At 44.4% G+C, this 144,179-nt stretch overlaps 1 protein-coding gene across 1 annotated transcript; it reads right to left on the bottom strand.

The window, feature by feature from the left end:
• Positions 1-19,146: 19,146 nt before the first annotated feature.
• LOC146820766 (trace amine-associated receptor 1-like) lies at positions 19,147-20,154 on the bottom strand. Its single transcript, XM_085609735.1, has one exon. The coding sequence runs from the start codon at positions 20,152-20,154 to the stop codon at positions 19,147-19,149; it is 1,008 nt and encodes a 335-aa protein (XP_085465861.1).
• Between the last annotated feature and the right edge of the window lie 124,025 nt (positions 20,155-144,179).

The raw sequence follows: 144,179 nt of genomic DNA, 5'->3' as shown, positions 1-144,179 counted from the left end.
GACATCAACATTGAATAGACAGTGTCCTTCTCAGATTCACATGTATAAATTCCATTACATCTGTAGGCTAGCAGGACACAATATTGTGCAACTGAATTAGCATCTCTCTTTTCTATGACAATAGTGACTCCCATTTGAGCGGTTAGACTGCATTTGTATCTTGTGCTAAGGTAACTTCTTGAAGCCATGAAGCTTCAAAAACATAATTCATGGTGCACACGGCATACGCTGCCCCTACTGTGTAATTGTTACCTCTCAAACATTGGCCATCTACAAAATGGACATGATCTGGCTCAATCAGGTGTTCATCATCAATGTCTAACCTTGGCTTCATGCATGGATCCATTAACCTAGACATTCAGGTTCAGTTTAATCGCAAACATTTTCCTTTAATGGCAGTAAACTCAATACAATTGAATTTAGACATGTTTTGATCACAAGATTTTTCAGTAGCAACTACTCAAAATAAAGACCCATTTCAGTTATTGGACATTCCATTATGTTCTCACTCTTTTTGTGACTGACATCAGCCGCAGCTACAAATTTAAGACAGCTGGACATTTCTGTGATGATAGGGTCAAGGGTTGTTGACAAATACATCACAGACTTTTGATGACAGTCATTGTTGGCGTTGTGTCAGTCAAAACTTAAGATGTTGGACACATCTCATGGTGGATTGCATTGACATGTGTCCCCTTTCGTCGCACCTAGGAGGAGACTGAATGTGCATCGTCCCTTCAGAGCGCTGGCAAACATGGAGGATGAGGAGGTCATACGAAAATTCCGTCTGTATTAACCCACCCTACAAGACCTATGTGCTATGTTGGAGCCCCGCCTGCGGCCTCGTAGAACATATCCAACTGCTTTCACACCAATGTCTATGGTGATGGCGGCGGTGCATTTTTTTGCTACTGGATCATTCCAGTACATGGTGTCGAGCTCAGGGGGGATGTCGCAACCTATGTTCAGCATGGTGCTACGTGATGTCCTGTCCGCTATGATGACCTACAAGGACAGATGCATCCATTTCCCCAGGAGGCATGAATTGGCGGCTGTGAAGGGTGATTTGTATGCCCTTGGGCACACCCCCAATGTTGTTGGTGCCATTGACTGCACACATGTTGTCCTGGTTCCACCGCAGGCATGTGAGAACATCTACAGAAACAGGAAACATTTCCATTCCATCAATGTGCAAGTGGTGTGCCAGGCGGATATGATCATCTCACACGTCTTTGCCAAATTTCCTGGCTCGGCCCATGACTCGTACATCTTGCGTAACAGCATTGTGCCACAGCTGATGGCTAATCTGCTTCCGGAGCGTGCATGGATTGTGGGTGAGTACTCAGAATCAAGTTGCGTGCTGTGTGTGTGACATGCTGTCCTGTGCCACAGTTATATTACAAAGTTGGTCTGTGTATCTCAGACCTAGGTGACTCTGCATATCCCAACTGTCCTTGGTTGTTGAGCCCACTGCGGAATCCCAGGACCCCAAGTGATGTCCGCTGCAATGATGCCCATGGGAGGACACGTCGTGTGGTGGAGCGTACTTCTGGTCTCCTGAAGTCACAAGTTCGCTACCTGGACAAGTCCGGAAGTGCACTGATGTACTCGCCCAAAAAGGTGTGTCAGATTGTAGTTGTATGCTGCATGCTCCACAACCTGGGCTTGCACAAGGAGATCCCCTGCTCCTGGACGCTGATGAGCAAACAAGGCCCCCGCCTGCAAACCAACCCATGTCCAGTGACAAGGATAGTGGAGAGGAGGAAGGTGTCGACCTGCGTCAACAGCTCGTCAACCGCTACTTCACTTGAAGGTGAGTGACAATGTACAACGGGGCCCTTGTCTGCTGATGTCGTTGTTGGTGAAAAGGTGTATGTGAGCTTTGTGACTGCAGGCTGTTGTTGACTCAGTGCTGGCTGCCAATGTTTCTGGGACAGGGTAGTTTGGCACAGATACAGGATGTCTATGTCGGTACTGTTGCTCATTGTAATGTGTGCAGATTGGAGTATCTTGTTGACAAGTGTTGTGTGATGGCTGTGATGCCACCGCTTGACTAGTGAATATTGTTCTGTTGCGTTTTCCTAGGTCCCTTCAGCCTCTCCTTGCCTACAAACAATCCGTGCTCCTGGTACATTTTAATCATGGTGAACATTGCACATCCTATGATAAACATGGAGCAGACACAACGACATAGGTGTGTAAGGAGTGTTTATTTACAATGGGTACATGTGACAGGGGAGTGAATATTTACGAAAAGGTGAATAGTGAAGTAATGAGTTGTCAGTGATGGAAGATGAGACAATCGAGTAGTCACCACATTGATGTGGTGGCCCAGTTCAACAGACGGATGCCATTAACGTGGCAGAGTGGGGAAGGACAGTCAACAGAGTCAATGACAAGGTGAAGAGGGGTGACATCATGGCTGGCTCCTTGACTGGCGTTTGGCAGGTGCTTTGCCATGGGTTCCTCCCTTGGATTTCTTTGGACGGCCCCTTGGTCGTTTGGCAGGGGGGGCCTCTGCTGCGGGGCCAGTGGGGTCTGAGGAGTACCCCCCACTCCGTGGCTGCAGGGGAGGATGTGTAACTGTCATCCTGTGGGCCACCGGAGGGAGGTGAAGGTGTTGTTTGTGCCGCAGGCCTGTCCCTCAGAACCAGCACTAGCTCGCCCATGAGGTCCACAATGTGGTCCATGTGGGTGTCGATGGACCTCAGCAGCAGGTGGAGCTCACAGAAATCCTCCTGAGCCTGGCCCATGTGTCCCTAGGCCCGTTCATAGGCCCCAAGGACTCTGGTAATGTTGTCCAGGGCTTCAGTCCCAGTGTCCGGTTGGCTTAGACTCCCCCTTGCCCTCACACCTGCCCTGCTGTCATGGACCTGTTGCCTCACCACTGTACGTACCTGCCTACTCTCCATGCCCTCCTCAGTTGGTGGGGTAGGGTGGTCATCCTCTGGGGCAGGGAGTGTGTTGCAGGCAGCACTGGTGGTGATGGTGGTGGTGCAGCAGGGGTCAGCGTCATTGTTGTTGTTGCTGAGATGGTGGTGGGGGGACAGTGGGGTCCTGGGACCTGTTGCGCCCTGGCATGCCAGATGGGCCGGCTTCAAGCTCCGCATCCTCGAAATCCAGGGAGTCATCATCAGAGAGTCCATGTTCCGGGGGTGGAGACTGGCGCTGCAGGTTGGTGTTGTCCTCCTCTGCAGTCAGTTCTTGGTCACCTGTGGGACAGAGGGGAAATGGTCATTGATGTGCAACCCTCAAGGTTGGTGTTCAATGTATCTTATTTCCAGGTTATGCAACAAACAGTTTACTAGTTCTCACATTGTATGTCTGCACAGTAATGTGCTTCATGACATGATGTGGAGGTACATACATTAATTTTCCATGGTGTGACATATCAATGGATACCATGCCCCACGTGCAGATTTTGCGATTATGAGGACATGTTATCATCTGACAACTAGCGGAAATATGACTTGATGTGAAGAATCTTTGCTGATTCCGCTGCCTGGGAGGTGTTACAAATGCGCATGAACTAGCCATTGTCATCTCATGCATACCTTTGCCATGTCCTGTGCTTTGATTAATTTCTTCTACAGACCATGCTTGCTTTTTCATATGGTCCTTCAAGCTCAGCCCTCATGGAACTTACAGATAGCATTCAGTGCTGTGCATGTTTGTGCCCTGATTTTCTCCAACATGGGATTTGGTGAGTCACACTTTTGTTTCTGTGACAGTTACATACACTTAGCTGTCTGCACACTGTAATTTGTTATTGTATCTGTGTTAATTTTGGTGGGATGTGAGGGCTGGTGTTGTCATATGGCTCCATGCTTTTTGAGAGGAATAGTGGGTTGCATGCACTGTCTTCTTACCTGTTCTGTTGTCACATTGGAGTGGACTTTCCGACAGATCTCTCTGGGTGTGTGTTTTTAATGCTCCATCCTGCTCAGGGGTGGCATAGGAGTGCCTGGCGGGAGTTGTTGTGCAGGCCTCCCACCCCCAAACACCCCTCCCTGTGAAGATGGCTATCTACCTGTTAGCTATGTTATTGTAATACAATGGCTGCCACATGCTTCTGGATGGGGTGGGGTGCTTCATCTTGCTGAGCAGTGAAACATGGGGGCCTGGTCAAAGTTGTAGTGCAGGCCTCCCACCCCCAAACAGCCCTCCCTGGGAAGAAGGCTACCTACCTGTTAGGTGAATGTGAACAATGCAATGGCTGACACATGCATCTGGGTGGGGGGGAGTGCTCCATCTTGCTGGGCTGTGGAACGAGGGGGCCTGTTGGGAGTTGTAATGCTGATTGCCTGTACACATGCAACCCTGGGAATGTTGCAGGCTACCTTTTGGGTGATTTAGATGGAGTGGATGATACATCTGTGAGACCTGTGTTGGGTATTGTGGTGCGTATGAATGGACTTGGGCCTAGGAGGTGTAGCTTTGTGGTTGTGCAAAAGACACACAATTGATGGACGGAATGCAGGACAAATCAAAACATTCACCCCCAGTCACAAGATCTGGGTTAAATCTATAATTGTTTTGCTCACTATGCCACCCCAGTTTAGAATTGGCCTTATGCAAATCAGTCTTGACCCTGTGCCTCATGGGAAAAGTTCAGCCCGAACTGCCAAGCCAGGTCCTCCCTCGACCGGAAACAAGCATTCTAGGACCGGTTTCGGGGTATAACCCCTTTTCAGCCAGGATAGCTTGATTCCAGTGGCACAGTGAGCCCAGGACCCATGTCTGGGCACACCTGGCGCACTTAGAGCTGTAGTGAAAGAGCCAATTTTGTAGTCTGGCACCGTATGATGACCTCCAACTACCACCATTTTAATTGATTTTAGTGTGTTATTTTACCCTAGCCTTAATGTAGGATGGTCCTGCATATGCCTGCTTCTCTTCTGTTCTATAATCTTGCTGTCTTTCAATGGGAGCTGTTACGGAGTGGAACAGTCGTGTGGGATGTGCATTTGAAGGCATGCAGTTGTGCAGGAATGTATATTGTATTGTGCATTGGTGAGAATTATGAGTTCTTACTATTGGCTTTGACATGGTTTAATGTTATTCTGTTTTCTGACTTTACCTTGCTTTATGGCAGTGCTTACTATTTATTAGCTTTGACATGCTTTCATGTCATCTTGCTTTTCAATTCCATCTTGCTTTGGACCTTTCTGTGTGCATGGCCTAACTAACTCCATTTTCATGACTGAAGCTATTTTCTGTGCTTGCACGTAGCTGCAAAGTGGGGAGGTCATGTTTGGCTCTTCCTCCTGTTTTTCTCACGTTACTGACTAGAGAAAACTGGTTCTTATCAGAGGAATGTACATGGTCTGTCTCGAAGCCATAGCAAAGGCCTGATCAACCGATGCCGTGGCCTTGGAGCAGACTGGTACGGGCTCTCATGAGAACGAGGGGTGAGGCTTGCTAGAAGCTTTATGTTTGGATTTGTATTAAAAAGGGGAGCCTCCACTGGTCTGGCGGGAGTTTGGATTCCAAGCTAGGGCAGACTTGTCTATCTCGGATTGAACCCTGATTACTGAGCTCTGATCCAGGCTGTGTGAAGACTTTTCCCGGCCAGAAGTGGGCAGTGTATGCATCAGGTGATGTATAGAGTTTTGTGGTTTTTGCCATTGTGATGTGAGTCAGTGACTGTGATCATTTGAGGTGTTTTCTTTGTGGTGTGAAAGGTGCACATCCAGAGTGATCCTCTACTCTGTATATATATATATATATATATATATATATATATATATATATATATATATATATATATATATATATTCACTGAAAAAACCATAGGTTTCACACATGTTATAGTTAGCGGAAATTTTACTGATAAAAAACCAGTGAAATTCCCCCGTTATAGTTAGTGTAGGCAACTATAACTCACGCGACCGCAATCCTCTGCTGATGCTAATACTGTATTTAGACACTTATTTGCCGATGTCTTCTTCCATACATTTTTAGCTATACATATATTTCAAATATTTTTTTTTCATAAAGACACATATGTCATCAGCAGAAGATTGCGGTCGCGTGAGTTATAGTTGCCTACACTAACTATAACGGGGGAATTTCACTGGTTTTTTATCAGTAAAATTTCCGCTAACTATAACATGTGTGAAACCTATGGTTTTTTCAGTGAATTTGCAAGGTTTTTTAAATGCTAATTCCTAACTATAACGCGCTCCCACTTTACGCAGTTAGTGCCGTGCACGCACGGTGGGCACGCGGTGCGCTACGCGCACCGCGTGCCCACGTTACGCTAGATGGGCCATGTACGCACGATGCGCTTCGCGCACCGTGCGCACATGGAGGACATATGATGCACTTCGTTTTGAAAGGTAATATTTTAATTTTTCGTAATTTTTATAAGCCATGCACAAATGGTGCCCTTCGGGCACCATTTGCACACGGGGTGGCGAGAGTGTTGTTAATTTTTTCTTTTATTATTTTTGTTTAAAATATTGTGGTTTTTCGCACTTCGATTAAGCCCTGCACATTTGGTGGCCACAGGCCCCCAAAAGCACAGGGGGTGGGGAGAGTGTGGATAGTGTTTTTTTTTTTTACTTTTTTTACCATACGCGTACGGTAAGCGTAATCGGCGAAATTAGCGAAAAAATAAAAATTGCATTTTTGGCCTTGGGGGGTCTTTGGGGACTCCCTCAACATGGCTATGTGTGTGGGAGCTGTCTAAACAGCCCCTTTACATGTTTATTGGTTTTATTTAACAACCTAGCTCTCAGTGCGAGAGAGAAAATGGTGGCCGCCGCTTCCTGGTTTCGGCTGTTTCGAATGTTTACTAAGATCTAAGAGCCAATCAGAATCGCGCTCGCGCACGCCACCGTACGCGTACGGTAAGCTTACGGTAAGCGTACCGTAAGCTGGCTCAGATATATATATTGATTTAAAGGCTATTTTCTCAGAATCTACTGAACAGATTTACACCAAACCTACAAAAGGCACTTCCTTGACCTGAGGACTACCTCTCTGCCAAATTTCTAGTAATTCTGTTCAGCCGTTCGGGCTGTAGCCCTGTCTAAAGGTCCTATGGAAAAATGCATGGGAAAAACGCGTTTTGGGACCCCCCTTTTATCTCAGCCCCCGCTTGACGAATCCCCCCGAGACTTTCAGGGTAGGAGCGGAGCGTAGCGCCCCACCTATTTTGAGAAATTCGCGAGGATTCGTCGACCGGCGCCAAAGTTATTCAAAATAGAATGTTGCGGATTTCCTATGGAAAAGGGGTCCTAACTATAACTACCTACTGGCGACCGCCAGTAGGTAATATATATATATATATATATATATATCTTTCTGATCTCTTGCAGGACGTCCAGTGTATCTTACCTTATATCAGTTATTGCTTGTTTATTAATGAGTATTATAGTTTGCTCAGTTATTGATTCATGCCTTTAAATTATAAGTTTGCTACATATATTTGAATCTTATGCATTTGGTAACTGAGATAGCCTTTGTTTAGAGAGTATTATGTAATAAACCCCAAGCTTTATTCTATAAGTGATAGAGTCTTTGCATTTTGTTAAATAAAACCACTTTTCAAAAGGTGCTGTTCGTTTTGCATTGAAGTCTTGCTGTGCCAGGGATGGTAAGACATGCTCAAAAGTGTATATTATTCAAAGGTGCAGTGGTATATTTGCCTCCCAGGTGGGAGGCCAGAGATTGGGTGTGGCTTATTGGTGAGAAGCCACATTCAAAACAAGGGCGAGAAAGCAAAAGACACACAATTGATAGACGGTATGCAGAACAAATCAAAACATTCACCCCCAGTCAAGATATCTGGGTTAAACCCATCATTATTTTGCTCACCATGCCATCCCAGTTTAGACCTGGCCATATGCAAATCAGCCTTGACCCTGTGCCACATGGGAACTGCCAAGCCAGGTCCTCCCTGGACCTGGCAGTTCGGGCTGAACTAATCCCATTGGGCGCTGGGTCAAGACTGATTTGCATATGGCTGGGTCCAAACTGGAATGGCATGGTGAGCAAAAAAACGATGGATATAGGACCAGATCCCTGTACTGGGGTGAGTGTATGACATTGTTCTACATTCTGTCCATCAATTGTTCTTTTTGCATTTGTCACCCTGAGTGGGTGAAGTGTATGACATTGTTCTACATTCTGTCCATCAATTGTTCTTTTTGCATTTGTCACCCTGAGTGGGACGGGTATGCCCAGACGTGGGTCCCGTGCTCTCCATGCCACTGGAGTCAAGCTATCCTGGCTGATGAGGGCTGAAAGCCCGAAACCGGTCCTTGGATGCTTGTTTCCAGTCCAGGGAGGACCTGGCCTGGCAGTTCGGGCTGGACTGATCCCATTGGGCGCAGGGTCAAGACTGATTTGCAAATGGCTGGGTCCTAACTGGAATGGCATGGTGAGCAAAATATTGATGGATATAGACTCAGATATCTGTCCTGGGGTGAATGTATGACATTGTTCTGCCATCTGTCCATCAACTGTTCTTTTTGCAATTGTGGTTGTGCAAGCAGCTGGCCTCGCGGTGGTTTAGAGTGTTTAAACCACAAATCCGACCGCCGCAGATGGATTTTCACCAGCTCCGCCCGCTACAGGCGGTCTTTCGTGGTGTTGATCCACCGTGGATGGGATTTTTTGGCGGATGATCGTAATTGGACTGCCGGTTTTGCCGCGGTACCAGCGGACGGTTGATTTCCGCTACCATGGCGGTCGGGGTGGTTTTCCAACCGCCATCCTAATAGACCCCTTATTGTTCATGCAGGAATCATTAAAACTAACCCGGGGCAGAGCTCGCAGACTTTCGCTATGGGAATTCCTCAGGGTAACTGAAAATGTGAAATTCCGCAGAGTTCCGTTAGTGGATGGAGTGCACTGGAAAGATCTTTACTTCTTGTAATATTCTGTCCTGCCTCGAGCCTCGCGCCCAATGCCTGTCAAGCACCTCGTGACTAGATTCTGATGCTTTGTCCATGCCACTCATATTTGCTCTGCCCCGTGCCTCAGTCTTTTTCTGCATTGTGCCTCTATTAATTTTCCTATTTCTAATCCTCTATTCCTGTCTTGCACCCCATTGTTATATGTTGTCCTTCTGTCAAGACCTCCTCTCTGCCCCTGATCCCACACCATTTTCCTGCCCAGCTGTACCGCTCACTCTGCCTCCTTTCTGACTGGTACCGCGAGTCCTTTGCCCAAGCACATTCTTTTTGCTGCATATTTGGTGGGTGCCTCTTGTTTTTCCCGTGCCTCTCCTCTAGGCTCTCCATGTGTCCTCCTTACCATGCCAGAGTAGACTAGACTAGCGCCATGAAGCCCGAACAGCAAAGGTTCATGAAGATGGTATTGAAACTTCGGGGTCCTGATGGTGATTGCTGTTTGCTACCTGGCAGCTCGTGGTGGTGTGCTCTTCTCCGCGGCATGCAGGATGTGCTGGGCACAGGTACAGAGGCAGGGTTGTTAGCAAGGGCAGTGACGGCTGTGGAGCAGTGGAGTTTAGGTCAGGGTGGGGATCTATTAGGCAGCAGCATGCCAAAATGCCAAATACCAGTGCATTATCCACCCTCCTCACAGGAAGTGATTACCCAGCGGTATGTGGACCGGTCTTCCGCAGCAAATGCTTCCTGTTAGATATTGTGCTTTGTTTTAGGAAGTGTCATTTTGGAGGAAATAATAATGAGGTAACGAGAGCGATGTAGAGATGTTCTTCTCTGAGGGAAAGGTCTAATATTAGGTACACTGAGGCAGGTTAGAGCAAGAAACTCCGCTAAGCAGTGGTCAGCAGAGTTTTTGATAAACTCCATGCTCCCAGGAGAGAGCAGACTGAACACAACTCCGCAAACTCCACCGACTGAGTGGAGTTTCCTGCCCACCCTTAATTAAAACATAACATGGAAATACATATTAAAATGCATGTGTTTTCTATTCTTTCTAAAGCAGAGAAATAAATGAGACTTTGTTTGAAACATTTCCCAGCGACTAATTACGATAAGGCAAGTTACATGCTGTAAATTATATGAGGCGTTCTTCTTTCACATGAGAGGAAACATTCATCTGTTATCTCGAAGGTCAAGCTGGAGCTCTCAGAGCAAGCTAAATCATGATCTGCTTTCTGAGTTCTACACTTCAAAATGTAGTGTTAATTTAATACAAATTATATTCTGCTACTGCACACATTTAAACATTTTTTTGTAAGTTAAAACCACATTCTGTAGAGAGGACATATCTAATCTGGTCACATTAAAATCAAATTAAGAATTCATTGTACAGTCTTACATGATTTATTAAGTGGAAACCTCTGACTAAAGGCCTCATGTTTTCATTTTCCAGCACCAAATGTCTGTGTGTCACTTAAAAAAAAGAAATGGTGTCCGAGCCCATGGCAGATTTGTCATTAGTAGCGTTTGCATTCTATAGGAATTTTTCATACTCTTTCAAGTAGATCAACCTTTAAATGAGCAAGCATGCACTTATCTGTCAAATGCATGGATTCCCAGCCCCTGGTAGAGGTGGCGAAACTGCTGGATTTTTGGTTGAGGAGACTGAGCAGGTTACAGCCTGGCTCTAGCTGCATTTGTGCAACTCTATTTAGGACGGGGCAACTGTTGCTCTTTTTTTCCACCCATTGCGATGATGCTTGCCATGGCTGTTCCTGGTAGAGAAATTGCACAATGGCCCCGAACGCACATAGAGAAAACTCCTTGCATGTTGGGGGCTCATAACTTTGTTCTGCAATAATAAACTCCCAGTTTGAGACATTGTTGATGCCGAAAAAAATACTTTGTTCAGTGAGTCGCATCAAACATGGTGCCAACTGAACATAGTGTCTTCAGTACAGTCACCACAAATCTCAGATTAAGTTCCCCAACCTATTCTGCTGATTCCTTTATGACCTTATATGAGCCCCTATTCGTTTTATTGCAATTGAACCTGTATAGGAACAAGATGCTATATTCTCCTTTCCCATAACATTAAGGCCTAATTTAGATCTTGATGGACAAGTTACTCTGGGACAAAAGTGATGGATATCCTGTCTGCGGTATTGCAAGTGCATTATATCCAATGGCACTTGTAATACCGTGGACGGGATATCCATCACGTTTGTGACGGAGTGTCCCATCCACCAAGATCCAAATCAGGCCCTTAGTACCCCTCTCTCAAAAGGGGCTCTGATAAATTATGATGAAGAATGCTTTTGATCTTTCTACAGGATGTCACCCACTATGTATGATCCTTTGGGAAAATGTTGTCTCCAAACTTCGTATTGATAAATGTAGACTCAAGGTGGACAAAACTGTAACTAAGCCAGTGAAATTCGATAATACACACAACTTGTGCATTTCAGGAAATTGAAATTTTTATTCACTTCATACAATTTTTTCCTTGTTTGCAAAATGTTCCTACAAAAATATTGTAGATCAAAAACCTATGGGGAAATTCTCTAGTAAAAAGCTTCTTTTTTCCAGACTTTTCACATTCAAATACTTAGGGCCTCATCTATGAATGCAGTTGCATCGCTGCGATGCAACAGTTTTCACTTGCGACACGATGGATGCACCATATTTAATGTATGGCGCTCCATGTAGCAAGGGATGACAGATACAGCAGGAATCCTGACATATCTGTTGGCGCAAAAGTCATGCATTGCTGGAGTTGTATCGCAAGCATGACCCAACTCCAGCAATTCATGGGGTAGGCATGTGCCTCACCCTTAAGCCTGCCATGAGGCAGGCATAAGGTTTTGATGCAGTGGCATCCTAGAAGTATTGCAATGAAATCTCATAGATTTCACTGCAACACTTCTACAACCCTTTTTTGCATCGGAACACCTACCCTGCATACATTATACCTTAAGTTGGTATAATGTGGCACAGGGCTTGACAAGGCGACGCATCTGCCTAGATGTGTCACCTTGTAAATATGGAGCAATCTGGCGCATTGTTTACGCCACAAATGCATCTCAAAAAGTTACACAATGGCAGTGCAAAAGTGTCGCAAGGCCTTCATAAATATGGCCCTTCATTTTTTGCAATTTCCCCCTGCTACTTATTTTTTATTTCATAACATTCAAGAAGTTTGTGATTCATAAAAATTAACAACGTTGTAGTAGTAAATCAGAACTTCGCCATACTTAATAAGGAGTCAACCACTAGGGAGATTCTCACACACAAATGACACTCCCAGAGAAGAGTGTATTGATATTCCTATATTACCCCCAAATGATATGACTGTCCATTTAAAAAGGCAATGGGAGATTTTCCTGTGGTACTGTTACACTCTTCTATGTACAGTAAGTATCGCCAACGCCTTTGGTATGCCAGAGTAAGCTGAAAACACAGCAGTATTGACTGCAAATCACTCGGTCTGGGAAAAATAATAAATGTATTCTATTAACGTGGCAAACAAGCAGTTTTCCAATACCACCATTAACGATGAATTAAATAAGAATAGTTCTTCTTCCCCTTCGGTCACTCCACCATATGGGTCTCGTACATGGATAACAACCACTTTGTTTCCAACAGCCACAGTAACAAGCCACATCTTTTCCCTTGCATAACTTTAAAGAAACAGCACTGGTGTCCTTTTATCATAATAAGTTGTAATGCTCTGAGGATGACCTCATTTGTAAGGTACTTCTTTAAGAAATTGAAACATGGTGATAGGTACAATTGTATACATTTTTGGAGACCATATGAGCACTAACACACACTTCTTGTAGAATGCATTCATTCAATAAGATAGATTATCAAAGAATTCCTAAAAAAAGTCTTCTCTAAATTAATCAGACTCCACTATTGTCTAAATGTTTATTCATTGGTTCTACATTTTATTTTATTTGGACATTTCATACATTTGTCTGGATCTATAATGTTGGTTATCCTTCATTTGAGTACATGATTTTTTTGTATGTATGATATTTATGTATATTCATATCAGCAAGAAAATATGTTAAAATATGGTGCTCCATCAGAAATCAATTATTGAAATAATTATAGAGTAATTGCTAACACACAACTAGAATGATGACACAGCAATCATTATTGGGGATTTCAACCTCGAATCTTGCCAACCTCGGTGTAGCCATAAAACACTCCATAATCTCCACACACTACGCTGTATATGGAAACTGTGCTCTCTTCTTCAAAGTGCTTTTTAATTTACTTGTTCTGATTAAATATCTATGAACTTCAAATAAAATGCTACCATGCCCTTAAATACTAACAACTCTTCACTTCACGCTTTGGCGCATTCTCTGTAGCACCCATCTATACTTTCTTAAGACACACTGCATTGCCATGAATCATAGATATTCCACTTTATTACATTTAAATCTTTTGTCCCCACCTCATAACATAAGATGTTCTCTTCCATTAGCTATTCTTTTGGGTAAGTCTTTTGTCATGCTGTTCCATTTCTTGTTCATAAACAAGCACATCATCCAAATAGAATAACAGCACACTATTTACAAGCCCTTGAAAATTACAGCCATAATCCTGTGGAACACTGCCCACGACTGATACTAGGCTACGTGGCATCATCACCATATGAAACTGGATTATTGTGGGAGAGAAGGATCGACCAAATTGTTGATGTAAGTTGTGGCCAAGCTTTGACAAAGCCAAGCATTTTGATTCCTAAAAGGTAACTGGTTTATGTGAGATTTCCACAGTTCATCCTTAGTAACATGGCTCAAGTAGCAAGGTTTCCCTACAAAAATGCCTGTGATACATGTGCAGTACCAAGAAGGCCACAATACAGTTACTAAAGAATTAAAAGTGTCCAAATTGAGTTTGATAGAATGAAAAAATATGGAAAGTATGAAATTACATGACATTGAATAAAATCAGATTTGGTGATCAAAATTATAGCCAAAATGAAAACCATTTTATTAAAGTAATGGGAACGTGAAAAAACAAAGTTCATCTCTTAGGTGTGGTAGACCATGATCTAGGCCCTCTCTGTTGCCAAAGCATGTAGAGTACAGTTGCATAAAAGCTGCTTTTTTCAGATCAAATGTTCTAACTTAGACTACAAAACTTTTCTTGAGTTCAGAAATCTTTGTTTGGTCAAGACTATAGGGTGTAACTGAAAAGACCTCTGTGAGGTCCAAGGGATTAAACAGTCATGCAGTAGCCTTAAGCCTCACACAAAAAATCCTAAAGCAGGAAGACCCACTAAAAATAAGCCACTAAGGTAAAATCTTTTTTGAGTAAGCTTGGAACCTTCTCTTGGTCTTCCTAAGAATAACATTTTCAAAACGTTATATAACTTATGTTTCTTGACTCAGTCTCAACGTCAGAACTGGATACTCATACAGCAGTGCATGTGTACAGGTTGCAGAAATGCTCCTTATAAGACTAGATCATGGCTACAGCCAACTCTGTATTGTAGAAAGGATCCTTAGAATATGTCCGGAGCATCACTAGCTTTCTTTGTACACTGTATCTTCTGCATTACCCGGATACAATGGAAACGTTTCACAGGCACATAAAGGAAAAGTATAAATGATACTGTTCCAGTGGTTTTCTTCCAGGCAGGCCACAGTTTGTCCGTTCTGTAACCTTCCTCACTCTACACCCATTTAGAAATGTTCCACAGTTTGAAAATAGGCTTTATTGGCAGGCGTTTCAACCCTTTGTCCTTGAGTATCAACAAGACTATTTCTTTGGAGCAGGTTTCCTGTCCCAGAGATTCAAAGCTGATCTCAATGAAAAAGATGGATGCAGTTTGACAAGGTTGTGTGACAAAATCAAAACTAGTGCAGTGAAAAGTGCTACTTGTTACCTGTTGAAAAACAGATCATTAATATGAGGTGAAAGAAACATCTACACAATGTTGAAACACAATTTTATCTCACCCAACCTCTATCTAGCACTGGGGATACCCTGAGCTTCTGTCAGCTCAACAGTTCCCTGATTACTCAATTATTCCCATCACAATATTATGGTCTCATACAAGTATACTCACATTATAAATAGGGGTGGGCGGAATTTGCGAAAGCGACTTTCGCAAATTATCGCGAAAATGTTAAAAATCTCCGCAAACACGCGGAAATATCGCGAAGATGCAGAAGTTTTTTTCCCGCCCGTTCGCGGTATTTTCTGCGTGGTCGCGGCTCGCCAACTTACCCATGCGGTTGCTCGCGTGCGCGGCCCTCTTGTTTTCACTCTTCTCGCGGTGCATGATCGCGAGAAGAAAGACGTGATCGCGCGACGCATGACGTTGCTGCGGGCGCGATCTGTCGCGAGACAGCGCAAATGGCTACCAACAATCCAACATCTCGTGGAGAACGCGACCGGATCGGGAAAACTTGTCGGCGAACGCGGGGATTCAGGTAAGGCGATCACGCGCGAGAATGTATTGTTTTACAGCGCGAGCAAGAAACAGATTATCGCTAAGCTGCGGAATGCGGAAATTTTGACATTTTCACGCTCTCCGCGGAACGCGAAAATGTCAAATTATCGCAATTTCCGCAAGCGGAACGGAAATTTAGCCCAGGCCTAATTATAAATAAGCCTACGCAGATTTCGCCCGGTTCCACTACACAGAACTCTACAAAGTGCCAAAAAAACCTCCGCTCCATAACACGCGTGCTCTGCAAGTGGCGGAGTGCCTTAGAAAACTGCTATTTGCAGTAATTTTTAGCACCGGGTGTTTTTCCGGACTCTGAAATTGTCGAGAATGGCACCATGCACAGCGCAAGAGGGTGTTCCTTCATTTCTGCCGCTTAAATAGATTTTCCACTCGAGCAGCAGTTTTCTCAACGCGAACGGATGGTTTCTCAACGCTAGCGGTCCTGAGCATACACGGCTACTCGCATTGAGAAGTACAACTGCCCGCATTGAGAACTCTCGCAGGGAGGTTGATTTCCCTTGCTTGCGCTCGCTAACTTGATGTTGACGAGCGCAAGCGATGAAAAAACTTTGCGAGCCCCGCATAACACGGAGTAAGAAAAACTCCGCAAGCAGGGCGGATTTCACTGCCCAGGCTTAATTATAAACTACCAGCTTGGCATCTCTCCTCAACTGTATTCGAAGCATGAACCCTTCAATACATTCCATCCACTTCCTCAACATGTTTGGAGACATTTTCACATCTGGCATAGCCATGATTCCTACTGTATTAACTTTTCCACAACCATTGTAGTTTTTTCAGCAAAACCTGATCTTTGCTACTAGGATCAAAGACACTGTGCACAAATTTGATGAAACCATCAACATTTTGGCTCATCTATTATATTGATGAATACTTTCTCTTTAGTTTCAAAGGTTTAATATTCAACACAAGCCTAAAGCCCCTTATCCACACAGATGGGTACATCTTCATACTCATAAAATTAATTCATGACTTCTTAACTTTACCCTCTCACCCCCAAACATATTATGAAATGTCTTATCTGAAATCATGGTGCATGTCACCCCATAATTCATCAGCATCTTCCACATTATATTTCACTTGGAACATAATATCTCACATTTTAGAGGGAGATGTAAAGTGGGACATGCTCCCACCTGAGTCTCTGTGTGCTAAATAATATCAAATACCAGAAGGTCACAAATATATAACAGAAACTCTCCAAAAAACAGTTAGAAGAGGATGCCCTTAAACCAGCAGTTTGCCAATTCAACATACCAATTTGGCCCATGAGAAAACACAATGGCTCCTGGAGAATTACTCAACATTCTGCCTCAGTTAAACCCAGCAGCCTCTCCCTCTACAACTATGGTGTCTGGCATTCAACTGTGCTGTCCCGCGTTGATATATGTTCTGACTCGATGATGACAATTTCCTGCAAGACCACGGATATACATACCACTCTGAGAGGGTTAGATTACTTGATTGGGCCATATGATCAGATCCAGTAGATAATGAGACACCATTTCTCAGTACTGCAGATCAAGAGCGGCCCCACGAACACCAAATATGGCTAGTGTTGTACATTAGCTCTTATCTACAAGCTAGAATGATGATGGATAAATTCAGTGGACTGTTACAAAATGTTTAAGGAATTTGTCTGCCGATTACGCACTGAAAGGATGATATAAGAATTTGAATCAAGCAGTGTATGAGGTAAACAACTCAACAGTGAGCAGATACTGTTCAATTGTATGACAGAGCAGACTATGGAGTGAACATCTACATTAATGCTTTATAAAACATATCTAAGAGCTGGAATGCCTTTACAAGGTCCTCTGGATGTGTGTTCCCCAGCCGTGGTGGAACAAAAGAATTAAGCACAGTACAGAGTATCTCAAAATAGGGTTGCCAAAGGAACACCAGGAATTCCAGAAAATGTTTAGACAATCCTTGTAAACAGTCCTTTCCGAGATATTGGTCTATAGTCAGATGCTATCTGAGGTTCCCATTCAAGATATTCTAAATCATAACTGCAGTAGTTTGATACAATATCAATGTTTTTCATTCTTGATTGCAACTGATAAATCACTAATGACATTATATGTACACACAGTTGCTATTCCCGTTCACTGATGTACAGCAGTGGCATCTGTCATTTGTTTAGATGCAAGCAAAGCAACAATAAATTCATATGGATAAGGACTATCAATATTGTTCTGAGCTTCTGCAATAGGAATGTATCCCCAGAACATTTTGTTTTTTTGCCTTTATTTTCAAAACCACCTCTCATAAGCAATTACTGAGGGAAGGAAATCTGCAGTGTTTGCTGAATTTAGGACAGACTCTTAGAATTACTATGTTCCTGTCAGTCAAAAAAACATATAAACCTGCTTTTTTTGCAATTTTCAAGATCCACAGTTTATCAGTATTTGTTGTTATAGTATCGTAATTGGTAACGTAACATTGGAAGCCCTTGAAATAATTTGCAAATATATTACTATCTAAAACAGATTTTGATCCAATATGTAGTGATGGAAAATAATTGCATTATCACAGTCTACATTGTCTGCTCAGGGATTGTGGTAGAGAGTCATGGTGTGATGTTCAGACAGGACCCCATTATTCTTACCATTGGGCAATAAACGTTTTGAAATTCAGAATCACCCCAAGATCTATATATAAGTAAAAGTGATAATGTGTCTCCATATGTTATAGAGAAGTGAAGAGCTATCTCAGTTACTAAATGCTTGTATATCCTCAAAAGGAATTCTTTTTTATCATAGATGAACTCCACAGAGGAAGGGTTTTGTCCAACACCTACTCCAATCTCATATACAAGACATAAACCATTGATAGGATATATATTGCTGCCCATAATTATCTGTCTCCCAATGTTGTGTTGGGTTCAATATGAAAGGTCACATAGAGCCCTGGCACACTCATCTTTAATACTTTATAAGACAGGAACAACTGCATTCTCTTGCACAGTTGTTGATAGTGTCTTTCTTGTTCTGTTTAGGGGATTACGGAGGACACGGTCATACAATGTCATGCCTGAGAGAGAGAGAGAGATAAAGGGGGAAAGGGTGTTTGTGCCCTCCCAATAACTCGTGACTGGCTCCTCAGAATCCCACCTAACCAATTGGTCACATTTCCAAGTAGCACCCACTCCCGTGTGCGGGGTGCCCCCAAAATGAGTGGTGGCAAGCAATCATAGGCAGGTGGTTCGCTGTGACCTTTTGTGCTTACCTCAAAAAGGTTCCTTGGGCAAACGCTAAATACCCACCACCTTCTTGGTGGAAAACATCCAGAGCATCCTCCATGGTTTTGAACAATTGACAAAGGCAATGTCAACTGTATCATTGTTCTCCAATGCAGTTACACATTATAAAAGGGACCTTGCTGATTTCTGTAATATAAAAACTGGGCCTCTAAGGACAAATTACACAAATAAATATTTTTACGTTTTCTATAAAACAGACCCTCATCTATGGAGAATTTCAGGATAAATCACTGCCAAACAGACAGCTGTTTATGTGTTTTGTAATACACGTGGTCCGTAGTTCAATTGATGACACAAATAATCACCATATTTTACCCAAGAAAGGAAAAAGGGAGATATAATACATTTGTTCATTTTTGTAACCCTGTCTGTTGCAAATCTTAAAAAATTAGTACGAAATACAACTGATGTATTCAATTATTAGAAAGAAATTCATTCTCTGGATTGGTCTTTCCCATGATTTACAATTTCCGAACCTGTATGATGTGTGACAAAAATTAATATGGCTAAGCATTAGATTATCAGTCTTTGTACATTGTTATCATTGATGAGTTGGCATAAAATATTTTTCCAGACAGTATCACCTTTAGAGCATTTCTAAACCAAGTGTAGAAATAAGCATATATAATAGGATTTAAAGCAGAGTTCAAATACCCAAACCACACCAACGCATCTACTAAAACTGTGGGTGTGCTATAGCCCAGTATGGGGTCTAGAATGTTACAGAAGAAAAATGGGAACCAACACGCGAGAAAACCTCCCATCACTATTCCCAATGTCTTGGCAGCTTTCCGTTCTCTTTTCTGCACTACTTGGTTGACATTATTTTCTCCTGTCCCACAACGGTTCAAAGACTGAGCTTGTCTTTTAGCTACAGTAAATATCTTTCCATATACACCAATCATAATGATTCCAGGGATGTAGAAGGACAGTAGAGAGGAGCCAAAAGCCGAAGCTCTATTAAGAAAGAGTGTGCATCCACCAACACAGTGTACAGACTGATAGTAGAACTCTTCTATCCCAATAATGTTTAGTTCTAGAAAGATCATTCCAAAGGCAAGTGATGCTGAGGTACACCAAGTCACCAGTGTCAACCCCAGTACAATTCTTTCATTCATTTTGACTCTGTATGTTAAGGGGTGGCAGATAGCATAGTAGCGGTCAATGGCAATGCAGAAAATATGCAGAATGGAGGCTGTGCTCAACATCACATCGGTGCTGCTGTGGATTTTGCAAAACAAATCTCCAAAGTACCAGCAGGTCTCCACAGATCTCATCATGCTGCAGGGCATGACAAAGGCACCTAGGAGGATGTCCACATTGGCCAAGCAAAGAACAAGATAATTTGTTGGATTATGTAGCTGCTTGAAGTGCACTATTGAGACAATGATGAGTAGGTTACCACATAGCGTGAACAAAATTGTTATTGTCATCAGAAAGTACAAAATGGCTTTTGTCCTCTGGGACCTGTTATCCCTCACACAGGAGCCATTTACCGATGGATAGCACAATTCAACTGCTTCAGACATCTCTGCTTATGTTCATGAAGGTAGGCAGTCCAGGTCATTCTATGTTGAATTGAGTTTGCATGCCTGTAGGAATAAAGAAGACAGTCTTAGTGTATTTTACATCATTTTTAAATGTTTTAAAATGCACTCTGTAGACTTACCCTGGCGGAATTCCAGATAACCAGATACAAATGGGGTTTAATACAACCAGTTTGTGTGATATCAAGTTTTGAATGCTTACTGAACCTCAATGGAGAATACAGTGGTGTTCATTCCAGGTTCGTCATCTAACTGTTTTTGGTGTCTGATGATGTCTTGTGGATTCACTTTGAATTTGTATTCAACCTTCAGGTTTCAATTATGCAAATGCATTATTTTACACAGTGCATCTTTACCAGCCAAGAATGGCTGTTTTTTACTCGATCATCCAGCAAATATTCCGAAATAGGGAAATTACGTCCTTATAAAATGTGCAAACGTTATGCAGTGCTGTTTTGATGATTACTCATTCCTATACCAATTTGCCAAGTGGAAAATAGTTAGCTTTTTTAAAGAGTAGCAAGATACCTCCATCAGGATTCTCTTGCAACAAGATAGGACCTATTGACTCAAAACAAAGAAAGGTACTTTTCAAATTGTATTATGAGTACTTATATGTGAATTTCGAGCTTTCTGCAGTTGACAGGACATCAAGCTCCCACTTGTAACAACAATTCTGGTTCATTTTCAACAAATCCCACATCATGGATCACAAACTTTTTAAAAACAAACTATTTGAAGAAGGATTTTATCAAGAACTGCACACATCTCATTGGGCTCCTTGACAGTGTAGATATCCAAAAGCAGCGGCATAAGTAAAATGAAGGACGTTCATGATGAGATTACTCAGGCCGTCAGCAGTTTACTAAACTTCAGGCACCAAGATTATCTCCAAATGAATAAAGGAGGAAAGAATTGTCATTTCATGGCACCTTCCATTTGAAAAGCTCTACCACCCCATTCCCTTAGACTGAAATGGGGAACCTTACTCATATAGTGTTCTTTTGATCTTAAAGTTTTGTATGGAATATGTGTTGCATATTTACATGTACCATGTCAGAGGTCATGGCCACCTCTGACATGGTACAAGTAAATAGTGAGCCGTAAGCCTGTCCTTATGCCTTTTATTTTCAAATAAATGCTGCTTTTGAAATTCTTTGGAGTATCCTGAATATGAATTGTGGGATGTACCTATTGGATAAAGGGCCACATGCATCAAGGTAATCATTTGCGATTACCAAATAGCGAATTTTAAGGATTTGCTATTTGGTAATCGCAAATACCTATGCATGAAGGATTGGCATTTTTTTTTTGCGGATCCTTAACATTCCCTAATAGCGAATCACAAATTGTGATTCCCTATTAGGGAATGCATTCTCGTTCATTCCTTTGGGCCTGTAGGCCCATAGGAATGAATGGGAATGCATTTGAAATTTACGATTACCAAATTTGTAACTGCAAATTGCTGTAGTGAGGATGGGGTTTTATGTACACACATTGCTATGTTAGCATAAGCGTTTTAGAAGCTAAATGCCATCTTGCCACTTTGCTACTTTTGCACACAACACTACAGGTAGCTGTTATTACAAGTAAAACTGCTTGCTTGCTTTTTCTTCACATGAGAACGGTCTGTTGTTCACATCCCTAGACGTGCACCGCGACCTTAGTCTGAACACTGTGTGCAGAAGCCGTCAAGGTCAAATAACAATGTATGCTGTTGAATTCAGGTTGATCGGCCCACGCTCTAGACACAACATGCACACAGGTGCAAATATCTGAAACTCAGGTGCCTTTAATATGGCATTTGCATGCATGATTCAGACACTTGGCGAAAACCTTTCCAGACACAGAGAGCAGAGCTGATCCTGTGATGTGATTCACCTAAGCTGATCTTTGAGGTATGGGGTTCCCCATGCAAACCTAGAGACCTTCTATTAGTTTATAAAACTAGTTTACTAGCCAAGGGAGGGTCATTCACAAAGTATTATAGAACTTGTTTTCCACTATCATTTTTAATATGATTTCTCCCTTCCTTTTCTATGGTATTGTAACAATGCTGATGGTTTTGTTTTTTATCATTTGCCTGCTTATAGTAGCCAAAGTACTGCACCTTAGAGCACGTAGTTAAAAATAAACATTTTAAACTTTTCCGTGTCTCTCATTACTCTTGTTGTGGACTGATATGAGAATAATAACGAAAAGATGTTTCTGAATCCCACCATTCCTGAGAGTACTCTAAGTCGCTTGTTCTGGGTTGTCTAATCATTGGTAGGTTTGAGATGATACGGAGAACGAATGAGACACTGATGCTAGTCGGATAGGGGTTCTGGGTACTGAGGTGAGTTTTTTGGTACACGACAATTCACTGAGGCCCTTGTTTCTTGTGCATAGTTCTGTGCATGAGCAGAATCCCCGCAACATGGCACACCTAACGTTTTGGTCTTATGATTGAGATGCCTTAGTAGTGCTTATATTTGTCCACAACACCCTCACTCTTGTTTCCGATTGACGGGAGTGACGGTTTAAACCTACCTAAATAGTTAATATATAGGTTCTCTCAAGTTTGACAATTAAAAAGGTTTCATTTTAAATTATACCCTTTTTGTGCTAGAGTTTAATAGAGATTGGTTTTCTTCTCTGTGTCCTTATGGCTGAGGTTGCTATTGCAGCGCATAGTCGCGCACCTCTCCGGCATCATTTGACGCAGTTCGGGGTGCCTGACGATGGGATGTCTATTATCTTTGTAGTGAGTGCCGATGCATTGTTTTCCTCTGAGCTGTTTTACCCTTGGGTTACTTTGCCGGAGGTGAATGCGGATGATAAGACGTTTCACACATACACTCCTACGGCGGTCCCAGCAAATGACACGCCGTATAGGACACAGAAAATTCCTATTTCTGCCTGGCAGCATCGTACTTGATTCAATGGCGCCCTCCCCCACACCGTTACACCGGTTTGTTTGGGTCCCTTGTCCATTCCAGGGGCCACTTGGCCAGTCTTTGCCGGGTTTACACCACATCCACGTTATTTGCAAGCCCCGCTGGATGACTTACGTCAACTCCATACCACCTTGATTACAGTACATAGGGCTTTAGTGCAGTACGTTTCTCGCAATGTCCAGGTGGGGGCATCTGGAGTTGCGGCGCAACCAGCTGACCCGGCCGGGATTACTATTAGTCCCGTCATGGTTAATTCGGTAATGGGCAAGCGCCCCAGAATAAGGATGATATGCCTTATTGGCTTGCAGAGAAATTTGACCAGCTGGAAGCAGTTTTTCCGAATTCTACTCCTGTGGAGAAACTCAGGATCCCTACCATTAGTTTGCAGAAAGACTTGGTCCCAAAGGTAAATGATTGTCAGAACTGGGGTAAAATGTTTGCAGCAGTCTACTCAAAGTGCTTCTGCACACCATCTATGACTGTTCTGCCCTTCGTGATCAAGCGTGTTCAAGATCAACACAGTACGGAGGCAGCGGTCGAGTTAGGAATGAGGCTTGTAGGTGTGTTCGATGAGATGTGGTTAACTTTCAAGTGTCGAATGAACTGCGCCTCGTCACCGGCGTCAATAAACCCCAACAGTTACCGAAAATTATTGCGGAGGCTTATAAGACCATTGGCCGCAATAGTTTGGGATTTAAGCCTTTTGCTAAAACAATAGCGCAACCGCAAACTCAGACGGTTACGCCTCCTAAAGACGACCGTCCAGCTTTTCCTAAACAAAATTGGAAAACTAAGAAACAGGGGAAGCAGCAACAGAAACAGGGGTCTCGGCCCGCATCAGCAGTACAAGTGACTACTGAATGCACATATGAATTGCGCAATCACACTAGAATTAGGTCTCCTGATAGACTTCAGGTTCCTGAACAACGTTCTCTTCGTTCTTCACAGAAAACATCGGTCTCACAGTCCGGTGGAGGAGAACGTGGCAAAGGTCAGGGTGCCCAACAAGGACGTGAGCAGCCTCGCCTGGCTGACGGTAAAGGCAAGCAGGAAGAGTTTGCACGTCAGCGACCCCCGTTTCAGAAAAAGAAGGTTGCTGCACTAACAGCGAGGCATGCCACAGATAGTGAGAACACAGCTTCAGAACCTGAAATTAGCACTAACGCTGCTAGACAGCGCGGCGGAAGATACAATAGTGTGGCAAGCACTGCGTCCATATCCTAATGTGACAGCAACTGACACATTTATTACTGTAGAGACTGCTGACACTACAGTGGCTCCCCCTGACAGACTATATGACTATATGACATAGTCCTTTTAATAGAAGGTGACATACAACGTACCATAAAAGGGATTTTTTGGGAAAATCTGACATCTACATATGACATTCTGTTAGCAGAGACGGACTGGCCCCCAGCTTTCGTTTTGGCAGCTCCCAGAGGGGAGGAGGTAATCCTCCCATCTGTCGCACACACTGTTCCAAAGGAGCAAGCTCAGAACTTTGCAGAAGAGTGGGCAAAGGTGCTTGCTCCGGCGTTGTGCCGTACTCAGGTTGGGTGAGATAAATTGTCGCCTAGCCATGGGATTCCTTTACGGTCTGTGCCACAGCCACAACCCCAATATCCCATGCGCCGCGAAGCTAAATCTCACATCACAGAAATCCTTGAACAATTGGAATATCAAGGTGTAATTGAAACATGTATGTCACCCATGAATAATCCTCTTTTCACTGTAACCAAACCTGATGGGTCGTACCGCCTAGTTTTGGATTACCGGCATTTGAACTCTCATTGTCGGACTTGTGCGGTACAGAATACCCACAGTTCTGCCCTTGTTGATAGTCTCGTGAGAAAAAGGTTTAAGACCACACTTGACATCTCCAATGGCTTTTACAGCCATAATCTGTCCTCTATTAGTAGTCAATGGACAGCCTTTACTTTCGGCGGCAAACAGAAACAGTTTAAAAGATTAGCCATGGGCTACAAAAACCGTCCAGGTGTCTTTGGCGCACGTGTAGCCTCTCTGTTAGAGGGCATTGACCCTGATGCTTACTTGTATGTTGATGATATCTATCGCACAGACGACGAATTATGGCCGCATCTGTGTCGCGTTGACCGCATCATTGTTATGTTTGCGCACTTTGGTTACAAATTCAACTTTGCAAAATCACACATTGCAGAGTATACAGTGTTGTTTTTGGGCTATGAACTCAACAACGAAGGTCGAGGTTTAGCACCTCACTTCCTGGAGAAATGCGCATGTTTGTGCGCCCCCACAATCCTGACAAAAACTACAATCTTTACTTGGTTTTTTTGAACTTCGGGCGTACTTACATTCCCGATTATGCCCAGCATATCAAGCCGCTATATGCCTTGGTACAACCTACTTTTTCCAAATCAAGCTGGCTGCCAGAAAATTCAGCTATCCTGCAATCTTTGCAGACTGATCTTCTTGCTTCTAAATACTTACTGACGCGTGATAACCACACAAACCTGGTAATAAGAATTGTGCCTGGTGCAGTGGGCTTCACGTACTTAACGTTCAATGAGGGCGACACAGTCCCTATTGCTTACAAATCACACCTGTACACTTCGGCTGAAATGCGCTTTTCCACTGTCAAAAACGTTTTAACTGCAATGCAGATGGAGATTCTGAAAGAAAGAGCGCTGTCGCAAGGGAAACGCATTTTGGTTGTCACACCGTATCTTGCCCTAGAGGCAGTAACAAAAGCCAGTGTACCAAATCCTAAAGCTTTGCATCCGCGTTGGATGCAATGGGGCACTTCTTTGACGTCTCCGGATGTCACTTAAATCTTTGATCCAGCTCCTCTGTCCTTGCGCTCGCTTGAGGATTACCATTGTGTCATTTACACTGACGGTTCGGCGCAACCGAAGATGGGTTCTAAGCATGTTTATTCGGCGGCCTGTGCAATAGTGGCTGGTACTTTCGTGAATGGTGAATTCAAATCTGATGTCGTGCACATGCAGACTTTGGATGATTGTTCCGCCCAGTTGGCAGAGCTTCGTGCTCTGGTGCTTGCACTGGAGTTTGCTGATCCTCAAGTGACTTCTCTTATAGTAAGTTACTCTTTTTACAGTGTTCAGTCTTATAACGACAATTTATTCTTTTGGTCTCAAAATGAGTATCGTGATTCCAAAGGTAGCACAATCAAGCATAAAAGGCTTTGGGTTCCAGTCGCAGAACTTAAACAACGTCTGCCGCTCGTGAATGTGATACACTCTCTTGGGCACCAGCGCGTAGGTGTCCACGCTGTTGTGAACAGTTTAGCTGATGATTGATGATGACATCTTGGCAGCAATTGCTGCAACAGAGAAGGGTGATAATTACCCTCAGGGTTTCCCTTCTAAATACTCTTATCATTTAAGTCCTGATAAAGTTCCCTATGTGAGAATTAACACTGTTGGTGACAGATTGATTCCCAACGCGGACTGCAGACTTTCCTTGATAACAGCAGCTCACGAAGGTATGGCTTCTGCCCATGCCAGCATTTCGGCGACTGTTACTATCTTACAACAACGTTACTGGTGGTGCGGATTGTATAAACAGACTCGTGCCTATGTCCTTAATTGTGTCATTTGCCAGCAGATTAAACCTTCGACTTCTACGCGTCCACCACAAACACAGTTGTACATCTCTAATAAACCACTTGGGTGTGTTTATTTAGATCACTGCGGTCCTTTCTCCTGAGATACTGCGTATAAGTACATCTTAGTTGCAGTGGATTCGTGCACACGTATTTTATGGGTCTGGTCACAACGGAGTGCTGATGATCGAACTGTCATCAGGGATTTGCGTGTCTTTGTGGGAATTTTTGCATGTGGTACCCTTCATTCAGACCAGGGTCCAGCGTTCGCCTCTAAGGCGTACAAGGATGCCATGAGATCTTTGGGGGTCCAAGTGTCCAAGTGTAGAGCAAATGAACCATGACTTAAAGCAATCCCTCGCAGCTAGGGTTTTAGGTACTGGCAATGCAATTGCAAGGGTGCTAGGAGGCCTAAGGTAAGTGTGCACATGTGGTGCACACACATCCCCCAAGGCCATGTGTGTGCACCACATGGCACTTTGAAAAATGCACTTTTGCGCATTTTTCAAAGGATTCACAAATCACCATCAACTTGAAGTTGATGGTAATTTGTGAGTCCTAAATGCAAAGTCAAATTTTGGTAATACTGCATGCATCGCATTTAGGGAATCGCAAATTGCGATTCCTTTAATAAATTCACAAATTAGGTAATCGCAAAAAGTGTTTATAGCTGTCTTGATTTTTCTGTCATCGTGTTTATATCTTAATATGTGTTATCGTTTAAAAAAAAAAGTTTTTAATGTAGTGGATTTTATATTAATCGGCATGTTTTTGTGGTCGCTTATATATTTATTCTGTATGTTATGCATTGTTTTTTCTGTACTTTTATGGTTGATGGCGGATGATGATGATTGTTTTGCATATTTCTGCTAATGATAGATAGTTTTAGTTACAGAATACCAGGTGTATAAAGCATACAGATTTAAAATGAATTTACTTTGCAACTAGCTACCAGTGTAACTGAGGATGCTCAGGGGAGACAACAACAAATGTATTTTAGCCAAGAAGTATTTCAGCAGTAGTGTTTTATTTGTATCGAAGTTCCAGATATGCTTTTATACCAAACCAGGATAGGACCCCTAGTCACGGCCCGATTTTGGTCAGCTTCCAATATCAAGGCACGATTGGATAAAGCTTTGCATGCCATATCTCCTGAGTAAAAGTGAATAAATAGGAAAGTCCCATCAGAACGCATCAACAGTAACAATTAAATTTACTAACTTTCTGCTGCCTGATGTGTCAGGAAAGACTAGACTCAGTGACAATACCTAAGATATTGACCCAATCAAGTGGAGTGGTGAAAGTTCCTAGAAATTGAGACTTCATTTTAGTGTCCCAAAAGTTTGGTCGTTTTGGAATAAGCATAATTTCAGTTAGAGATGGATTACATTTTTAAAAAGTGTAAGATATCCAGAATTGCACAGCCTAAAGAGTCAATGGGAGAAGATCTACCAACTTAGCCGAGTTCAGCAACTTTGGGTCACATGTATCAAGTGTTTTTGCAATCGCAAACAGGCTGATTCTCAGAATAAGCCCATTTGCAAATGCAAACAATGCTCTTGCCATGTATTAAGCCCTAATTTGTGATTTGGTAACCTGTAACCGAATCGCAAAATGGGTTTGCAAGTCGATATTCGTAAGGGGCATGTTTAGGGCATCCCTTCCAAATACCGAATCCTAACAGTTTGTATGAATGCTTTGTGACCATGAATGTGGTTGCAAAACATTTGCATATTACCACCTACTTCATGTAGGTGGTAACACATTTGCAAATGGGAAGGGGTCCCCAAGGGACCCATTCCCTTTTTGTGAATGTTTGTAAAAGCATTTTTAAGAGCAGGCAGTGGACCCACAGACCACAGCCTGGTCTTAATAAAATGAAAAGAAAACTTTTCATTTTACTGTTTGTGAAGCATCTTGTTTTCCTTTAAGGAAAACGGGCTGCTTTACAAAAAAAACATTGCTTTATTTAAAAGCAATCACAGACATGGTGATCTGCTGACCCCAGCAGGCCACCTTTCCCGTGTTTTTTTCGATTCTTAGGGGCTCGCAAGTTGATATCTACCTTATTAATATTAATGAAGTTGAGCGATTTGCAACCCCCTTGGAATCGCTGTCTGAAACTCTTTGAATTTCATATATTGTAAATTACAATTACCTAATTGCAATTCTCAGAAATTCGTAATTAGGTATTCACAATTTAGATACATGTAGCCCTTTGTCTCTAAAGGAGAGTCTGTGTATTTTCAGCATGCATATAGTAAATGAGATGGAAGTTTTGTAGTTAATCTGCCAGGGGATGACAATAGAGATGAACAAGAAGATAGGATAATTCAGAACGCTATGGGATTCCCCAGGCCATAAATGTGGATTGATAGCTGAAACACATTAGTTGACCTAATAGTGATCTTTCACTGAAAATTACTTGATTCTAAAATATTGCCACTAGAAAAAACTATGATAGCCATGAGATAAAAGGCCACTAGTCCAGTGAATGGAGTCAAAAGAAGCACACAGATTTAGCAAAATAATCACCCAACACCACCACCATTGACAACCATGGTTATCTCTCCTTCGATACTAAAGTCAGATCCTAAAACTGCCTGAGCAACATCCATGCATGTTTTTGCGAGGACACGGGGCTTGGTAAATGTAGATGTATCTATTTACTTGTGTTAGCTGGTGACCTGTTGTACACATCTGAGAAAATTGTGCAGAACTATTGTCAACGGATGCATGTTTCACAATATAGATACTGAGCACAACATTGCATTACTAAAAGACGGCTCAGGAGAAATTGTCAACGTCAATTCCCATGCTCTGCAGGCAGTTTATGTGTCATTGGAAGCATTCCACACACAGATAATGAATTGTCTTGATAGCACTCCATGCCATTGCTTTAAGCTACAGCATTGGTCAATGTTTGCAATTTAAAGCAAATTTGTTTACTGTAGGATCATTAGGAAATATTCTGTCCATCATTTTCATGAAAATTCAATTTACCTGTGTTCTCTTGCGAAGCTGAACCTCACTTTGGGTGATGCCTAGAAATTAACAGTTTGGCCTTTTTCATGTGAGGATCCTTCAAGTTCAATTCGTTATATAGTAGGAGAAGTCTACTATTGCGGTATACAGTCTCCCCAATCAGTCTGACGTTTTCTGATGATGTGTTCTCCTATTAGATATATCTCAGGCATGTAGGTATGCTGAGTTTGCATAAGATTTACTGCACTTCGCAATTCAACTGATACAAGATATTAATTTAAGTACTTGGTGGATAACAGTTTGTGGGATGTTGTTTACCTTTGGGAACTTTGATGTTCTAAACTGCTTTGCAGACTACAATTGCCATGTATGTTTGCTCCTCTGCACCAATGTCTGCCTTATGACAGTGCATGTTACGTTGGAGTGTGCAGCCAGGTCTTCTTGAAGAAGAATAAAGGGAGCCACGCAAATAATCTATGCCACCCATCAGCTTGCATGTCATATATTGACTAATTTGTAGTGTGTCTAACATGTATGTGCAGACCTCACCCTGGGTTAAATCCTGTGAGTAGCTTTTACTTCACATGGAGGAAGGTCTTTATCTCAGCTTTACATGCTTTGACTTTAGTAACCATTCTAGAAGATATTATTTGAATTGGAGGCCATTTATTTAGTTTTAGAGAAAATAAAGAGGAAAATTGATCGTATTAACTTTATTGCTCAATACAGAGGGTTATAGTGTCACAGGAGGTCTTAAGAAATAATTGACTTGTACCTTCTTGGTGTAATTTTAATTTGGTAAAAATTTTCACAAAGTGACTGAACGACTTCTGTCTCCATTCCATAGAACAAAACATTTAGTCAACCAAATTTGTTCTTGCAGATTACAAGTAAACTATCTTTAAAGTGAAAGCAATGGCATCCCCCCGGAGAGAATTATCTTGTTACCTTTGATGAAGAAGAGTTTTCTTCTGAGTGCATCAAAGCCCTTATGTTCAGTTTATTGGGGCATGCAGGGCAGGAATTTTCCGATGCCTTAATAGAGATTGAACCATCAATGGGACAGTTCATTTTATGGGATGCATACAAAGAAGCTGGTGTAAGGTTGCAAAGGTGGTACACAGAGAAACCCAGTGTCATGCTGGATAGGCATAGCTTCTTCAAAGGTAAACAGTTTTCACATCCATATATGGATATTGAAGAATATATAATTGCATTAAGAATTCTGGGAGTCTCCTGTGAGTTTAATAAATGTGGACACATATTTGACAGACAAATTTGTTATTAACTGTTTCTCTAAGCAGATATTAGAAAGTTTGTTAGAGTGTCAGAAACCTAAATTGATGGAGATAATAGAAGTTGCTGAAGGTACATTCAACAGTGTTTGCCAAAGCTTTGGCTACGGAGGATTCTGGGGGCTCTGCAGCTATATATGCCCTTAGTTACAGAGAAAAAGATTTCAAAGCAGCGCCAAAGGAAATGGTAATGCTATAGATGTAGTTTTAAGGGGCATTTAGCAGTCACTAATTAGTAGTGATAGTTCAGCTGAATATTCCAATTAAATGTTTTCTGTTTTGCCTATAACTTTGGTCCCCATCGACAGATCTGCAGCAAATTTGAGCCTCTCATACGATATTTACCTAAGGTCTGGCATGACAATATTCATAGAGTGTTGTGCAGGGGAAAGGTTACAGGTTAAAGAGTTCAAAAGATGTGTTTCCTCCATTCAGCTTACCTAAGTACTTTTGCTTGCAGCCACAGCAAAAACCACTGAATGGATTTATGCAGACTATTGCCATGAATGTAGAACTTTACCCAGAAAGCAGAATTTTTGTGGTTTGGTGTACATCTGTTTGGTAATTCTTGAGATATTATTGTATGAAAAATGTGTCATATGGTCTTGAAAAAGTTAACATTTGTATACATTTTTTGTTGAAAAGCTACAAAAGATGATTTTCTTGTAACTTGGCACATCTTGATTAATATGCATTAAAGGTTGGCAGACAGTATGTTGAGATAACACTTGGTATTTTCAAATTTATTCAGATCCATCAACGGTGGTGGGGGCAATTAAAATAGTTAAAAAGGGTTGGGGCAAAATGTTAATTTGCTAATAAGTTTGCACAACATTTGTCAGAAGGCTGGAAGGATGTATATTCTATTCATATGTCAAGTTTTGTTTTCGGGGTGGGGCAAAGTTGGGGGTAGATCTAAATTTTCATTTGCCAATAACTATCGTGCTGTTTGATGTATCAGCATTCATTTAGCATGTTAATCCAGTGTAGATATACCGCGCCTGATTCACAAAGGTAAACTTAAACTATTGTCCAAGTTTACAACTGTTTGCTATTCACAAACAAATTTACGAGAAGTATATTCACGAGTGTGGGTCTCCGCACATAAAAACACCTTGTAAAGACACTACTCATAAATCCTTTTGTGAATAGCAAGCAATCATAAACTTACACGAAAGTGTAGGTTTAGATTTCTGAATCAGGCCCCAGGTTCAGAGACTTTGAACTCGAAACTTTACGAGTCATAAGTCCCTTTGTGAATCTGCCCCATCAGGTTTTGTGTTGATCATATTGGGGGAGGGGCAAAGTTAGGGGAGGGGGTCGAACTTTTTCAATGACTTATAACTTTAGTACCATTTGAGGGATGCATAGGAAATTTGGCTTAGCACATTTAGCCTTCTCTTGATATTTTCAAGTTGGTGCAGGTCCATCAGAGAAGAGTTTTTTAAATTAAGATAAAATAAAGTGCTCCCTTGATAATAAAACTGGCAGTGGGTGACAAATCTGCCCACAATTTGACCGTTGTTTAAAAAGATAGGTTTTCTATCAATATTTCAACTCTGGTGCCAATCCATCAGGGAGGAATGGGGAAAATGTTTAATTTTCTCATAACTTTAGTGGTGTTAGCTGAATCTACATAAAATGTGGCAGGTATTTATCAAGTTACACCCAGTACAGGCATTTCAGACTTCGTGAACATCCAGTGAGAAGAAAAGGTAAATGGGAGGTGTTGTTTGATAACAACACTTTATTGCTTTTATTTGAGGCACAGAGCAACACACACAATATTGATGGACTCATCGGAGTGCATATACATTTCCAGGCACTGCCCACATTCAACTATCCCCGCCCCGGAAAACACTTGGACCTGAAGTGTAGTCCATAATAACACCACCATTTCAGCCATAATTTTGAATGTTTCTTGGGACATACTTGGGCCCGATATAAGGGCTCCTGCTAGTTTACAGAGCAGTCCATGCCAGCTTTCCACACTTCCAACATCAGGGCAACTGGTAATTTCAAGCATCTGGTCACGTCTTTTGTCCACAGTATTGTGCCCAGCCCCACTAGCATGTGGTCACCTTTCAGGCCCCCAGGTGGTCCACCAGACCCAACAACGTGATCTTGGGGGACATCTCGAGGTTCTGGCCCAGCGCCTCAAACCAAGTTGAAAAAAGAGGCACCCTGTATTTGTGAATCATGGGGCATTCCAAGACAATATGGTAGAAATCCCCAGAGTACCTCCCACATCTTGTGCAGGAGGGGTCAGGGAGCCTTTGAGTCCTACACAGGTGCATGGGCATGTATAGGTGTAATGGAGGAATTTCAACTAGATGAGGCGTAACCGGGTAGAAATAGCCAAGGCAAGGGGCCATAGATACTTCCTTCCTCTCCACCTCCTCTAATGGGCCCAACCACCCCGCCCAATGCTCCCTCAAGGGTGATAGTGTGCATGGTGAGTGGTTGACCAAGGCCCGGCAGACCTGAGAGATAGCCCCTAGAGCCAGTGGGCCCCTAAGGAGCCTGACCTCCAAGGTATGTAGCCAGGGGGTTTGGTCAGTGCTACCCGGTATCCAGAAAGTGCATGGGAGAACTAGCATTAACGAGAAAACTTGTGGAGGGAGAATGATATTTGGAGATCCCAAAAGTACTTCATGTGGTCACCATCCCAGACATTCCTCAGGTGAGAAATACCAATAGTATCCCATCCTATGAACCTCTCCAGTCATGTCACCCAGTCCAGCCATCTCCAGGCCCATAGTGGGGTCACCTGTGTTGCCCACCGGTCCCATCCCATTGATTGCAGTGCATCCCTCTAGGTCATGAAGATCACTTTGGTGATCTGCAGGAGCTAGTGGGTGTTTGGTGTGCACACCTATCGGGTTATCAAAACTGATCAAAGAGACCTCCAGCCTAAAGGCTGGGTCCATCCACCCACTATTGATCCAGTCATTCATAATGGTATGTGCCGTCCAATAGTAGAGACGGATGTCAGCCATTGCCAGGCCTTACTTATATGTAAAATGAACACATTTGTAGAAGGAGATCCTGGGCAGTTTGTTGTCCCAGAAAAATGTCAAGGAAGGGGAAATTCAGGAGAGCATAAAGGAGATATGGGAGTACCATCATTTATACAGGGCTACTCTACAAGCATGTTTTAGGCGGACATTTGGGCCATCGGTTTAGGTCTGCCTGGATGGCCCGGGTTAGGGGACTGAGGTTGAGGCTCCAACCAGGTCTGGCTCCCAAGTCATGTGGATTCCTAGTTACCGAAAGCTTAAGTGCCGGATTTGCAGGGCTGGATGCCAAGTCTCAGGTCAGTTCACTGCCCAATTCGTCCCAAAAGGCATCAAGAATAGAAAGAAGGCACGGTTCTTTTTCTTCCAGCCGGGCCCTAAATAGAAGAACATCGTCACATATAGGGCTATTCTGTTCTCCAGTGCCATCCCCAAACCTGGGTGCCTCAATAATGAAGCTAAGGGTTCTATGACAAGGGCAAACAGAAGGGGCTACAGGGGACACCCCTAGCTGGTGCCTCTGCAAATAGGAAATATGGGGGAGAGTTCACCATTCACTCGCACCTGCAGCCCAGCGTACAGGGTATAAGTAGGTTCAGAATCTGGATCCCCGATAGAGGTGAGCGGAATTTCACAGTTACCTAAAAACTCTGCGAGATTCCACGGAGTTCAATGAGTGGTGGAATTTTGGCCCATTGTGCTGATTTTTAGCATCAGGAGCTTGTCCTGTGCTGTAAAATCAATGCAAATGGCACCCCAAGGTGAGCCAGAAGGTGATTCTTCTTTCTGCAGCTCAAGAAGATTTTCTTCCTGAGAGGCAGCTTTCGTAACATAAAGCGTAACTTTCTCAATGCAAACTGTAGTAACCTGATGCGTGTCAAGAAATCTCGCCGGGAGGCGGAAAGTGCTCATTTTTCTCACTCTCCAACTTAATGTTGGTAAGACGCTTATGAGAAAAACTCCAACAAGTGGTAGTTGGTGGAGTTTTTAACAAACTCTGTGCTCCAAGCGAAGTGGGCAAAACTCATAAACTCTGCAGGCAGAGAGGAGTTTACCCCCACCCCAAGTCACAGCCCGATTCTGGTCAGCACCTCCTGAAAAAAATGTCCAGGTCAAGGAGTTAAATGTTTTCTTGAATTTCAGGAGCATGAGTGCCATGGCACAGTGTAGTTCCTGGAATCTAGCCATGGCAAGGTATACCATATGGATGCTATGTCTGGTGTGACAACTGGGGATAAAGTCACAATTGATCTGGGTGGACCAGGCACCCCAATACGTGGGTCAGGCATGGCACCAGCAGTTTAGAGTATTTTTTAACTTTGGCGTTGATAAGTGAAATGGGCCGGTATGAAGTTTATTGTTCCAGGGTTTACCCGGCTTCAACAGGACCGCAATAGTAGATAAGTAGATGTATGGTGAGAGATGGCCCCACTCAATTGTTCAAGGAGTATTTCTAAGAGAGGGGGCAAGGGGAGAGTTTATAACCTGCTGTGGTATTCCATATGGAACCCATCTGGTTCCAGAGTTTTGCCCAGAGTGAGGTCCATGAGGGCTTCCCCAAGCTCCTCTACCATTAGGGGTTGTTCACAAGGGACTCTCTTCTTGCTTGGTGGCCACAATTTCACGGCATAGAGGGCTCTAGAGTTCTTTGCGGATATTGGAAGCTATTTCTGGCCCGACGTGACCCATGTAATGTTCTGGCCTACGACACTGGCTGTCACCCTCGCTGCTCACTCCCTGGTGGCAAGCCAGTGCAGACATTTGCCTGAGTTATTCCTCCATTCATATACCCTACTGGCTAAGGCCTCCCAGCATCTGTGGGCTTCATCCAGACAAAGCTGGCACAAATTAGCCCTCTCTACCATCAAGCGACGGCCCAGAAGTTCCAGTAAGCACCTCCCACCCCAGGATTCAAGTTGTAGAATCGAGGCCACCAATTGTGCTATGCAGGACTGTGTCTCGCTGGCATGGCCCCTGATACAGAAGCAGACGTGTCCATGAGGGTGGCCTTGCAAGCTTCCCATTGAGAAAACCTTTTTCTTTTACTACTGACTTTGGCACAGTTTGATGAATCCACACAAAATGTATAAAAGACCTAGCATGTTTAGTCTGCCCTTGTTTATTCAATGTAATGCATATCCATTAGGAGGATGGGTGCAGATTTAAAAGGGGGTTAAAGTGTTCATTTGTTAATAAACTTGGTATCGTTCGATGACTCCTCATGAAATTTGGCAATTTGAGCTTTCTGGTGGTTAGACCAGGTTTTGAGCACATCAGTCAAGGAGAAATTAAAGGTTTCATTCAGTAATAACCCTGGCACTGTTTCATGATCTATGTGAAATTTGGCAGGCACCAAATTAAGCCAAGTGGAAGGTCAAGCAGGCTTAGTGACAAACCCCGTTGTACGCGGCCAAAATTGGCTGGGTACAGATTCTGGCTCAACGTCATGTGCAGCAAAGAATGGGTACACAGCAGAAGAATATGGCACCTAATAAAAAAACATGCAATGTACTGAAAAACACAATTAAACGTTAGCTATGTTTCAGCAAACAGAAAAACGAAATTTGACAGCTATGGTGCGCAACACACAATGACCACATTTGAAAATTGCTAAATTTCAACTAGGTATTTTCAATGAATATATGTCTGTATCTATACCTACATATTGATGAATATAAATATCTACATATATATGATCTATATAGGAAAAACACTAGCAGCAATCCATGGGTAGTTACCAGGCTTTAGGTGGAGTCTGCCCTTATATTTGAATAACATCTATAACAACACAGACACTTTAAATCTCATGACCTCAACTCCCTGTTTTTCTAGTCAAATATTTGAGAGAAAAAAAACATTCCTATTTATCAGTCATGTTTTGATGTACTGGCAAGAGGGAATATAGCGAGCTGTAGGCATTCAAAGGGCACTAAGTACATTTTAGCAAGTGATACTGACAAAAGGATTTTTTGTATAGCATTTCATAACACATATTCTCCGTAAGTGCAACATATAACAGGTGCTACTATTATAATAATTGTTTTTCATCAAAAGGACTAAGGAGCATTGTTAGGATTAAAACTTGTGATCTGCGGACTAGATTGGGACTTATTCACAAAGGCATTTTGCAGTTCATAAAGTAATACTTATTTACCTACTCTTACATGACTTTGTGAACTGGCCCAAAAACATCTGAAATATTAAAAAATTTAAATATTCAGTAAATATTCATAAGAAACTAGTACAAATAGAAAGCACTGTGCCCTCCTTGAACTTTTATGAATAGCTAGTTGTATGTTTGGGGATTGTTTGCAAAGTCATGTAAGAATATGTAAAAGAGTACTCCTGCGGTTCTACTTCCTGCAGTCATAAATGCTTTTGTGAATCAGCTTCTGTATATCTAGTGGCAAGCAGTCAATGCTCTGAAATATCTGTGGATTATCTAAAAAGGAATTGGAGGGAACAGTTGCACTGCACATACTCCTGAAACTGTGTAGGGCCTCTAATCTGCAGTAACTCATGGAGTGGGACTGATATACTAACATGTAGCAGTGTGTGACGCACCTGTTATTGACAGTGACTTAAAGCTATTGACCCATGACAGTAGGCACTGAAAACAGGAAAACAAAAAAGTGATTGATGGAATGCTAGAACTGATCTTAGCCAATGGTGATTAACTTAGGGTCACATTACAGCCCATTGTTCATTTGCACATCATATCACCATAGCCACTGTTAACACTTCAGTTGTGCACTATCTCCTCCATGACATGACTCTCACTAACCACATACTGTTGGGTGGAGGGTGTGATATAGGGCCCCATTGCGTGGAGGACTGGTACCTGGTGCTATGACTCTTCAATAACTGCCCATGTCCATCTCAGGTCCTGGCAATGAGTGGCAAAAACCTGTGCCGCCTTTGTTGCATCACCTATTAGAGGTTGGTGAAGCGACCTTTTACAAACACCAATGCACTAATGGAACAGTAGTTTTAGACATGTTGCTGCTGGTGAACCCTTAATGAGGGGAAAAGTCTCATCTAAGATGCTTGCTGCAATATTATCTTTACATGGTAGACATGTTAGATGAGGGGGATTCCTCTTACAATTCATTGTGGTTTGCTAGCCTGGATGTTTACCTGAGCATCTATTTAACAAATGCATGATGTGCTGACTTTATGCCGAAATGCTCCTCAGCAATCTGCTTCTTGAGTATGATCACCCAACTCTGTGGCATTCAGAGAATGGGGTGATTGTGCGAAAGAAACTTATGACCTGATTTAGATCTTGGCGGACGGGTTTCTCTGACACAAATGTGATGGGTATCCGTCCTCGAAATAGAAATAGCATTATATCCTATGAGATTTATATTTCGGCAGACAGAATATCCACCAGCGTTGTGACGGAGTAACCCACCCGACATGATCTAAATCAGGCCCAAAGTCCCTTAGTTCAATTTAAAACGAGAATAAAATTTCAGTACTTACCTAAAGTGTAAGTCCTTTCTATTTGTGTGTCTTTCTTCATATCTGAAGACATTTTAACTTCTCTTGCTTACTTAGAAATGCTTATGCTATATTTCAAGTTGCTGCTCTTCGGCTATTTTTATTTTGATTCTCTCTTTAGCCATAGTTATGTAAGGGGTTTGTGCTAACCTATAAACACATAACAATGGATGCCGCTTTCCTCTAAAATGATAAATGACATGCCTATATAATCTGGAAGTTGATGTGATCAGGTCTAACTCATTGGAATATCTTTTTGTAACAGCTCATGATAAAATGATAAATCTTGCTTGGTTGGATCTGCTAAATGCGTTTTTATTTTACATCATGCTTAACATCTGGCCATTTAACAACTATGGTTTTAAAAGCAGTTCATAAACAACAATAGGATTCTCTATAATAATGTTTCTAACCCAAATTCAACATATACTATAAAGGCAGGCTGAGTGAATCAGCAACTAACTGCCTTTATGCAGAAAGTTGATACTGTGATAAAACTTGTTATTTCTGCAATGAGGAAACATGAGCTCTAATCTCAGGATCACTCTATTTTCATCTCTTACATTTGCCTTTTCTTTCTGAAAACACCTCAGCAGCTTATTGCAGGCCAATCATGTATATTGTGCACTGTTTAGAAATCTCTGGGGAAGATTCATTGGGATTTGGCATGGGGCAGTGCAGCCAGTCAAAAAAACTCACTTTATAAAGGGGTCAGAAAGGGATACTTAGTTTAAGGACTAAAACACCTCCAATCCCATCAGAATACTGTAAATAACCAACAGAAGGTGTGAAGTCCACGGAGAGAAGAATAGTTAACCAATAAATGCTATGAGGAAGTGCATGAGATCCTACAGGTAATCGGGACACCACCTAACAGGAGGTAAGAGTCCATCAGCCCACCCTTACTAGCGGAGCATCGTCATTTGGAACTCTAAGGAATCACGGTCTGAGCCCACAATCGCGGGTCACAAGAGGCTCTGCTAGGTGCACAGGCCAGTGATTCCCGAAAGAAAACACTCCTGCCAGGGTTTATACCCAAGACCTGGGGACTCAAGGAATGTGCAGTGCTCATGTGTAATGTGAGATTAAAAATGAATACTTGGTCAAAAAATATGTTTATTGGGAATTAACCAAGTTTCATATCTAAAAGAGCCTATAGTCTTTTAAAAAAATAGACTAATTCCTGGCTCAATCATGGTGTGGTCGACATGTTTCAGCCGAAGTGGTCAATTGACCCGGCTTTCTTCAGGACCAAAAAAAATATAATCTAAGATGCTACTGCTCAAAAAACAAGTGATTTGTGAAAAGCAAAAGACATGCAATCAAAATGTGACCGTTAGATAAGATAGTGGCAATAGCCACCCTACCAGACATACAGTCTCGTGTTTGAGCGCAAGAACAATGTCTCCTTTCCTAAAAAGAGAGTCCAAACAGGTCAGACATCAGGAATGGACACCATGCACAAGAAAACAGCATTACTGGTCACTATTCGGCAAAGCTAATTCTGCACTGCCATTACTTTTTAAAAAAACTCGAATTATGTTATCAACACAACAATATGTAAATTAAAATGAAAACTCACCCAGCCTTATGTGGAAGAACTGCCTCACCTCACCCGGCTGACTGCTCGGAGAAGGAGGCACCGCTCTGTTTAAATGTGGAGAGAAAACAGACACGTTGCATATGGATACCTGTCCGCTTCATACTCAGCACATGTACCTTTAAACACTTTGTCAAAAAACCTCAAAAACTAAAGAGTCAAAGACCTCAAGAAAACCCATAAAAAGCGTCAATGCAGGTAGGAGAGATGTGTTTGCAAACCCTGCCCTGATCTGGTAAAACAAGACTAAAGACAGAGTTGCAATTCATTATTTTCAATGGAGTTTGAAATGGTAGTGTATTTCTCCATTGTTCCCAAATAGGTAGGCAGTCTGGCTGGTTTGGAAAAACCAAGGCATGGCTAGTTTAAGAAACCAAGGCATATGAGGTGTAAGCCCTCAACTCTAGAAAGCTACAAAGCCCTCCCCTCGGTTGCAGACAAAGGACCAATACATCGTGAACAAACATCGTGAGCAGACGGAACCTTAGCAGAACTCGCTCTCCCCTTACCTGTCCGTCGGTACCTCAGACTGGCCAACGAGCTGTCTGGGAGGTATCGGCAGGAAGGGGAGGGTTCCTTTTATGTCCACACCAATTGGGATAATCTTTGTCCATTATAATCAGGTGCGGGTACGCCAGAATTCGTCAGGCAGCCGCCAGACGAAAAAGAGCATGCGCGTGACTGGAATACATGCCATGGAGCGTGCGCATTTGTGCAAGCCCCGGGGCGCGGATGCAAACAAGCAGTGCCGCTAAAAAGCACATGCGTGTTGAAGAGACTCACGCTTTACAACATTTACTGTACTGAAATTTGGATAAGGATATACTAAAACTGCAATCCAACACCAGGCGTCAGTGCAAGTGCACATATAAGAAAAACAAAGCACAGAATCTATAGCTTAGAGCCGAATGCAATGTTTTGAGTCCCTCTCCAAATTTCGAATGCGTGTTAAAAAGCGGGACAGGGATTGAGTGAAAATTTTTCATCTACTCATGTGTCGCTAAAGCGCGCCCAACGAAAAAATTATGAAATGATGATGGCAAAGCAAGCCTACTTACAAAGACAGCTTACAAAGACATAACCCGTGTGTGGCATATTGATAAGTCCCTACTGATTCTCAGTTATGGAACTACATATCAGAACGCATAGGGTTTCAAAGGGGTGTTAGCAAGAGACAGTGTCGTCAAAAAAAACCCACACACAGGATGGCTCGTTGCAACACACAGGCATAAACGTGGCATACGCTTACATAAAGGTAACATCTAGTATCTCTCCGTGAAGAAATATATGTGTAGATTTATTTACACTCATGTATCGCTAGAGCATGCCTATAAAGAGAATGCCTTATAACGTCAAATGTAAATGACAAAGGTCAGATGTCGTATTACTCACTATAAATGACAGGAGTGAGTGCACTATCAAAAGTATTGTATCTCAGCAAATCTCAAAATAGTCAAAATGATTGTTCGACCCTAGGGCTTCATAGAGAGGCCCACGGTATGTTGTCATTTAAGCCTTGTGTGTCTGTCTTCAATCTGAAAATCCATTTTTGTTCTCTAGAGAATAAGAACTTGGAGATGTCTGTTATATGTTGAGGAATGAAAGGGCGTTCCAGCACGAGCCACCTAAGGTCATCGGCCTTGTGTTTCTTGGCTAGGAAATGATCAGTCAGACAGGTAGATTGTTTCATGCAGCGAATGGTACTTTTGTGCTCGCTAATGCGGAGCTTGACTTTACGTGGGGTGTACCCTATATAGTGCAAAGCACAGGGGCACGTGATCCTGTAAATCACACATTCCGAATTACAATTCGTGTGATTATGTAATATCCACGGGCGGCCTTTTCCCTATGTCCACTGATGTGGTCTTGATGGTCTGAGGACAAACACTACATGAGCCGCACGGAAAGTGGCCTCGGACTGGAGGTAATGACCACAAGGTGTTGGTCCCACCTGTGGGATGCGACAAAGGTCGTGTATGGACTAAGCTGTCGCGTAAGCTTGGACCCTTTTTAAATGCGAAAAGAGGAGGCAAGATATTGTCAGACATTATATTTAATATCTGCCAATGTTTTCGCACTGTTTTCTGTATACGGTTGGACAAAGTACAGAAAGTGGTGACAAAAGTGAGTCTTTCATTGGTGGTCCTGGGCGTGTTGATGTCTAGTAGAGCGTCACGGTTATTGTTTGATGCTCGTTTCCATGCTCGTCGCACCAGACGCTTGGGATACTGTCGTGACTGTAGTTGTATAGCTAGTTCTCTAGCATGCTTATCAAAAAGCTGTCTTGTGGAACAGTTCCTGCGGATCCGTAGGAACTGGCCAACCGGGAGATTTTCCCGGAGGGCCTTAAGGATGATGACTGTTAAAAGACAAGAGAGAGTTCTTAGACATAGGTTTCTTGTATAGTTCAGAGTGTAATGAATTCTCATGAACAAAGATGGAAACGTCCAGGAACGCTAACCGGTGTTGGTTGAATTCGATGGTAAAATTAAAAAAAGCATTCTGTTGATTAAGCCAGACATAGAGGTTGGCGAGGCTGGGCGCAAAAACACTGCCCATAGAGGTGCCAGACGTCTGTAGACAGCATGACCCCCGCCACTTTTATTATGGAGTGTGCCAGATTGGCTATGACTGAGAACTTCTTCAGATTTGAGGATCAGATCTTTCTACAGACGTCTGGCACCTCTATGGGCAGTGTTTTTGCGCCCAGCCTCGCCAACCTCTATGTCCATCTATTCGAACAAAATCATGTACTCAACCACAGCAATCCATATCGTCATCATTTGGTGCTGTGGAAGAGATACATAGATGACATCCTGGTGGTATGGCGGGGCACTAGCCAGGAGATCCTTTCTTTTCACTCCTGGCTTAATCAACAGAATGCTTTTTTGAATTTTACCATCGAATTCAACCAACACCGGTTTGCGTTTCTGGACGTTTCCATCTTTGTTCATGAGAATTCATTACACTCTGGACTATAGAAGAAACCTATGTCTAAGAACTCTCTCTTGTCTTTTAACAGCCATCATCCTAAGGCCCTCCGGGAAAATCTCCCGGTTGGCCAGTTCCTACGGATCCGCAGGAACTGTTCCACAAGACAGCTTTTTGATAACCATGCTAGAGAACTAGCTATACAACTACAGTCACGACAGTATCCCAAGCGTCTGGTGCGACGAGCATGGAAACGAGCATCAAACAATAACCGTGACGCTCTACTAGACATCAACACGCCCAGGACCACCAATGAAAGACTCACTTTTGTCACCACTTTCTGTACTTTGTCCAACTGTATACAGAAAACAGTGCGAAAACATTGGCAGATATTAAATATAACGTCTGACAATATCTTGCCTCCTCTTTTCGCATTTAAAAAGGGTCCAAGCTTACGCGACAGCTTAGTCCATACACGACCTTTGTCGCATCCCACAGGTGGGACCAACACCTTGTGGTCATTACCTCCAGTCCGAGGCCACTTTCCGTGCGGCTCATGTAGTGTTTGTCCTCAGACCATCAAGACCACATCAGTGGACATAGGGAAAAGGCCGCCCGTGGATATTACATAATCACACGAATTGTAATTCGGAATGTGTGATTTACAGGATCACGTGCCCCTGTGCTTTGCACTATATAGGGTACACCCCACGTAAAGTCAAGCTCCGCATTAGCGAGCACAAAAGTACCATTCGCTGCATGAAACAATCTACCTGTCTGACTGATCATTTCCTAGCCAAGAAACACAAGGCCGATGACCTTAGGTGGCTCGTGCTGGAACGCCCTTTCATTCCTCAACATATAACAGACATCTCCAAGTTCTTATTCTCTAGAGAACAAAAATGGATTTTCAGATTGAAGACAGACACACAAGGCTTAAATGACAACATACCGTGGGCCTCTCTATGAAGCCCTAGGGTCGAACAATCATTTTGACTATTTTGAGATTTGCTGAGATACAATACTTTTGATAGTGCACTCACTCCTGTCATTTATAGTGAGTAATACGACATCTGACCTTTGTCATTTACATTTGACGTTATAAGGCATTCTCTTTATAGGCATGCTCTAGCGATACATGAGTGTAAATAAATCTACACATATATTTCTTCACGGAGAGATACTAGATGTTACCTTTATGTAAGCGTATGCCACGTTTATGCCTGTGTGTTGCAACGAGCCATCCTGTGTGTGGGTTTTTTTTGACGACACTGTCTCTTGCTAACACCCCTTTGAAACCCTATGCGTTCTGATATGTAGTTCCATAACTGAGAATCAGTAGGGACTTATCAATATGCCACACACGGGTTATGTCTTTGTAAGCTGTCTTTGTAAGTAGGCTTGCTTTGCCATCATCATTTCATAATTTTTTCGTTGGGCGCGCTTTAGCGACACATGAGTAGATGAAAAATTTTCACTCAATCCCTGTCCCGCTTTTTAACACGCATTCGAAATTTGGAGAGGGACTCAAAACATTGCATTCGGCTCTAAGCTATAGATTCTGTGCTTTGTTTTTCTTATATGTGCACTTGCACTGACGCCTGGTGTTGGATTGCAGTTTTAGTATATCCTTATCCAAATTTCAGTACAGTAACTGTTGTAAAGCGTGAGTCTCTTCAACACGCATGCGCTTTTTAGCGGCACTGCTTGTTTGCATCCGCGCCCCGGGGCTTGCACAAATGCGCACGCTCCATGGCATGTATTCCAGTCACGCGCATGCTCTTTTTCGTCTGGCGGCTGCCTGACGAATTCTGGCGTACCCGCACCTGATTATAATCGACAAAGATTATCCCTATTGGAGTGGACATAAAAGGAACCCTCCCCTTCCTGCCGATACCTCCCAGACAGCTCGTTGGCCAGTCTGAGGTACCGACGGACAGGTAAGGGGAGAGCGAGTTCTGCTAAGGTTCCGTCTGCTCAAGATGTTTGTTCACGATGTATTGGTCCTTTGACTGCAACCGAGGGGAGGGCTTTGTAGCTTTCTAGAGTTGAGGGCTTACACCTCATATGCCTTGGTTTCTTAAACTAGCCATGCCTTGGTTTTTCCAAACCAGCCAGACTGCCTACCTATTTGGGAACAATGGAGAAATACACTACCATTTCAAACTCCATTGAAAATAATGAATTGCAACTCTGTCTTTAGTCTTGTTTTACCAGATCAGGGCAGGGTTTGCAAACACATCTCTCCTACCTGCATTGACGCTTTTTATGGGTTTTCTTGAGGTCTTTGACTCTTTAGTTTTTGAGGTTTTTTGACAAAGTGTTTAAAGGTACATGTGCTGAGTATGAAGCGGACAGGTATCCATATGCAACGTGTCTGTTTTCTCTCCACATTTAAACAGAGCGGTGCCTCCTTCTCCGAGCAGTCAGCCGGGTGAGGTGAGGCAGTTCTCCCACATAAGGCTGGGTGAGTTTTCATTTTAATTCACATATTGTTGTGTTGATAACATCATTCGAGTTTTTTTTTAAAGTAATGGCAGTGCAGAATTAGCTTTGCCGAATAGTGACCAGTAATGCTGTTTTCTTGTGCATGGTGTCCATTCCTGATGTCTGACCTGTATGGACTCTCTTTTTAGGAAAGGAGACATTGTTCTTGCGCTCAAACACGAGACTGTATGTCTGGTAGGGTGGCTATTGCCACTATCTTATCTAACGGTCACATTTTGATTGCATGTCTTTTGCTTTTCACAAATCACTTGTTTTTTGAGCAGTAGCATCTTAGATTATATTTTTTTTGGTCCTGAAGAAAGCCGGGTCAATTGACCACTTCGGCTGAAACATGTCGACCACACCATGATTGAGCCAGGAATTAGTCTATTTTTTTTAAAAGACTATAGGCTCTTTTAGATATGAAACTTGGTTAATTCCCAATAAACATATTTTTTGACCAAGTATTCATTTTTAATCTCACATTACACATGAGCACTGCACATTCCTTGAGTCCCCAGGTCTTGGGTATAAACCCTGTCAGGAGTGTTTTCTTTCGGGAATCACTGGCCTGTGCACCTAGCAGAGCCTCTTGTGACCCGCGATTGTGGGCTCAGACCGTGATTCCTTAGAGTTCCAAATGACGATGCTCCGCCAGTAAGGGTGGGCTGATGGACTCTTACCTCCTGTTAGGTGGTGTCCCGATTACCTGTAGGATCTCATGCACTTCCTCATAGCATTTATTGGTTAACTATTCTTCTCTCCACGGACTTCACACCTTCTGTTGATTATTTGCAGTGCAGCCAGTCACCTTGCTCCACTGCCCTACGTCAAAGTGAAAGTGCAGAAAAGCACTGCATTTATGGTGTATTCATGTCCTTTCCTCTTGCTCTGGAGCCATTTTGGCAGCCTGGCGTCAATACAAGTGCCCTTGCACAATGTTGCAAGGGTGCTCGTGTTGTTGGCAGGATTTTTTTGTGCAGAAAGGAGCACCTCCTGCACAAAAACAACCCTGGGAAGCTTTTTAATTGTTCTATGTGTGCTGCAGAATGCATAACACATAGAAAAAGAGATAAAAACAAGGAGAAATAAAGTTATTTCTCCTCTTAACCCCTCCCGTGGGGAGGCATCAGGTTTTGGCGCATCCGCAAGTTTACATGGTCTTGTAAATCTGGGGAAGCATCATAATCCGATAGGTGTTTTGCTGGGGAACACCCTGATGCGGTACTGTTGATCTAATTCTAGTTTGGCTCTTTTTTACGTATTTCCTCATTGCTATTTAATCTGACATATGCACTTTAAACAGCCTGTATTGATCTTACTGATGCTAGAATGCTCTATTTATGATACCCAATTTTGTTGTTATCTTTATCTTTTATTAATTCTAATTCTGTTGCTCCTCTTTCCCATTGCCACTCTGCTAAAGAAACACTTCTTTGATACTATCTTGGCGGTTTGTTTCTCTCAACTCCTGTAGGATCGCTACTCCCTATTAGAACTCTTACTCATACTTCCGCAAGTCATCCCAAATTCTTCTCCCACCACTCCCCCCAGCGTCCAACCCCGTCCAGGTTTATAACCACTGCCTAATACTCTCTCATTAAATCACTCCAATTTGTCAATCCCCCCTCCTGAATCTATTCTTCTCTAACTTTCTATATCTCACTCACCCTTACACTCCCCGTCACTTAATCTCTCCCTGTCTTCTGCCTTCAGTACATATCTCACCATCTTACGTTAACATCCCTACCCCTCACTCCTCGCTATCGCCTAAATCTCTTTATATCTCTCCACCCTCCCTTCTTTTCTCCTCCATCTCCTCCAATCCAACTGGCCTATCATGTCCCACCTCAATCCCGTTCTTACATCCCACCTCTATCCTGCTCTCACCTCCAAACACCCCTCGCTCACCAAACATGGCCCCAACTCCTGGACCATTCCTTACCCTCCTAATCTTTCAAAAAATTCCAAGAAATTTTTTAAACATAAATTACTAATCCGGCATCCCGAAACCCTAATTGTTGACAACTACCACAGCCTCACGGCCCCCATAAAAACCAATTACATTTTCTACTCCAAATGCCCGTCCAAATGGAAGAGCACCTTCTTACGCCACCTCCCAGTATCTAAATCGAGCAAAATCCCTTACGGTTTCAAACTATCCACTACTCCTTTCCCACTTTTCCCTGGTGAAATTGACATTTCCATTTTCAAAACAGGTAACATCTGGATACAAGTCTCCAAACACCTCCTCACAATCTTCGAACACCATTTCAGCATCCTATCCCACCAGTTGTCCATACCTACTCCTCTCCCCACACCTGCTCAACCCCAAGACCCCTCTTGGCTCTCCCCTACCTCCTCGATGCTAACCCCTCTCCCTCTTGACATACCAAACCTTAATGACATATCCCTTTCTTTGACCGCTATTCTATCACCCTCTCTTGAACACACCCACTCATCACCTCTAATTCACTCACCACCCCCAAACTACCATGCCTCCTAATGACTGTCTCCCTCCTACCCCTTATCCCATCTCAAACCCTTCTCCTTCCCCCAAGCTCATCTCCTAGCTACTATACCCCTTCCTGCCCCTACTCCTCGCTCCCCGAACAACACTCCAACCCCCAACTCTGGTGCTGCATCTCCTCACACCCTTAACACCCTCTCCTCTCCTCACTCCCAATCTCCTACCTCTATAACTGTCCCGCCCTTCACCTTGCCCCTCCCTCCCTCCCAATGCCAGATCACACCTCCCTCCCCTCCCCAGGACCCCCCACTCCCACAGTCTCAGTACTACCCTCGTCCCCCCCCGGCCTCTCGCCCTCTCCGCCCTCCCCCACTCCCACAGCCTCAGTAATACCCTCGTCCCCCCGGCCTCTCGCCCTCTCCGAACACCAAACCTCCTCCCCCAGCCATGCCAGACCATACCTCCTCCCCTCCTTCTGCCCCAACCACATCCCACCTTACCCTATTAACCCAGGCACTTTGCAACATTGACTTCAATATGTCTACCTTGGTTACAGAACTTGCCCGACTTAAAGAGGATTTAAAAAATTTCAAATCCCTCAACCCTAGAACCCACCCCTCTTCATCCTCCTCCCCATTCTCTGGCCCTCTTAAACGCCCATATCCCAAACGTTGGATAACCACCCCTCTTCACAACCGTACACACAGACCTCTTTGCACCTTGAGTGACTACTCCGCTTCCGACCTATCCGACATCTGCAACTCATACCTAAATAAGTCCCCCCTTAAGGATTCTTCCCTCCCTCGCTCCAACATCCCTGTTATCATGGGGATCAGCAGAATCCATTCCTCTCCTGGCACCTCCAGACCCCCCCCCCTCAACTCACCGCCATTCATTTATGCCCTTCCCCCAATACTAACCCTAAACCCCTGACCTGCATGCTCGTGAACTGCCGCTCGGCTGTTCAACATGCGACCAAAATATCCGAAACCATCCTTAACGAAGATATTGACATCGTCTTCCTGGCTCAAAGATCACTCAACACCCATCCTCGACCTACACTCCCCCCCTGGTTACTCCATTATCAAAAAAGACAGATCTGAGAGAATAGCGGGTGGTTTAGCAATTATTTTTTAAAAAGAACTCCAGCTTTCCCTAGCCAAGAACACAGACTACACAACCTTTGAATACCTTGGAGCTGAATTTAAGATGAAGGGCTCTCCCCCAATACATCTACACAATATCTACCACCCTCCTGGTGAAGCAATATCTGACCTTCTTATGCAATCGTTACTTTCTAATTCTAAAAATCTCTTCCTAGGAGATTTTAACCTACACTGGAATGAACCCGAGGATCCCTCAATCAACCTTCTCACTAATCTTCTCAAGATTAGCGACCTCAAACAACTCTGCCACTCCCCAACCCACTCCAAAGGAGCTATTCTCGATGCCATCATCGCTAACACGGATTTGGCATCCCTATCGAACATCATCCCTATCGGCTGGTCTGACCACCACCTCTTATTGTTCATGATTTCCCCCCCAACCCCGCCTGACCCAGCTAAAAACAACAAAACCACGATTGTGACCAGAAATCTTAAACTAATCCCTCCTGGTGCACTTCAGTCCAAACTCCAATCCCAACTTCGTCTCACCCCACCGTCTCTCAATACAAATGAACTCACTGAGCACTTTAATAAAACTGTCTCTGAGGTTTTAGATCAACTTGCCCCGCCCAAACTTAAAACTCTAAAGAATATCCCCTCCAAATCATGGTTTACCTCAGACCTCAACAATGAAAGAAGTTCACTTAGACTCGCTGAAAGATCATGGAGACAACACCCTTCCCCCTTCCATCTCGCCCTCCTTAGAACAGCTAGATCTACCTACAAAAAACACATTTTCTCTGAAAAGGCATCTTTCTTTCGCTCGCAACTCGCCCGTGCCAAGAACAGACCCAGATAACTGTTCAACATTGTTAGAAACCAAACCTCCCCGGCCCCCCTCAACTTGTTGGCTTCCACTAACAAATGTGAAGAAATTGCTAACTTGTTCTCTGAAAAAACTGCCAAAATTGATCAATCCTTCCTTTTAACTCAGCCCCCTTCCACCCCCGAATGTCCTCTTGATGGTACCTCAATACCACACTCCCCGCTGACTCTTCCCTACACCTTCCTTCATCTACCCTACCCGAAGCCTACCTCACTAACCCACTGCTTAAAAATTATGCCTCCTGGCAGAATTTCCACTCCGTTTCCGAACTGGAAGTCTTTAACATCTTATCCAAATTAAAACCATCCTCTCACACAAAAGACCCGCTCCCATTTACCCTCATCCAAGATCTAAAGCACGTCATTGTTCCTTATTGGACCAATATCATTAACTCCTCCCTTTCTACGGGGTGCCTCCCTGTCTCCCTCCAACTCGGACAAATCACACCTATCCCTAAAAACCCCAAGGCCGATCCTAATGACCCTAACAACCTCCGCCCCATCTCTAACCTCCCCCTACTCTTCAAAGGCCTTGAAAAATGTGCCCTACTTCAATTGGATAAACACATTGACACTTACAACCTGCTCGACCCTCTGCAATCCGGCTTCCCCAAAGGCTGCAGCACAGAAACTGCATTGCTTAATATAGTGGATGGCATCCACCTCGCCCTGGATAAGGGAGAGACCTGCCTACTCATTCTTCTCGACCTCACTGCTGCATTTGATACACTTAACCATTCAACCTTACTTAATGCACTCAAAGATCGTTTCGGCCTTAATGGCACTGTCCTAAACTGGTTCGCCTCCTACTTCCAACACAGAACCCAACAAATTAAAATTCAAACCTGCCTCTCTTCCCCCACACCTGTCTCCCTCTGTGTCCCCCAAGGATCTATCCTCTCTCCCGCTCTCTTCAACCTCTTTATGGAACCCCTTACCCTCATACTTAAACAAGCTAGAATTAACTATCACCTGTATGCTGATGACACCCAACTGTTCTGTAAAATTAAATCCCACTCTGATATCTTACTCCTCAGCACTGCCCTAACCAAGATTCAATCCTGGTTCTACTCCAATCATCTCAAAGTCAATCCAAACAAAACTGAAATCATTCTTTTCTCTCCTAAAAACAACCCTCTCCCCATTCAAAACTGGATCGCTGACCTTAATGCCTTAAACTGTTCTCTCTCCCTCGCCGAATCAGTAAAATCTCTTGGCATCACCATCAACAGTAAGTTAATGCTCAATTCCCATATAAAAAACTCGGCACAGGGAGCACTCTTCAAACTCCGACTTCTCAAAAAAATCAAACCTTTCATTCCAGCAGAAGATTTCAAATAGGTTGTCCAATCTCTAGTCCTCTCGAAAATTGACTACGGAAACGCTTTACTCTCTGGAACTCCCAAAGTTCACCTTGCCCCCCTCAAATCTGTTCTCAACCTAGCGGCCAGGCTAACAACCAACTGTAAACGTTTCGACCACATCTCACCTGCCCTCAAGGACCTTAAATGGCTTCCTATCGAAGGCAGATCCTCCTATAAAATTGCCAGCATTACGCACAAAGCCTTCTATCAAAAGTCCTCGCTCTACCTCTCAAACAAACTCAACAAAGCAGGTTGCGCCCGCCTGCTGAGAGGCACCAACTCTCTTCTCCTCATCCCCCCTCTTTTGAAAAAAAAGGCCTCTTAATCCCGCTCCTTCTCTGGTAAGGCCCCCAGCATCTAGAATGCCCTCCCTAAAGAACTTCGAGGTAACCCTTCCTATGTCAGTTCAAAAAAAGACCTTAAAGTACACCTGCTCAACAAATATTGAGGTACATAATCCCTCTCTTACTGTACACGCGTTACTGTCCCTCCTCCCTAATACCCCTACCTTCTCTCCCACTCACCGATACATCCTCTTCCCGACCCCTCTCCACCCTGCTTCCCTCCTCTCCTCTTCCTAACATCCCCCACCCCACCCTTCTCACGCGCTCAACCCCACCTGCTTTATTCTGACCAGTGTGCCTACCCCATGAGTAGTGTATTATAATTTGTTACGATTTTTTTCTCACCAATTAGTCTATAGTACTCAATATGCTCTTTTAGTCCACCATGTATGAATGCTGCATTTGAAACAACTGTTCTGTATTCCTTTAACAACATCATACTAATGTTAAGCGCTCTGATACCCCGGGGTGGAGCCAGCGCTATATAAAACTTCTTAAATAAATAAAATAAATAAATAAATAACACCCATCACAACGCCCATGGAACACCCACTTAGTGCAGAGTAAGGTAACGCCGCGATTTCCACTATCTTGCCTTACCCATGTCTATGGAGTAATTCAAAACCGTGCAAAATGGCTTTGCGTGGTCTCATAAATATGATTTTGTGCTTTGTCCTGCTGGAGCGGCAGCAGATAGTGGCTCTACAGCAGTGTAAGGGGCTCATAAATATGCCCCTCTGTATTTACAACATGAATTGTAAAATCCTTAATTGAATAATGGATAACTCACGACCTTATTTATATTATGTTATGTTATTTTCAGCAGTGTTACTGTTATATTATGCAATAATACACAGTGCATTGCTGCCATTTACACTGTCTATTAAAAATCTTAATTTTCTTTTTTTTAATCGGCAGTGAGTGTATCCACTGTTCGATTTGATTTCCATTTAAGGTGGCCGTGTTTGGACGTGTAGTAGGCCTGTCATATTCCTCACCCTCTGTTGCGTGCACACAATGCCATCTGTGTTCCTTGTCCTGGCGATCGTGTTTTCTTGTCATCTGCCAATGTACTGGCCTTCCTTTATCAGTGGAGGAATCCGTTCATGTTTGGTAGTCTGTCTACCAGTGATGTGTGATCCCCCAGTCGCGGTGCCACAGTCCCTGGCTCTCTGTCCCTATGCTCGTGTTCTCCTTGCTGTTTTATGTGTCCTTATTTGTCAGAGTTCTTGAACTCCTTCCTCATGTCTGAGCTTTAGATGAGTGAACATTTAAAAACTAAGATCTAGAAGCTGAAGACAATTTACTCAACCAAAAATGACTTTTATTGTGTGTAACAGTCGATGATTCAAAAGCCTGAGCTAGAAAGGTATGTATCAAACTTGTTGAGGAGGGTCTCAAATTCTAACTAATATTTTAACTTAATCGAATTAACAAAAAATCTCTCGGTTTCCTCTTCACAGTAGTGCAATATCATTTCAACTAACAGGATGGTAAAAATAACCGTGAAAATAATGTCTGCAACACCAAATAAGGACCAAAGAATAGAAAACAGTCGACATGTTTCAAAACAACATAGTAGATATAACAAGGGGAAGTCTGACACCTCAAAAGTACAATTCATCGACCAGCAGACAAATGTGCTTCGGAATGACGCGAGTAAATAGGAAAGTAAAACTTAAGCGACTGCAGGTGTGAATGACCGATGGAATGAGAAAGGTGTCACGCCCCCTAAGGTGTCACGCGCCCAAATGCACGGAATAGAGAGGGACCCATGAGCCGCCTCCCAATCCCTGGTTTGGTATTAAAACAACAGTTACAATTGGGGTGCATTTGACTCCTCCAGCTCTTGGACACCGGGACCACGGCCCAGTATGACAGCAGCAATAGCTAGGAGGGAGGCAATGGTATGGTAAAATTGCAAATGATGACGCATTCAACTAACCTCTCTAGGCGCGTTCTTGTGATGCGGATGTCACACAGCATTCCCAGTATCCGTCGGCCGAGTACGCTTTAAATACTGCGCAGCACATCACATCATATGGGACTCCGGGCTTCAACCTGGTCCCCTGGCAGATTTCTTTGTCATTACGCCATTCCTTTTTTCCCTTTAGGGCGAGTAGTGAAACCAGGTTTTAATGGCAAATTGGTTGCCCTGCAGGCTTCCTGATTCTAGCACCTTTAATGTGCAGCACTGCCCAGGACACATTATTCTGCCATTGAAGCTGCCTTGGTCAGCATTGGAGACATAATTCAGCTACGCCATGTGCGCGTAATGCCGGAGGGAAGAAGTGTGATTTCAAAGTCATTTTTTGTGTGGAGTTTTTATACAGGGCGAACTAAACCCCGAAGGTATCACAGCTCTTTACATGAGCACCATTTACGTTACAGACGGACACATTCATTTCTGTTAGGCACGGGAAGATTAAGTGATTTGATCCCGAATCACAGAATATTGAGCATCCCTGCCAAGACTCGAACCCGGTTCCCCAACTCCAGGTCGACCGCTCTAGCCCTTAGGCAACACTCTTTTACCCAATTACATTGGATTGTAATCTGATTAAAATAGCTGTTACAGTATGTATGGCTGGTCATACTATTTTATTCATTTTATTTAATTACCATATTGTTTAATTTCTCCTAATAGTGTACGCTGAGGCCTTAACCCCTTAACCGCGGCGTATATTCCGCCGCGGTGCGGGTGATTTATTGCGCGGGCGGGGCTGCGTCGGCCAACGACCGAGGTAGTGCTCGCGACGGCTGTTGGCCGATGCACGCACGCGAGGGGTTAAAGAACATATTATGTTATGTTATTTTATTTTATAACGCACACAAATACTCAGGAGTGTCCCAGCGCGAAACCATACAAGGGGTGGAGATAGATACTAGACAAAGAGATGTGTTTTCAGGAGCTGTTTAAAAACCAGTGGATCCTTGATGTTCCGAAGAGCAAAGGGAAGGGCGTTCCATGCCACGGCAGCTTTCCGGGCGAGAGAGCTGCCACCTAACCTCTGGCATTTAAAGCGGGGAACCAGAGCCATAAGTTGAGACGAGGAGCGCAGTTGTCTCAGAGGGGCATAGAAAGAGAAGCGTTTTTGCAGATAAGTAGGGCCTTGGCCGTAGAGAGCACGATGGGCAATGACTAACGATTTAAACTTAACCCTTACAGCCACGGGCAGCCAGTGCAATGAGCACAGGTGGTGGCTCACACTACTTCTGGAGGGCAGGTCAAGGAGAAGACTGGCTGCCGCATTCTGGGTCACCTGAAGCTTCTTCAACAGGTAGCCAGGGATGCCCACATAAAGAGCATTGGCGTAGTCCAGCCGAGATAGAATAAGGGCACGGATGACTGTCTCCTTCACAGCCCTAGGCAGAATGGGGAGACACTTCCTTAGGGTTTTAAGAAGGCTGAAACAAGTGCCGGCAAGCTTCTTGACCTGAGTGTAGAAGGAAAGGTTCTCTTCAAACCACACCCCCAAATTCTTGACGGGCTTTACAATTGAAATAGGCAGGGGGGACTCTGGTGGCTAGAGAGTGTCCCTAAACTTAGGTGGAAATTTCCCAAAGAGGAGAATCTCAGACTTCTCTTCGTTGCATTTGAGCTGCGCTGAGGCAAGCCATTTAAAAATGGAGGGCATACAGTGCTTCGCAGAAGAGACTGAGTCTTTATTTTTCTCCCATGTAAAAAGAAGCTGAGTATCGTCAGCGTAGGCGATAATCTTCACCCCAAGTTCTTCTGCCAAGTAAACCAATGGTGTAACATAAACGTTATAAAGGAGGGGGCTAAGTGAGGACCCCTGGTGGACCCCTGTGGTCACTGTCTGGGGAGCAGAAGAGGAGGGCGGAAGCCAGACCTGCTGGACCCGTCCATCGAGGAAGGACCTGAGCCAGCCCCAAGCAGTGCCAGAGACCCCTAGCTCGGTAAGTCGCGTGAGAAGCCTTGAGTGCAGGACCGTGTCAAACGCCACCGACAGGTCGAGCAAAATCAATGCCGCCCTACCGCCGGCGTCCAAACACATCCGGATGGCTTCCGAGACCTCTACCAGGGCTGATTCGGTATTGTGGGAGGCCCTAAACTCTGACTGAGCCGGGTGCAGGAGGCCCATGCTTTCAACAAAGTCAGTGAGTTGTTTAGTCAACACCTTCTCACAGACCTTAGCTAAACTGGGCAAGAGGGAGATGGGGTGGTAATTCCCTGGGCTAAAATGGTCTAAAGAAGGCTTTTTTAAGAGGGGAAGCATCTTGGCCTGCTTCCACACCTCTGGAACGCAAGCATTCTGCAGGTACAAATGAATGATGCCGTTCACTTCGGCATTGATTGTCTCTGCAGCAGCTGCCAACAGTCTGGCTGAGCAAGGGTCAGAGGGAGAGCCCGAAGCCAGGAAGGAGTGGGTAGGGTTACCCGATGATGCCACCGGCAAGACCCCTGAGGCACTGTCGCAAGAGGAAAAAGATGCCTGTATGGTACAGATCTTATCTCTGAAAAAGCAGGAAGGAGTGTCACACCAGGAGTCAGTAGAAGCAAACATATTTTATTGGGCGGTAGGGGACATAAAGCTCTGGACAAATGCGAAGATTTCCTTGTTGTTATTGTTAGCGGAGTCAATGCATGCTGAATAGAAACACCTTTTGGCCTGGATTATGGCCTCATAGTAGGTTTTTTGTTTATGCCTAAGTTGCAACTTAGCCGCTGGTCAGGAGTCGCTGCGGCACCACCTCCGCTCAAGTACTTTACATTTATGTTTGAGTATGTTAAGTTCTGGGGTGAACCAGGGTTTGGAAGGAGACTCCCTAGAAAACCTGGGAGGAACTGACGGAGCTAACGTATCCACAACATTAGTCACCCAGTCTGTAAACCCAGCAAGGCCACCCTCAAAATCACCCAGGGGGGCGGGCCTAGAGGCAACCAGGGCCTGATTGAACGCAAGCGGATCAATTTTGCTAAATGCGGGTTTACGGTGGGTACGAGCAGGGGGATCGGCATTGGTGATTGTCCATGAAAAATAGGTAAAAAAGTTGTCTGACCAGGGGACCGGACAAGGATCTTCTACCACGATGCAGAAATTGGTGCATATAGGATCCAGAATGTGTCCCGCTTGGTGGGTGGGACTGCTAATCCACTCGGAGAGTTGGGAAAGGTGTAGAATATCCGAAAAGTCAGACGATTACCAGGCCTCTGCCTGGTCAAGATGAACTTTAAGGTGACCTAAAACAATGTAGTGGGAGAATCGGAGAGCCTGAGGGACAACAGCATCGCCAAATGACTGAAGAAAGGTCAATGGGATGGCGGTATTTGTTTTTTGTAAAAACATAGACATGTCCAAATTCAATGCCAGTCCTGTACCTTACATTCAAGGAGAAAGACATTGATTAAAGTCTGCACGGTTAGTACCACAGCACATGCTGTTCCTCGAGAATTCGGTAAGTCAGAAGAGCATGCATATGCTGAGGTCAAGGCAAGGGTCATATGATGAGCAACTAGAGTGCCTGTAACACCTTTCCTGCATTTACTCTCCCCATCTGTCCAACCTTTCAATGTAGGAAGCTCATCCATTGGTGGAGTGTGACAATGTTCAGCACTCACAGTTCCCTCCCACTGCTCTTCAGCTAGGTGTCACCTGCCACATGCATCCCCAATCAAGCAGACCAGCCACCATCACACCTAGCCACCATAGACTTCATACATAAACCCTACAATCAACACAGTGTCAAAGGCCAGCCCACAGGCAACATGTTACTGAAAACACAGAACACATATCTTTCACTGATTCACCCCTGCCTCCCACATTCACAAGTGTACTCCACTGCTCTTGCCTGCTTATGCCAAATATTGTGTGTTAACTTCATATACTAATATTCCATATACCGATAAATCATATGTGATAAAACCATGACCAACCACCACAGCATTCAGCTCTCACCCTCAAGTAACACAACCCTGCACTAGCATCACCACAAGCAAACAGACACAGCTAAAAAATAAGGCACTCTGGAGCAATATCCGAACTGCAAATGTAAAAACGAAGGTAGTGAAATCCCTGCTGTTAGAAATTGGGTATCTAGTTGGCAGAGGTATGCATCCTGTCGAAGTAGGGACCACAGTTCTAATGAAGGTAAGTCAGATACACACCCTAAATTAACCTTTGCTCACCCTCTGGTAACTTGGCACAGAACAGTCAGGCTTAACTGAAGAGGCAATGCGTCAAGTATATGTGCTGCACTTAAAACAGTAAAACTGTGAAAGCACCACACACAATTATTCACACTAGATTAGAAAAATAGAGCCTAATTCAATAAACGAAACAAGATCAAAATGACAAAAATCATATAAATAGAACACGAGTTATGAATTTATAAAAATCTAATTGAAATGTAGTGCTTAAAAGCATAAAGCATTAACCAGGGACATCTGGTCGCGCTTGACTAGGGTAAATCCAAAAGTTCAGGCTGACTGCGTTGAAGCACAGGTCGGTTACAGGGACCAACCTTGTCCCACTGAAAAAGAACCTTTGGATGGAGGATGCGTCGTCGTCGAAGACCTGATAAGAGGAGCAGAGAAATTGAAGCCTCGTGGGTCTGGCGATCTGTCGGTTTCCATCCGCACAGTCGGAGATGCGTCATCTGCGAACTCCTCTAGATGAAGGCGATGCAACGTCGTCTAGCCGTGGACCACAGCCTACGATGTGATGTCTTTATCATCAGCGGCAGTGCCAATTCGTTGGCGTTGAGGTAAAATGCATTGGTTCCGACCAGAAAACCCACTTCCAAGGGCCAAGGACTGGCTTGGCACCACTTGGCAGGGCAGGATTCACAGTTGGCAGAGTCCAGAGGCTGCAGAAGGGTTGTTGGAAGTCTTTGATGTCCCTGGGACTTCAGAAAAGGAGGTAAGCCATTAAGCCCTTGAAGTCACTTTGGTTCTGGGGATGTAGAGATGCAGGTCCAGTCCTTCTCACTCCTAGGCAAGAAGGGCAGCAGTCACCAGGGCAGGCAGAGCAAAGCAGGAGTCCAGCAAAGTCCAGAAAAGTGACAATCCTTTCAGCAGCACAGCATTTCTTCTTCCTGGCAGAGTGCCATTAGGTAAAGAAGTGTAGTGAGTTGGTGGTATCAGGGGTCCAGTACTTATAAACAGTTGCGTCTTTGAAGGGGGGAGGCATTTCAAAGGGAGGTGTTTGAAGCACACAAGGTCCCTGCCCTTCCTGTCCTGGCTCCAGATTCACTACAGGGGCCTATGCAGTTCTTTGAATGGGGACACGCACGGCCCTAATCATGTGCAAGTGTCAGCTTCTCTCTTCTGTCCGCCCCATAAGCCTGGTGATGGGCCATCAGGATGTGAATGGCCCATCAGATACACTTAAACTCTCTTAGTGTGTGGCACAGAATGGTTAAAGTGAGAAAATGCCAACTTAATAAAAGTGGCATTTTCAAGGCTTGCAACTTAACATTCAAAGTTGTGATTTTAAATTATGAGTCCAAAGACACCCAAACTCAAAATGTCAATCTTTTCCAAATTGGAAATTGCACTTATAAAATATGATAAGGTAATCCCAATGATAACCCATGGTAGAGGTAGGCATTGCAGTAGTGAAACACTCTTAAATTCGTTTTTCACTACCTGGGCATGTAAAACTTAAAATACATGTCCAACTTTATAAATACACTGCATCCGGGCCTTGGGGCTGTCCAGGGCCTACCTTAAGGGTGACTTATATGTATTAAAAAGGAGGGTTTAGGCCTGGTAAGACGGTTAACTTGCCAGGTCGAAATGGCAGTATAACATTGCACACACAAGCTCTGCAATGGCAGCCCAGGGACATGTTTAAAGGGCTACTTGCTCGAGCGGGTGGCACAATCATTGCTGCAGGAGCTCTAGTAGCATTTAATTTACAGACCCTGGGCACATGCAGTGCACTTTACTAGGGACTTATAAATAAATTAAATGCCAATTGTGAGTATGCCAAGGTTACCATGTTTTAGGGAAAAAGCACATGCATTTTAGTACTGGCAAGCAGTGGTAAAGTGCCCAGAATAATAAGGCCAGAAGAAATAAAGCCAGCAATACAGGGGTCAGAAGGCAAAAAGTTAGTGGAAAACACACCATGAATGACAGGTCTAACACCCGCTAATCACAAATCCACCTTTACTAACAAGAGATAAAGATCTTTCTGTGACTGTTCATTTAAACAAGTCTTCAATGCGCATGCTTATTTCCCAAAAGTCAATAATTTCTCAATATTACCAACAGCAACAGAAAACACTTTATCCCTAAAAGGATATACTGATAAGGTCCATTATACACTTGTCATAGGAGACTTCCTATGTTATCATATTTAATAAATACAAAACATACAATGAAATATAATGTAACATATTCCAGGCATGGTCACAACCTAGTATGCACATTATAATACAAACAGTTTATATCTCCAGATGTAATCCCAAGTATCCCTGGTATCCAGATATCACAGCAAATCTAATGTGACAACTAGGGACTATCCTATCAGGATAACATATTGTAGTTCTTTTTAATTAATCACTTATGATTCTGATATATTTTGACAGCAGGTTGTGGAGCGCAGCCCATATATCTTTATGTCTAGCAGTTCTTAGAATTAGCTCAAAATTCAGTTCCAAATGGGTCAATTCAGCCACCCATTCCTTGTGAGTAGCGTCTGTCTACCATGCCAAGTGTCTTGCAACCTCTCTCTGTGTCATAAGCAATGCTAATGCTACAGAGTTGTGACTGGTAACAATTTAACCCACCCTACCAGTGCAATTTGAGGTGTGTTGCTTACATTAGTGTTAAACATCAAAGTGAGGTATTGCATTACCTCTTGCCAAAATTAGTAGACCTTAAGGGAGGACCAGGCTGCATGCAGGAAAGCGGCATCCCAATCTGGACATCTGGCACATCTGGAGTCTGGGTTTGGGCCTCACTGACAGAGCAGTCTTGGTGTGTAATAGAGCCTATGGAGATAGCTTAAGTGTAACAGTGGCAGTTTGCTGCTTGGTGATAAAGTACCCGTTTGTGAGCAGCAGTAGAAACGAGTGGCTACAAGTATAACTGTTACATCAGTTCTACTCTCATATTATTAAAAAGTCAAGTCAAATTTTATTCAAATGTTCGGCCTTTTAAAACCATTACACCATATCATTCCATGTGTATTATTTAAAATGTCCTATGAAAAACATTAGTAAAAATCTTTGGTCATTGTTTACACTTAATAAAATCAAGACCAGATTATATTGTCCATAAAGTGCTGCAACCCTGACAGTTGTACTCATCATAAAATCCATTTTCATCATGAAAACACTGCCTTAGATTGATTGCTTTTTTTCTGGAACACGACCCAATTCCTTTAGATACATTTTTATACATTTTACCCCTTTGCAGACCAGAGGAATCAAGGCCCTCCTAACAATGTGGTTACAGCTCTTCTGCATGTTCGTATATTCATATTAATAAATTTGCCTTTCAAAAGTGTCTTCCTTTCTTTTATTAACTTTGGATATGCACAGAGAATACGAGCTAGGGATTGGTGTTTATAGTTGCACAATCTGCATTCTTGATTTTGGTGCTGTTCTTTCCAGAAGGCGATCAAATCCTTTGTTTCCCACATACCAAAGCGTAAATTCATGAATTGATTTTTTTAAATGATTGAGAAAGGAGCTGATAGATAGGCTTCCTGGTACCATATGACTTAATCACCGTTCAGGCATGACGTCTTTGTAATAAGCTGTTTTCATCTGTTATATTAGAAAGGAGTTTGGTTGACAGATTAATTGCTTTGTTAAGGGCCAGTTTCCCCATGCCTGAGTTCCAAATTTCCTGAGCAGAAAGATCCTCAAAAACCTGTGCTAAATAGCAGCCCCAGGAACCCTGTGTTTAATTTTCTCTTTGAGCTTCTATTTCATTCCAGCACAGGTGCTCGATAGAGTCGGTTGTGGATGCTCTAAGCCTTCCACATAGTTTAATAAAAACACTTTTACTCTGGAATATTTGATTGGTCAAACCAAACTCGAGTCGAACTTGAGCCGGTAATGCTGATTGGTGAATGAGGAAGTGGTTCTTATAAACCTTTGTTTGGATGTTATTTATAATTGAGATTTTGCGACCCATCATCATTTTGCAACCATATGTGACAGAAGGCATTAATTGTGCCGCCATGACAGATAGTAGGTGGCTGTAAGATGGACAGCTTAATTTACTTTTTAATAATTTGAAGCCATATATGCGATTTTGGGATTTGGCCCTCATTGCTAAGAGCTGATGCTTCTGTCGATTTTAAATCCCAGATATTTGTATGAGGTAACGGCCTCAACTTTTTTCCCATCCAAAAACCATGCATATTTTTTTTATTTGGAATCCACTAAACGTGCTACCTTTGTTTTAGATAAATTTAGTTCTAACTCATGCCAATCCATGTACTTAGCTAATATACTCATGCTGCGTTGAAGCCCAATTGGGGTTTGGCTAAAAAGCACTATGTCATCAGCGTACTGTGGTAAATATTTAATTACCGGTACTATTTTTTATGCGGTAAAGTCTATTAAGAATAACTCAGTAAATATAAGAGGCAGAATCCGTGGTATTAGAGGTTTTTAAAAGGCTTTATTCCTATACAAAGGAATACAATTCGAATTGTAGGCTTTCTATTCCATCACCACGAAAGTTCAGGAAGGAAGGGCATACATTATTGACAGATAAGCAGTTTTATAGAAAATACATTACAGTGAGACAGATGCAAGAGGCGTAACAGCTGATAGTACAGATAAAAGGTGCATACGTAACTAACAAAGGCGTATACATGGGTGTAACTAAAATACGTCATTAAACATGATGTCACAAGTGGGTGGATCCATAGAAGAATCCTGCAATGTCAGCAGAAATATTTGGCAGAGATGCGCGCGCAGCCGCATAACGTGTGATTGACGTGCGACTAGAGGGTGAAGGGGACTTGACATTTAGCTCTACATGTGGAGACAGAAGTCTGGGGGTTATGTCAACCTAATCCCAAATCATATCTAATATCCTATGTTTAAAGAACTGGGTTATCCAAAAGGAAAGGTCTCTAGGATAGAATCTATTCTATACTGACTGTTAGTGCGTGTACAAGCGTCTAAGTGTCTACATGAGATGCGAGGGGGTAGGAATATTCCATGGTAACGGAGCTATGAATTACTTGCATGAGGACAGCGAGGCCTGGCCCCTTTGCACGGTAGCTGAAGGAATGTTTACCTAAACTGCTAGACAGGAATGCATCGGATGAGGAGCGGAGTAGATAATCTTGAAGGTGAAATACAGTTTTTGGCAGGCAATATGCTAGATCAGGCACCGTTAGCCGCTCAGGGAGTAGGACAAAGTTCATGGATACAGATGCAGGCTCAGACTGGAGCTTTCAGAGGCAGAAGGCAGGAAAAGGCTTGATGACAGAATTCAGGGCCTACTCGCCTGAATCTGTAAAATGTGGAAAGTGAACCACATAAAGTCGGTGGCCTTTCATACTTAGGAATGGAATATCTGACCCATTCATGGCGGATCTGAAAGAGGACATGTTGACGGTGGACGCACATATATTTGCGTCTTCAAAACTGGAGCAGGAGGGAACATACATGTACTTATAGCATGCACATGGAGCCGTTGGGGTCTACGATAGGGGACATAACTGATCACAAAATTCATATTTCCTCATTCCCTCCTTGTCCCCTACGGACCCTCAGGAGATATCGATCTTCATCAATCCATCGATCTGTTCATATAGCATCATTTGTTCTTCTTTCTTCTTCCGGGATCTTGAACGAAAACTTGGATGTGGGATACACGATGTGGCACACAGACCACAAATCGCTGGCCCACATTGTAGACATAAACAGCAACTGAATAGTATGAGAAAGCCAATACCTAGGAAGGATAGGATTCTCCATCCTCAGGCTGACAACACGCCCCAGAACCAACCGGACCAAGTCCAGGTGCCTGGACTCTGGTGTATCTGGCTTATAATCTTATGAAGGCGGGTTATGGCTTTATATACTGACGGCGAATTTTCTGGTATGAAAATGCAGCAACTTGATCCGATGACCCTACAAGCTCCGCCCCTATCGGCCAGGATGACGTCAAGGACAAGACGATTTTGAAGCACAACAATCCGCATAGCAGACTGCTCTTCTGTTAAATTGCCTAAGGCGGAAATAGTCTCGTTCACTACTGCTTCAAGGGTTCTGGTTAATCTACGTATCAGCTTACTATTAGTGACTGTACCTATATAGGGGAAGAACCCTTTATTGAAATCTGTGTATTTTTCCCATGCTGTTTCAGTGTAATCGACAATTGGGAGATCTCTCTGCTGTCTATTGTGTACTAAATAGGTATTTCTATGATAATCAGGAGGGGCTAGGAAAACAGATGGCAGAAGGAATGCTATGTAACAGGTACCATCCCAATCTAGAGGTAGACATATATATGCGGTCTGGCCACATATGAAGTAGGAATGATGAGAAGCTCTAAATGTAGACTTGCCTTGATCACTGAATTTTATTACAGTGGTGCATTTACTATGGCCCATGTGTATGGAACCATTCTTTCTTACACATAATTCCCCTTTTACTGGGAATACTGACATGGCGGGCAAGATTGGTGTAGCTTCAGATTCAACGTTCAGGATCATGAGGTTAAGTGTAAAATTACCTAATCCATATACTTCATTTTCTAGATCAGTTCCTGTTCTTTTGGGAAGTCCCTCCTTGTTAGGGTAGCAGACTTTAAGCAAAACTAGGTTCAGGTTTCCCCATACCCAGTTGTCTTGATAAACTGCGGAATTTGAATCTAGGGAATTAATCAAACTAAACCATGCTCCACAGGAGCCATTGTGTGTGAACGGATAGGGAAAGAGGGGCAAAACTCCCTTATAGTTCTGATAGGGAGGGAGTCGGCCACATATCCAACAATTTGTGGCATTGCTGGTCTGATGGGAATGATGTAACATACTGATAAATGTGTTGTTGCGCAGCGCAAATCTATAGGACAACTCATGCGGAGGTAATTCACTAAAAGAATGTTCTGCAGTTATGTTGTAAGCACGCTTAGGAATAGGGTAATACATATGCAGTAGTATGCTGGAAAAAATAATCAGAAGACTTAGAAAAAACAAAATTAATAATGTTACTGTACAGTGACTACGAAGTGATTTACAATACGCATGTTTTTTCAGCTGCATCTGTTGATTTCTTTCTCTATTCCGGTCTAGAGGATACATGTCAGAGACTAATTCAACCGATTCACCTTGGAGAGGACTTAAACAATCAAATTGTCTGACTTACTAGACCTCAATTTTAGTTTGTAAAGTTCTGGTTTTGATTGCTCAACCAAGGGGAGCTTTGAGTCTGTCTGTGAGGGAATACAGGGTTGAGTATTCACACTGGATGGTAGTCCATAAAATTTCTTGATATGACTCGAGTGCAACCACCCTTTCCGTCCCTCGATCTTCACGGCTGTCCTTGTAGTGAGTAGAACCAAATTAGGCGACTTCCACCTAGGATCCAGTTGGGTCTTCCGGTCGAAATTCCTGACCAAAACCAGGTCACCAGGAACCACGTCATGGGGCTTCACCTCAGTATTATCGGGAAAAGCTGCGGCTACCTGTGAACGACAAGATTGTAGTGCAGACATCAAGGAAGCCAGGTAATCTGTCAGCATATTACAGTCAACATCAGTGATTTTGCGAGGTATAGGCGTCCCCCACATATTTGGTGGTCTACCGAAGATCACCTCGTACGGGGATAGCCCTGTTCGAGAATGTGCTACCATTCTCATGTAAAAGAGTGCAACTGGTAAGGCTACTATCCAATCGACACCTTTTTCCCTACATATTTTGGACAATCTAATTTTCAGAGTTTGATTATGGCGTTCCACGAGACCTGCTGCCTCGGGATGCCGGACACAGTGAAATTTCCATTGGTAGCCTAACAAAAGGGAAACGTGTTTCATTAGTTCGGATGAGAACGGCTGGCCATTATCTGAGTAGACAACACGTGGTAAACCGTACCGTGGGAAGAATTCTCGAACTAACTGTTTGGCAGTAGTCGGAGCAGTGTAATCTGAAACCGGGTATGCTTCTGTCCAACGGGAAAGAGCACAGACAACTACGAGAACATATTTGAATCCTCGACATCGTTCCATCTGGATATAATCCATCTGGAGGACTTCAAAAGCATGATCGGGAGGTTGAAATCCACCCTGCTCTACGGGGATGCTTTTACCTGGATTAAACTGACAACATATCATACAGGTACGAACTTTTTGTTTAGCTGCTGCTCGCAAGTGTTTGTTGAACCAAATGTGTTGAATGCTGTCTAGCATAGCTTTTTCTCCTAGGTGTGCTGGACTATGTATTGTGTTAATGATGACTTGAACCATAGAGTCGGGAAGAAACCATATAGATTTTTCCTTCGTCATCCATCCTTGATCCGTTTGGATCCCTCCTAATTCAGTCCATTTCTTTATTTCTTCTGGTGTAGCATGTGTCTGTATGTCAATTACATCAAGGGCGGGATCCTTAACTGTCATGCAATGTGTTAGTGTCTGAACTATTGTCTTTGTCATGTCAGTTGTGAGAGTCTGATTCTGAGCAGTCTGTTTAGCTGTTCTGTCAGCTAGGTCATTACCCTGAGAAATGATATCGGTAACTTTTGTATGGGCTTTGCATTTCATAATCGATATTGCAGTGGGTAGATGAATCGCGTCCAATAGTGTTTGAATGAGGGGTCCGTGCTGGATGTGGGCACCGTGAGAAGTTAAATAACCTCTCTCTCGCCACAGTACGCCGAAGTCATGGACGACTCCGAATGCATAACGTGAATCTGTGTATATGTTGACTTTCTTATTTTTGGCTTGAATACAGGCTTGTGTCAGAGCGATGAGCTCTGCTGCTTGAGCTGACAAAGTGTTAATACAATTTGTTTCAATGACTTCAGTGTCTGTTGTGACTGCGTAAGCGGCCACTAGCTCTCCTGTACTTGTTCTCATACATGACCCATCTACATACAATGTCAAGTCTGGATCTGACAAAGGGATATCTGTCAAGTCTTGTCTGGGTTTCGTCGTGATAGTAATGACTTCGACACAATCATGTGCCAATGGATCTGTTCCGCCCACTGGTAACAGTGTGGCAGGGTTTAACGTATTGCAACGTCTGATTTCTATGTGTGGCTGAAATAATGTCAGTTCGTAACCGGTGAGTCTCGCTATAGTCAAGTGTTGTGTTTGTGTGCGGTTCAAGAGAACCTCCACTGCGTGTGGTACTTGTACTGTCAATTGGTGTCCTAACACTATGGCATCGCTTTGTCTGATTGCTAAAGCTGTTGCTGCCACCGATTTCAGGCACGCAGGAAGAGCCTGAGCTACTGGATCTAATGTACTAGAGAAATAAGCACATGGTTTGTGTGATCCTGCTTGTTCCTGAGTGAGTACTGACAAGGCAGTACCTTCGCGTTCTGTAACAAAGAGTGTAAACTGTTTGCTGTAACATGGTGTTGCTAAAACAGGTGCTTGGCATAAAGCTTTCTTTAAGCTTTCAAAGGCGTGTGTATGTTCTTGAGTCCAAGGGAGGACAGTCAATGTGGCTGCCTCCTGTGTTGTCAACTGGATGAGTGGTTTTGCTAGAAATGCATATTGAGGGATCCACTGCCTACAGTACGAAGTGAGGCCTATGAATGCCCGTACCTCCTTTTGTGTCTTGGGTGGTGGCATGTTAGCGATTAACTGGATGCGGTCGGGTGTAAGCTGCCTTCCCTCCTTGGACAGCGAGTGCCCAAGGTAAACAACTCGCTGGACACAGAATTGCAGCTTAGAAGGGGACACCTTGTGTCCCTTGTTAGCCAAAAATTTTAAAACCGTCAGTGACGCTTTTTCACATTCAGGTTCGCTTCGGGCGGTGATCAGCAGATCATCGACATATTGAAGCAAGGCAGTGTTAACTGGCATGTGGATACTGTCAAGTTCTCGTTTCAGTGCTTGGCTATAGATGCTGGGGCTTTCTGTAAATCCTTGAGGTGCGCGTGTGAATTTAAAACTTCGTCCATTTAAACTGAACCCGAACAAGTATTGACTTTCCGGATCGATTGGGACGCTAAAGAAGGCATTTTTGAGGTCAATTACAGTGAAGAACGTTGCTTCTGAGTCAATAGCTGTTAGTAATGAAGAGATATCTGGGACCACAGGGTATTGTGGTACAATACATTTATTTAATTCGCGCAGATCAATAACTAATCGATATACTGGTGGTGCTTTTGGATCCGTTCTTTTAAGAATCGGAATTATCGGGGAATTACATACATTGGAGTCGGTTTCGACAGCCACTCCTTGTGCAATGAGCTCGTCAATGATTTGCAGCAAAGCCACAACAGCATCGGGTGGTAACTTGTATTGTCGTATTCGTGGTAGTATTACTCCTGTTTTTAGTGTGACACGATATGGTGTAATATTCATGCAACCAACATCAGTGGGGCCTTGTGCCCATAAATGTGTAGGTAAATTCTGCAGTCGGTGATCCATGTCTCTGGACACGTAGTGACCTTTAAAGTCACGTAAAAATAGTCGTACTCCTTCCGGAGAACAACATATTATAGCTCCTAGAGCTTTCAATGTTTTTATACCTAACAAGTTTTCTGGACATGATTTAGTAAGCAATAAATCTGTAGTACGTGTCAATGGACCGATTGTAAGTGGAAGAGGTTGTGTTACGTCATTTATTATAGGTTTTCCTGAGAATCCAAGGGAAATATTTTGTGAGCCTGAGAGGGGTGCCCCTGGAACTTCACTGCGTCGTATAGTCGTTCTGCTTGCCCCTGTATCAAGTAAAAACTTTCTGTCTTCCCCTAATAGTTCACTATGTACATAAGGTCCCTCTTGGTCTACAGGAACCTCAATAAGGGGTAAGCCAACTTCCCTCTCTAGGCTATGTCATGTATATCGCTGATAATCGGGATAATCTGCTTGTGCATACTGATACATCTGTTGTGTTGTTGCTTGTGTTGCAGCAATAGGCTGCGCTGGTGGTGGTGCTACGGTCTGTTGTGGAGCTCCCTGTTGCGGAGCTAGTTGTTGCAGAGCTAACCTAGGTTGTGCATGCTGAGAGATTTGTTGTTGATTCTGATCCTGTCTAGGTGGACGTGGTCTCTCCTGGGTTCTACCTGTAGCAATATTATGTTTCAGGACTGGACAATCGTGTATATAATGACCTGGTTGTTTACAATAGTTGCATGTCCCTTTCGTAGGACCTGCGGAATTACCCTTTTGATGACCATCAGCTGGGACTGACTGAGCAACAAGCATTTTCATTTTTGTATCTTTCATACGTCTTTGTTCGTGTTCTTGTTCTTCTCTAATTCTATTGTGATGATATTGTAACATCTGTAACATCTCTGATGGGGTATTACCTTGCCAGGTACTTTCGAATTTCAATACTCTATTCTTGACTTGTAGCAGAGAATTTTCAACTAATTTTGTCACGAACAGATGTGGATATGACTCACTACTCGCTTTTATGCCACTATTTATACCAAAACATTTTTCAAATCGGGAATAGAAATCACTAGTGTCTTCATCTGGCTTTTGTTTACAGGCTGATATTGCACCCCAGTCTTCCTTTTTCGTAGTTAATAAACGTGGCAGTACCTGCACTAGTAATCCTGGTAGTGCTGTAGTCTTTTCCCCAAGTCCTGCTCCTGCAGCTCGGGCCCTTTCTTCGTTTTCTAATGCTGTCCAATCTATCTTTTGGTCTCCCACCTCCCATTCCTTTTCTTTGAGTTTCTCATAAACACCGGCGGGTAATAGGACTTTTAATATTTTCATAATATCGGGGTAGGTATACTCTCCCATGAGTAACATGTCTTTTATCTCGCGGTGGAAACCTGCTGGGTCCTTGTCATGGCTGGGTACTACTTTCTTCATTTCTAATAATTCCAGTTTAGTTATAGGCGTGTACACAAACACGCGTGTAAAGTTATTACCGTCACCTCTGATTGGGTGTACTTCGCGTAACGGGTTCTGTCTATCTATGTGATACATTTTTCTTCCTATGATGGGAACTGGAACGTGTTCTGGGCATACGAAATTTAAATATTGGTTTCGGAATTCTAGAATTTCTTTGATCAAATCAGTACTTGACCCTCTCCATATGTTCGTTAGTAGTTCTGTCAATATGTCAGGTAAGGGTCCTGGATCGGAGTGTTGGCTTTTATATAATATAAGGAGGTGTTGAATCATGTATATACTAGCTAAACGCTGTTCGTATGGGTCAAGATTCAGAAACGTGTGTGCAAGTACATCATCATTGTAGTCGCTGGGACTGTCAGCCCATTGTACTGCTGACCTGGCTAATTCTTGTTCGTCCATGGAATCGAGCACATGGTACCCCCTTCGATCTCGGAGTAATTTATCAGCGGCTTGGAATAGGTGTTCGGGGGATTTTGTATTTAACATAGGGTTTGGAAAATGTCTATTATATTCTGGACGTATTGGACGTATCGGGTCGTTAAAGTCTCTAGTATTATTATGGGGTCTTCCTCTACCTACATAAGCTATTGTTTCTAATTGTTCTGATTCTTGCTCCTCCTCCTCTTCTGATTCTACTCTGTCTGTTTCTCGTCTTTCTTTATGTATTCGTTCTACTTCCTTGCGGATCTTTCGACTCATGGCGATTATACACGCCTGTCTATCGTGTTTCTCTTCTGATATGTTCTGACCCCATTTGACAAGTCTTTGCATGGTATCGTGATCTGCCCCGGGCCTGTCTTGATTCCTAATTACACAATTTATGAAAAAACGTAGTAGTTGTCTTTGGACATCCACTTTCTGGTATTCCATACCTTCGTTAATACTTTCTGGACCTCGCCCTGTTTGGACAAAGCGATATATTTCGTCTAGGTGTTCACCCATTCCTGGTATTGTCATTAAATATAATGTAGCTCGTCTTATACGTAGTGATGATATGAGCAATTTATCCTGTCTACCTGGTACTGGGTCGTATCTACAATCCACAAGCTGTTCTTTAAACATGTCGGATGTCGCTAGTTGGGGTGTACGTTGGAGTGCTAAATCTCTGAGGGTCTGTTTATTTCGCGGCGGGGTGGCAAACATGTCTGTCGTACCTCCTGTAGCACCATCTGAGGTGCTAGGCACGAAAGGATTCGTTGGACGTAGGATAGAGATTGTAGATGCGGGAAAAACTGTAGAAACGGACGGACCTGTGGGAACTTGTGTAGGAGTTTGTAGTTGCGGGGGTACAGACGGATGCTCTTGGTGTTGAACACCATCGGCAAGCGGTATGTGTGGTAGGGCATTAGCATACTCGGGAGCTACGTCATCTAAATAGGAGGAAAGGAAAACGTCCTTTGCTGTTTTGGGATGTGTTTTGGGATGTGCTTTTATCGGGAGTAATGGAGGAGTTAAGTCTTTTGGTATTTCCGGGATAGCCTTAGGTAACCCTTCGGCCAAAAGAGGATACATACCATTCATAAGAGTGTTTCTTTGTCTATCTACTTGTTCTGAGTTTACTCGGGTACCTTCCTCAAGTAATAGATTTTCTCGAGTTTTATTTGAATTCTCTCTACCTTTCTCTTCCTGTCTGAGTGCTTTTTCTGTACGTCTGTATGATTCTTTACGCCATAATTCAATGGCATCTTTCTGTGACTGTCTGGCTTTCTTTTTCCATAATTCTTCTTCTACTCTCATGATGCAATCTGCATCCCAGGTCCCTGCTGCGGGCCATCTCTGACTCTCTGGTAATTCTTTGGTGTAGTCCACCCATAAATCAAGAAATAATACGGCATCTAGGCCATGCTTATGATACATAAAGTATCCTGGAGTGTCCCTAGGTGGGATGGGAACAGCTTCTTCGAGTACCCCTTTTCTGGTTTTGATCTGTCTTAGTTTCGAAAAGAGCGGCATTTTTAGATCTTGTTACTTAATCTTAAACACACTTAATACAAATAAACACAATAATGAACAGTCATTCACACCACAATGTATAGAACGTATTAAAACATTTAACATTTAACAGTTTTAACGAACAATGATAACTAATAGAAAACTAGTTACTGACATAATACTGACACTAGATAGTACTTATTTATATGCAAGACATACTATATATACTGCTAAACAGTACAGATACACTGCTAAAACAGTGCAGACCGGACTTGTGTACCCAAACCCGTCTTGACCGGCACAGACTATGTGCACGTTAAATGCCTCCCCGGTAATGGTACTCACCGGGTAGCTCGGAACGGAAGGCCTCGGAACGGAACTGAAACTGGACCGGACTGGACTCGACTCGACTGGACTCGGAACTTCGGAACCTGGTGGGCCTCTGTATACCTCGGATCTTGCTCTCTCAGCTAGGCTCTGGTCGGGATACTTCGCACTTCTCACCGCCTCGTCTGGGTGTTGATCGCAGCCTCAGTCACCCCCGCTCGGCCGGAGGGAGATACAGGAAATCCTGCGGGTACGCGTAGTTGTCCGTTCAGCTGTGGTAGGAGACCGGGCCTGCAATGCACCGCCGGCGCGTGAGATGAGAAAGTGTCCCTATTCGGGCGCCAATTTATGTGGTAAATATTTAATTACCGGTACTATTTTTTATGCGGTAAAGTCTATTAAGAATAACTCAGTAAATATAAGAGGCAGAATCCGTGGTATTAGAGGTTTTTAAAAGGCTTTATTCCTATACAAAGGAATACAATTCGAATTGTAGGCTTTCTATTCCATCACCACGAAAGTTCAGGAAGGAAGGGCATACATTATTGGCAGATAAGCAGTTTTATAGAAAATACATTACAGTGAGACAGATGCAAGAGGCGTAACAGCTGATAGTACAGATAAAAGGTGCATACGTAACTAACAAAGGCGTATACATGGGTGTAACTAAAATACGTCATTAAACATGATGTCACAAGTGGGTGGATCCATAGAAGAATCCTGCAATGTCAGCAGAAATATTTGGCAGAGATGCGCGCGCAGCCGCATAACGTGTGATTGACGTGCGACTAGAGGGTGAAGGGGACTTGACATTTAGCTCTACATGTGGAGACAGAAGTCTGGGGGTTATGTCAACCTAATCCCAAATCATATCTAATATCCTATGTTTAATGAACTGGGTTATCCAAAAGGAAAGGTCTCTAGGATAGAATCTATTCTATACTGACTGTTAGTGCGTGTACAAGCGTCTAAGTGTCTACATGAGATGCGAGGGGGTAGGAATATTCCATGGTAACGGAGCTATGAATTACTTGCATGAGGACAGCGAGGCCTGGCCCCTTTGCACGGTAGCTGAAGGAATGTTTACCTAAACTGCTAGACAGGAATGCATCGGATGAGGAGCGGAGTAGATAATCTTGAAGGTGAAATACAGTTTTTGGCAGGCAATATGCTAGATCAGGCACCGTTAGCTGCGCAGGGAGTAGGACAAAGTTCATGGATACAGATGCAGGCTCAGACTGGAGCTTTCAGAGGCAGAAGGCAGGAAAAGGCTTGATGACAGAATTCAGGGCCTACTCGCCTGAATCTGTAAAATGTGGAAAGTGAACCACATAAAGTCGGTGGCCTTTCATACTTAGGAATGGAATATCTGACCCATTCATGGCGGATCTGAAAGAGGACATGTTGACGGTGGACGCACATATATTTGCGTCTTCAAAACTGGAGCAGGAGGGAACATACATGTACTTATAGCATGCACATGGAGCCGTTGGGGTCTACGATAGGGGACATAACTGATCACAAAATTCATATTTCCTCAGTACTGCAGGCACCTGATTTCCTCTTTGTCTAACGTTGGATGATAGTTGTTAGCTTCCCTGAGTGCTTCTTCAAGATAGATAAATACAAATTGAAGAGGCTTGGAGCTAACACACATCCCTGTTTTAATCCTTTGTGGGTGTCTGTTTTCCTTGTTACACAACTGCCATCGCCTATTCTCACCTGGATCCAGGTACCTGTGTACAGTTCTTTAATGGCATTCAATAGGTTATTTGGGATGCCCCACATTGCTAGTCTTTCCCAACAGTGTTTTCGAGGGACACAATCAAAAGATGACTTAGGTCCACAAAGCAAGCAAACAACTGCTTGCTCCAGTGTTTGGTCTTTTCGGTTAGTAGCGCTAGAGCTGAGAGATTAGTTAATGTGCCTGCCTCTACCCTGAACACAGTTTGGGACCAAGGTATCCTTTTATTGTCATCTGACAATTTTTTGAGATGTTCTAGCAGACAGGCAGCATATAGCTTGGCTTCAACATCTATTAGTGTAATGAGACTATAGTTGCTGGGCAGTGATGGATTTCCGCCTTTAAAGATTGGCTGAAAAGTAATTCCCTTCCATGATTCGGGGATTCTATTTGTCAGAAACAACTCCTTAAAAAAAAGGAGTGAAGTAGTCCGCCCTGTACGAAGCTTCTCCTTAAAGAGAGCATTTGGTATCTCGTTTGGACCTGCTGTACCTTCTGTTTTTTAGTATCTTTGGGCCTCATGTAGGAAGCCAAATACCGGTCGGTAACGGCCGATTTTCGGTAATTATACCGTTACCGACCGGTATTTTGGCTTTTGAGATGTAGTGGGAGAATTTCATGATTCGGTATTTACCGAATCGGTAAAATTACCGATTCGGTAAATTTACCGATTCGGTAAATTTACCGATTCGGTAAATACCGAATCATGAAATGAGATGTAGGGGGAGTGTGTGGTGGGTGTGGGGATTCGTTATTTACCACCAACTAAAGGTTGGTGGTAAATGACGAATAGGTGAAAAAAAGCATTTTTGTGCACGTTTAAGTGTGCAATGTGGCAGACATACATGCCCTTAGGGCATGTATGTGCGCCACATGTGCACACATGGCCGAATCAGGGGTGCAACAGGGTGTCAATGTGACACCCTGCCACCCTTGCATGTGCTCCTCCATTACCGAATCGGTATTTACCGATTCGGTAATGAGGCATACCTTCCCATCAATGGGAAGGTATGCCTCATTACCGAATCGGTAAATACCAATTCGGTAATTACCGAATTTTTCCGATTCGGTAATATTTACCGACTCATTACCTACATTGCATTTACCACTTCATAAATACCGAATCGGTATGATTCGGTATTTATGAAGTGGTAAATGCCAGCCCACCTACATAAGGCCCTTAATGATTTTTGTTAATTGGTCTGTTTCTATGAGTACAAGGATATTTTTGCTTTGATGTTTCTTATTCATGATGTTTTTCATGAGCCCCTGATGCTATCTGCATAGCTGTTGACAAGCCCCTTCTCATTTCAGATAAAATACCACAACTGTCTTTTTTTTAATTTGAACTCTGATTCTTTGTAACTTGCTTGCATGTGAGCCACCCACGTGTCTGTGTTACTACCTCTTGGGTGAATGTAGATATTTATTACAATTATTATTGTCAGTGTCTTGCTAGTCTTTTGATTATCCAATTTTATTGCAAGGATCCATTTGGTCCCTGTTGGATGTTTTTCCATAGACCAGTCGAGTTTGGTTGAGAGATACGTAGATGACCAAATCTTGCTGATTTTACTGCTGGTATGTGGTACTCCGTATAGTCTAAGATTGCCAGAGGTTTAAGATTCCACGTTTCTTGAGTCAAAATTATATTGTATTTTAAGAGGAAATACCTGCCTTCGCTGTTTTCTAGTAGTTTTCTAACCCGTTGGTATTCCAGGAGCAGATGCTAAGAGTTTTAGGCCTTTCCTGTGGAGTTTACACATGTTGTCGGGTTTGACAGTGGACATGGATTTTTAATAGCCCGGTCCTTTAGTCGCCTTCTACCCGATTGATCTTTTTGTATCCGTGTGCATTTCCTCCTTGGGTACCCGTACTAAGGGGCTTAATAATTTTTAGGTTCTCATAGTCTTTTTAGTTCATTCCTGCACCAATGGCACCCCTTAGGATTGATCCCCATCTTTGTTTTATAGGTACCAGAGGCCCTGGGTAGAATGGTTCCTCAATTCTTTGTAGCTCAATCCCCCAGGACTTAACCCTTTGCTGATGTAGCATGATGTAATCTACTATTTCTGGTGAGGACCAACTTGTTACTGTAGCCTCTCTGTTAATCAGTGATGGATGAGCTTTGAATTCGACTGATAACAAATTGGTGGTTTTGATGTGTGCTATATCCCTTATTTCCTTTATCAGTCTAATGATCGTGCCTCTGTTTACGATGTCAAAGATTCCTTTTGAGATGTAATTGGGGAGAAACACTAACCTATTTGACTGGTTTCCATTTGAAGTGACCCTTTGATCTTTGGTAGTCTTATGAAATAGCTGACTGACATTTTGTGACGTACGATCTTCCCAGACCCAATTTGTGTTTTGCATTTGCACTGGCCATATTCCATTACCTTGATGTTCCTGGAAACAATTCTGTTTCTGCGCCTCCAGTATAATTAACCTGTTTGCTGATTCCCTTCCCACTTGTGCCTTGGGCATTTATTCTCCTGTCAGACTGAGGCGAGTAGAATCCGCTGCCATGGGTGTCTTTAATATTTGTTTATTGGGAACAGGCTCAAAGTGGACTGTAGACCCACTCTGTAGATCTGTATCTTTATTCAAGTCATGTGGGTCTTTTATGTTCTCTTTCCTTTTGACAACTACTTCTGGGCTCCCAAGCTGTTCGCTTACTAAATCTAACTTCCCCTTATATGTGTCCTCTTGGCTGGATGGACCTTCTTTCTTGTGTTGAGAAAATAATTGCCATATTTTCTTTTGTTGAGCTGCTTTTCCTTTGTTACGTGTTTTTCTTGATCTCTTCTTTTTTCCTTTTTCGAGACCTCCGGCTTTGCCTCTGCTATCTCACTCTTTTCCTCTTCCTCTGTTTTTCTGCTAGCTACACATTTGTCTTGTCTGTCCAAGGTGTTGTCTACCATTTCTGTTACTTGAGGATTATCCACACAAGAGGACTGATTAGATGAAGCACGGTTCTTCTTAACTAGACTGTCCGGTGGGCTATCTGTCATTTCTATTGACTGTGGAATTTCCACCGTAGCGGTTTGGTCGGTTGAAGAACTGCTCTCCTTTATTTTAGGCTTTTCCACTGTGAGTTTGATATTTTTTGAGTACTCTCCTTGGATTCGTGAAAAGTTTGACTAGTATCTGGCCTTGCTGCATGTGCTCTTTTTTCCCTCAGTAGGCCAGTCAAAATTGATGTTAAACTTTGCTGATTATCACCTTGTGGTAAACAATGACAGTTAATTTGCTGCGTGTACCTATACTGCTGGGATCTCATTATGAGATTGTTGAGTGACTGTAACTTTTTGTCTATTCCTACAATGTAGGTGGCCATGATATTTAAAAGATCCACTTGGAGGTCGTTTTTGTCCACTTGGTGGGAGATTGCTGAGGAGATTGACTCCAGAGTCAATAAAAAGACTTCCCATGTATTGGATGGAACTCTGTCACCAGAATCTTTGAGTTCATCCTTGATTTGAAGGGGTATTTCCCTGCTTGGCGCTAAAAGTTGCTTCTCTAATGAAAATAAATTTTTTTCACTTTCCCTAACTTGTATTGTTATCGACGTGTTATTATTGATTGCTGTCTTTTTGTCCATATTGAAGATACCTCCTACCTTACTCCGATCTGACGCCGTTGCTTTTATGCTCCTGCTGATTCAACTACTCCATTCGAGGTTACCGAGGAAGTCCTTGGGTGGTCAAGACTTTGTGCACCCATAATGTGTACAGGGGTTGTGGTTTCTAGTAGCTCTATTCATAAGCACTCCTGAACTGTGGGACATGATGATTAGCTTAGCTGAGCTGTCTCGGGTATCTGTTCTTGTTCATCCCAGCAGCTGAGGTTTAACGAAAAAAGAAAGTCACATGAAATTTGATTGTGAACTTCAGCTTCAGTTATGAAGTTATTAGCCGTGTTTGTTGTGACCGGGATTTTCTGGACTCTCCCGTCTTCTGAGCCCTTTTGACTTGCTCGGTCCTGTCCGACCCTCATAGGGGCTTCGCCCTGTTCTTGTTGTTGCCTTTCTACTGTTTCATAGTCCAGTTGACAGTGTGATGCAAGCTCTCCTTGAGTTGTTACTTCTAACTGTGATGAGAGACTGATTTTGTTGGTGTTACGTGTGCTGGCTTTTTTTATATTAACTCGTTCAGTTGTTATTCAAAAAGTCAGATATCTTATACCCCTCTTTTCTTTTATTTTCAGTTATTCTTAATTTTTTTACAGGCGTGGCATGCTGAGGAGATTTCTTCTCCTGGGTAACATCCAGAAGTATCACTGAATCAGAGGTAGAATCCCACTTGAGGGAGTCTTGTCTTGATCTCTTCTTTTGGTGCATTTTTCCCTGACCCTGCGCTGCTCGGGTTTTTTACCCGAGCACATTGTAGCCCCACGCTCCTTGGATCTCTTCATTGGTGCTCTTTGTGTTCTTGACACACTTGGAGCTGTTGACTCCTTTTTCTTCCTTTCGTACATAAGCTTTTCCTCCTGCCGCTTATTCACCACCCACTGCTGACGTCTGGACTGGACCATAGGAGGGAGGAGTTAGGCAGGGGGACCCCCCAGGTTGAACTTGTGAGGAACTTTCCTGATGTTCAGACAGCCAAGGGACCGGAGCCGAGAAACCAAAGCTCAGAGGTACACGGCAAGCAGGGTCAGGGCCTCCCGCAAACCGCATCCAGCAATGTCTGGGCCACTTCCGTGATAAGGCTTAGGACACACCATTGGCAGCAGCCAACTGTGACTTCCGCGTTCGCCCTCTGTCCACTGACTTCAAGTGCCGCTGACTTTGGGCACTTTAGCACTTGAGCCCATGAGCACTGTTGTTTCCTCTTTCTTGCCCTTTTCTTGCCTTTGATTAGCTGTGAGAGGGGAGGCTGATGCAGGACTCTGTGGCCTGTATAGAGAGTTGCTTGACTGAGGAGGCAGAAAACTCAACAGCCGGGCCTGTGGCTTAGAATTCGGGGGGGAGAACTGTACAACCAGAGCACAACATAGGTGCCAGCCAGAAGACTAGAACTGGCTTCAACTGACAACAGCCAACAGCAGGCAGGCTGTCGACCAGTGGGGCCACGTGGATCAGAGATTTGAAAGTCTGCCTGCTGGCAAAGAAGGTGTATCCCACCCGCACTTTCTGTCAGAATGTCGCGCAACACCACACGGTCACCAACCTTGTCTTCCCCTGCTCCTGGTGTCGCTCATTTCTTCACTTCCAGCACCTATCCTGTGCGCCTATTGCTGCTCCACTTGCTCGCTTACTCCTCAGTTCTCCGTGGCCACTGTGGTAAGCCTCCATAATTGACCTCCGACCTCAGACCACCAGCCACCGATAATTCGCGAGTTCAAGATTCCGGGTCTGCTCTCTGCACTCCACACTCTGCACTCTGCTCTCCGCCCTCCACACGCTACACAAAGAACAGGACAAAAAACAATATCAGAAGGAGCAAATGAACATAGCAAATTCCCAGTCCAAATTAGTCTGATGAGTCCATTCCCCCCCTGTGAGTTTAAAATGGCAGATTCCATCTGAAACGTTTGGCACCTGAGTGTCTACCATTTGTTGAATGTCAGGGGTTTCTTATAAATCCAATCATGCGCGATATATATCTGTGCAACAACAATTGCAATTGATGCTATCGCAGACAAATACCTACTGATGTCAAGTTTTATTCTAAGCATTATATTAGCTATAGTTAGCTTCATGTCCTGGTCAAAATGTAAAGACATATTGAATAATATCAGAACAGAAGGTAAACAACTCAGGGCAATTTGAAAACATATAAACAATGTCAGCCTCCAATGGTCCACATCTTGGGGAGCTTTGAAAGATATTATTGGTGTTGCTAGCACCCGACCCTACGATTTCTTCCAGCGTATAGTACAACATACACATAGTTTTATACTGTGCAAGCTTAAGACTGACAGATGACAAGAGGGTGGAAGTTAGCTGATGGTGTTCTTCTCTGCCTTCTGGTCGAATTTCCTGCCCAACACTATTGCTTTGATGATTCACATCAGATTAAATTAACACAAAGGGATTCCTTTAAGGCTACTTTTTGGATTAGGATCATCCCACTTGTGGGACAACCCCGCGCCGCACGGCCACCAGCTGCTGCGTGTGCCCCTTAGCCTGATCCCTGCCGCGCTGCCTGCCTCGCCGCCGGCTGACTCCGTTATCGTTTGTTTTGATTTTGTTTTGTCCGACATTTGTGCTTGTCATACTGTTTTTGTATTTACTGCATTCGTGCCCGTGTTAGCGTCTTTATTCCCTTAGTGCCTGTTTATTTTATTTTTTTCTGCTTTATCAGCTTGTGTCCTTCCTGTTTGGCCGCCTACCTCGCCGCCCTCCGTCTTCCCTCCCCGCTCCCCGCTTCCCGCCACCACCGCAGACCCCGCCCCTTTTTCCTTCTGTTCCCTCCCCGCTCCCGCCTCCCAGCTGCTCCGCCCACCCGCGCACTTGGCCTTTAAATGGCGACCGTGCGACACAGGTAAGTGTGACCCACTTGTGGGACACCCCCGCGCCGCACGGCCACCAGCTGCTGCGTGTGCCCCTTAGCCTGATCCCTGCCGCGCTGCCTGCCTCGCCGCCGGCTGACTCCGTTATCGTTTGTTTTGATTTTGTTTTGTCCGACATTTGTGCTTGTCATACTGTTTTTGTATTTACTGCATTCGTGCCCGTGTTAGCGTCTTTATTCCCTTAGTGCCTGTTTATTTTATTTTTTTCTGCTTTATCAGCTTGTGTCCTTCCTGTTTGGCCGCCTACCTCGCCGCCCTCCGTCTTCCCTCCCCGCTCCCCGCTTCCCGCCACCACCGCAGACCCCGCCCCTTTTTTCCTTCTGTTCCCTCCCCGCTCCCGCCTCCCAGCTGCTCCGCCCACCCGCGCACTTGGCCTTTAAATGGCGACCGTGCGACACAGGTAAGTGTGACCCACTTGTGGGACACCCCCGCGCCGCACGGCCACCAGCTGCTGCGTGTGCCCCTTAGCCTGATCCCTGCCGCGCTGCCTGCCTCGCCGCCGGCTGACTCCGTTATCGTTTGTTTTGATTTTGTTTTGTCCGACATTTGTGCTTGTCATACTGTTTTTGTATTTACTGCATTCGTGCCCGTGTTAGCGTCTTTATTCCCTTAGTGCCTGTTTATTTTATTTTTTTCTGCTTTATCAGCTTGTGTCCTTCCTGTTTGGCCGCCTACCTCGCCGCCCTCCGTCTTCCCTCCCCGCTCCCCGCTTCCCGCCACCACCGCAGACCCCGCCCCTTTTTTCCTTCTGTTCCCTCCCCGCTCCCGCCTCCCAGCTGCTCCGCCCACCCGCGCACTTCGCCTTTAAATGGCGACCGTGCGAACGCGCAGCGGTCATGCGCAGCGGGCGCGCCGATTGCGCGCCAAAGGCGCGCCAAAGGTAAGCCCGTCCGCGACCGGATCGCGACCAGCGCCAGGACCCCTGGCCCACGAAGACCCCGACCGACTCGCAGGACGTACTCAGCCGCCACCCTCAACGCACTCAACACCGGTCGACGCCCAGAGTGCCACCAAGCCACACCACGTCGCACCCACGGACCCTTCAGCTGCCACGCCTGCAAGTTCTCCTGCATCCGGACCTGCCTCACACCAACACCCGCCAAGTCAAACACCAGCAGCACCCACCTCAAGTGCATCCTGCTCAACACCCGCTCCGTCCACAGACACGCCATCGAACTCTGGAACCTCCTCGACACCACAGCCCCTGACGTTGCCTTCCTCACGGAGACCTGGATGAACGCCTCTTCAGCTCCAGACATCGCCATCGCTATCCCAGAGGGCTACAAGATCGTCCGGAGGGACCGAAACGCCAACCAGATGGGAGGAGGCATCGCCATCGTCCACAGGAGCACCATCCGTCTCACGACCAGCACCGACAACACCCTGACCAGCGCCGAACACCTGCATTTCCAGATCCACACCAACCCGAACACCACCCTCAGAGGCACCCTGATCTACCGACCCCCTGGACCACGCACACAATTCAGCGAGGACATCGCCGACTTCGTCAGCCCGCATGCCCTCCCCTCCGCTGACTACATCCTCCTGGGAGACCTCAACTTCCACCTGGAGAACAACAACGACCGCAACACCAACACCCTGCTCGACAACCTCGCCAACCTGGGACTCAAGCAACTGGTGTCCACCCCCACCCACCTCGCCGGACACACACTCGACGCAGTCTTCTCTTCCAGCACAGACATCGACTTCAGCCACGCCACTGAGCTTCAATGGACGGACCACAGCTGCGTCCACTTCACCTTCAAGAGAACGACGACCCACCACCACCAGCAACAGGCCGCCCGCAGAAGCTGGAACAAGATCACAGCTGACCAGCTTGCCACCTCCCTGAGCCAGCACCCTCCTGCCAACTCAGCGAACCCCAGCCAGGCCGCCGACAACCTCACGAAGTGGATCAGCAACTGCGCGGACAAACTCGCCCCACTGAGGACCCCGCCTAGCAGACCCGGCAGCAAGAAGGCCCCATGGTTCACCGACGAACTCAAGAGCTCCAAGAAGAACTGCAGAGCCCTCGAGAAAGTCTGGAGAAGGGAACCGACACCGGACAACAGGACCTCCTTCAAACTTGCCACCCGGAAACACCACCAGCTGATCCGCGCCGCCAAGAAAACAGCATTCAAGGACCGGTTGGACAACAACGCACACAACTGCAAGGAACTCTTCAACATCGTGAAAGAGCTTTCCAACCCCAGCGCAGGAAACAACGACATCACCCCATCGCAAGACCTCTGCAACTCCCTCGCTTCATACTTCCACAACAAGATCGCGGACATACACAGCAGCTTCAACAACCAACCAACGCACACCATGACCGAACAACCGCCCCCCACCACCACCCTCCACGCCTGGACCCCGATCAGCACCGAAGACACCATCCGCACGATGAACTCCATCCACTCTGGATCACCGACCGACCCCTGCCCTCACCACGTCTTCAACAAGGCCGACGCTGTCATCGCACCCCACCTGCGAGACATCATCAACACATCCTTCGACACCGCCACCTTCCCTGAGAGCTGGAAGCACGCCGAACTCAGCGCTCTACTCAAGAAACCCACAGCGGACCCCACCGAACTCAAGAACTACCGCCCCATCTCGCTCCTCCCGTTTCCAGCCAAAGTCATCGAGAAGACCGTCAACAAGCAGATGGCCGCCTTCCTTGAGACGAACGGATCCCTCGACCCCTCACAGTCCGGCTTCCGAGCCAACCACAGCACCGAGACCGCCCTCATCGCCGCCACAGATGACATCCGAGCCCTGATGGACAAGGGAGAAACAGCGGCCCTCATCCTCCTAGACCTCTCCGCGGCATTCGACACGGTCTGCCACCGCACCCTAGTACGGCGCCTCAGCAACATCGGCATCCAGGACAAGGCGCTGGAATGGATCATCTCCTTCCTCGACGGAAGAACACAGAGAGTCCGCCTTCCACCGTACAAGTCAGAGGCCTCCGAAGTCATCTGCGGCGTCCCCCAAGGATCATCTCTGAGCCCCACCCTCTTCAACGTCTACATGAGCCCCCTCGCGGCCATCGTACGCAAACACAACCTCAGCATAATCTCCTACGCCGACGACACCCAGCTGATCCTCTCCCTGACCAACGACCCCGCCGCCGCCAGAGCCAACCTGCACGAAGGGATGAAAGAGGTAGCCGAGTGGATGACAACCAGCCGCCTGAAACTGAACTCGGACAAGACGGAGGTCCTCATCCTGGGCTCCTCACCCTCCGCCTGGGACGACTCCTGGTGGCCTCCTGCCCTGGGCACCGCACCCAAACCGACAGACCATGCACGAAACCTGGGCTTCATCCTGGACTCCTCCCTCTCCATGACCAGGCAAGTCAACAACGTCTCCTCGGCGTGCTTCAACATCCTACGCATGCTACGGAAGATCTTCTGGTGGATCCCCACCGAGACCAGGAAGACCGTCACCCAGGCCCTCGTCACCAGCCGACTGGACTACGGCAACGCCCTCTACGCCGGTACCACCGCCAAGCTCCAGAAGAGACTCCAGCGGATCCAGAACGCCTCAGCCAGACTCATCCTCGACATCCCACGAACCAGCCACATCTCCGGACATCTGAGAGACCTTCACTGGCTCCCCGTCAACAAAAGAATCACCTTCCGCCTCCTCACCCACGCACACAAGGCCCTACACGACCAAGGCCCGAGCTACCTCAACAGCCGAGTCAACTTCTACGCTCCTAAACGCCACCTCCGATCAGCCAACGACGCCCTCGCCGCCGTCCCCCGCATCCGAAGAGCGACTACAGGAGGAAGGTCCTTCTCCCACCTGGCCGCCAAGACCTGGAACTCCCTCCCGACCGACCTGCGCCTGACCCAAGACCACCTCTCCTTCAGGAAGAAGCTGAAGACCTGGCTGTTCGAGCAGTAGCGGCACCCCCCCCCCCCCCCATCCCCCCAGCGCCTTGAGACCCTACGGGTATGTAGCGCGCTTTATAAGTGTCACTGATTGATTGATTGATTGATTGATTGATAAAATTCTTCATCTGAAATTTAAAAGACTGCTTAAGGAGGAGAATAGCACAGTGCATGCAAATGACATTAAACACGTGCTTTGACAACGATCTCAATTAAATTGATATTTTTTCTAGAATAATTAGATACATATTGACATTAAGGCAACAACATTGTCAGAAATTTGAGTATTACAAGAAATAGTGAAAATGTTCGCCTGTATGGTAAACGAGCAGAGCAGGAGCCCCCCATCAGCGTGATTACTCAACATGATGCAAAGATATGTGATGTTTTAAAACATCTCAGGAAAAATGATTCTCTGGAGATTTATCATTTAAAATTAAAAACAAGCTATTTCTCCGGGCATACTATTACTGGAAAGAGATGAACCCACTCATGTTCGACAAACCTTAATTCAGCCATCAGTCAGCAATGGGAAACAACCTTTACAACGCAACTTCTACAACGCAATGCTATTACAACGCATTTTTTACAACGCAAAAGCTTTTACAACGCATGCATTTACAACGCATGCTTTTATATCGTAAGTACTTTTACAACGCATATACCATTACAACGCATTTTTTTTTTTTTTATTATTTAGAAAAATGATGTTAGAAAAATAATTAATTAATTTTGTATTATTTATATTAAATACTATCTTTTAAAAATATGAAAGAGTAATGATTGAGTATTAATTATTTAATAATTAAGGAAAATTTAAATAAAAGAGTAGTATATTAAAAGATTAATACTTCAGTATTTAAAAAATATAAAAGAGTATTTTTTTTTTAATTAAATAAATAAAAAAAGTTTAAAAAATGAGTAGAGTTATGAGAGATTAATACTTGAGTATTTTTATCTGTCTTTTAATAATTGAGTATTTATAAAATATAAAAGAGTATTTTTTTTTTATTAAAAAAATAACTAAAATATAAAAAATGAGTAGGAATATGAGAGATTAATACTTGAGTGTTTTTATCTGTCTTATTAATAATGTAATTAAAAATATATAATAAATAAAAAAAGAAAGAGTACTTATGGAGTATTTAAATAATAATTAATTAATATTTTAATCTTTATGTTAAATAGTATATTTTAAAAATATGAAAGAGTAATTATTGTGTATGAATTATTTAATAAATATGTAAAATTAATAAATATGAGTAGTATTATAAAAGATTAAAACTTGAGTAATTTTAAAATATGAAAGAGTATTATTTAAGTTTAAAAAAAAAAAGATATATAAATAATGAGTAGGATTATGAATGATTAATACTTGAGTATTTTTAACCTTGTTATTTAAAATGTAATTTATGAAATAAAATATTAAAAAAAAGAAAGAGTACTTTTGGAGTATTTAAATATTAAATATGAATAATGTTTAAAAAAAAATTTAAAAAACAAAAAATTATATTTAAAATAATTAAAGAGTTATTATAAAAGAATTTGTCATGAAATTATACCAAAAGAAAATAGAAATAAGAAAATAGAACTTACTTTAAAAAATTTCCCACGCTTTTGCATTGAAGTCAATGTGCTAAATTGTCCTTCATTTATTTTGGCAGCTTAAGAAAAAACAACCCGCGGAACAAGAAAAGATGGAGCGAAAAGAGAAGAAAAAGCAAGTTTGAAAGGAAAAAGAAAATAGAGTAGAGGTAAGGAACACATTTAGTAAATTTACATATTTTAATTTACATTTTACATGTTTAAATAAAAAAATAAGAATAAATAACAGTAAACAAATAAGGTTTATTAAATATATCTTTATTAGAAAAAACATAGAAAAAACATTTTTGATTTATTGTTTTTTATTACATAATGTACATATTTTTGAAAACATATACATAATTTATTACTAATTTAAAACATATATTAATTGAAATAGCAAATAAAATAGTCCTTTTTTAACATTGATGCACGCGATGACGTCATGACGTGAACGTAACCGTAAGGCGCCATTTTGAAGAGCATCGGAGGAGGAAGCAGCAGGAAGCTGATCTGCGTCCAGGTAGGAAACTTTTTCACATTTATTTATAGATATAAAGTTAAAACAAGATACATATATAGTAAAAAAGGAATAAGGAGAGGTTGCGGAATAACTAATTGATGTTTAAAATGTAAAAAAGCATGTCCACGTTTATGTCATTAATGTATGCCTATGTCGGGTCGCGAAAATGTTTTTATTTATAAAAAAATGTAAGTAACTGTAACAGTAAATAAAGTTACAATTAAAAATGTTTATTTAAAAACTTAGGAACGATTAACAATGAATTATATCTTCATTTTTTATTAAAAAAAGTTTGCGTATTCATAATTTCTGTAAAAAAAGTTTGTTATTAATTTGGTGTTTATGCAGCAATGTGCATTTCGGAACATTGATTGATTTTTGAAAATTTGAATAGGTAGAGTTTTTTGGATTGTTATGGGTGGTAGTTAGTTTGGAAGTTTTCAAATATTTATTTACTTGCGATTGATCTTTGGAAAGTTGGACAAATATTATGGAAGAGTTGCTTTGAATACATTGGTTGTTTGGAAAAAAATGAAGATTGGGAAAAAAAAAAAAAATAGGAGACCCGACTCGTAATTTTTTAAAAATGTTTGAAAAAAAAATGTATGCCAATTGTAATTAAAGGATATTTAAATTTGAAGCAAAGCAGGAAAGTAAGTACATAACTATTTTTAGAAGGAAAGAATGTTAGCAAGATTTTCCAGGTAGTCTATAGCCACACACAACGAAAATTGTTGTAATATAGCCAATAGTCTCTCAGACATTTCCTTAGTTTTGACAGTTACTCGTGGGTTTAGACTACCTGCAAGTGTTTGGGCAAGTCTCATTTCTTGAAAACTTTGCTCCTTCTTCAAAGTTTCCAAGAAAGAGTAGAAATTTGGATGAGGTTTGCCAATTGTATGGTTGAAGGAGTTATGCCATCCCTCAATGGCATTATTTGTTTTTGCTTCTCCCTCTAAACAGCTCGTGTAACAGTTCCACCACTCCACATGGAATCGTGGCTTCCTCCTGCGACCCGATCTGCTTAGGTGCCCAATCCATGTGTCCTCGAAATAATTTAGAATGGGTGCCAATTTCTCTTCATTACTTGTATAAAAAACAGATTCTGTAATAGCAGTGTAGTACTCGTCCACACTATCGGGAGGAACAAAACAAAGTGCTGTTAATTTTTTTAGTTCAAACTGCAATTTGCTATCACGAGAATATTCTGCAACTAGGGATGTTTTTTGTAGTTTACGCCAAAAAGCCTGGGAAAAATGGAAAAAACATCCCTGAATTTGGATATCCGTGTACGTTTTATTGATCACATTGATCATGCTCAATTCAAAATCAATAATTATTTTCCTAGGACTTTGAGAAGTTTTACTTTTAATAACTGATAAAAGTTCAAAGTATGTTGCAGAAGTCTTATCAGGTAGCAAACTATATACTAAGGGGATTACATTATTGTTAATTTTTGCATGTATAGTGTAAATTTGAGTGAAAGGATGGGGTGTACTTTTAAACGTCCCATCCATCATCCAAATTTCACTATTTTCTAACTTTGCTAGGTTACGTGGGGTACTAAAAATAAGAATTCGTTTCTGAGGGTTTTGGTTATCATGCAGAAGGAAAGGTTCATCAGAAAAAGAAATAGAAAGATCATGTGGAATTCTAATATGTAAATGTATGTGTCTTGTAAAGCGCACTGCTGCCCTGAGGCGTCCTAGCGCTGTAGACCGCTGGGGAACCCGTCCTGGCTATCCCTGTGAGATGGTCCCTCCAGGGTATCTCCAAGGTGAAACCAGGCATCCCCGGCGAATGTGGGGGGCCGTTGTGGAGATGAGGCAAGCTAATGCCCAGAGTTGCCGAGTGTGTTCCTGGTTAGAGTAGGTACCGAGGCGAGAATTATTGAGTCCGTTTTGACCCTGGTCCACGACCCTGCCGCGTCGGGAATTGAACCCTGGTCCCTGGCTGATTCTCTGCTTACGGATCTGCCGCCTCTAACCAGTGAGCCACACCTCTCCAGAGAAAGTATGTGGTGTAGATAATTGGATGTTACTTGCCTGCTTTTGTCTTTGAATAATTCTTCTCAAATTAGGAATTATAGGCATGTTACTAGCAACATGACTGGGGACATGCTGTGCAACCTCTCTTAAAATGGATCCTGTAGAATCATTGGAGGTGCTTGCAATAGCTTTCATTTCATTAACAGTTTCTCTTATTTCTACCTCCATTGCAGAGGCAGAGTGGTTATGTTCTGTTGTTTTTACAACTAAATTATCAAGTGTAACCGCTCTGCCACTGCAATGGGTAGTGTAGTATTGCACACACCTCCAATGATTTCTTGGAAAACTTATTCTTTCCTTACTATATATGTATCCTGCATGGTTTAATAAATTTTTCCCTTTCTTCGACTTTATGTATTTTGCTGCCTCAAGAGTAGACATTATCTGTGAAGAAAAGAAAAGAAAAACAAATTAGGATGTAAAAGTAAATACACTAGCTCTAATGTTACCCCTACACCATCCAACACTTTCCCTACTGCAGTACCTTCCTGGAGTTAGAATAGTAATTGTTACCCCTGCACCATCCAACACTTTCCCTACTGCTGCACCTTCCTGGAGTTAGAATAGTAAATTATACCCCTACACCATCCAACACTTTCCCTACTGCTGCACCTTCCTGGAGTTAGAATAGTAAATATTACCCCTACACCATCCGACACTTTCCCTACTGCTGCACCTTCGAGGAGTTAGAATACTAAATTATACCCATACACCATCCAACAGTTTCCCTACTGCTGCACCTTCCTGGAGTTAGAATTGTAAATATTACACCTACACCATCCAACACTTTCCCTACTGCTGCACCTTCCTGGAGTTAGAATAGTAAATTATACCCCTACACCATCCAACACTTTCCCTACTGCTGCACTTTCCTGGAGTTAGAATAGTAAATATTACCCCTACACCATCCAACACTTTCCCTACTGCTGCACCTTCCTGGAGTTAGAATAGTAAATATTACCCCTACACCATCCAACACTTTCCCTACTGCTGCACCTTCCTGGAGTTAGAATAGTAAATTGTAACCCTACACCATCCAACACTTTCCCTACTGCTGCACCTTCCTGGAGTTAGAATAGTAAATATTACACCTACACCATCCAACACTTTCCCTACTGCTGCACCTTCCTGGAGTTAGAATAGTAAATTGTACCCCTACACCATCCAACACTTTTCCTACTGTTGCACCTTCCTGGAGTTAGAATAGTAAATTATACCCCTACACCATCCAACACTTTCCCTACTGCTGCACCTTCCTGGAGTTAGAATAGTAAATATTACCCCTACACCATCCAACACTTTCCTACTGTTGCACCTTCCTGGAGTTAGAATAGTAAATTATACCCCTACACCATCCAACACTTTCCCTACTGCTGCACCTTCCTGGAGTTAGAATAGTAAATTATACCCCTACACCATCCAACACTTTCCCTACTGCTGCACCTTCCTTGAGTTATAATAGTAATAGGTATTCAAACTACAACCCATATTTAAAGCATTTTGGGATCTTAATTAAAATAATAAATAAAAGGTTTGACTAATAAATTGTTGGATTTATAACAGTGTTGATTTGAAATACCTTTTGTTTTTGGCTTTTTGTCCTTGGTGAGGCTTCTGTTGTGGATTAGGCCTGTTGGCTGGAGTTAAGAGTTATGTGTTTAATAGATTTTTTCAACAAAGTTGCAAACAAATGTCTGAGAAAATGAACATAAATGAAAAAAAAAAACACTTTGACAACGTTGGTGACAAAGGCAAATATAGAAAAAATGTAAGAAATGATGACATTGCATTTAAGTCTAACTACATAACACTTTCTCTACTGCTGCACCATCCTGGAGTTAGAATAGTAAATATTACCCCTACACCATCCAACACTTTCGCTACTGCAGCACCTTCCTGGAGTTAGAATAGTAAATATTACCCCTACACCATCCAACACTTTCCCTACTGCTGCACCTTCCAGGAGTTAGAATAGTAAATTATACCCCTACACCATCCAACACTTTCCCTACTGCTGCACCTTCCAGGAGTTAGAATAGTAAATTTTACCCCTACACCATCCAACACTTTCCCTACTGCTGCACCTTCCTGGAGTTAGAATAGTAAATTATACCCCTACACCATCCAACACTTTCCCTACTGCTGCACCTTCCTGGAGTTAGAATAGTAAATTATACCCCTACACCATCCAAGACTTTCCCTACTGCTGCACCTTCCTGGAGTTAGAATAGTAATAGGTATTCCAACTACAACCCATATTTAATGCATTGTGGGATCTTACTTAAAATAATAAATAAAATGTTTGACTCATATATGGTTGGATTTATAACAGTGTTTATTTAAAATACCTTTTGTTTTTGGCTTTTTTTCCTTGGTGAGGCTTCTGCTGTGCTTTTGGCCTGCTGGCTGGAGTTTTGAATTATGTGTTTAACAGATTTTTTCAACAAAGATGCAAACAAATGTCTAGAAAAATGAAAAAAAAAAAAAATTAAACACTTTCACAACGTCGGTGACAAATGCATATTTTGAAAAAACGTTTGAAATGATGACATGGTATTTAAGTATAACTATATAACACTTTCCATAATGCTGCACCATCCTGGAGTTAGAATAGTAAATATTACCCCTACACCATCCGACACTTTCCCTACTGCTGCACCTTCCTGGAGTTAGAATAGTAAATTATACCCCTACACAATCCAACACTTTCCCTACTGCTGCACCTTCCTGGAGTGAGAATATTAAATTTTACCCCTACACCATCCAACACTTTCCATACTACTGCACCTTCCTGGAGTTAGAATAGTAATAGGTTTGACTATTACATTGTTGGATTAAAAACAGTGTTAATTTAAAATACCTTTTGTTTTTGGTGTTTCTTATCTTGGTTTGGCTGCTGTTGTGGTTTTGGCCTGCTGGCAGGAGGTTTGAGTTATTTCTTTAACAGATTTTTTCACAAAGTTGCAAACTATGGTCTGTGGAAATGACAAAAAATTAAAACAACTTTGACAACGTTGGTGAAAAAAGCAAAATGTGAAAAATTGTTTGTAATTCTGACATTTTATTTCAGTGTAACTACAGAACATATCAAACTTTCCATGGTGCTGCACCACACTTGAGTTAGAAACAAAAATTAGAATTGGTACCCCTAAAAATACTAAACTTACAATAATGCTGCACCATTATGAACTTAGAGTACTAATGGATACCCCTACACCATCCCTCACTTTCTCTACTGCTGCACCTTCCTGGAGTTAGAATAGTAATTGTTACCCCTGCACCATGAAACACTTTCTCTACTGCTGCACCTAAGTGTAGTAACCTTAGTAATTGTTACCCCTGCACCATCACACACTTACCTTTATGATGCACCTTCAATGTGTAACAATTATTATTTATCCCTACACCATACAAAACTTTTGCTAATGCTTAAAAATTTAATTTTTTTTAAAAAAATGAAATATTAAATAATTTACCTTCACAATAACAAAGATGAGTCGAGTAGGTTGAGGTGAAGATAAATTAGGCAAACGATATGTTGCTTTTCAACGAAAAACAAATTTCTGTTTTAGGAACAAAAAAAAGATGTTTGAAGTTGGTATATATTAAAGTTATTTCAGAGGAAAATAATTGGTTAGAGTACATTTTAACAAAAAAATAAAATTATTTTTAAAGCACTGTTATTATGGAAATAAAATATGATTTAGGAGAAAACAAGGTGTTAAAATATAATAGAGACTTACTAGTAGCTTGAAATAAAGAATGCTTCTTCAAAGGATTTCAGTGTTCTCTCAGTCGAGGTCACAGTGTAGGTGTCAGAGGGTCAGGTTTTTACGTCTGGTCTCTCTGGTAGTTGATAATCAACTGATTGCAAAATGGTGTCTTGCTGGTATTTATAAGTTTTAGTCAGTGTCACTATTAATTTTTTTAAAAACAGCGCTCGTTGTGTTTTTTTGTATATTTTATTTTGCTGTGGAAAATGATAATTTAAAAAATCATTGAAAGATGTATTGTTTTCATTTATTAGCTCCGTTTTGGCATCCATTTTGGAACATGTCTTTTGCTATTGTTTTCATAGAAAGTGTTGCAGGACAAGTTTTCGAAGTGAGATGGATAAAATGGCGACTATGTGTATGTGTCTTCTGTTTTAATCCGTTTATTTATTTTTTGATATAATCATGATTTATTTGTATATGAACTGTTTTTTAATTTTTCGTTATTTGTGCTTAACTTTAAAATGTGTTAAAAAGGATTTTTGGAGAAATAGGAGTATTAATTTTAATACGCTAGTATTAATTTTAATACTCGAGTATTAATTTTAATACTCGTGCATTATTTTGGTAATGCATTTGAGTAGATTTACGTTCAGTTTATCTCCACATTTTAATACACTTCCCCACCCTAAAACCCCTAATTTCCCTGCATCCCGTGCCAGATTTTATTGAACGTTTTAATAAAAAATATATTTTTTTGGCGTTGTAATGGTATGCGTTGTAATGGTTTTCGTTGTAAAAGCACTTTTAAGTATTTTACTTAGTTTTGCGTTGTAACAGTATTCGTTGTAAAATATTGCGTTGTAATAGTGTTTGCGTTGTAAAAAATGCGTTGTAAAGGTATGCGTTGTAATAGCATGCGTTGTAACGTCATACATCCGTCAGCAATACCTATTCCCGAACAAGGTGTTCTCTGAACCAAGGACGCCTTTCATGATTTAAACGATAAAGCTTCAAATAGGCAACAACAAATAAAGGGATTTTAACAATAAGAAGTGGCTGTGAGCCACTTCTTCTTTTTGAACAACTCCCTTTTCATGTGTATAATGAAATATACAGAAATGTCTTTACCTTTATGAATTATTACCAATTTGGAGATTACGTGCTTGTACACCTTAGCGATGCCTATTCATTGTGTGTACCACGTCAAGTCAAGTTAAGTAGTTTATTTGTATAGTTAATTAAAACCGTTGCAATACAAAAAATATATTCAATTAAAAGCTATCACATACATATATAAAACTCTTGTATCTAACAACTGTGCTAAAAAAGCTTGCTAATTTTGTACAGATAATGTAGCATGAATAACTTGTCAGTTTTATCAGCTTGAATTAAATGTTTGAAGTGTCCTCAGACCCCTTACACGTTTACACATATTTTTTCTGACTAGGTTCCTATTGTCTGCATTTCTGGCATTTTGTTACCGCACAGTCTCAGATACTTTACTGTTCTGCAGTTCAACTGTGGATCACTAGATGCAAGACATGCCGACAGAGCTTGCCTCCTGGTGCGAATCCCTCGTTGATTGAAAAGTTTTTTCAGAAATTTCTTTCATGCTTTTGTGAGTTCTTTGCAGGAGCATAGTAGATGCAGCATGTCTTCCCGAGCCGATCCACATAAGCGGCACACAGAGCCTGCTTTGTGTGTACCACGTATGAACACCTTCACATCCTCTTTTATCATCGTTTTTAATGACAATTTGGTAAACTTTGTTATAATTATTATAGAATTGTGATATACAATGAGTAATGTATGTTTATTTACTTATTCCTTTACATTTAAATTGTATTATTCACTTCTTTAATACATCATTAGTTGTATGATAAGATTGTTCAATTTTTTAACACAGCAACCCTTGTTCTTCAATAATTAAACCCAGGTTCCTGTATTTCCTTGGGTTTGTCTTTGTCTGAGATATATAGGGCCGGATTCACAAAGGTAAAGATAGACCAAAGTCTACGTTTAGACCTGAACTCTAAGTTTAGAACTAAAATCTAACTCTACTACTTCTAAAGTTAGACTTTTGGTCTAAGTTTAGACCTGAAGTCTAATTTAGACGTAAAGCCTAACTTTACTTCTACTAAAGTTAGAATTTTGGTCTAAGTTAGACTTTTGGTCTAAACTTAGACCAAACGTCTAACTTTACTAGTAGTAAAGTTAGACTTCAGGTCTAAACTTAGACTTTTGGTCTAAGTTTACCTTTGTGAATCAGGCCCATAGTGTTAGTTAATGGCAGCATATAGCATAGAAATGGTCAACTGAGAAGCAGAAAATATAATCTGCAGAAATGCAGTCCTCAATAATGATGAAACTTAATTGGATGCTTCTTGGGTCTTAGGCTCTAACACACCTACGCATCATAATAAATAAGCATAGTCATGGTACAGGTTGTGTTCTCACACCTCCCACAGAGTTTTTGGACACATGCCAGGTTGTGCAAAGTTAGCATGAAAGCTATGAAAAAAATCTTAGGAAAATATTTGAAAATGTACCTACATTATTACATCTAACAGTTATTCAGAAGATAGTAGTTTCTAAAGAGCTGAATAAGTGGAATCAGTGGGGATGATTTGTGGAAGAGCTGTGTCAAAGCAATTCAGTAGGGTTGGGGCCTGACTTAGGGGCTCATTAGGATTGCGGAAGGACCCCCACCGCCAGCCATGCGGTGGCAGTCCCTCCGTCCTCCGACCGCGATTTTCCCCTGCCATATTAGAATGGTGGAATCCGACCGCAACCGTGGTGGTCGCAAAGACCGTTCGCCACAGAACCACCACAGGCAATCCTTACAATTGCCTGGTGGAGCGGTCTTCATCAGTAAAATGGTGGCAGTGCCTAACAGGCACTGTCTGCCTAATTACGATGTTGGCTGTAGCCAGTGTGGAACCGCCATGGAAAGGCTGGCGGAGATTGGGTTTGGTTCCCTTTTGCGGGCCCCCCTTGTGTCGGGGGAGGCGAGAGTGCACTTGGGGGGTACCCATGGTATCCCCCTACATTTCACAGCACTACATGGCAGGCACCGTGTGGTGCCTGCCACGTAGTGCTGTGAAAAGCACAACATGGCATATTCACATCGTGGCGGGTGCTGCTCTCAGCAGCACCTGCCGCAATGTTAATGATCAAGATCATGTGATCGGGTGTGCGGGACCGCCGCATGCATGGCTGACGGTCCCTGTTTACACCAGGATGGCGGACGGGCTTGAGTCCGTACGCCATCCTAATGAGCCCCTTAGTTAGTTTGGAGTAGGACTAGTAAAGGCCTTTCCGCCCTTGAGATTACAAATGCACAGTTCCCGTCATGGTTTCCATGCCAGTCTGTCCGATAAGGAAACCATGTCAAAAAGCGTGTTTGTGGGCGTACAGCAGGGCTCCCTTTGGTGCACGGCCTCCAGTTGGAGGCCATGTGCCCCCCTGTTGATCCCTACACCTTGTGGCAGGCACCTAGAGGTGCCTGCAACGGGGTGCAGGGATGAACCACACCTCCCATTAGACTATGGGAGCATGCATTATGGCCATAATGAATGCTCCCATAGTGAAATATCGGAATGCGACCATACAGTGTTTGGTCGCATGCTAATGAGGCGGTCGGGAATGCCGATCAGGTGTCGGTCGGTCCCAGGACAGAGTCGGTGCCAGGCTGAAGAAATTCCGCCCGACTTCGAAATCAGGCTTACAGTATGTGCATTTTTATTATTGGTAGTTTTATTTACATTTCTTTGTGCATTTATGTCACAAGGAGAGCAGTGAGGACATTCAGCACGGGGCTGAGTGGTGGGAGGCTCGGGATTTCACGGACCCTATGTTTTATACTCTGCAGGAAGACGAATGGACAGCTTCAGGAATCGAGGACACAACTACAACAGACGCCTTCCCCTTTAACTGGGATGAGCTCCCGGACAACCCCGCCCCGTATGATGACACCACAGGCCAGCAGCCAATAAGACCGCACGAAGAACATAGCGGAGTGTGGATGAACACCGGAGCGGGAGAACTGGAGAACGAAGGACGTGAGAAGGAGGACAGAGAACGAGAGCGAGAACACGGAGAACGAGGTCACCAGGAGGAGCGAGGAAGGCCGCCGAAGGTGGAGAAGCCGGAGACAGGAGGACTCCGCAACCACGTACCGCCGAGCCGTGCCCACGGAGGAGCGTGGCTAACCCAGGTACGTGACCGTTTCACGGGCTGGGTCGGGAGGCGGGAGAAGGTGGAAACTTAAGATAACGCCGCTCGCCGACTCGATTGTATCCAAACTATCCCCTTCCTCACTTGCACTGATCCCTTTGCACACCGGCCGTAGCATAATTCGCACCAGAGCACCAGAGTGTTGTCCTCACTTCCCCGTCCCCGTGTGAGAATCGAGAGGGATTGTTTATTGACCATCGCCTATGCTTCTGTCTCTCTTTTGGGTTGACGGCACCTCGGAGTCCTCTACTCTTCCACAACTGACCAAGGGACGAAGCATCGCGAGATACGAAGCCGGAGCCACAACTCCCCGACAGGAGGCAGAGACTTGTTCCCCTTGAGGCTAAAACCCCCCTACCGGTTTAAAACAATCTGGCTGCACCTACAAAAAGGGACTATTCCAAAATAAAACCTTCCCTGACTAGACGTCGAGTCTTGAGTCATCCTTCTCACCCGCTCACAGTGGTGGAGAATGCGGGCACTGATCGGTCCATCTGCACTATAAAGATGGATGTCCTCATTCAACATATTATCAAAGGACAGGAGAAGCTTGAATGGGCGGTCGAGCGCCAGATGGCCTCCGCCAGTGCGGACCGCGATGTTTTCAAAGACACGATAGCGGCCCAGTTGGAGGGACTCCAGAAGGTGGTGATGGATCCCCAGGGCCCCCCAATACGTGAGACCAGGGGGCCGAGCCAGCCAGTCCCCGCCGGTCTGTCCCTCCAAAAGTACGTCCCTGGTGAGGACCCGGATGCCTTCCTCACAAACTTCGAGAGGGTAGCACGGGCATGTAGCTGGCCCCTGGAAAAATGGCCTTTTTTCTTGGCTCCTCTTCTGGTGGGAGAGGCGCAAGCCACATACCAGGTGGCCAACGCCAATGGAGAGACACCGTATGGAACAATTAAAGGCATCATCCTGGATCACCTAGGCCTAGATGCTGAAGCATATCGGGTGAGGTTCAGGAGGGTGAAAGGAGGACCAGGGGAAAACCCCAAAACGCTATTCTTTAGGCTTAAAATGGCGGCAGACAAATGGCTAACTCCCGGTACCAGCTCCAAGGAGGAAATCATGGAGAAAATATACCTGGTGCAATATTTGGAGGCATTGCCCTACAACACACAGCCGTGGTTGAGACAGCATAGCCACCTGACGGTTCAACAAGCCGTTGAGATGGCCACGACTTTTTCTAGAGCCCAACCAAAGGGATACAGTGGAGAGGGAGAGAAGCCACGTATGGTTCCCCTCAGACCTGAGAAGAGGCTCAAACCCCCGGAACCGATAAGACCCCGGCACACGAGGCTCGAGGTCCAAGGACTGAAGGGCACCCAGTGCTTTGACTGTGGGGAGTGGGGCCACATCGCCCGTGTATGTCCAAAGAAAAGACCAACGGAGGAACCCATGGAAGTGGGTTACATACCCAAATCCATTCTGTATACTGCGGAGATGGGGACGGCCTTCCATGTGAGTGTGCAGGTAAATGGTCAAGTCATTAGAGCCCTCTTAGACTCAGGATGTAAGCAGTCAGTGATCCAGGGGTTGTGGGTTTCGCATGACCAACTCGTCCCTGAGGCCTCGGTACACATTAGATGTGTACATGGAGACGTGAAACCATACCCTGTAGCTGTCATTCCCCTAGAACACTCGGGAGGGGTCCAAAACCACATAAGGGTCGGGGTATTAGACGAACTCCCGGAAGACCTCATTATCGGAACAGATAATCCGGACTTCTTGGACCTGTTCCAACGAGTACTGAACAAACCAAATCAGGGAAGTCGAAAAGGGGGGGTCCTTCATACACAGCCTCCACCCTGATAACCCCCGAACCATGGCTTACGGACCGTAGCTTCAAGTTCGCTCAAGCCAATGACACCACCCTATATAACGCCTGGGAACAAGCTCACAGTGCCACTGATTCTGAATCCCCTAGGTACCCCAGGTTTCTCATCAAAGACGGGTTGTTATATAGACAGGCGTCCCCCTCGGATCCCCATCAGCTGTTGGTACCCAAGGCCTTTAGGGAGCAGATAATGTTTTTCTCCCACTCTCACATCATGGCTGGACATACTGGGTCGGAGAAAACAACATAAACGGTACTAAGGTATTTTTACTGGCCTGGAATCTACCAGGACATCAAAACCCATTGCCAAGCCTGTACAGTCTGCCAGAAAAAGAATACTCATCGGCCCCCTGGAGTCCCCTTGCAACCCCTACCTGTGATAGGAACTCCATTCGAGAGGGTCGGGATGGACCTAATAGGACCCTTACCCCGCACAAAAAAAGGTCACTTGTACGTACTGGTCGTAGTGGACTATGCCACCCGCTTTCCTGAAGCCTTTCCCCTGAGGACTCCCACTACCCGGAATATAGCAGACTCCTTCCTGGAGCTGTTCTCTCGAGTAGGCTTCCCCAAGGAAGTTCTAACAGACCAGGGGACGCCCTTCATCTCTCGGCTGATGAAAGAAGTCTGCAGACTCCTAGACCTCCGTCACATCAAAACATCCGTGTACCATCCTCAGACGGATGGCCTAGTGGAGCGATACAACGGCACACTAAAAACCACCCTCAAGAAAATGTTGGAGGTAGAAGGATCAGAATGGGACCACCTCTTAACCTTGGCATTGTATGTCATCCGCTGTCAGGTACAGAGCAGCCTCGGGTATTCGGCCTTTGAGATGTTATATGGGCGCCAACCTCGCAGCCTGTTGGAGATGACTAAAGAGGTGTGGGAGAAGGAAGAATCCCTGGAAGCCCGAGAGATGCTGGATTATACTCAGGCATTGAAAACGAAGATAGGGAAGCTCCGCGATCTGGCGTACACGAATCTAGCGAAAAGTCAAGAGAAACAGGCCCACTATTACAACCGTGGCAAGAAATGGAGAACCCTAAAGGTGAACGACTGGGCCTTGGTGCTTCTTCCAACGTCCACACACAAGTTCCGGAGCGAATGGAAGGGACCATATAGAGTCATCGCCACAATCGGGAAGACCACATACAAGGTACAACTGTCCCCCAGTAGGACCCAAGTTTATCATATCAACATGCTAAAAAAATGGATAGGCCCTCCACCGAAAAATGCCTCCCTCTCCCTACCTACGCAGGGGAAAGGAGAGAACACGCTGCATCAACTACCAATCAACACCGAGCTCAGACAAACCGAGAGGGACGAGCTGATGGAGGTCCTGCACGTCCATGCTCACATCTTCTCGGATCTCCCTGGGAGAACCCATCTCGCCGAGCATCACTTTGAGACAACCCCAGGAAAAGTGGTCAAGCAACGCCCTTACAGGATACCCAAGGCAAGGAGAAAAGCCGTCCAACAAGAAGTAAGAGACATGATGCAGTTGGGAGTCATCAGACCATCCAGAAGTGAGTGGTCATCTCCAATAGTGATGGTGCCAAAGCCGGATGGAAGCATTCGTTTTTGTATGGACTTCAGGGCACTGAATGAGATCGCGTCCTTTGATGCTTATCCCATTCCCCGCATCGACGAACTTATAGAGAAATTAGGGGAAGCCCGATACATTACCACATTGGACCTGACCAAAGGGTACTGGCAGGTACCCTTACGAGAGGAAGATCGGAAAAAGACAGTTTTTTCTACTCCGGAAGGGCTCTACGAATTCACCGTGTTACCCTTTGGACTGCACGGTGCCCCGGCCACCTTTCAGCGCCTCATGAACACGATTCTACAACCACATCAAGCCTTTTCCTCTGCTTACCTCGACGATATCGTGGTCTTCAGTCCAAACTGGAAGACGCACCTCCAACATCTTCACACGATCTTCCAGGCATTGAGAGCCGCCGGATTACACATCAATTCCAAAAAGTGCAGGATGGCATTCCACAAAGTGAACTATTTAGGATATGTCCTTGGTCATGGCCTAAGAGCTCCCCAATCAGAAAAAATAAGAGCCATCAGAGCTACCCCTTTCCCTTCCTCAAAACGGGAGATGAGAGCATTCTTAGGGTTGATAGGGTATTATCGGCGCTTTATCCCTAACTTCTCTGAAGTAGCAACCCCCTTAACCAACACCCTCCTCAACGAGGTAAGACCCTCAGTATTCCACCACCCCACGGAACAGATGTTACACGCATTTCACACTCTCAAACATATCATCACTTCCAGTCCGGTACTGTCTTCTCCGGACCTCTCCCGTCCCTTTACCTTACACACAGATGCATCGAACCATGGGTTGGGGGCCGTCTTGTCCCAAGAGACGGGAGACGGTATCGAACACCCTGTTGTCTATATCAGCAGAAAGCTGTTCCCTAGGGAGATGAAGTACCCGACGATAGAGCGTGAATGTCTAGCGATAAAGTGGGCTACAGATAAATTACGCTACTATCTTGAAGGGCGTCACTTTCTCCTCTATACTGACCATGCACCCCTCCAATGGATGAGCCGGAACCTCTCCAACAATCCAAGGGTTCTCCGTTGGTTTCTATCCCTCCAGCCTTTTTCCTTCACTCTTAAACATAGGAAAGGAAAAGACAATGCTAGTGCGGACTACTTTTCCAGTACATTCCCTCTCCCCGATCGGGAGAAACCGGTGGTGGAGGAGTGTCACAAGGAGAGCAGGGAGGACATTCAGCACGGGGCTGAGTGGTGGGAGGGTCGGGATTTCACGGACCCTATGTTTTATACTCTGCAGGAAGACGAATGGACAGCTTCAGGAATCAAGGACACAACTACAACAGACGCCTTCCCCTTTAACTGGGATGAGCTCCCGGACAACCCCGCCCCGTATGATGACACCACAGGCCAGCAGCCAATAAGACCGCACGAAGAACATAGCGGAGTGTGGATGAACACCGGAGCGGGAGAACTGGAGAACGAAGGACGTGAGAAGGAGTACAGAGAACGAGAGCGAGAACACGGAGAACGAGGTCGCCAGGAGGAGCGAGGAAGGCCGCCGAAGGTGGAGAAGCCGGAGACAGGTGGACTCCGCAACCACGTACTGCCGAGCCGCGCCCACGGAGGAGCGTGGCTAACCCAGGTACGTGACCGTTTCACGGGCTAGGTCGGGAGGCAGGAGAAGGCGGAAACTTAAGATAACGCCGCTCGCCGACTCGATTGTATCCAAACTATCCCCTTCCTCACTTGCACTGATCCCTTTGCACACCGGCCGTAGCATAATTCGCACCAGAGCACCAGAGTGTTGTTCTCACTTCCCCGTCCCCGTGTGAGAATCGAGAGGGATTGTTTATTGACCATCACCTATGCTTCTGTCTCTCTTTTGGGTTGACGGCACCTCGGAGTCCTCTACTCTTCCACAACTGACCAAGGGACGAAGCATCGCGAGATACGAAGCCGGAGCCACAACTCCCCGACAGGAGGCAGAGACTTGTTCCCCTTGAGGCTAAAACCCCCCCTACCGGTTTAAAACAATCTGGCTGCACCTACAAAAAGGGACTATTCCAAAATAAAACCTTCCCTGACTAGACGTCGAGTCTTGAGTCATCCTTCTCACCCGCTCACAATTTATAAGAGAAAAAATGGTGTTCCAAAGTTTGATTACAAATAATAGTAGTAACAAAAATAATATACATTTGTATATGTTTATTTTAATTTAAAATTTTCAATGTTTTCTTTTGATTTTTTCATCCAGTAATATATTTCCAATATATTTGTTCTTTTTACATTTTTTGTAAACTGTTTATATTTGAACAGATATACAATAATATGTCTTTTGTAATTTTTACAAGTACATATTTATTTACATATTTTTAGTTAGGTATAGTTTGAAAAAACAGATATATTTGTAATACATATGCTTTAAAAAGTTTTCATTTTTGTAAATGCATGTTATATACTTTTATTGAAATTATAGAATGCTTTGGATATGTATTTTAATATGTAACATATTTTTAAATAGTAATTAGTTTTAATTTTTAGAGTCTATTAAATATATTTTAATAGTATTTTTTATTTTACATTTTTAAAGAATGTAGAAAAATGAAAAACAAATTTACAATCAATATTTTGATACAATTTTTCGTTGGTATACATTTGTGTATCATGTATATTTTTATAATATAATGTTGACATTTTTTACATTTTATTAATTGTAATTTACGAATTTACATATAATATACATTAAATATTATAATATTTAATATAAATTTTACAATTTTATTTTTGCATTGGTAGACATTTTGCGCCTGATTATGATGTTAGTCGAAGTTGCCTCCGACCAACAGCTCTGCAATTTCGGAACTGACCGACCTTGGGTCCTTGGTCCGAAACCGCAATTAAGATGCAACCACACATCGCAAACTCCCATTTCCCTATTGCAGCTGGTGCGGCGTTCAGAAACCGGCCCCAGCACAAGCTCCCATAGAGAAAAGGGAGTTACTATAAATGCCTGCACCGTTTGTCAGGCACCTCACGGTGCCTGCCACATGGTGCAAGGATTTACAGGGGGTCACCAAAGGTGCTCCCCACCCCTCAACCAGAGGGCACAGAAGGAGGAGGACCCTGGTAAGGGGTCCCCAAAGTTGCTTTCCAACAGGCTTTCCATGTCGGAAAGCCCGACATGGAAATCTTGTCGGAAACCAACATCATAATCCCAGCAGCTGAAAAGTGATCCATTAGGGATTATGATTGGTTTCCAACTGGTCAACGGGCTCCTTGAGCCTGTTGAAACCAGTCGGATTGACTGGTCAGTTTAAACTCCGAACACCTTCTTTGTAATAAGGCAGTCAGAGTTTAAATCAGGGCTGTCGGTCGCAATGCCTCTGACCAGTGGTCGGAGGCTTTCCAACTGGCATTCAAATGAGGCTCTAAATATTTTTAACAAAATGTTTCTATTTTTTAAAAAAAAAAATCATAATTTTTTTGGACTAGTTTTCCCAATTATTTTTTATGGGAAAATAGTCTTCTTTCCAGTTTAATTTAGCACCACTTTTTTTTTTTACTTTCTTTGCTTTGTATTCTATCTATTTCATAGTTAAGTTACTTTTTCAGAGGGAAGCTCTCGGTTGGGAGCTGCGTTCTTCAGTTAAGGTAAGTTTGTGTTAAATTATTTTTAAGCTAATTTTAGGGTGGGGGAGTTAGTAGGTGTGTAGGTAGATAAGTAGTGTATTAATTGTAGTTTTGTTTAGTAGTGTAATGTGGTTTTGGCAGTATAGGGGTCGATACCGAGCCTGGATTTTTTTTCCCGTACGACTCGTATCCGTATTTTTTTACGTACGAATCGTACAAGTCCCGTACAAACGGCGAAGTACGATTCGTACGTGAAAAATACATACGAATCGCCTCGGGAAAAGTCTACGAGACGTCCCCGGATAGTTTTACATACAAATCGTAAAACTGAAGTCCGAGCGCGCAAGTACAATCCGTACCGCCCGTCCGAAAACACAAGCGCATGGATAGGCTCCGTACCGAGCGAACTTTGTACGAGCCCTACCCCGAGTACACTTGTGCCTGGGGTACGAGTCGTACCGCCCCCCCAGCCTCCCGCATACGTCCGCACCGTACTCCCCACCCCCCGTATGTACGGCCCGTACCCCCTGTGGAAATAAAATTGACAATTGTGCCCCATCATTTCCCTGTTTCTGCCTGGTAGCCATTTGCCTCAGACAAACACCCATTTTGTGTGTGACATGCTCTCAGCAACTAATCGGCCTGCAGGGAAGACGGGTGGTGGGGTGGCAGCTATCATCCGCTCGACCCACACCTTTTCAGAGATTGCCGTAACTCCGCTTCCCAATACTGATTATATGGCTTTAAAATTTTCCTCTCCCAAGTTATCTTTTGCTTGTATTCTTGTTTACAGACCGCCTGATCATATGCCCCTTTTCCCTAAACTTTTCAGCGACTCTATCGCCCAACTAGCTATCAGCTATGCGAATATTATAATAATCGGCGATTTTAACTACTGGCCTTCGGACACTCATGAAAGCCAATCATCGCTGGAATTCACAGACTTATTAAAAGGAATGAATCTTTCTCAATCCATTCACACTCCTACCCACCACACAGGTCACATATTGGACCAGGTCTGGATGTCTGACCTCGACATATCTCCTCCTTTGGTCTTTCCCTGTTCCTGGTCTGATCACTACTTCATTTCTTTTGTCCTTCACTTACACACTATATGCCCTCCCCCCCGGATTAAGAATTTTAGAGCCCGGAACTGGAACAGAGCGGATCTGGCTGAATTCTATGCCTCACTAGCCTCCACTGTACCTACCCCGTTGACTTCGCTTACAGCTCAGTCTGACAACCTCGATACCTGGTTACGTCAGGCCAGCGACAAAGTCGCCCCCTTTAAGAACATCAAAGTTAAGCGCCCTCATGACGCCCAACGCTGGTTCACGGACCAACTGAAAGCGGAGAAACTCGCCTTGAGGCAATTTGAACGCCGCTGGTGTTGCCATTATGACCCTCAACTAAAACTAGCTTACACTGAGGCGTTGAAGCTGTATAAATTATCGATCTTGGCAGCCAAAACGACATATTATTCTAAACTCATTTTGGATTCCAACAACAATTCCAAAACCATCTTTTCTGTTGTTAATGAGTTATCTCTGCCGGATAGGGTCACTCCCCAGCCTTTGCCGACTCAATCTCTCTGCGACTCACTTAACTCGTACTTCATAGACAAGATCATCACAATAAAAACCAACATTCCGACCCCGGCATCCCCCACTCCGCCCCCCCTCCCCCTAAAAAACACTAGCTCCCTGTCTAGATTCCCCCCTATCTCTTCACAAGAATTCATCTCTCTTCTTCTTAAAGTCAAATCAGGCTCCCCCAACGATTGTTGTCCCCCTCAGATTCTGAGAGAAGCCTTCCTAACATGCCCAGGCCCTCCCCTTGCTCTTCTCAATAACTCTCTTGCTACTGGGGAGGTCCCTCTCTCCTTTAAGCAAGCATCTATCGTTCCCATTTTAAAAAAACCTAACACTGATCCCCTTACACTCAGCAATTACAGACCCATCTCCCTTCTTCCCTACTTGGGAAAAATTTTGGAGACCTATGTCACCCGCTGTTTGAGTTCATTTATTGAGGAATCTGGTTTTTTGGACTCTCAGCAGGCGGGCTTTAGACCCCTCCACTCCACCGAGGCGGTCATAGTAGCAGTCATGGACACCCTCAGGAAGGGTGCCGACAATAACACCTCTCAGGCCCTTGTCCTGTTGGACCTCTCGGCGGCTTTTGACACGGTCGATCATTCCATCCTGATCGACCGTGTCCACAATGCCGGCATTCAGGGAGTGGCCCTTGACTGGCTCAGATCCTTTCTTCATCAGCGATCACAGTCCGTCCATCTCTCCTCCTTCTCTGCCCCTTACACCTCTCTCCCTTGCGGCGTCCCACAGGGCTCTGCATTGTCCCCTCTCCTCTTTAATCTGTATCTCCAACCTCTCCTAGCTTCCCTCCGTGATTCGCCAGTTACTAGTTTCAACTATGCTGACGACCTTCAGTTGATTTTTCCTATTGACTCCTCCCCGTCCTCCTGTCTTAATTTTCAGTCGACTATGTTGTCCATTGCGGAATGGATGTATCATAGTCACTTGAAGCTGAACCCTACTAAGACTGAGCTTGTCTTGGTTGGCAGCTCCAACCATCCTTGGAACTCCTCATTTTGGCCTCTATCCCTGGGGACCGCTCCGGTCCCTGTGCGTTCAGTCAAAAGCCTGGGAGTGATTATCCCTGATGATCTTTCAATGAAGCCACAAATCAACGCGGTCACCTCAGCCTGCTTCTTCCATCTTAGGCGGGTTCGTAAGATCAGTAGGTTTCTTACTAAAGAAGCCCTGACCCTAGTTGTTATGGCACTCATCACTTCCAGGCTTGACTACGCCAACTTACTATATGCCGGTCTCCCGGCTTGTCATCTTCACCGCTTACAGCTGGTGCAGAATCAAGCTGCCCGCCTGATTTTTCACCAGCCGAAATTCCAACATGTCACTCCCCTCCTTCACAGTCTTCATTGGCTTCCTATTTCCAAACGATGTATTTTCAAGATGGCATGTTCTACCTTCAAGGCCCTCTCACAGGCTGCCCCGGCCTTCATCTCCTCTAATCTGTCCCGTTATACCCCTTCCAGAACCCTTCGATCCTCCTCTCTTAACCTTCTTGAGATTCCCAAGTATAAAAGGAAAAAGCATGGTGGCCTCTCCTTTTCTGTTTTGGCCCCTTCTACCTGGAACGCTTTACCATTAGCTCTTCGCATCTGCCCTAAGTATGACTGCTTCCGCAGACTTCTGAAAACCTCGCTCTTCCAATCTGCATACGGCTAATTATCTCATCCTGGCTCTCTGTTATTTGTCATTTAGCGCCAAGAAACCGATGGTGAAAGTGCGCGGTATAAATATTTTAACATAACTTGTCTGAAAACTGTCCTTCACATCCCCATTGAATCTTGCACAACCCCCTGCTCCTTGTGGTCGAGCAAATTCCAAGAAGCCTGCCTGTGTGCCTTCCCCCAGTTGTGCCAGAGACTCAGCCACATCCTGTCCATTGTTGGTAACTCAGCCTGTCACACCAGCTGCCCTGTGACCACCCCCAATTGAAAGAGGAAGCACGAGGTTAGGCCCTGAAACCACACCAACTAATAGAGGAAGCACAAGGCTGTACACTGTGAACACACATTTCTGTGGTTCTGCCAATTCCCAGAACCAGCAAGATAGTTCCTGTTTAAACAAGATGGTTCCTGTTCTTGACTCTAAGCCAGAGATAAACCCCCGGATGAGTAAGGGCCTTCAACTGAAAGAGAACACATTTCCACACATCACATGCCCTCTCACGAGACACAAGACACTGCCCTACCTTGACACATCTGTTGGAAATTACTGCTTGTCACTTCCCTTTTTCTTGTCACTTCTCCTTTCTTCTTTTGCCTATTGACTGAAAACTGTATAAATATTCTGATGTGTGAATAAAACTGCAGACCACTCCTTTACCCGCTTGGTGCTGGAGCTCTCCCCTTAACTCGAGTTACTGGACCCTTTTTTTACTCGAACACCACAGACTCCTCTCTTTGCTTTGACTGAAATTATGATTATTAAGTATAGAAATTCTGAGATGAGGTAATATTGAATTAATTGACCACATTAATTGGCGCCCGAACAGAGACATTCCCTTTTCCCCACGCGCCGGCGATATTGGACCCGGTACTGTCCCCTCCTGACCTTTGACGGACTTCAAAGTGCACAACGCGGGGAATTCCCGCTAACTCCTTCGAGGCAAAGAGGGTGACCAGCTGCGGCCCGGCATCCACACGAGGCGGTGAGGAAAATTGCGGAACGTCCTGAACCAGAGCCCAACCTGTGAAGAGACGAATCCGAGGTTCTGCGAGTCCCACCTTAGAAGCTACGTGCATTTTTAAGATCTTCAAGAGGCCTTCCAGTTATTTTTTTCGGTGAGTACTGCTGAAAAGTATAAAGACGGACTCACCACTTTGTGGGTGCGGTAAAGATACAGGTTTTTGTTGGTTTCTCACTTATTTTGTGAGGACTGCTAAACTAGTATAAAAGATGGACTCACCACTTTCCTGGGTACGGTAAAGATATATGTTCTGTTTGTTTTTCTTTTTCTCTCAATTATAAATCTTTGAAAAATCTTGCCATCATGCCTATTTTCTCGAAAATACGTAAGATAGCAACCAAAAGGAGTATTCTTGAGAAGGAAATTCCCCTTCCTCCTCGGGATACTCCAGGACACTTCATGTATGCAAAACATGGTGTCGGTGCAATTATTTATTGTGATTTATGGGTGGATTATACTAAAGACCTAGAACACAGATATAGATGGCCTGAAAATGGTACTTTTGACATGGAATGTTTTATAAAATTAGAGGAACAGTTGTGGAACAAAAAGGGAGTCCGTCAGTCACAAAGTGACTCGGTGGAATTATGGAGAAAAGAAGCCCATAGGAGGCAACAGAAGGAATTGCATAAAGTTGAAAAGGGTAAGAGAATATCAGAGCAGGCCAAGAAAGAACAGTTACAAGAAATAGGGAAAGAAGTAGTTAGTGACAGGAATAAAAGGGAACAAACAGCCATTTCTACTGGTTTTTATCCTGTATTGCCATCTGCACCTGAAAACCTTAACATTGCACCAGCTAAGACACAACCTACCGCCCCATCACCAGAGGATACTTTCACCAATTTCCTCTTAGATACTCCACCTCCATATGAGGTTCCAGTAATTCAACACCATCTGCCTCCGCCACCCTTTTTACAACATAACACACTACCTCTCACTCCAGAAGGGGGTGGCGTAGGTCCAGACCCAGGTAAAACAATTCCCGACTGCCCCTATGACCCGACTCCGAGCAACACAGGGGAGGCGGGCCGAATAAGTAAAATATTTCATGACTCCTGGGAAGAAATAAGACATCTACCAGCAATTGACACGTTTCTTCAAGCGGCCTCTGAGTTTCTTCGTACTGGAGAGAACTCACGAGCCATTAACGCTATGACTACAAGAAGATCACACCCTGTAAAAATGCACATGTATAGGTTCCTCCTTTGCTGTTTCATAAAACACATACAAGCAGAGGAAAGAAATGTACCAGTTTCATTTTTTGACTTATTAGATTACGCATCCGACCACACTAGTCTAGAACTTATAAATGATGCACTAGACAGGTTCACCCGTAATGTGACCCGTATTCTGCAAAACTTGCAAACAAATGAAGAGAATAAGAAACTTGAGGAGGAAATTACTGAACCTACTGAAAAAGTCCTACCCGTTCGTTCTTCCGCCCCTAATTCACGAACACCCCAGCCTACATTCCTCCAAGGTCACTCTGAACGGTCATCTCCAGATGAGTTATTTGAAAAAACATCCAATGCATTAGACTACTGGTTAGACCAGGAACCTCCGCTTACACCGGAGGAGGAGGAAATAGCCAGAACTGCGACCCTATGGGTCTCTCAATATAAGATATATGACAATGATCTCATAGCCCAACTTTTTCTAGCATTACCACGCTCACATCAAAGATTAGCAAGTCTCTACATGGTACAACATCTCAACACACTCAATGACACTCATTTTAAACATGATCCAACACTCGAAGATTTTCTGTCTGACTGCGCTGATAACATGTTCCTCCACAATAGTTCAGTTTTTCTCAACACACTTATAGATTTTAGACAGAAATACCAGAAAACGACTGAATATAAATCTTTCAATAATACTTGTGGACCAATTAATAGACTTCCTCAAACACGCCAGTTCCCCATGAGAGAGGTCCACCCCAGAGCTGACATGAATGGCGCGCTACAACGCGTTTTTATTTATGTACCATTGACAAAACTTGAGTTACTAAGGATAAAAGAGATGGTTCCCCCCCACTCAAAGGATCCTGCTGGATTCTTTAAAGAATTAGGAGATGTATTAATGATGGGAACATATACTCTTTCTGATATCACAGCAATTCTGAAATTATTGTTGCCATCGGGTATATATGACAAACTAAGAGAGAAAGATTGGGAAGTAGCAGGTGAACACATTAGATGGACCGAACTTCAGAATGACGACAATACTAGAGTAGCAGGTCAAGGTATAGGAGACAGACTAAAAGCACTTCCTGGCACTATTTTAAAGGTGCTACCACAGTTACTGACAGTGAAAAAGGAGGACTGGGATACCATTTCCTCCTGCAAACAGAAACATGGTGAAGACATAGGAGATTATTACACCAGACTTGAAAAATGTTTTGCGGTAAATAGCGGCCTTACGCCGACAAGCGAAGCTTACCCGCATCTGTTTGTTTCCAAATTAGTAGACAACACCTTGCCAGCTTTTAAGGAAAGAGTAATAAAAGTAGAAAGTACCTGGCAAGCACATACACCACCACAGGTGTTACAAATGCTACAATACCACCAAAATCGCATTAGGGATGAAGAAGAAATTGATAAGAAACGCATGAAAGACACCAAGATGAAAACGTTAGTAGCCCAAACTGCACCCCAGCGCCAACAGACACCAGGTAGCCAGACAAACGTGAAGAGCACTTGTAATTATTGCAAAAAGACGGGACACTTCGTTAAAGACTGCCCTGTCTTAAAGCACAATTTGGCTACTGGTAAGACACAGCCTCGTCCATATCAGCCAAAACAGAATGTTTCCCAAGACAGTTCAACACCTTCAGTTCCACCGACAACACAAATGGTCCAAATGAACATTATAGACAGCGACTACACTGAAAACTACCCAGATTTTTCATGATGTTGCCCAGGGAGAGAAGATGACAAACTGCCCCTAATCCCCATCCCAGTAGATCAGAAAGGCCCATTTATAGAGGTCCGACTTCTTGGGGAGGATAGAAAGTTTCTACTAGACACTGGGGCCAGTAAAACAACAATAAGCCATCAAGAGATCCCAGAGGCTCCTCTCTCGGGTTCAAAAGGTATTTCTCTGGGTTTCTCCGGACCACCTGTGACAAACGCCACAACAAAACCACTGCCCTTGCAGGTTGGTCCCCTCACGGCAACTACAGATCTTATATTGACAAAATCATGTCCAGAAAATTTGCTTGGTATAAAAACATTGAAAGAATTAGGAGCTGTTATTGTTTGCTCACCTAAAGATGTCAGATTATTTCTACGAGATTTTAAGGGCCACTACCCAAGTGGAGAATTAGACGAGCGTTTGAAAGATTTGCCACACGCCCTTTGGGCCACTGATTCCACCACAGTAGGATGTATGGAAATAACACCTCACAAGGTTACACTGAAAGAGGGAGCCCAACTACCACGTATAAGACAATACAAAATTCCACCTCAAGCTGAACAAGCATTAATGTTAATTATTCAGGACCTAATACAGTCAGGTGTGATTAAAGAAACAACTTCGAACATTTGCAATTCCCCTGTTTTACCAGTTCATAAAAAAGTGGAACAAGGAACACCACCTGTCTACAGACTAGTGGTGGATTTGAGAGAGCTCAATAAATGTGTCATTCCACAACACCCTGTGGTCCCAGACATCTCCACTTTACTCACAGCCATAGATGCAGAAGCAACGCATTTTTCTGTCATTGACTTAAAAAACGCATTCTTCAGTATACCCATTCACCCAGACAGTCAATACCTTTTCGGCTTCTCCTTACAAGGACGAAGTTTCCAATTCACAAGAGCTCCTCAAGGTTTCACCGGAAGTCCAAATGTATATAGCCAAGCGCTGAAAAGACAATTGGACACTATTCAAATGCCCACGGATACAGCCATACTACAATATGTTGATGATATCCTCCTTACGGCCACATCTGACGCAGCATGTGCTGAAGCATCACTACTAGTACTAGAATTCCTAGCTGCAAATGGCCATAAAGTTTCCCCTGGTAAGCTCCAATTTTGTTTACAGCAAGTGGCATACTTAGGGCACTTGCTGTCAAAGGAGGGTAGGCAGCTTACACAGGAACGCATCCAGCTCATACAACAAATACCACAACCAACAACACAGAAACAAGTTCGAGCTTTTGTTGGTCTCACCTCATATTGTAGACAGTGGATCCCGCAATTTGCACTCATTTCTAAACCATTAGTGCAGCTGACAACACTCGAAGCTGGCGCTACTCCACAATTACCCTGGACAGATGAACACACGCAAGCTTTTCACTCCCTTAAAAAGGCTATGTGTCAAGCCCCAGTGTTAGCAACACCTGATTACACCAAAGATTTTACCTTGTTTGTAACAGAAAACTCAGGTACAGCACTATCAGTCCTGACCCAACTTCAAGCAGACAGACATAGACCATGTGGTTATTTTTCAAGTACATTAGATCCAGTAGCACAAGCATTACCTGCATGTCTAAAATCAGTAGCAGCTACTGCACAAGCTATTAGACAAAGCGATGCTATTGTATTGGGACATCATCTGACAGTCCAGGTCCCACACGCTGTAGAACTTCTGCTAAACAGAGCGCAAACACAGCATCTGACAATAGCCAGACTCACCGGATATGAGATGACGCTTTTTCAGCCACATATTGAGATTAGACGATGCAACATTTTAAACCCAGAAACACTGTTGCCACTGACATCTCCTACAGAACAACTTCACGATTGTATTGACATAATTGATTTAGTGACCAAACCCAGACCAGATTTACAAGATACTCCCCTTTCTAAGGCAGAAATGACACTTTTTGTTGATGGTTCTTGCATGAGACTCCCCACTGGAGAACTAGCAGCAGCCTATGCCGTCACAAATGGTACAAACACCTTGGAAGCACACAAGATAGAGATACTGTCGGCACAAGCAGCCAAACTCATAGCACTAACACAAGCATGTCACTTAGCAAAAGGAAAATCAGTTAACATTTACACTGATTCACAGTACGCTTTCGGGGTTGTACACAACTTCGGCACATTGTGGAAAGAGAGAGGATTCCTCACATCACACAGGTCTAAAATACAGCATGCTACACTCATCACTGCCCTCTTAGAGGCCAGTCAGTTACCAGCGAAAGTTGCAGTATTAAAGTGTAAAGCGCACACAAAAGGAACCGATAAAATATCAAAAGGAAATGATTCCGCAGACAGTGCAGCCAAATTAGCAGCAAACACAGAATTGAATATACTACACCGCCAATACGCAATACGAGACCCCTTTTCTGACATCCAGGATGTCCAAAGTCACACCACACCACAGGAACTGCTAGAATGGAAGGAAAAAGGAGGGGTCCTTACAGATCAGGGTTGGATGACACCTGAAAGAGCAGTATGGTTTCTGCCGGATGCTATGGTACAGGTTATAATAAACACCATACATGGACCAGCGCATCTGGGAGAAAAAGCAATGTTAGACAGCATACAGAACATATGGCACAACAAACATTTGAGAGCTGCAGCTAAACAAAAAGTTAAAACTTGCATGATTTGTAATCAGTTCAACCCAGGTAAAGGCACAAAGGTGGAGCAGGGTGGATTCCAACCCCCTGACCATCCATTTGAAGTTCTCCAAATGGACTATATCCAGATGGAGAGATGTAGAGGTCACAAGTATGTGCTAGTTGTAGTATGTGCTCTGACCAGATGGACAGAAGCCTATCCCGTCCCAGATTACACTGCAACGACAACTGCTAAGCAACTAGTAAGAGAATATTTCCCAAGATATGGGTTGCCCCGCGTCATCTACTCAGACAACGGCCAGCCCTTCTCCTCTGAACTCATGAAGCAAGTGTCTCTTCTGTTAGGGTACACTTGGAAATTTCACTGCGTAAGACATCCTCAAGCAGCAGGTCTAGTAGAGAGACACAACCAGACTTTGAAGACAAAATTGGCCAAGATATGTACAGACAAAGGCGTGGACTGGATGGTAGCCTTACCGGTTGCCCTCTTCTACATGCGTATGGTAGCACATTCCAGAACTGGTCTATCTCCGTATGAGGTGGTCTTTGGCAGACCACCAAATATGTAGGGTACGCCAATGCCTAAAAGAATTACTGATGTAGACAGCAGAATATTGACTGATTACCTGGCTTCCTTGATGTCTGCACTCCAATCTTGTCGTTCACAGGTCGCTGCAGCCTTCCCTGACAAAACCGCCCCTGGAGAACACACCATCCGACCCGGCGACTGGGTGATGATAAGAAACTTCGACAGGACCAGTCCTCTTCAGCCCAGGTGGAAGACTCCGAAGCTCGCGCTCCTAACCACGCGGACGGCGGTGAAGGTCGAAGGCAGGAAGGGCTGGCTACACGCGAGCCACTGCCGGAAATATTTTGGACAAAGAGACACTGTTGCCGGCGACGCTGCCAACCCTAGTGACATTGTAACAGAACAATCTTTTGTGCCTTTGGAACTGACCCCACAACAAGAATATAAATCAAAGTTGAGGTCTGCCATCCGGACTCTGGCTAATTAAGTCCACTGGGCGCAGGTCCAGTGGTGAAGCGGTTGGAGCATGGGGATGGATTTAAACACCTTGACTATGTGGGAAAAAGATAGAATGAAATGCAGAAACAAGAACTTTAAGAAATTGCGTAGTGGTTCTATCATATGTTTAATGATATTGTTTTTCTTCATAACCATTTGACGTGTCTTGGTTGGATCCTCCACACTGTTTTTCCTCCAACACCACACACCTCTCATGCACCCAACAGCACTCAGGAACACACATATCATGACCTACCCCCTCATGAACAAGCCCATAGACTAGCCTTGCAAAACAATACCTTTATACAGATGTTACACTACACTCATCAGGCCAGCAATAGCACAAATTGCTGGATATGTGGCCGCCTCCCACCTCATCAGAAAAAGGGAGGGATGACTCTTTTCCCCTTTCCATTTTCCTATAATGGGACTTGTGAAGCCTGGTTCGCCCTAATAACAGCTGACGATACCACCCCCACCTCCTGCCCTGACGGAAATAATTCATGCAAGAATGGGTGGCCTTGGGGGAACTTAAACAAGGTACTTAATGCTGCCTGTTACCCAAATAAGGATGGAAGTCCTCAGGCGACAGGAACAGTCCTAGAAAGTGAAGAATACAAGCAAGGAAACATGACCATGTGCCACAAGATGTTAAATACCAAACCTAAAAAGAATGCTGGTCCCCCTTCCATCTCGGTCTCACCAGTAAAAGGACACCTGTGCATCCAGAAAAATGGCTCTGTTCCATTAGGACACAGTGACTGTCTTACCACTATAAGTTTTGAAGACAGAGGAAAGTCCTCATTTCAAGCATCTCGCCATACTTATTTCGTCTGTGGCCAAACAGCCTATGTGCAGCTGCCCTTGAACTGGGGGGGAACTTGTTATATAGCATTCCTGTTACCCCCTGTCTTTGTGGTCCCATCCACTTACCACTGAGACCTCCTAGTGCCCCATGTCAGACATAAAAGAACGATCGATACCTCCTTGGTTGACCAAACAGAAACCTCATGGGAACAGTATACAGATTTTAACAAAGGGTTCTTCTTCTTTGTTGGCCCTGTACAGAACAGCAAGCTTATACGCAGGTTGACAAGGACCTTAGAGGCTATTGTAAACCAGACGGCGTCTGCCCTGGGGAGCTTAACCCAGGAGCAGTCCGCCATACGATTGGTTACTCTCCAAAATCGCCTTGTCCTTGACATCATCCTGGCTGACAGAGGCGGAGCCTGTAAAATTATAGGCTCTAGCTGCTGTATATTTATTCCTGATAATTCCCCATCTGTATACACGGCCATAACAAAATTACACAAGATAGCCGTAAGTTTACATCAAGAACCTGGCACCTGGACGTGTTCTGATTGGTTCTGGAAGATAATATCGTCCTGGGAATGGCAACTGCTGTCAGCAGCAGGTATAATATTCCTGATAATAACTGGATGCTGCCTTTGCATCCAATGTGGTCCTGCCCTGTGCGGTCTATGCGCTGCAAACTGCATTCCTAAACCACTTGTCCAGCAGAGAGAAAGGGAAAGAATTATGCTACAAGAATGTATAGATGATCTCATGCAAATTGAGATATAATATAGGTACACTCTGGGGCAAGGAGGGAATGTGGAAATAAAATAGACAATTGTGCCCCATCATTTCCCTGTTTCTGCCTGGTAGCCATTTGCCTCAGACAAACACCCATTTTGTGTGTGACATGCTCTCAGCAACTTGTCTGAAAACTGTCCTTCACATCCCCATTGAATCTTGCACAACCCCCTGCTCCTTGTGGTCGAGCTAATTCCAAGAAGCCTGCCTGTGTGCCTTCCCCCAGTTGTGCCAGAGACTCAGCCACATCCTGTCCATTGTTGGTAACTCAGCCTGTCACACCAGCTGCCCTTTGACCACCCCCAACTGAAAGAGGAAGCACGAGGTTAGGCCCTGAAACCACACCAACTAATAGAGGAAGCACAAGGCTGTACACTGTGAACACACATTTCTGTGGTTCTGCCAATTCCCAGAACCAGCAAGATAGTTCCTGTTTTTCACAAGATGGTTCCTGTTCTTGACTCTAAGCCAGAGATAAACCCCCGAATGAGTAAGGGCCTTCAACTGAAAGAGAACACATTTCCACACATCACATGCCCTCTCACGAGACACAAGACACGCCCCTACCTTGACACATCTGTTGGAAATTACTGCTTGTCACTTCCCTTTTTCTTGTCACTTCTCCTTTCTTCTTTTGCCTATTGACTGAAAACTGTATAAATATTCTGATGTGTGAATAAAACTGCAGACCACTCCTGTACCCGCTTGGTGCTGGAGCTCTCCCCTTAACTCGAGTTACTGGACCCTTTTTTTACTCGAACACAACGGACTCCTCTCTTTGCTTTGACTGAAATTATGATTATTAAGTATAGAAATTCTGAGATGAGGTAATATTGAATTAATTTACCACATCCCCCACCCCAGTATGTACGGACTGTACCCCCACCCGCGTATGTCCGCACCGTACCCCAGGTGTACCCCCACCCGCGTATGTCTGCACCGTACCCCAGGCGTACCCCCACCCGCGTATGTCCGCACCGTACCCCAGGCGTACCCCAATCCTCACGCATGTACGGTCTGTACATACGCGAGGATTGGGGTACGCCTGGGGTACGGTGCGGACATACGCGGGTGGGGGGTACACCTGGGGTACGGTGCGGACATACGTGGGTGGGGGGTACACCTGGGGTACGGTGCGGACATACGCGGGTGGGGGTACGGTCCATACATACGGGGGTGGGGGTACGGTCCGTACATATGGGGGGTGGGGGGTACGGTCCGTACATATGCAATGTTGGGGTACGCACCATACATGATGACACGTACGATGTGGGTGATGGCGTGTACGTCGAGTAGCGGGCCCCCTTTTCCTCATGCATCGCAGCGTACTTAGCTTTTCCGGAACTTTTTGGCTCCCGTAAAAATATAGCCGTGCGGAGTGCTGTGGGTACGAATCGTACTTGCTGGTCCGTAAAACGCTGCCTGACTCCGTGCGGACATCGCGTACGCGCTGTCCAGGATTGGAATTGTATGTATTTTTTAGCCGTACGGTGCTTTTTACGATTCCTACGGAAATGGTATTTCTGTACGAATCGTACTTGCTGGTTTGTGCGGTGGAATTCCCGGGTACGAGTTGTACGGAGAAAACGCTCCGTACGACCATTTGTACCCGGGTTTTACAGGATCGGAATCGGCACCTATGTGTTTGGTGTTTTTGCCGTGCTTTGAAAATGTAGGATAGTGTATTAGATTGTTAGCTAGACGTTTTTGTTTTCTGTTATCATTTATTGATTGTTGTATTTAATGTTTGTGGGGTTGTATGGGTTTTTGTGGGAGGATGTTGTGTTTCTTTTTGCAGGTTTCCGTTGCCGATTTACGGTGGAGGTGAATTTTTTTTCATGAAATGTTATATATCATTGAATCTATTCATTTTACATACATTTTGTTTTGTTTTTTGGTTTTCATGGAGCATTTCTTTTTTTTTAAACTATTTTTTAGCTTTTTGAGGGTTCGATTATAGAGAGGATTGTGTTGTTGGATCCCTTTTTTACAGTTGTGTTTTTTCATTTTTTGGGGGGATATATTTTTTATGTGGATTTGGATCAACTTTGGGAAATCTACTTGTTAGAGGATGGTCTACAGCAAAAAAACTATAAGTTAATTTTGGTTATTTTAATATGGGTGGGAAATGTTTATTTTTGTCATTTGGGTTGCTGGTTTATTTTTTTATTTTAGTAATTTTATTATGGCATATGTTATGATATAATAATATTTATTACATTTAAAACAAAGTAATAGTTTTTGGTTGGTGTATTTGGATTATTGTAGTAGGTGGTATTTGGATAGCTATTATTTTTAGAGTATAGATTTTGCAAATGTATCTAGGTATTCAAGTCCTTGGGTGTTTGGGTATAATCTAGTTTTGTATTGTAGGTGCTTGTACATTGTTTTGGTTTGTTTAATTAGTTTAGGACCTATTTTAGTTACAGATTGGTCTAGTCTTAGTTCTTGGTAGCTTTGTGCTTTTTTTATAGATTTTAGTAGCTTGTGTAGACTTGGGGGCCGATTACGATGTCGTCCGGAAAGCCTCCCGAACTAATCAGTTCCAGAATGGCTTCCGAATGACTCAACTGGAAGCTTTCCGTATGACTTATTCCTTTGCATTGCATTTAAAGCTCCCACCGGTTCGGTAGGAAAGCAATCCACACAACAGAATCTTCCGGAAACAAGCCCGATCAGTCCGACCTATATGGAAACACTGGAGAATAGGCAATCCGTGACGAATCAGACTCGGTTTACCTCACGACCAGATTACGATGCATACAATGCGGTTTCTGACCTGTGTTGGTTTGTGTTACAATGGCAAATGGAAAATGAGAAAAACAGTCAAAACAAGCATTGCCACTGCCCAAAAAAATAATGCGCTCAAATGTCAGCCATGCCCACTAATCCACCTATTAAAGGGCAAAAAACATGATGTTGATCCTTTGTTCTAACACAACTGCTGCCAGGTCTGTACACATTGCCTGCTCTCTGCCTTTCTGCCTCACACACTCACACTTCAATCACCACACAACTTGCACGGAGTTTACTTAAAAAAACATTTTACAAACACACACCCTGTTTTATATTCACACTCACCTTCACAGTCACCCTCACCTTCACATTCACCCTCACCCACACCATGCCCCAGAGGAAGCAGCCACGTTTTACAGAGGAGCTGGAAGTAATTGTAGATGAAATAGTCAGAGTAGAGCCACAGTTATTTGGAAACGTAGTCCAACAGACCCACCTGTCCCAGAGAAATAGGAGGTGGGACAGGATAGTTAACAAGGTGAACGCTGAAGCACCAGTCCTGCACTCTAGGGATGATACCAGGAGTAAGCACTATGATGTGCGAAAGAAGGTAAAATAGCGAAAGAACATGCCTCAAGTCAGCAGACTGGTAGTGGCCCTCCTGCACCACCTGTCCACTTCACTTCCTAGGAGAAGGTGTGTGCCATCCTTCCGCCAGAGGGTGTCTATGGAATACCAGGAGCACCAGAGTCTGGTGAGTACTTACTCAACATTCAAATAATGTTACTAATTACACATCTTTAGACGTCACTGTAAAGGATACAGCTATACAAATGACTGTAATTTGAGAAAACATATATATAGTCAATGAGCAAGTAATGTGTATGTCATACTGATAAACAACATACCTGCAATGAAAATGATAATGCATGAAACTATTACCATATACATAATTCTAACAAACTCACACTAAGGCGTTGTGCTCCAAACATCAGTCACCTGCGTCAACCATCTTGCCAGCACATTTCCACTCACTCTCAGGAAAACAGAGTCACAGGTAGGCTGTTTGGTATGGCTGGGAAGGTGGTTGTGGGCACAAGCCTGATGGGAGTAGTAGTGACAGCAAACACTCCTCCTCCCACACAGCCCAACAGGGCCACCTGGAACTATGCTTACCTGACAGTGATTGGGAATGTACTAACAAGATGACTGACACTGCTGCATGGTGTCTAGAGCAGAACACCTTGATGGGAGCTGTAGTCAAGTCAAACAATAGGCAACACTGTCAGACATCTTGAATGTATACTTCCACTGACTGTCAGGTAGCCATAGGTCCAGATGAGCTGTTTGGGCCATGTTGGAGGAGGAGTGTTTGCACTGACTACATCTCTCATCAGGCTCTCTCCTACACATACCTTCCCACCCAGCTCAAACAGAACACTTGGGACTATGCTGTCCATGATGGTGAGTGGAAATGTACTGGCAAGATGGCTGACACTGGGGCCTGTTGTTTGGGCCACAAAGCCATGATGGGAGTTGTGGTCAACTCGGACACAAAGCACCAGTGTCAGACATATTGATAGTACACTATCCCTCATTGTCTGAACACCACTCTCTCTGGTATGCTGTTTGAGCTTTGTGGGAGGGTTTGTGTGTGGGCCCAGGCCTGATGGGAGTTGCAGTGACAGCAAAACTCCTCCTCGCACCCATCCCAAATAGCTCATCTGGGCCTATGGCTACCTGACAGTGTGGGGAAATGTACTTGCAAGATGACTGTCACTGCTACATGGTGTTGAACTTGAAGCCAAATCCCATCATGGCCCTGTGCTTTAAACACCATGCAACACTGTCAGCCATCTTGCCTGTACATTTCCATTGACTGCCAGGGACTGCATAATGACAGGTGTGCTGTTTGTGCTTGCTGGGAAGGTGTGGGTAGGACAGGGCCTGATGGGAGTCATAGTCACTACAAACACTCCTCCTCCCACATATCCCAAAAAGCCCACCTAGAACTATGTTTCATTGACAGTCAATGGCACTGTACTGGCAAGATGGCTGACACTGAGGACTGGTGTTTGGAGCTTAAGGCGCTGTTGGGAGTTGTGACAAATCAGACACCAGTCCCCAGTGTCATACATCTTGGCAGCACATTGCCACTCACTGTCAGGAAAGCAGAGTCACAGGTAAGATACTTGTGATGGGTAAGAAAGTGTGTGGAGGATAGAGCCTGATGGGAGATGTAGTCAGGGCAAATACACCTCCTCACAAACAGCACAAACAGCTTGTCTGGACCTATGGCTACCTGACAGCCAATGGAAGTATACATTCAAGATTGCTCACACTGGTGCCTGTTGTTTGACTACAATTCCCATCAAGGCCTTCCGCTCCAGACCACATGCAGCAGTGTAAGCCATCTTGATAGTACCTTTCTACTCACTGTCAGGTAAGCATGGTTCCTGGTGGCCTGTTTGTGCATGTTTGGGGAGTAGGAGTGTTTGCCCTGACTACATCTCCCATCAGGCCCTGTCCTACACACATTTTCCCCAACCAGCACATACTGCACACCTGGAACTATGCTTACCTGACATTGAGTGGCAATGTACTGACAAGATGTTTGACACTGGTGACTGGTGTTTGGAATGCAAGGCCCTGTTGTGAGGTGGGTCCAAATCAGACACCCGTCATCAGTGTCAGACATCCTGCAAGTACATTCCCACTCACTGTCATGGAAGCTAAGTTCCAAGAACGATTTAGGTGCTAGGTGGGAAGGTGTGTATGTGACAAGACCTGATGCGAGTTGTAGCCATTGCAAATACTCCTCCTCCTACCCAGCCCTGCTAACTCCACTGGACCTAAGCCTCCCTCACAGTGAGTGGAAGTAGACTAGCAAGATGGCTGACACTTCTACATGGTGTTGAACTTGAAGTCAACTCCAATAAAGGCCTTGTGCTTCCACAACCAGTCACCAGTTGCACCCATCTTGACAGTACATTCCCAATCACTATCTGGGAAACACAGTTCTGGACTTCTGGGTGGCTTGTTGGTCTGGGTGGGAGGAGTGTATCCTTTTACTACAACTCCCATCAGGCATGGGCTTACACATACCTTCCCACCTGCCCACCAAGAAGAGTGGTGTCCTGACAATGAGGGAAAGTGAACTGCAAAGATGTCTGACAGAGATGCCTTTTGCATGACTTTAACTCAACTCCCATCGGCCTAGGGGTGTGCACAACAGGCCCCAGTGTCAGCCATATTGGCAGGACATTGCCACTCAGTATGAGGTTTTGCATAGTTCCAGGTGGTCATTTTGGCCTTGCTTGAAAGGTGTGTGGAGGCCACAGCCTGATGGGAGAAGTAGTCAGGGCAAACACTCCCCCTCCCAAACAGCATAAACTGCAGTCATATAACTCTGTTTACCTGACAGTGAGTGGATATGTACTGCAAGATATATGACACTGGGACTGGTGTGTGGAGCACAAGGCTCTGTTGGAATTTGTGGCCAACTCAGAAACCAGGCACAAGTCGCACAGATCCAGATAATCCATTTTCAATCACTGTCAGGAAACCATTCTGCCATGTGGTCAGATTTCTCTGGGTGGGAGAGTATGTGTAGGACAGAGCCTGGTGAGAGTTGGATGAATGTCAAACACTTCTCCCCCCACCCAGCACAACGACTCAATCTGGGCCTATAGCTACCTGACAGTAAATGGAAATGCACCAGGAAGATGGTTGACACTGGTGCATGGTGTTTTGTGCACAAGGCCTTGTTGGGATTCAAGTTTAACACCATGCAGCAGCGTCAACCTCCTTGCTGGTACGCTTCCCCTCACTGTCAGTTAACTATAGTCTCAGAAGACTTTGCTGGGCTGTTAGGGATGAGGATTATATGGATTTGCTACAACTCACATCAGGCCCTATCCAACTTACACCTCCCCACCCACCACAAATAGTCCAACAGGAACTAAGCCTAACCAGTGTTTCAAAATGTACTAGCAGGATGTGTGACACTGGGCACTGGTGTCTGACTTTAACACATCTGCCAACAGGGCCTTATGCTCCAAACACCAGGCACCAGTGTCAGATATCTTTGTCAGTACCTACCCACTCACTCGCAGGAAAATATAGTTCCAGGGGTGCTGTTTGTGCATGGTGGAAAGAGTGTGTGTAGTACAGGACCTGATGGGAGATGGAGTCAGTGCAAACACTCCTCCTCCCACCCAAACCAAACATCTCATTTGGGACTATGGCTACCTGACAATGAGGGGATGTGTACTAGCAAGATGGCTCACTGTGATCCCTGGTGTCTGAATTGAGCACAATTAACTTCATGGTTTTGTGCTACAAAGACCATTCCCCAGTGCCTGCCATCTTGCTAGTCCCTTCTCCACTCACTGTCAGTTAGACATAGGCCCGGATAAAGTGGATATGCCATGTGGGAGGGAGTACTATTTTACATTATTCCAAATACCATCAGGCAATGCCATACGCACATTCATCCCACCAATCTCCACCAGTAGCACTGTCATTCGGTTTTCATGAGATTGAGTGGAAATGTTCCAGCATGATGTCTGACACTGTAGCATGGTGTTTAGATCACAAGGCCCAGATGGGAGTCAGTCACAAGTCAGACACCAGCCCTCAATGTCAGACATCTTGCAAGTAATTTGCCACTTACTGTTACTAAAACATAGTTTCAGGTTGGCTGGTTGGGCTGGGTGGGAAGGTGTATGTAGGACAGGGCAGTGGCGTAACGAAAATTGAGGGGGGCCCCCTGCAAGGTACGTGGAGGGGCCCCCTCCGGACTCTATCAAGAGCTCTCCGGCCGAAGTGCTGTGCTGAGGGGCCCCCCTGGAGCTTGGGGCCCCCCACACTGCGGGGGCTGCTGGGGCCTGTGTTACGCCCTTGGGACAGGGGCCTGATGGGAGTCAGAATAACTACAAACAATCCTCAACACACAGCACAACCACTTCAACTGACCCTATGTCTACCTGACAGTGAGTTGATGTATACTAGCAAGATGCCTGACACTGGGAAATGCTGTCTGAAACAATCACAACTACCACATTTTCCTTTGTGCTTCAAACACCAGCCACCAGTGACAACCATTGCGCAAGTACACTTTCCAGCATTGTCTGGACAACACTCTTCCTTGTGGCATGGGTAGGCTGGGTGGGATGAGGAGTGTATTTTTAACAAATACACCGTACCTACTCAAACCTCAGCACATTAAAATACTATCCATGAAAATGGCAGAAAGCAGAGTTTGTGATCTCATCTGACTATGGAGTTAATGTACAGAATACATGATCTGTGTAGGTACAAAGCTAAGCAGCCTCATAGACATTCACTTGTGTGTAATGAGATGACAACAAAAAGCACCTCAATCACACCATCAACACTAATTTATGGTTAAATAAATAGACTGTGAGTGCGGGGGCAGCCACACCTATGTGACTGCTAAGGAAATGGACTAAGCCAGTACACAGGCCCGAAAAATATCAACAATGGGAGATAAAATGTACTTATGTCACAGTGAAAGTACAGATGTGGACAACACCAACTCACATGTGTCATTAACAGGGTGTCACAAACCAGTCAATGTGTTTGTACATGTATTGTGAACTAACCACAACATGCCCATTTATGCACCTAGCTGGACATGCTCATCAATCCCTTCTTGTCAAAATTACGTAGGTCAGCATCATGGATGAAGGAGGCCAATCTATCTACATCAACTCATCATTAGGTTCAGTAACCTATATAATGTGTATGATTTGAGGGGCAGTGGACATTCACATCAATCATTGTGTCTTTTATGTACCCACAGGGTGAGCTGGAAACACCACTTGAACTAACCAGGACAGCCAGTACCAGACTCTAGTTGACCAGGAGCTCTCCGGCGTAGATATCTCTCAACTATCCTCGGACGACGAGGAACGACCTGTCCCATCAGGTTTGGGTAGCTAGACAGCATCAGCAGCGGCTACAGCAGGATCCTCTGCGACCACTCCTGCTTCAGCTGACAACACCCAGCTGACCCCTACCCTGATGGACACAGCAGCCCGAGCCACCACCGACAGCACAGCAACACGGGGCACTCTGGGGTAGAGGGACAACAACACCACTGTCAATGAGGAAGGAGGCTCAGTGTTGACTGTGCCAGCACCAACTGGTCCTGCTCAGTGGGTAAGGGTGGTGGGAGGGGCGGTGGGAACCAGCACTATCATGCAGCTGGTGCTGCTGAGGAAGATCACCCCAGCCTCTCTTGGATAATCAATGCTTATGGGGGTTACCAGGGAGAATTTGGCCTGGTCTTAGGGATCCTCAGGAACATTGAACAGCTGCAGGCATCCCAAAATCAACGGTTGGACACGTTGATGGCAAAAATAGATGCAATGACTGACATGCAATGTGATATTGTCACCTGCCTCCGCCAGATCGCCAACAACCTGTCCACACCTCTCTGTGTGCCCACAACATCTGGTCCAAGCCACAGGGAGGGACGTGGAGTTTGGTGTAGAGTCCCCATAACACCACTTGGCTGGACCTGAGGGTCCCCCTGCAAAACAAGGGAGGAAGGTTTCTCCGAGGAAGAATCCCTGAGAGACAGATAGCAATTCATCACTCCCAGGAAGTGACAATCTGCTCCTGATATCCTCCATTGTGGGCCAATCATTCACTTTGTTGACTGTCATCGGACTGACCCACATTGGATGGAGGGTCAAAGTTGGACTTTGGACTCAAATAAATGTGGATTTACCTTTGAAGACTTCATCTACAAAGACATTCAACTCCTATCTGCACTTTTCTATGTTTTTGTTGTGAGCACACCACCATTGTGTGGAACTATCTCCTACCTTCATTCCCAAAAATAAATTACTTTTCACAAAACTACTTGCTCATGTTGTGACTTAGAGTCCCAAATGTACATATTGTAATGACCTGCAAAGTCACAAAGACGAAAGTGTCAATAACACTGTTAACAAATCACTTCCAAAAAGTAAACTAAGGGCTTGTGAGTATATGTACCTTGGCACAGCATTATATGTAGACACAACCAGGTGATCACACATCCTGCAGTCCACGGTACAGATTCAATAGAAGCCTATTGTATACAAATGTATCACCATTTGCGAGCACAATCAAAACTCATTGTTAGCCAACCTGCTCATCATGGTCCATTGTTGTTCATAAAAATGTATGGATGTGTGAGAAAAGACAAGGCACACCTCAATGTGGAACACAGGTCTATTCTACAGATACAACCTGGCAAATTAACACAAACTCAAAACACATGACCCAGGAACAAAATGACCACAATTTGAAAAAAAACATCAGGTCAGAAGGAAGTGTGTGCCATGGATTTCCGCAACAGTTCTATGTTGTAGTGTATCACAGCCTGATGGGTCTGGTGAGGTCAGAATTCTGCTGATGACATGGCAAAGTACACTGGTAAGGAGACATATAAAGCAGAGTCAGTAACTCAGGAATAATGTACCTTTGTTGCAAACTATGTTAGCTAAAGCACAAACATGACAGTGTGAACACAAGCTAATATTGAGGGTAGCATTGTACAAGTCAACAGGTACATTTTTTAACCATCTCAGTATAAACCTCAGGAAAATTATCATACACTCACCGGAATACATACATATTATACAACAGCCACACACAAACAAATAATTTGGGTTTGTCACCTCTTTTCATTGCATACTTACATTCCTGTGAAAAAGTTGCCGATAAGTTGTTGTCTCAAATCACCACCATCATCCTCATTACCTCTTGCATCATGTCCCAAGCCTTTGATCCTTCATTGCTGGCGGCTGCTGGCCCCCATCATCCAGTATTAGTTGAATTGCCTTTCGGATTGCGAGGTTGTGGAGCATGCATTAAGCTGTGATGATCTTGCACACCTTCAATGGCTCATGTTGGAGGGCTCCTCTTCTGCGATCCAGACACCGGAATCAGATTTTCAGTAGCCGAAATGTCTCCTCAACAACTCGCCTAGTCCGGCCATGGGCCTCATTGAACCACACATCTGCAGGGTTGACAGGGTTGTGCAGTGGTGTCAGCAAGCAGGGAAGGTTGGGGTATCTAAAGTCCCCTCCATAGAACACAGAAAAAAATTCAGTTGTCTAACAACAGTGCACTATCTGCCATGCAATCGACACACACCACAACATACACATGACAACTACCAACAAGTGAGGCCCGGTCACGTTGTAACTGAGACATCATATGGGGGATGAGGCTGTTCCCCAGAATGTAGGCATCATGTGCCGAGCCAAGGAAACATGCACAGACGTGTGAGACAGACATGTCAACCAAACACACCACCTGGACATTGATGGAGTAGAAGTGCTTCCTGTTGTGATAGATCTGGTTCCCGGACTGTGGTGGTGCCAAAGCAACATGGCTTCCATCAATTACTCCAATGCCATGGGGTATCCAGCCCAATGCATAGAATTCCCCCTTGATGTCAGAAAAGTCTTCTGGTGTTAGGAACTTGATGTACGGTTCCAGGAAGTTGAGCAATGCCTCCAACACATCACACAGGACATGGCTGAACATTGCTTGGGATATTCCACCAGATGTTGCCATAGTATACTATAAGGAACCACTGGCAAAGAAATGTAAGGCAGCCATAACCTTAACCTTGGGTGTCAGTGCAGTCGGATATGTGCGGCCAGGCAGCAAATGAGCTGTCAACTGCTCAGCCAACTGTTCAATTATTGGCCTTGTGAAACAGCATTTTCTTATTGTATCGCATTCTTCCATGGTCTGCTGGTCTGGAAAGGGCCTGTACACTGGTGGTTGTCTGCGATACCTATGGGTAGAGTGTAAACACAGATGGCGTTAGTTCGAAATCTACAAACTTACATGTAATTATACAAACAGAACATGAAATAGGTACACAAATTATACTATAAAACATTTGAAATACATGTTTCAATGAATATGGCTTATCTTAGTTACATATCACAGCATTATGACCCTTGCCAGATCTGTTACCAAGGTATGGTGACACAGCAATCTGAGCGCCATAGTTACAAATTCACTAGTGTCTGTCACCATTCGTCAATCAACACATACAAAACAACTCCCTAACAAATAAGCCAAGATATAGTTTTGGGATTAAATAATGCCAGATATGTGGGACACCATATACACACATCGTCTCATGATGTAAATTATGCACACTACTGTCAGAAGGTGGACACTGTCATGTTGTCGTGTATGCAATACACATACATCACATACTCATCACATACTCGCACCATCAACTATGTAGGAGTTGCATATATGACGCCATCATTCACTTAAGTTGGGGACACAAATATACACTGGTCAATCACATTACAAACATAAGGCAATGTGGCTGCATAATGCCAGAGTGTACTCGTGTAAAGAGAAATGCATTATGCATTACTTAGCCAAAACAAATTTACAGTAAAAAATCAAACACATTGCACACTGGGTCACAGAGTCCACAAATGCAGAGAACAAGTAAAGAATGCACTTGTACATCCCAAAAAAATCATTGGCACTGTGACCAAGCCTAGGAGATTAAATGGAGTAGTTTGCTTTCCTGTTGGTATTAGACTCAAAATCAGTGTGTCATGTGCCCCTCAGGGTTAGCTCTTCATAGGAGTTTGAGCTATTTATTTAAAGGTCCATTTCATAACTTAAAAACTGACTCCACACACAGAAAAACATCAATTACAGAACTGTCTGCCCTGCCAACCAATTAGTGAAAGGACACATTACCCGTATCTTAACAAATTCTTACACAGCCATAGCCTGCAAGTTGTAATGGTGACAGACGCGGGTAAATATTCAAAGGACACGTTAGCCACACACTCATCCGCCGACTACATCCTCCTGGGAGACCTCAACTTCCATCTGGAGAACAACAACGACCGCAACACCAGCACCCTGCTCGACAACCTCGCCAACCTGGGACTCAAGCAACTGGTGTCCACCCCCACCCACCTCGCCGGACACACACTCGACGCAGTCTTCTCATCCAGCACAGACATAGACTTCAGCCACGCCACAGAGCTTCAATGGACGGACCACAGCTGCGTCCACTTCACCTTCAAGAGAACGACGACCCACCAACACCAGCAACAGGCAGCCCGCAGAAGCTGGAACAAGATCACAGCAGACCAGCTCGCCACCTCCCTGAACCAGCACCCTCCTGCCAGCTCAGCAAACCCCAGCCAAGCCGCCGACAACCTCACGAAGTGGATCAGCAACTGCGCGGACGAACTCGCCCCACTGAGGACCCCGCCTAGCAGACCCGGCAGCAAGAAGGCCCCATGGTTCACCGACGAACTCAAGAGCTCCAAGAAGAACTGCCGAGCCCTCGAGAAAGTCTGGAGAAGGGAACCGACACCAGACAACAGGACCTCCTTCAAACTTGCCACCCGGAAACACCACCAGCTGATCCGCGCCGCCAAGAAAACAGCATTCAAAGACCGGTTGGACAACAACGCACACAACTGCAAGGAACTCTTCAACATCGTGAAAGAGCTTTCCAACCCCAGCGCAGGAAACAACGACATCACCCCATCGCAAGACCTCTGCAACTCCCTCGCTTCATACTTCCACAACAAGATCGCGGACATACATAACAGCTTCAACAACCAACCAACGCACACCACGACCGAACAACCACCCCCCACCACCACCCTCCACGCCTGGACCCCGATCAGCACCGAAGACACCATCCGCACGATGAACTCCATCCACTCCGGATCACCGACCGACCCCTGCCCTCACCACGTCTTCAACAAGGCCGACGCTGTCATCGCACCCCACCTGCGAGACATCATCAACACTTCCTTCGACACCACCATCTTCCCTGAGAGCTGGAAGCACGCCGAACTCAGCGCCCTACTAAAGAAACCTACAGCGGACCCCACCGACCTCAAGAATTACCGCCCCATCTCGCTCCTCCCGTTTCCAGCCAAAGTCATCGAGAAGACCGTCAACAAGCAGATGGCCGCCTTCCTCGAGACAAACGGATCCCTCGACCCCTCGCAGTCCGGCTTCCGAGCCAATCACAGCACCGAGACCGCCCTCATCGCCGCCACCGATGACATCCGAGCCCTGATGGACAATGGAGAAACAGCGGCCCTCATCCTCCTAGACCTCTCTGCGGCATTCGACACGGTCTGCCACCGCACCCTAGTACGGCGCCTCAGCAACATCGGAATACAGGACAAGGCGCTGGACTGGATCATCTCCTTCCTCGACGGAAGAACACAGAGAGTCCGCCTACCACCGTACAAGTCAGAGGCCTCCGAAGTCACCTGCGGCGTCCCTCAAGGATCATCTCTGAGCCCCACCCTCTTCAACGTCTACATGAGCCCCCTCGCGGCCATCGTACACAAACACAACCTCAGCATAATCTCCTACGCCGACGACACCCAATGGATCCTCTCCCTGACCAACGACCCCGCCGCCGCCAGATCCAACCTGCACGAAGGGATGAAAGAGGTAGCCGAGTGGATGACGACCAGCCGCCTGAAACTGAACTCGGACAAGACGGAGGTCCTCATCCTGGGCTCCTCACCCTCCGCCTGGGACGACTCCTGGTGGCCTCCCGCCCTGGGCACCGCACCCAAACCGACAGACCATGCACGCAACCTGGGCTTCCTCCTGGACTCCTCCCTCTCCATGACCAGGCAAGTCAACAACGTCTCCTCGGCGTGCTTCAACATCCTACGCATGCTACGGAAGATCTTCTGGTGGATCCCCACCGAGACCAGGAAGACCGTCACCCAGGCCCTCGTCACCAGCCGACTGGACTACGGCAACGCCCTCTACGCCGGTACCACCGCCAAGCTCCAGAAGAGACTCCAGCGGATCCAGAAAGCCTCAGCCAAACTCATCCTCGACATCCCACGAACCAGCCACATCTCCGGACATCTGAGAGACCTTCACTGGCTCCCCGTCAACAAAAGAATCACCTTCCGCCTCCTCACCCACGCACACAAAGCCCTACACGACCAAGGCCCGAGCTACCTCAACAGCCGAGTCAACTTCCACGCTCCCAAACGCCACCTCCGATCAGCCAACCACGCCCTCGCCGCCGTCCCCCGCATCCGAAGAGCGACTACAGGAGGAAGGTCCTTCTCCTACCTGGCCGCCAAGACCTGGAACTCCCTCCCTACCGACCTGCGCCTGACCCAAGACCACCTCTCCTTCAGGAAGAAGCTGAAGACCTGGCTGTTCGAGCAGTAGCGGCACCCCCCCCTCCCCCCCCCCCAGCGCCTTGAGACCCTACGGGTATGTAGCGCGCTTTACAAGTGTCACTGATTGATTGATTGACTCATCGATTCGGAAACAGCCATTAACTATTGGTTGTCATGGTGACAGAGGCGGGTTTCAGACCGTGCCATCATCGCTTGGAAACAGACTCAGTAACCTCCCATTACCAATGTATCAAAGTCAATTGTGGTCCGATGATGCATTTTTTAATGTCGAGGTAGGCGTCTAGTCTGCAAGCAATGTAATGCATTGGACCAATTTGGATAATGCAACCGATGCGAATCAATAGCTTTAGCCGCATGGAATGAAGACCACCTCTGCAAATTAGATATGTCTGTCTGTTCCCTGCAGACTTCACTTGCCTGCACTACCTGCATCATTCTTGTACCTCTCCATCTCTCTGCTGCTGTGTCCACATCCTCTGGGAGCTACTATGGCACGTACAGTTGGCAGGGCTCCAGCTTTCATTGAGGAGTAGAACCAGCCCCTGGTGGACACCCTCCTGCCACTGTACAGCCAGATGTATGGCAAACCAGAGGAGCAGGTGAGTTCATGGTTACACTGCATTTTCATTGGACATGTACAATTACCACGCACTACTAGCATTAGGAATCTCATAGGCAAACATGCAAACTGTGTTTCTATAAGTTCAACAGTTTGTAGATACCTGTTCTGGGCAAGTACACTGCTGTAGAAGTGTGTGTACTGTGCTAAGCATCTTATCACTGTTCTCATGGGATAGATTAATCATTGAACACAGGAAAACTGCACATAATGCCACTTGCCTACCCCTTAGACATTGTTGCCAATCTGACCATGACCTATGTGTACAAGTGTCTGACTGAGAAACATGTTGCATGTGAACTAAGGGTCTGTCACCATGTCATCCTTTCAACTCAACTCCCATGAGTAGGCCAAGCTGTGGAGGTCCATCACCCGGAAGGTGCACTCCATGGGGTTAGAAACTGGGCGTGTCCATCATTGTTGCAAGAGGTGCCAGGACCTTTGTGGCATGACCAAGAAGATCACTGAAGTCCAGCTGGGCCTGTCACTTCCAGGCAAGAGGGGCGGGTCCTGAACCCAGACCCCCCACATGCTCCACATCCTAGCGGTGGTCTTTCATGACCTGGATGGGAAGTTGAAAGCCACACAGCTGCAAGGAGGGGGTGAGTATGTGCCTTTGCACACAGATTTTGTTTAACATGCATGTTGTATTATCTTAGCCTGCTGGCTTTTTTACAGGTTATAAGACACCCAAAAGCACTGTTCATTTTTAAAAGATGCACATGCACTGGGATTAGGAGAGGCCTGTTAGTGGCCCTTTCATTAGGGACATGTGAGGAAGTTATGTTCAGGCTAGTGACAGTAGTGCCATGCTCATGTGTTCAGCACACATAACAAAAACATGTGATTGGTGATAACATTCTGGAGTAATGTGATTGCACGACATGTGTCAGCACATTGACCTGTTCTCCATGTTGTTTCAACAAATCTGTGAAGTATGTTTTTATTGGATTTCTCAAGTGTGTGAAGTGCATGCTAAACTTTCCGGCAGCAGGTGATATTTATGTTGAGGCCTTGGTGAGTTTTGCTCGGTGAGTGTGCCAATGTTAGTTCCCAGCCGTGATGCTCAGTGTAATCAAATGTATTCCATGGGCCAATTACAGATATGCTAACTCTGGTCACCTGTCACAATGGCCTTTCCCATGATTGTGTGGTAGATTCTATTCACTCCATCAAAAAATAGTGAGTCTATGTCTGACTCTGTAACAGTGACAACACATGCTATTCAGTGTCAAACATATGTGTTCACTGGTGGGAACATGGCTGAAATTGTAAGATATGATGTAAGATACACATTCACAATGGTTGACATATGTGTAAATGCTGTTACATTCATAATTGAGGGCTTAGAAAACCATGTGTATGATGCATCACTGTCAGATTGAGATATGTCAAATGTGCATCATTTTGGAGTAAATTACCAAAATGAGATGAAAAACAAGTGTAATGTACACTGTACAAAGTGTGCAATATGTTGAAAAAAGTGAGGGACATTCAGACTTGGCCAATTCAAATGGAGACTTCTGCAGTCTAGACAGGATTTGTGCACAGTGTTGATTGGACTCATGAAGAATAGAGGTTCAGTACTAATAGACTGTACAGACAATGCACCCAGACGGGCCAGTGGCATGATGTTCCACCTGAAGCATTGTGAAGATGCAGTCATCGAACTTGGAATTGTGTTGAACATTGTTCACATCTGAAAATGGTGTTCTGTTTACAATGTGCACAACATTCTGATTTATCTTCATGACACTGTGCATATATGACACAAGACAGTGTGCTACGTGCCTCTCACCCTAGCTATGCCTACTACCTTGGTGTCTCCACAATAAGAGTCAGATGTGTGACCAACTAAGTTACAGGACAAATGAGCACAATCAGTGTTATCTGTGTGAGATGTCCTATGCAATGACTACACCAGCTTGATGTCTGACAATAAAGTTCTATGGCCTGTAACATCAGGGCCAATGGTTCAAAATATGTTGACTAGGGATTGCAGAATGGATATAATGTCTCAATTCAATTGAGTGAATCCTATTTCCATTGTGAGCTCTAAACTTCCTTGCAGGAGATGAGACAAGTATGTCAGGACACAAGACCGCCAAGAACAAAATACGATACATCACCTGCTACATAGTGAAGGAGTTGACATTGTGGTTGTGGCATTTGATGTTGGTACGCCCAATGTTTTAGATAACATCATGTGTGAGGGAGTGATGGTTAAATGGCAGACTAACAAGTGCCATGTATGTAAAGGTATCAGAAAGTAATAGCACTAGTCAAAATGATGTATTTGTTTGATGTGTGAAGATTTGTGGTGTTACCTATGTGTCAAGTACCTACGGATGACTTATGTGATTCTTTTTCATTCTTGTTCACAGCATCAGCACTGGCCAGCAGAGAAGGCAGTGTCATGGATGAAGGGGGAGCAGTTTGACAGTCTGGGTCCAGTGCTGAGTCGGAGGAGGAAGTACCCAGTGGTGCAGAGGGTGAGGGGAGCCACACTGAGGGCATGTCAGATGTAACATCTGCAGGATCTGAAGACTACTCAAGCTTCAGTGATGAGTCTCTTGTGGTGGTGGAGGAGACAGGGACTGAATCCTCTACATCAGAGTCCATCACCACTACCATCTCCACCATCCCAGCTGCTCCCAGGCCTACTGTCTGTGGCCGCTCCCGTGGAAGGGGAGGCATCTCCTTTGTGCCAGGCACATCACCCCCTGCCCCGGTCTCCCCTGCTGCCCTGAGTGTGGAAGCCATTGTCATCCTGAGGCAGATCTCTGTGGGGCAGACATTAGTGCTTAATGTCCTCCAGGTGCACAACAATCTTTTGACATAAATGGTATAATTCCTGGAAGAAATTCCCTCAGACATGTCTGCCCTACACAGATCCAATCAGGCACTGGCCTCCACACTAATATCAGTGGTGTCCCAGCCCCAGCAGTCCCTCCCCCTGCCTCTTCCACATCTACAGTCCTAACTACCCTCCCTGAACAAAGCACACACAAACATACGCATGCAGCCACATCAACAGCAACACACAGCACACAAACACAAGGACAAACACACACACAAGCATACTCAGGAGACAGACAGCACGCCCACCCCCATAGACACACTAGCTGATGACACACATGCATCCACAGACACTCTGAAGACCGAAGACCCCTCTGCCTCCACACCCTCTACCCTTGCCTCTCCTGTTCCCTCCTCAGCCAAGGCACCCCACCTTTTTCCCATTAAATTCTTCCCTACCAAATCCTACAAACCCCCTCCCAAGAAGCGTAAATTCACCCCTACGGAACAGACATCTACACCTGTCACCCCACCTGGGAAGAAACCATGCCACAAATCAGCCCCCACCAGAAAATCCCCCCGGTTTTTGAAAAACAAATCCCCTCCAGTAACCCATACTTCCCTAGCCCAGCCCAGTACCTCCGTCCCCCAAACCCAAAAACCCACTTCTAAAAAGACCAAGCCTCTCCCTATTCCTGTCCAGACCATCAAAGATTTTAAAATACCCAAATTAGTCAAGCCCAGCCCACCCCCTCCCACTATAGCTGCCCCACCCCTCAATCTGAGCCAACCACTGCAGTAGACCCACAGCCCCCTCGATCTGGTACTACTACTGCAGTGGACCAAACCATCCCTTCTGATCCCATCCCTCCAAACAAAAAAACAGTCCTCCCTAGTTTTGTCCCTTTGGTGCCTGGCATGCCCTCTAGATGCCCCTCCCAGGGGAGGTGACCCCTAGCAGTATGTTTGCAGGCAAGAGTTGATGTATTGTATTGTATTGTATTCAGACTTATATAGCGCACTGTAACCCTACGGGCATCCTGGTGCTGTGGTACATATACACTATCACCATGCTTTCTGAATAGCATGTTGCTAAGCTAAGCCTGTACTCTAGGGAATAGCCAGGTTTTAACTTTCCCCCTGAACTTCAGCAGATCCTGCATATGTCTTAGCTCAACTGGAAGACCATTCTAAAGGCTGAAGGCTCTTCCACCTGATTTAACTCTCTTAATCTTGGGTATATTCACTATCTTGGCCGAGGAGGAACGGAGGCTACGGGTGGGATTATACCAGCTGAACTTAGACTGCAGCGGCATAGGTCCCATCCCGTGCAGTGCCTTGAAGACAATGCAGAGTGACTTAAATTGTATCCTCTGGAATACCGGGAGCCAATGGAGCTCCGCCAATGCCAGAGATGTAGATGACCGTCGTGGTCTAGATAAGGCCCACTAAGCCGCCACAGTCGGAATTCTCTGGAGTTTCCCAATCAGGTACCTAAGGGTTTTCAGCAATAGTGCATTACCATAGTCAAACTGACTCAGAATGACGCTCCTTACTACGTGTGCTTGAACCTTATTTGGGAGTAGCGGAAGAATCTTTCAGAGAACCCTAATGAGCGAGAAACTGCTTCCCACAATTTTATTAATTTGGCTTTCAAGGTTCAGCTTATCGTTAAAGCTGACCCCAAGATTGCGTACCATCATGACGGGTAGCAGGGGTGTCTCCGTGGGGATGGGCCAGAATCCCTGAGGGAGAGAACAAGGGACTTTACCTGCTGCACAGCAGAGTATCTCAGTTTTTTCACAATTAAATTACAAGGACTTGTTTTTCAGCCAGTGTGCCGTTTCTTGCATACAGGCATGAAACTTTACCAGCTAGACCGCTTGGTCTTCCTCCAGTGATAAAATAAGCTGTGGCAAGATGCTTGGGCCCATAAAGCCCATAAACATTTTTGGACTGGCCATTGGCCTTGTGCTATTTACTTATCTGCCTTTTCATGCAGAATAAAGCATGTTTAGAGTTTTTTATTTGTGAGTTCTGTGTCCCCCAAATTATTTTTGAGTTAACTGTAAACCATGTACAGTAATTAGTGAAAGTATACAATGATGTTAGTATGGTAGGGATTGCATATGGTTCCTTGAGTATGTGCCCTTTGACAGTATGTTGTCAGGATTTTGGTGTCTACATTTGCTGGGTGTCATCGTCCATATTAGTTTTGACTATGAGTGTTACAAGAAGTCACAAACCTTTACTTCATTAACTCACATGTGCACATAGGTCATGCTTTCATATGTCAACATAGTGCAAGTGTCTCAAAGTGCAACAGTTTAGGAGAAGCATGCTGCATATTTTTGTGATGTGCAAAGAGACACCTGTCTTATCAGTATACCTGGGTACATATGGAGTATGACCCCATGGAAGTGAGTTTGGACACACCCATGTATACAAAGTAATGGTACAATACTTGTATGTGACATGATAGTGGTGGAGTCATGTCTGTGTCTTCTTTAGATCTGTTAGAGTAGTGGCAATGACAACCTTGCCACAGGTGGCCTGCCACTGTAGGCAAATTCCCTTCATGGCTGTGTACTCATCTGATACATTTCCTGAGCCCAAGGTGAATGTAAGGTGAGCAGTATTCTAACAGTCTTCCAACACTGTTGCCTCTAAGGACAACACTTTCAGCAGATATTCCTGTTTGGCAAGGTGTCTGTGGTCTTAATAGTCCAGTGCGTTCTAATTTATGTCAGTCATGCCATCCTGCTTTTGTTTGTGTGGGCAAAGAAAACACAAAGAGATGATGGACGGAGTGCTGAAACTTTTCAGACGCTCACCCCCAGTCACAGATCTGGGTTGAATCCATCATCGTTCTCCAGCTCACTTCACCACCTCAGTTCAACCCCAGCTATATGCAAATCAGTCTTGACCCTGTGCCTCATGGGAACAGTCCAGCCCAAACTGCCAAGCCAGGTCTTCAATTTGTTTGGGTGGGTACATCATGTGGATGGTGTGTTTTGTCTGTCCAAGCTTGGATTTCATAGTAACAACCACACATCAGTCGTAGTTGAGCATATGATATGTGTGTAGGTTGTCATTTGTGCATGACTGAAAATGGGCTCCTTTTGAGCTATGCTTGATGCTCTTCCAGATCACACAAAGCTGAACGAGTGCTGTTATGTCTGTTGGATTGCTATGTGCTACATGTCGTAAGCAGAGTAGACAGTGAGTGCACAGAAGTGTTGTGAGTCCGTCTGCTGCGCAGATGCTCTGGGAGCCACTGTTATATCCATGGTCTTAGTTGCCACACAGAGGAGGAGATGGATGTTGGAATGTGAGGCCTAGCTGCAGATGTGTTTTGCAAGGTTAATGTTTCATGTGATAAGCTAGTTTAAATAAGGGTAGAGGTGAGAGAGACTAGTGTTTCCAATTTTGAAATGGAGTGGAGACTCATATGTAATAGGGGCAGGACAAATTTAGAGATTGTTAGAGAGTGTAAGGTATGAATTAAGTTGATAGGTAGTTATTTTGTAGGAGACGTGAAGTATCCACATTGTTCCAAAGTGAGTGGTTTTACATGTGGGGATGTGAATCAGAGTATGCGAGCTTGTAAGACTGGTTAAATCCTGTGCAAGGTATGGTCTGCATAGGTAGATGTGATAGGGGTATAACCAGCTAGGCAAGGTTGTATTCTGGAAGGAGATGAGAGCTGTAGTCTGTGGCACTATGGTGAGAGATGACTGTAACAGGGCAGTTTCAATGAGTGAGGATAGTTGCTGATGGGCATTAGTCAATGGGGGTATGGAGCAATGGATTCATATGTGGATGTGACAGGGCCAAGGTGAAACAAGGTTAAACTTTTCATTTGTAACAAAGTGGATAAGTGTATGTAAAGGGTACACACAAGTTGTGTAATTTAGGGTGCTGTATGGTGAAATGTGATGAGTGCCCATTTCATGTATATTGTGTTTGAATCTTTGGATGCATTTGTTTTAGAAATGTCAAGCTGTAGTACTTAGGCAAAGTAGGATGGGTGTATGATGATATGCGAATGACTAAGGACATTTTCATTGAGCAATGTGTCTTGTTGTGAGATGTATTAATGTGTTAAGTGTGCATGTCAGAGTGGGCTGTGATGCTGCATGTTGTGATATGAGTGCAGTCCAAGACATTACTGAGGGTGCAACAGGTGATGAGACTGGTAGATTTGACATGTTACGTTTGACATCTGCTGAGGAGGTGATGATTACAGTACATTGTGTATATGTCATGTATGTGAGAGGTGTTGTGTACATAGTGATTAAGGGCCTCATGTAGGTAGCCCAATACCGGTCGGTAACGGCCGATTTTCGGTAATTATACCGCTACCGACCGGTATTTAGGCTTTTGCTATGTAGGGGGATAATTTCTGTATTCGGTAATTTACCGAATCGGTAAAATTACCGAATCGGTAATTTTACCGATTCGGTAAATACCGAATACAGAAATGAGATGTAGGGGGACTGTGTGGTGGGTGTGGGGATTCGTTATTTACCACCAACTAATAGTTGGTGGTAAATGACGAATAGGCGTCAAAATGCATTTTTGTGCACTGTGAAGTGTGCAATGTGGCAGACATACATGCCCCTAGGGCATGTATGTGCGCCACATGTGCACACATGGACGAATCAGGGGTGCAACAGGGTGTCAATGTGACACCCTGCCACCCTTGCATGTGCTCCCCCCATTACCGAATCGGTATTTAACGATTCGGTAATGAGGCATACCTTCCCATTGATTCAATCAATGGGAAGGTATGCCTCATTACCAAATCGGTAAATACCGATTCGTTAATTACCGAATGACTCCGATTCGGTAACATTTACCGAATTAGTACCTACATACACTTTACCGATTCTTAAATACCGAATCGGTAAAATTCGGTATTTAAGAATCGGTAAAGTGTATGCCACCTACATATGGCCCTAAAGAGTGGTGCTGTAAATATAGGTGTGGATCTAGAAGGGCAGCGCCAGTGTGAGATTGTAAGAATTGATTTGGAAGAGTTTGAGTCCAAGGCTGGAGCTTGTGGGGAGACATGCTTTTTCAGCTAGCTGCACCAGAGGGGGCTTATGACGTGCTTGTGTCTGTATGATAGTTTTGAGAGATGAGCATGTACCTTGAGTTGGATGTGAGAGGGATCATACCAGCACAGGTAGAGTTCATGCAGGCCATGGGGTAATGTTGCAATGTACTTATGTATAGATTATGTGTATGTAAGTAGGCAAAAACAGTAGCCAGAGGAAATATGAAGATGTGGAATGTGTTAGCTGCAGCTTGCTGCTCTCCAATGAATGATCATGAGATTGTTTTAATGGCCGCTTTGAGTACACTGGCATATGCAAAACATAATGGCATCACAGGACAAGTAGCCTCAACATAGTCTTGCCTTGTCTGAGTTGTGTGTGGCCATAAGTGGCGAGTTAACGCTTGTAGGTAGTTGTAGTCACTGATTGGTCATTCTTGCCCTTGCATACTGCCATGGGATGGAGGTGGTGATTGCGTATATTGTATTGACATGATGCCGGAACATTGGATGGCAGGCCATTGCTTTAAGGGTTATAGCCCCATCAAGTGTAAAGTCAAGGATGTGTGTTGTTATGGTCAGACTACTCCAGAAACGCATCCCCACACTTCCCAATACACTACACATGCATGGGTATTAATGGCATTCTGTCTTTGGATGTCTGAGGTATGGGGACACCAAGGGAGAGAGACTCATTGTGTTGATCTCTCTGGTTAGTGCAGATGAAAACACATTGCACTGTAAGCAAACAGACATATGACACTGGAACAGTATACACTCTTCCATAGGTGTTTGTATTGTCATTATTTTTGAACCTCTAATCTGTTTTTGCAAGGGTAGCCCTTGTGTGTCCGTAAGGGCTCCCCTTTTGTCCATTAAGCACTGCCCTAGAGCATGAGGGCAATACGTCTTTGTTGAAGGTCTTGTTGACGTTTTCAAAGATTTCGAGACAGTGTTTCAGTGCCAAATGTGGACATATAAGACTTCTTTCTGCACATATCCCTCATCCTCACAAGATGTACCCATATCCCTTGGCTTGAGGATGGCTATGACAATTGTGTTGGAGAGCCACAGATTGAGACTTCCAACCTGGCATCCTCACAAGGCCTGGGTGGTAAATTCGGTTCCGCTCGCGGAATTTGTGTAATTTTGCATTCTGCGGAGAACGGGGAATTGCCAAAAATTCCACGATCAGCGGCTTCGCGGAATTTTTTGCTTGTTCGCGCTTTCAAAATGCGTGTTCACGAGATAGTTCCCCTGAGTACGCAAACAGCGTTCGCAAACAGGAAAAAAGCATCGCGAATGTGCGGAACAAGCAGAGTTCCGCATGTTCGCGGAACTCTGCATGCTCGCGGAGATTTGTTACCATTTTGAGGAGTTTTGCGTAGCACAACTATGCCAATTTCGCCCACCCTTAATCCTCACCAGTGCTGGCAACTTGTCTTACACAATACACTGTGCACCTGACCCTCCAAAACTATTCGTGGATCCTACGTCCTGAGATTCATGCATACTCCTACTACTCTGCAGGCCACAATCAGGAACATTCAAAATGGTATTATTATTTTGCAGCACACACTACAGCCTGAGGAGCTAGATACAGAATTGTCCAAAGATGATCATGTACACATACAGATTGGGTGCTGTGTGCAGACCCCCCAGTCGACACATGGTGACTGTATCCAACATTGTTGTTGGCCCATGCTTCTTCCTAAATCCAGATGGATTTCTTCTACAAATATTTCAATCATGACTGTAACCCAACCACTTACAGGTTGATGTAGTGGGAGGTCTTGAAATTGGTACTGAGTGGCTGGGTAGGTGGACTTGTGTGTTGTCTGGGCCAATATCCTCTGGGCTTTACTGTACACAGAGGCATCACAATGTCATACTTTTGTGAGTATATTGGAGTTCAGTTTCCATGCGATGTTTCATTGTGTGTTGTGGTGAACTCATGCATTCACTTTCTGATCCATACATATGTATGGTTATGGCCATTCGTGTTCCAACATCAAATGCATGTTTCTACTAGTATTTAGTGGTCTGACTGTACCTCCCTGATCTTGACATTCCCTCATTTGACCAACACAACATGCTATGTAACTATGGTCGGATTGAGACGCCAGTGATGCTCGGGCACTCTGGAAGTAACTAGCACACATTCCGTGATCATCCCTTTCCTTGTAGCCTCTGTACATTTCCCTGGCAAGGGAAGTTTCAAGAGGCACACTGCTGCTGTTCAAGGGAGTGGGGGGTAGGATAGACTGGCCAAATGAGGCTTGCCTCCATGCAAGTGCCCTACATGCAATGCACTCTCCATGCTCCTGCCATGACCTGACAGTGAGGGCAGGTGGGGGAGATGACACTGTTTCTGTCAGGAAATGCGAGGCAGGGCGCTAAGGTGAGCATGTCCCAAAGGCTGGCCCCCAGCCTCAATTTACAGCACAGTTCTGGAATGGAAAAGATAGTGGTACCACTTTGCAATGGCCTGGTGGGGACTGGGGAAGTAAGTCAGTCTCTTGGGGTGTTTTTCATAGGCCCCAAAAAGACCAGACCACATGTGACCCGGGTGCACCGGCACATCCACCAATGCCTGATTGCCCGCATTCCCAATCCAAGCCTACACAGAATACTTTTTGGATGGAACTCAATGCCCATATGGCTAAATGTGCTTCAGCCCCCCCCCCCCGCTGTGTGTGTCAGCCCAGGCTGATACAGCTTCCACACACACATGGACAGTTCTTGAGCTGCTGTGGGTGGCTGGTCTGCCGTCTTTGTGCAGTAGCACCTGAGCATTTTCACAGGTTTTTAGGTAACCATTTACCAGCTGATGTGTCTTCGTTGGTTTTTCAACAGTCCCTAGAGCACCTGCATCTCGCCTCTGCCCATTCCTTCTAGTTGACACTTACATTTGCAGAGACAGTGTCAGAATGAATTTCCAACAAGAAACCTTAAGCTTTGTTTGTTTGCTGTTTTGTACAGCTTGTATTCCACACAGACGTATTGAGACACTTTGCATGAGCACCAGTTACATAATTGAATGACAACACCTAATTTGACACTACATTGCTAGGGGTATTTGCCCCACAATCCCCACATTAGTTTAACATTGTTGGAGGTATTTGCCCCAAAACCCCCAATTTGCGTCGACATGCTGGGGGTATTTGCCCCCCAAGCCCTCAATTTGGCTCAATATTGCTGGGAGTATTTGCCTCCCAAACCCCAATTTGACACAAAATTAGTGGGGGTATTTGCCCCCCAAACCCCCAATTTGGCCCAACATTGCTGGGGGAATTTGCCCCCCAATTGCCCAATTTGGCTCAACAGTGCTGAGAGTATTAGCCTCCCAATACCCCCCAAATTGGCTCTACTTTTCTGGAAGTATTAGCCCCAAAACACTCAACAAATTGGCTCTACATTGCTGGGAGTATTAGCCCCCCAACACACCCCAAAATTGACTCTACATTGCTGGAAGTAATTTCTCCCCTAAATTTGGCTGTGGTTGCGCCCCTGCCTTCTCTTGAATTGCCTTTCCGCAGGGTAGTGGTGTTATTGTGTAGGAGTAGGTATCTAACTTACCGTCTGTGACAAATGCGTTGGTTGGGGTTGAAGTACTCATCGTAGATGAAGAGTAGAGGGATCACATGCGCAATAGGATGCATGGCTGCACAGTCTTGGTCGCAGGAATCATGTGGTGGCGCGTTTAGGAGCTGAAATACTCCCCTTCTGGATGCTCTGACGTGTTGGTTGGGCCAACCAATTTGGCACATAGGAAGTACGCATCATACTTGCTCGTTTGGATTCTGACTCAGAAGTACCTCCAAGCTACTCCATTCTGTGTTTCCGGAGGCTTCTCATTAGGAAACTGAAGACGGATTCGGAGTAAATGAGTCGTTCAGTAAGTAATGTGTTTTAGGAATTGTAATGCGTTGTTTGGGAAAAGCGTATCCCAGTACGAGTCGTTTGGAAGATGTGACTACGAAAGGCTCTAAGGATGCCCTTCCGGACGACATTGTAATCAGCCCCTTGGTTGTATTTTTTCTAATGTGGCTTGGAACGCATTATGCCAGCCTTCCAATACATTGTTGGTTTTAGCTTTTTGGGCTAGAGTACTGTTGTACACCTTTTACCAGGGAATGTGTAATTTATGTTGCCTTTTATGTCCTGATCGTTGTAGTCTCCCTATTCATATATCTTTGAAATAGTCTAGTAAGAGAGCTAGTTTTGTTTCATTTGATTGGTAGAGGGATCTTCTATAAGTAGGTTGTAGTAGTTTGCCACTTCAGTTATGGGGACATAGGCTAGAGCTATAATTTTTTTTATTTGGGATGCGAAGTTACTGTTTGTTGCATATTCTACACTTAAGGGCTGATTACAATGCGGCTTGAAAGGTTCCGCCTGATGGTCGGAGCCTTCTGAGCCACATCGTAATGTGCTGGGTAATTCCTTTCCAACCGCCTCATTTTGATTGAGGCGGTCGGAAGGGAATCCGCCCGGTCATTCCAGCTGGCTCCCAACAGGTTCGGAGAGCCTGTTTGCCAGTCGGAATGCTGCAAGTAATCTGAACGACGGGCCTTTTTCCGCCATTGTTATTACGATGACGGTTTCTGACATGGTGTCCATGCTGTTCGGTCCAACATGGAGATTATGCCGGAAAGCGTCTTTGGGGTCCTCCAGCAGAGCCCCCTTTGGTGTTATGGAGCAAGGACTCGTATAAAAGAGACTTGCTCGGATGCCGTAATAATTGTGAATACTAACGTTGATTACAGTTCACACATTTAAGTTTAGGGGAAGCTTTCACATGTGTTGTGCTAACAAGTAACCCGAGTGTGACTCAAAATGGCTGCTAACGCAGAATTCTGTACTGCGCATGCGTCAACTACATATACGTAGTAATGATGAGTCTTTTGCTTGGATGGAAATCTTTGCAGCTGCGCAATCGCTTTTGAGATGGCCGCTTGAAACTCACATGTTAAAGCACATGCTTTTGCCAAAATGAAACCCTGCAACTTTATTAAAGTGCTAATGCGAAATATTTTTATAAGTAAATGGGATTAGAGTAGAGATAGGTGGTACA

Source organism: Triturus cristatus, chromosome 6, assembly GCF_964204655.1.
Source record: "Triturus cristatus chromosome 6, aTriCri1.1, whole genome shotgun sequence".
Classification (NCBI taxonomy): Eukaryota; Metazoa; Chordata; class Amphibia; order Caudata; family Salamandridae; genus Triturus; species Triturus cristatus.
Note: the sequence above shows the minus strand (reverse complement) of the source record. Positions and strands in the feature narration are given on the sequence as shown.

Coding starts and splice junctions, on each gene's coding strand:
- LOC146820766 (XM_085609735.1), bottom strand. CDS start 20,154: ATGTCTGAAGCAGTTGAATTGTGCTATCCATCGGTAAATGGCTCCTGT.